The sequence below is a fragment of the Pseudonaja textilis genome, chromosome 2 (genome assembly GCF_049901715.1).
Source record: "Pseudonaja textilis isolate UNSWEBS1 chromosome 2, rPseTex1.2, whole genome shotgun sequence".
Lineage (NCBI taxonomy): Eukaryota > Metazoa > Chordata > Lepidosauria > Squamata > Elapidae > Pseudonaja > Pseudonaja textilis.
The window spans coordinates 224,844,412-224,985,221 of record NC_141991.1 but is presented as its reverse complement, the minus strand read 5'-3'; the positions used below and the strand labels follow the sequence as shown (position 1 = coordinate 224,985,221).

The 140,810-nt window shown below is 38.1% G+C and overlaps 4 protein-coding genes across 11 annotated transcripts; 2 read left to right on the top strand and 2 right to left on the bottom strand.

The window, feature by feature from the left end:
* Positions 1 to 19,812: 19,812 nt before the first annotated feature.
* On the top strand, positions 19,813 to 61,974 carry FAM169A (family with sequence similarity 169 member A). 7 transcript variants are annotated; one of them, XM_087927176.1, is made up of 13 exons: positions 19,813 to 19,995; positions 42,645 to 42,781; positions 46,048 to 46,147; positions 46,960 to 47,045; positions 47,741 to 47,912; positions 49,885 to 50,064; positions 50,632 to 50,760; positions 51,380 to 51,492; positions 52,324 to 52,378; positions 54,803 to 54,935; positions 56,894 to 57,059; positions 58,130 to 58,345; positions 58,983 to 61,974. In XM_087927176.1, exons 1-13 carry the CDS (start codon positions 19,896 to 19,898, stop codon positions 59,466 to 59,468), a joined length of 2,073 nt encoding a protein of 690 aa, XP_087783302.1. In that variant the 5' UTR covers positions 19,813 to 19,895; the 3' UTR covers positions 59,469 to 61,974. The 7 variants fall into 7 exon arrangements, with proteins under 7 accessions (XP_087783302.1, XP_087783304.1, XP_087783306.1 ...); XM_087927178.1 differs by lacking the exon at positions 19,813 to 19,995 and adding an exon at positions 20,006 to 20,088 and having other exon boundaries at positions 51,377 to 51,492; XM_087927180.1 differs by lacking the exon at positions 19,813 to 19,995 and adding an exon at positions 20,447 to 20,518 and having other exon boundaries at positions 51,377 to 51,492.
* A 1,549-nt stretch (positions 61,975 to 63,523) lies between these two features.
* Positions 63,524 to 69,543, bottom strand: NSA2 (NSA2 ribosome biogenesis factor). Its single transcript, XM_026718042.2, has 6 exons — positions 69,469 to 69,543; positions 68,089 to 68,276; positions 67,575 to 67,725; positions 66,297 to 66,476; positions 64,762 to 64,954; positions 63,524 to 63,759 (listed from the first exon to the last, which is right to left on the bottom strand). The coding sequence occupies exons 1-6, from the start codon at positions 69,469 to 69,471 to the stop codon at positions 63,692 to 63,694; spliced, it is 783 nt and encodes a 260-aa protein (XP_026573827.1). The 5' UTR covers positions 69,472 to 69,543; the 3' UTR covers positions 63,524 to 63,691.
* Positions 69,544 to 69,573: 30 nt separating this feature from the next.
* GFM2 (GTP dependent ribosome recycling factor mitochondrial 2) lies at positions 69,574 to 90,520 on the top strand. 2 transcript variants are annotated; one of them, XM_026718003.2, is made up of 20 exons: positions 69,574 to 70,075; positions 70,618 to 70,705; positions 71,286 to 71,331; positions 72,754 to 72,851; positions 73,708 to 73,833; positions 74,699 to 74,787; positions 76,841 to 76,929; positions 77,377 to 77,437; positions 78,474 to 78,659; positions 80,474 to 80,554; positions 82,270 to 82,418; positions 82,847 to 82,987; positions 83,097 to 83,196; positions 83,807 to 83,996; positions 85,037 to 85,113; positions 86,149 to 86,287; positions 86,404 to 86,589; positions 86,930 to 87,045; positions 87,461 to 87,643; positions 90,151 to 90,520. In XM_026718003.2, the coding sequence occupies exons 1-20, from the start codon at positions 70,031 to 70,033 to the stop codon at positions 90,277 to 90,279; spliced, it is 2,319 nt and encodes a 772-aa protein (XP_026573788.2). In that variant the 5' UTR covers positions 69,574 to 70,030; the 3' UTR covers positions 90,280 to 90,520. The 2 variants fall into 2 exon arrangements, with proteins under 2 accessions (XP_026573788.2, XP_026573796.2); XM_026718011.2 differs by lacking the exon at positions 69,574 to 70,075 and having other exon boundaries at positions 70,640 to 70,722.
* HEXB (hexosaminidase subunit beta) lies at positions 90,066 to 115,439 on the bottom strand. The gene is made up of 14 exons (XM_026713964.2): positions 115,045 to 115,439; positions 112,498 to 112,649; positions 108,304 to 108,369; positions 106,653 to 106,699; positions 104,615 to 104,725; positions 100,338 to 100,439; positions 98,680 to 98,809; positions 97,472 to 97,643; positions 96,599 to 96,685; positions 95,440 to 95,512; positions 94,481 to 94,655; positions 93,050 to 93,140; positions 91,607 to 91,711; positions 90,066 to 90,713 (listed from the first exon to the last, which is right to left on the bottom strand). Exons 1-14 carry the CDS (start codon positions 115,323 to 115,325, stop codon positions 90,656 to 90,658), a joined length of 1,650 nt encoding a protein of 549 aa, XP_026569749.2. The 5' UTR covers positions 115,326 to 115,439; the 3' UTR covers positions 90,066 to 90,655.
* Between the last annotated feature and the right edge of the window lie 25,371 nt (positions 115,440 to 140,810).

Genomic DNA, 140,810 nt, shown 5'->3' with positions numbered 1-140,810 from the left:
ATCTATTTCTTATAAGTCTAAAAAAATGTGCTAGGGCCTTCTTGGGTTTCTTTCATATCAAAGGAGAGGCAAGAACATACACACATTTCCCAGTACTTATAAAGCTCTCCTGTATATGTATGTAATAACCTAAAGCAGGCATACCCAACCCATAGCCCATGGGCTGCATGAGGCCTTGGTTGGCTAGTAATGTGATCCCACAAGATTGTAAACTTTTATTATGCAATTTATATACATTAACTGTATTATACATTTTCTATACAGCTGAAGACTTCACTCAATAAGGCCCAGGCAAGCCAAAAGGGTGGATACCCAGGACCTAAAACTTAGATATCATCCAGATCCCTAAGAGTGCTATTCCTATTACCTGGTTGCACCTCAAATGAAGCACTTTGCTTTGAAACTGGGATGATTCTGCAGTTGGAGCTGGAGCTTCCAGCTTTATTTTGGTCTCAAGTTCCATTTTTCTAGAGACTCCATGGCTGCTGTGGTCCTTCTTGGTAAACGTTCTTCTTCCTGGAAATCATGAAAGTGATCTGTGACAGCAGGTGTTTAACAAACATCTCTAGAGTACCGTAGGGTTGATTTAGCCATGGATACTGACCACATATGAATAGGAAACCTGTCGCATCAGTGAATATTCCATACTGCAGAGCATTTTCTGTAGCTCACTTAGCTGTTTGCAATTTTGGAGATGTATAAATAATACTTCTTTTGCAGAATGAACTGGCCCCAGAGATCTAGACTCTAAAGGAACCTGAAATTCCAGCAAGTGTGCCTCTTGAATGTTTGTTATATAACATTTTATGTTTTCTTCTTACAGTTCCACTTGTTAATAGTTGTCCCAGTAATTCTGAGAACTTAATTTCCTTCCTATTGTTTAACAGGAACCTTAATATATCGCAAGAGCTGTACAATTTCTTTGGGAACATTGTTTTACACAGGAAATAGCTCCCTAAACTTTTAGGCCCCAATTAGCACTATTTCCAATTCTTTCCTTTTTCCTTTCCAAATGTGTTATCTGCTGTCTTATGTTTTGGGTCTTTATATTTTACTGATCACTCATCCTTGTAATACTTATACATACATACATACATACGAATATTTGCACAGACTTGCTCAGCAGTTTGGTATTAAGTGTGTAAGCATTTAGTTTTTTATTCATATTTAGATTCTTCAGTATCATCTGTGTGTATGGCATTATAGTTTGTTATTTTACACATTTTTATTGATTTTAGAAAATGTACTTTTTAGCTTGCACTTTGTATATCTTATTAAAAACTGCACATAATATTTGTAAATTATTATAATCAAATTAACTAACTGACTAACTAACTAAGCAAATAACTAAGCAAATAACTAAGTATTATCATGAGGATATGTCTTCCCGAAATGGTTAGCCGATTGTTTTAAATTGGATGGTTAATAAGTTGAAGAAATAAATGAAATATAGATTTATATGCCAGCTTCACATGAGGATTGCCCAATGTCTAGCTTTAATGACTATACATTACCAATGGATTATTATGTTTATTCTCTGATCTTTGTTGTTAAAGAAATATGACAGAAATACTATTTATTCTTCACAATCCTATCAGTTATTGCCTTCTTCCAAAGAGTTGATTAATAGCTCCCTCTGGTGGCCAAATTCATTTAAAACACAGAGTGAATTTTGTACTTTTCCCATTTTATCATGGACTGGAAATAAATCTGGCCGTGACATGAAACAATCAAACTCTTGTTATTATATGGTCAACTTTTGTATAAGTTGAATTTGTGGCAGACCCATGGGGGTGGCGGTGAGTTATACAGAAGGATTGGGCTGATGATTTTCTCAGCCCTGGTCTATTAGGTTATTAGCTATTAGAATAGAATAGAATAGAATAGAATAGAATAGAATAGAATAGAATAGAATAGAACAGAACAGAATAGGAAATAGAAATATAATAGAATAGGAAATAGAAATAGAAATGAAATGAAATGAAATGGAATGGAATAGAAATAGAAATAGAAATAGAAATAGAAATAGAAATAGAAATAGAAATAGACTTCCGGTTTGTCGGCTTCGGTGACAGCAGGGATTCGCTTTTCTCCGTGATCCCTGCTGTGCTAGCCGCCTTGGTGCCTCCGATCCTGACGGATTTGGAGGCTAAGGCTGCCCTGTTGGGGCAGCTGAAGAAAGGGGGGATCCGGACAGGGGTTGAGGGGTATTGCAAACCCCCTCCCCAGCCGGCAATAACCCCCTTCTCTCAAGACGGTGGAGCGGTGGTCTTTATGGCCGCCATAAAGAAGCCGGCAACTGGATAAAGAATGTGCAGGAGGAAGAAGAAGGAGTTTTAAAACGAAAGTTTTTTTCTTGGTCGAACTGGGACCTTAAGGACATATTTAACACCTGGGAAAGTATTGGCTTTTTTCTGGACACTACAATGTTCCTGATTGATGTTTTCAGCAGCGAAGAAAAGTGATGAAAAGGGGAAGTTACTCTCCCTCCCTTATGGAATTAACAAATGGACAAGGGAAACCAGCCTTTTAATAGAAGGTAAAACCTAAACTCCTTTGTTATAAGTGGGAAGGGAGAGGCTTGGGGAAAAAAAAATTACTCTAAGACTTTGCTGGAGGAGGTGCCTTGAAGATAAAGAGAATAGAAATTAATTCTAAAAAAGATTTAAAGCACAGACTGGATGTTTTTTCTTTCCCTAATTTGACTTCACCCCTAGAAGAGAAATTGTAAAAAGAAGAAGTTTGTACTCTGCCTGGACTGTTTGATGATTGCAGGATTTTGGGACTTTTTGGAACTGTTTTAAGTTTGGAAATAACTGATTGGCTTAATAATAATAAGAGGATATAGAAAAAGAAGAAGAAACAGTTCAAAATGGCTTTATCTCTTGATGAACTAAAAAAACAATATTTAAAAATAAGGAAAGAAGGCAAAGATGTTATGGGAGAAGCCCTTTGTTTCCTAGATATGGCGCTTGTCATGTGTCAGCAAATCAAACAACAGCTGGAAGAAGCCGAGGAAGAAGAAGCCATTTTTAATGAACTAAATGGTGTGACTAAGAAAGAAAGGAGAAAGAGAGGAGCGAAAAGGAAGGACTTAAGAAATAAAAAAATATTTATGAAAGAGAAAAAGAAGATGCAAAAACAACAGAATGCTAGAAAGCAAAAGGAAAGAGGAATGCAACAGAAAGGGGAAACCAAGAAGGCAGAGGTTTGGAGAGGAGGGGGTAAAAAGTTTAGGCGGGCTAAGAAGGAAAGGGAAAAGGGGGAAAAAGTTACAAAGGTATAAAACAAGATGGAGAAAAGAAAATTTTTTTTAGGGATAATGGGTAATGTATGGGTTTTTTTTTTTAAAAAAAGGGGGGATTCTGCAAAGTACACATGAGTATTGTAATAGTGGTATTTGTATTATAAGTAGATAATCAGAACTTTTTAAGATCTAATAAAAGACTAAAATATTAAGGTATAACTTTAAAATGTTTAATAATGAATGATATTAAGTTTTAATAAAATACTAAAGGGAATGTTTAAAATATTAGTTTAAATATAGAGTTTAATGGATTAATGTGTTGACTGTTATGGATTTATTATTGTAGTATTGGTTTCTGAAATAGTAGAATGTACTAAGCAGAATCTGATTGGGATTTAGGTGTTATTTTAAATTTTAATTTAGGGGAATGATAGAAAGGCATCATACTCTGATTAGTGATTCCAGGGGAAACTATTCTTTTTTATATTGGAAATGAGACAGATGTAAATGGAGAAATGGACAAAAGATATAAAAATATTTTTCTTTAAAGCAAGATTAAATATATAAAACAGAATTAAGACGAGGCAAAAGTGGAGAGGAGTTATATAATAGATATAGAATGGTAAACAAGATAGGTAATGGTATATAGAAGAGCATGAATTCAATTGAAGTCCATACAAAAAGAGGTAATCTGGGGCCAAGTTACTTTCTAAAAGAAAGTTTTATGTTTTTATGTTTATGTCTTATGTGTGTGTGTTCAATTAAGAATTAAATAATAAAATCTCGGAGGAAGACTAGATGAGAATAATTATAAACAAGCCAGAGGAAAATATAAATGTGATGATTGAATAGCAGATAAATTAAAAAGGAAATATGATTGAATAATGATTAAAGAGAAACAATGTGGAATTTGGTAAAGGGAATTTACGTGTTTATATGGAAATGGGATAAATTATAAGTATGTGATATAAAGCAATGTGTTACCTGCCTTGTAAAGATTTACAATGGAAAGAGGTTTTATGTTTTTAATGTTTAATGATGTTTTGTTTTGTTTGTTTGTTTGTAAAATCAATAAAACTTGTTTAAAAAAAAAACAGAAATAGAAATAGATTAGAATACTTTATTAGCCAAGTGTGATTAGACACACACGGAATTTGTTTCCAGTACAGAAGCTTTGGGTGTACATGCAAAATAAGAAGTACTGTATTTTGGGGGGTATAAGACGCACTCCCCTGCCCCAAAGTGGGTGGAAATGTCTGTCTTATACAGCAAATGAAGCCCCACCCACCCACCAGCCCTCACCCCTCGGCCTCTGCCGCCCAGCAATTTGTGCCCTGTTTTCAGCCTCCACGCCCCCCGTTTTCAGTTTCTGCCCACCCCATGGGGTGCACGGAGGCCAAAAATGGAGCACACGGAGGCTGTGATAGATGATGGTGATCCCTGCAGACTGGAACAGCTGATCTTCATTATTCTGGGAGGCAGATCCAATCGACAATCAGCTGCTCATGCTAAATCTGAAGCTGACCAGGCTCAGAGGTGGTATTCAGCAGGTTCTGACCAGTTCTGGAGAACTGGTAGCAGAAATTTTGAGTAGTTTGGAAAACCAGGAAATACCACCTCTGACTGGAGGTTTTACAGTATCTTTCCCCTGCCCACCAAGCCATGCCCACAGAACCAGTAATAAAAAAATGTGAATCCCACCACTGACCAGGCTGTTTGCTGCAAGGAGGCAAATTTCCTCCCTTGTTTTCTCCCCCAAAGCTAGGTGCATCCAGGGGTGGGATTCTACCAGTTCTGACCGGTTCTATAGAACCCCTTGTTAACTTTCTAAGCAGTTCAGAGAACCGGTAAGCAATCTCCTTTTGTTTTTTTCCACCCTTATTACATTCTTGCCACTACGCCTAGACTTCCTATCTCTGGAGCTTCTGGGACTTGACTTTCTTAAAGGGGAAGGGTTGTTTTAAGATTTTTTACACTGCTGTTGGGAGGAAATACTTCCCTGGACAATCAGCACTTTGAAGAAATAATTGAATAATGAAGCAGAGCTGTCAGAAAGAAGCTTTTGACAGGGAACCAAGATGGGTGACATTCAGCAAGAGTTCTTGGCTAGCTAGAAAGACTGACATTCAAACGTGAGTTTACATAACCCTTTCAGAGTTTTGGTCTAAAACTGGTGGGTGAAGGTTAATTTGGTGAAGGTTAATTCTGTGCTTGGTGACATTTAATCCTGTGTTTGTTGATAGGATAATTTTCCCTATTCAGCTTCAACAAGCAACAACTACTGTTGTAATTATTTGTATTGTGTTTGGATTTTTTCCTGCTTCATGGTTTCTTTTTCTATCTGGGGAGGGGCTCTTCCATCACTGCTTTAGTGGTATCTAGCACTGTCATTTTGGGGTGTACTTCCAAGAGGCAGGATGCAAGCTTGGCACTGATCTTTTTTAACTGCCTTTCTGGGCGGGCATGTGATCTTACCTTAAATCTGGATGATTTCCTTATGATATCTTGTAAGGTGAGTGAGACCAGCTGGTATCTTTAAGTGGTGCAAATGGATCTAAGGATTGCTTTCCTGAGTGTGCTCTTTCTGGAGAACTTAAATGATCTCTCTGCTAAAGGATTTCACTTTATGAGCAAGAGTTGGCTACTGATAGTTATCACTGCATTTTAACTATTTTAATATCTCAAGGTGCTCTGGCACCCTGCCTAATTTGTAACTTTGGCTTGCAGGTATTTTTAATCTAATGATTGGTATTTAGGGCAGCTTTTTGCAAGCAAAGAAGCTTTTTGTATTTTTGTACAGGTAATCCTTGACTTACAACAGTTCATTTAATGACCATTCAAAGTTACAATGGCAGTGAAAAAAATGACTTATGACCATTTTTCACATTTACGACCATTGCAGCATCCCCACTGTCATGAGAGGCCAGGCAAGGAGAAGCACCCCTTGACATGAGTGATGTCGAGTTGGTCATGCCCACCCAGTCACATGACCACCAAGCCACACTCACCAACTAAACCACACCCACAGAACCGGTTGTTAAAAAAATTGAATCCCACCCCTGGGTGCATCTTATAGTTAGGAGCATCTTATAGTTTGAAAAATACGGGTAATAACAATCTTAATAACAAAGGATAAAAATAATAATAACGATACCAATAGAAAAGGTAGTGGAACGGGACTTCCGGTTTGAGCTTCTTCGGCGACAGACTGAAACCTTGTCTCTCCGAGGCTTCGATCCGTGCTCGCCGCTGGAGCGCCCCGAGCCGGCTGGTTTCGGGGCTAAGCCACCCCGTAGAGGTGGTGAAGAGGGGGGAGACTGCCTGCAGGGTTGAGGAGAGCTGCATCTCTCCTCCCCAGCTGGCCATTACTCCCTTTCCCAAAGGCGGTTGTAGCAGTGGTCAGAAATGGCCACCACAAAGAAGAACTCGACCGGAAAAGAATGTGCAGGAGGAAGATAAGAAGAGAAAGTTTTGGTTGACCGGGTCAAACAGCAAGAGCAACAAATAAGGTACCCTGGAATTTAAACTTAACAACATTGTTCCCAAAGAAGATTTTGAAGCTGCGAAGGAGAGAGAGAAGGGAAAAGATTAGGTTTTTTTTCTTCCCTTCCTTATACTGACAGCTAAGAGACTTAAGCAAGAAACTGAAAAAAAAAAATCCACTTTGACATTAATAGGCATCTAAGCTGAAAATAAAAGTCAAAGGGATAACTAAAGATTTCTGGACATTTAAAAGTTTTTAAAAGCTGGAAAGGAGAAAAAAAAGAATAGAAGGGCAGGATCTGGAAAAATGGAGGAGACTGCCTAGAATTAAGGAATGGAACTGTAATTAAAAGGAACTTACAGTGAAATTTTAACAAGATTCCTCAAAGATACATTTTAATGGAAACTTGGTAACAAAATAATAGAACCCCCGGAAGAGAAAGTGGAAAAAAGAAGCAAGTAGAAACAGCCTTGGATTTTTTGGATTACTTGGTGATTTTTGTTTTTTTGCATCTAGATGACTAAAATTAACTGGGTGGTTGTTTAAAAGTTTTTAAAATGGTATCACTCTTAGAAGAACTGAAAACGGAACTTTAAAAATGGAAAGAAGATGCACAAGAAGGGAGAGGTTCTTTTGGCTTCATATTTCAATTCTTAGGAATGGAGGTCTGGAACTATGAGAAACAACAAGAAATGCTTGCAGAACAAGAAGATTGGGACAAAGAAGAAGCCATCTTTAATGATCAAATAATTTTAAGTGGGGGGGAAAAAAAGAAAAGGGGGAAAGAGAGTGAAAGGTTTAAGATTTAAAAAAATAACCAAAAAGAAGAAGAACAATTTGAAAGATAAGCATAATATTAGAAAGCAACAGAAGAGGGGATTACAGATGAGAGAGTTAGAAGTAGAGAGACGAGGGGTAAAAGGGGAGGGGAAGAAGAGGGGGAAGAAGGCAAGGAAAAGAAGTTGTAAAAGACAGAAACAAGAAATGGAGAAACAGGGAAAAGATATAAGGATTGTAACCATAAGTTTGTTTAGAGATAATGGGTGAAAATTTAATTGTAAAAGGGATTCTGCAAAGGTACATAAGATAGCTTTGTTATATTACAAATAGAAATAACTTTAGAAAATATGATGATGGATAAAATATTTATTGTAATGCAGTGGGATGTTTGTTAATAAATAAATGAATTAAAATGGTTGAGAGAATTAAAAGGGAACATTTTAAATTATTAGAAATGATTTATAAAAATATAAGTGAGAAATGTGGGGAAAAAAAGAATTAACTATGGAAAGTTTATAAGTGTCCCCAAGGAAGTATGATATTCAATTGAAAAAAAATGTTAAAGATGTTAAGATTTTAATGCATATTAATGATATAATTGAATTGGAATGGAATGTGTTTTATTGACATATATATATAATTTTTTCTTTTTAAGAATATAGTGTCTATTTTAAGAATGTACCAAGCAGAATTTGATTGGAAGTTATATATTATATTGAATGCTATAATCTTAAAGCTATACAATGAAGCTTAAATAAGAGCTTGAATGGATAAAATTAAAGGGTATGTGATGGACTGGCAATTGAAAAAATGATGGGAGACGCAGGGAAGACGTCTGAGCAACTGCCAGCCCCGAGAGCCCTCGAGTAGCAGTATTTATTAAGAAAATGCAAATACAAAATCAAAACAATGACTTCAACATTAGCTCAGCAACATTATCTAGCTAGGCCTCAGCGAAGGTGATAAAGTTCCCGTGAGAAAGCAGGGCACCAAAGGTCTCATGGGAATGGCTCGGATAGGTACTGTGAACTCCCACACAAATTCCTGGTCTCTGAGCTTTAGCAGATCATAACAGGATCAAACTCTCATCATAAAGACACTACTGCCCTCATGAGGAGCGTTTGTGATACCCCCAGATCTTACAAAGCTGTACAAGAACTTGCAGAATATGATGGATATATTACCACATTCCCTCCTTTTTATTTATTCAAAGATAGGGGGTGTTTCAGTGGCAAAATACACAGTTCCTCGCAAACTTGGTTTCGTACACTTAAGGCTGAGGCACACATTTGAAATAGATTAGGAATACATTGAATACAGCAACATAACATAATAAGTGTAATAACAATTATTACAACTAATTGAAACAATAAATGTAACCATGAGCTGTCAGGAAGCCAATCCCATAGCAAAGCCCAAAATGACTTATTGAAGCCATCTTTTCCTGCTTCGTGTTCAGCTATGCGGTCTTCCATATCATGAACAGTTCTTGTAATGTTAGGCTCATAATTATGTATAAAAAACACAACAATGTAAATGAATTAAAGCACAAACTCCTAACATTATATCTAAAGCATAAAGTAACTTGGCGAATTTCAGACACTTCTTCATTTAACATCTTAATATTCTCAACAGTATCATAAAACATAGCAACAGTAAAATTATTTAAAATATGAATATCTCTATAGTTCATAGCTATTCCAAAAGGTGGGTACATGCATACAAAGCTAACAATTAGTTACATTTAAACTCTTTGCTGCAATCCGAACGTCCTTGATGTAGGAATTTTCCTTCCATAAATTATCACCAAGGTCTCTAGTTTCTGAGATAATGGCAGCTCTCCGCCTCCGCATTAGAGTCCGTGGAGGCATAAGACGAATGGAAAAAGAAGTTGTGTAAAGTAACTTAGGCAACTCCAATTGACACCAATATTGTCCATAGTCTGAAACAGAAACATTAAACAGAATCAGAGTTGTAGCACAGGCTGAAGATATAATATCCTTATCAGGTCCCGAGTAAAGAATGTCTTGACCCTTATGCCAGGACCAATGTGCTGGAAAAATCAAAAGATGCCGCTGTTTGCAGATTAATTTAGTCCAATTCCCCAAAGGAACCTGCTGCATACAAGTTGATAATCTCAGATAAGCAGTCATCTTTTCCCAGCTTTCACAGCGCCACGCCTGGACTGCCGGCATCAAGAGAATCAGGAACCACGGAAACGCCATCCTGAGAATCAGGAACCTCAGGAACGGAATCAGGAACCACAGGAACGCCATCCTGAGAATCAGGAACATCCCTCACTGGCACCTGCGAAGGCACTTGTGAATGATCAGGCCGGATACATCGACCAGGAACCCAACGAATTTGACCAAGATGTTCTACTGCTGCATAACCACGTCCCCACGTAATCAGCTCAGCGGGAACCCATGCTGGATCCGGAAGAAATCGCACCAACACTCGAGGCCTCACTGCATCTGTAGAAGGAAGAAAAATGCCTGCTGGCGCGCCGCAGGGGGTTACCAGACAAATTTAAAAATTTAAAGTATACAAAGCAAGATTTAAATGATCTTGAATTGCCGGAAGCCCCAGGAGCTTCCCTCCTTTTTTATTTAATTTAGCTAACATGTTCTTGAGCGTGCCATTATAACGCTCCACAATAGCTTGTCCTGTGGAATTGTATGGAATTCCAAATTTATGTTCCACGGACCACTGTTTGCAAAACTGATCAAAGACTGTGCTCCGATAAGCCGCACCATTGTCTGTTTTTAAAGTTTGAGGCGTACCAGCAACTGAAAATGTCTTAATGCAATGATTGATGACATGTTTAACCGCTTCACCTCTTTGAGGAGTAGCCATTAGAAATCCTGAATAAGTATCCACAGTCACATGTATATACTTCCAAGGTGCAAATGATGGATACTGAGTAACATCCATTTGCCAAATCATTGAAGGTTTCAACCCCTGGGGTTGACTCCCATAGGAATAGCTGTGCCTTGCTTTGAACATGTTGGACATTGTTGAATTATGGCAGCAGCTTCTGCAGCAGTAAGCTTGAATTGATGTGCCAACGCTTTAGCATTTTGATGAAAATAACTATGGCTGTCCCATGGCTGGACAGTGAGAACTGAAGTTACAGCACTGTCAGCTTTGGCATTGCCTTGTGATAAAATTCCAGGTAAATTACTATGACTACGGATATGAGCAATAAAACACACATTCATACGCTGCTCCAAACATTCTTGCAACAACAAAAGCAAACGTAGAATATTAGGTGATATTCCAGGAGACAAATAAGAACCTGCTACAAAGGGTAACAAATTATATACATACAAAGAATCCACTATTAGATTAAAATCCTGATTTTGAAAATTTTGAAAAGCCAAAACTACAGCAGCAAGTTCTGCCTGTTGGGCAGACTTCTGCTCTGATGTCACTTTTGTATGCCAAATTCCAAATTTATCTTTCCAAACACAAGCACCAAAAACTTTCCCTCCATCAGTAAAGACTGTAGGAGCATCTGATATACTGATTTACTGATTTAGGTCACACCCTGTCCCATTGATCTCTCATTTTGCTGACTTTGACCCCCCCCAGGAGCCCGACATTGCGCTTTAAAATGTCCAGGCTTCCCGCAATTGAAAAAAGTTTCTTTTTTAGCATTTCCTGCCCGGAGAGCCAGAACTAAAGTCTCCATGTTAAAAGTCTGACTCCCCACCTTTTGGCAATCTCGTTAGCCTGATCTACTGCTAACTTCAAAAGCAATTCATTCCGGGCAAATTGATTGTCAATTTGCCTTTCAATAGCCACTTTCAATCTGCTAATGAAATTTTCATAGGGTTCATTGTTTCCTTGTTTGATGTTAGTAAAGGTCTTCTCACCACCTTCGCCGTCAGGGAGGGCCCGTACGGCTTGTAAATTTAACTGTGGGAGAAGAACGAACCCCTCCTCAGGCATTCTATCTCTCTGTTGATTTAAAGCAACATCCACACCAATTTCTACTGGATTAAGTTGAATCTCCACTCCAAAATCTACCAAATCATCTCCTGATAATTCCCCTCTATTTGTTGCTTCTTGAATAGCTGCAGTAACTGCATCTACTTGAACTCTTAAAGGCAAACTCTTCTCTTCTGACAAAGTATTTTCAGTGCCTGACAGCCCTCTGGATTTATCTGGAGGTGCTGTCGGTGGCAATATACGTACCGCATTGTAAGGCGGCAAACCTTCTTCGGGGGTGATAGGAGCGGTTGTTCATGCGTAGCTAATGCATCCATAACCACCCTCCAGGTTAACAAAATTGAAGAAGGGGCACGAGGCTCCTCGTGCAAAAATTTCCCTATCTTTCTCCAGCGCTCTACTTTAATACTACCTCCCTCTGGATAACACGGAATATGTTTCCAAACATACTGTAATAAGTCCTCAATTTCTTTCTTTCCTACTTCATGTCCTCTACTATGAACTCCAAACTTAAAACTATTCCCAGCGATCTCTCTCATTTCCCTAAGGTGCTTTGTCTGAGCTTTCGAGAGACCTTCCCCCATACTCACGAAAAGAATCTGTCTCCATGTCCAGCGAAGAAGATGAGGGCCCAGTCGACGTCCTGACGATGAGTAGTAGGATGCGGGAAACGTATAGCTTTCAAGCTATCACGCCAAAACGTATAGCCTTCCAAACTATCACGTCGGGGTCACCACTTGTGATGGACTGGCAATTGAAAAAATGATGGGAGACGCAGGGAAGACGTCTGAGCAACTGCCAGCCCCGAGAGCCCTCGAGTAGCAGTATTTATTAAGAAAATGCAAATACAAAATCAAAACAATGACTTCAACATTAGCTCAGCAACATTATCTAGCTAGGCCTCAGCGAAGGTGATAAAGTTCCCGTGAGAAAGCAGGGCACCAAAGGTCTCATGGGAATGGCTCGGATAGGTACTGTGAACTCCCACACAAATTCCTGGTCTCTGAGCTTTAGCAGATCATAACAGGATCAAACTCTCATCATAAAGACACTACTGCCCTCATGAGGAGCGTTTGTGATACCCCCAGATCTTACAAAGCTGTACAAGAACTTGCAGAATATGATGGATATATTACCACAGGGTATAAAGGTGTCATACTCTAATTGGTAACTACAGGGAAAAATTTGTTTAATAAGAAAAGGTAATGTGAAATTGTAACAGGACAGACAAAAGTATAAATATAATGATTTGAATTGAGATAATCAAAACAAAGTTGAGAAAATTAGAAGAAGGGAAAAACTATGTAGAAAATATAAAATGGTAATAAGATATGGAATAGAATATAAAAATGAGCATGAAATTGAGTTTTGTGTCTGTATGAAGAAGTGATAACCTGGGACCAGCTATTTTAAAAAAAGATGTTTTATTTGTATTTTGTTTTTGTGAAAACCTAAATAAAATTTTCAAAAAAAGAAAAAAGAAAAGGTAGTGGAACAAATGAGGATAGAAATGATATAGCCACACTACATGGGTAATAGATGTAAGACAGAACTGTGGAAATTAGGTGTTCAGCAGACTGAAGGCACAAGGAAAAACTGTCTCTGTGTCTAGCTGTTTTTGGCAAGCAATGCTCTGTGGTGTCATGCAAGGGGAGGAGTTGAAACATTTATGTCCAGGATGTGAGGGGTCTGTAGTTATTTTCTCAGCCTTCTTTCTGACCCTTGCTGTATACAGGTTCTCAATGGAAGGCAGGCTGGTTGCACCAAGATCTGTGGTGGTGCAGTGGTTAGAATGTAGCATTTGGGCTAATTCTGCTAATTCTGTTTGATTCTCATTGGCTCAAGGTTGACTTCCATCCTTCCAAGGTCGGTAAAATCAGGACCCAGGTTGTTGGGGGCAATAGGCTGACTCTGTAAACTGCTTAGAGAAGGGCTGTAAAGCATTGTGAAGCAGTATGTAAATCTAAGTGCTATGACTAAGTGCTATTAGGTTTTTCTGTAGACCTAACTATCCATTGAAGTCTGTACGATGCAAGAGCAAAGAGAGTGGACCATAGGCAAAAACAGTGAAGGGCTGCAAGTCTATTTGGGAAGAATAGCCCACCCCTCCTCACAAAGAACACTTAAGCAGAAGTTGTGAGGGGTTAGTCTTTACCAGAAATAATTGTTGGCTTTGGCTTACACTCCCCTGGCTTTGACTGGTGCCTTGACTTGCTCTTTGCCTTGCCGTGGGGAGTTTTGGGTGTTGAAGTCTTAAAGTTGCTAAGGTTGGAGACCCCTGCTCTAGAGGCCTGCTTTCCTTGTCCACCTGGGTCATATTCAGTGGTGGTATTCAGCAGGTTCTGACTAGTTCTGAAGAACCGGTAACGGAAATTTTGAGTAGTTCGGAGAACCAGCAAATACCACCTCTGACTGGAGATTTTACAGTATCTTTCCCCTCCCACAACCACCAAGCCACACCCACAGAACCGGTAGTAAAAAAAAAATTGAATCCCACCACTGGTCATAACAGAGACACACAACTTAGAGCTATAATAAAGCATTTCCTTAATTCAGAGGTGGGGAAAGGTGGTGATAATGCTTCAGCACAATTTATATTGGATAAACTGACTGACCTCCAGAGAAAAAAGTATGCAAACCCTACACAAATTGTTAACTGATTATGCCATTGAGTTGGTGTCAACGCTTAATGACCATGTAGATAAACCTTTTCCAGGATGATCTGACTCCAATCTGGCACTTTAGGTCTTCTAATGGTGCACCCATCAGTACTGTAATTAAAATCCACCCACTTTGATGCCAGAGGTCTCTTCTCTTTTCTTTTACCTTTCCCAGCATTATAACACTTCTAAAGGGGATTAGGTTTTAACATAACAGTCCTGGACATGATAATTTGAACCTGGTAATTGTGCCTCAAATGAGAACTCTGAATTGATTTATTTTCCTGGCCATCCATGGTATTTTCAGGAGCTTTCTCCAATACCAAGACATCAATAATCTCTCTGTCCCATTTCTTCAAAATCCAACTGTTGTGTCTATGGAGTGTCACAAATCCCCCCACCATTGACTGCACAATTCAGATCACTATAGATATAAACATGTTATTTTCCATTGCTATCAGATGCTAGTCGGTGATTGTCTGCTTATTCTTTTACTTATGATATTGATCCTAAAACAGAAATTCTTTACCACTTCAGTATCTCTAATGTCAATTCTTGTGGTTCTTGCTAGTTTGATCTTCATATTTAACCTTAGTTCCATTTCTTATTATACTATTTGGCTTTAATCAATACAACTTGTAGATCCTTTGAATTTTCAGCTATCAGATAAAAGCTTTTAGCATAGCTCGTTTCTGGTGTTTTTTCCTGTCATTTTAAAACCATGCCATTCCTAAGAGGTCCATCCCTGTCCTATTGTCCCATTTATTTGTACCTATTTCCTGTATTCATACTCATGTTTATTCTTATACCTATTAAGTGATTGACAAATCAATTAAAAAAAAAAAGTTCACCTTCTTCCTTTGCAACTTCCTTCAATATACAGTACATTCAAGGGAGAACATGTAACCCTGTACCTGTCAACTCATAAAACATTTTCTATGGTTCCAGGACAATTGACACATCTTAACAAAGAGATGACCTAGCGTGGAAAGGGACAAAACTCTACGTCCCAGAATCCCTATGCAACTTTCTCTTGCCAAACAATTGTTCTATTCAGACAATAGTCTCCTGTCTTTTTGTATAGATTTTTCATGAGAACATTGAGAGATTCTAGAGTTCTGTTTTCCTAAGTACAGTTGAGATAAGGCACAATCAAAAGCCGGTTTAAAATCAATGAATAAAGTAATATAATTAAATAAATATTGTATTATGAATATAATAACATAAATAAGGATTTAGGAAACAAGTTATAGATTTACTTGTAGCAAATGACTTTAATTGACACTAAATAGAAATGTACACTGCTATGAAAATGTTGCAAAATGTGAGAACTTTTTTAAAAAATATTCTTTTTTTGAAACTTTGAATAAACATTATTAAAAAATTAAAATCAATGAAGAACATACTGACTTTTTTTGGCATTCTCAGTTATCCAGTATGCATCAGTAATTGTTTTTTTCTTTTTTCTTTTGCCTTTTCTAAAGTAAAGTTGGACATCAAGCATTTCCTTTTCCATGTATGGCTGTAATCCATCTTAAATGATCTATACATTGTTTTGCTACAATGTGAAAATAAAGGGTATATAAATGCTCTCCTTTCTTTTGATATGTAGACAGACCTCTTCCAATGTGTTGGCCATTGTGTTGTTCCCCAGCTTTGTTGGCAGAGTTTGATTAGAATATTTACTGATTCTTCCATGAGTTGCTTTAGCCTTCAGACATACTAATAACCAGAGTACTTATTTAAGTTCGCCTTCTTCTATTAAATGTTCTCATAAACAGAGAACATCTTCTGGGTATCTTGAACAATGAGATCTCTACTACACAGAATTTTAGTACACTTCTTCCATTCTGGTTGAGTGTTTTTGAATTTGTTACTATCTGTTCATTGGCAATTTTAGGATAAGAATTCAAGGTTAGATCCTTCTTCTGAGTTTTCAAAAACTGTATTTTTCCATCTTCACAGATATTGTAATATTGTTTTTTTTCTAACTATTCTCAGGTTCTTCCTGACATCTTTGCATCTTTCTTGGGTTTGGCTTCTCTTGCAATTTCTACCATTTGTTCTGATTTCCAGTTTGCTTTTTTCTGGTTTTTGATCTTTTAACAGTCTCTTTTCACATTCATCCTTAAAATGTGTTTGATTTCATGCAACAATTTCACTGTTCCCTATCAGCAAGGTTCAAAATAAGCCCTGATGTTCTCCTTGAAAATGGTGGATATATACTTCAGATCATATTATGGTAACTGTTTAGGTTTTTTTCTCCTGTTTTAGCTTGACTTTGAACTTGTACATAAAAAGTTTGTAATTTGCTTCACAATTGGCCCCTGGAAAGATCTTTGTTGTTATAATTGAGTTCTTCCACTTCCTTGTATCAATAATATAGTCAATTTGATTTATTGTACTCTATCTGGTGATCACCTTGTGTATACTTGTCCTTTTAGTTAGCAATAGATTAGCAATAAAGAAAGCACTGTTTCAGATCTCGTGTGTGGCCTTCCAAAGCTCCGTTTTCACTGGCAAGAGGGTTGTAGGAGGCTATCCCAGCCAAAAAATGGAGCTCACAAGAGCTACACACAGCCCCCTGGGCTTCTTTTTTGCTAGCAGAGGGTTGCAGGAGGTCGTCCCAGCCGAAAATGGAGCTCAGGAGCCCGTTTTCACTGGCAGAGCACTCGGGCTATCACAGGCACCCCCAAAATGAGTGACATCATGCTGGCCACGCCCATCCCACCCCGCGGAGGTCAAACACAATCCTGATGAAGCCCTCAATGAAATTGAGATCAGCACCCGTGGGCTAGATTGTATCCAAATTTGTATTATTTATTTATGTATCATATTTAAGAATTTCTCTCATAAGGGACCTGTCTTTGCTATATTCTGCTTTATGAAAGCATTCCATTCCTTGTTTTTCATGTCTTGAGTAGTAAATGATATGATTCTGATTAAAGCAGCATCAGTTGTGATATCTTTGTTCTGCATAGTAGTATTAGGGGAAGGATATCAGGTGTGGCACCTCCTAGGAAACTGGTACTGGCAGCAGGAACTATCAAGTTGCGATTCCAAAGCAGGTGGTGGGCCAAGACCACTTGTGAAGCCTCATATGACCACTTGTGAAGATTCATACGGTTTGGGGAAAATTTTGAAACTTCCAGGTTTCCATTTTATTGGCTTAGCTGTTCTGCTACAATGATTTACGTGGTTTATTGCACCAGGTTTTTTTTAAGGAGTTGATCAGTAGTTGGATTTGAAACAGACTGAGAACTTCATTTTTTCCCTTTGTAATGGTATGTGGGAAAGACCTTGAGACTCGACAAAGAGACACTGCCAAGAAAACAGTCTGATAAGAGACAGCGTAACTTGCAGCCAGATAGTGAGCAAAGCAAGAGGCTCAGTACCATGCTAGTTTCTTGGGCTGTAAGGAGATGAGGGAGAGGGAATCTTCTTTCATACAGAAGATTAATGTTGGCCTCATGAGGTAAACTAGGTAGGAATCACAACTATATGAACTAATAATACTGTATTATACAGAAGATTTATATTGACCTTACGGGTATATCAGACAGGAATCAGATAAACTAATTTTGTTATTGTAAAACTACATTGACAGAAACTTGCAAGTATGAAAATATAATGTTCTCCCCACCCACTCTCCAACTCCTTTACAGCCTGAGAAACTAGGGTTTCTTCTGAGTCTCTTGCCTTGCTCATTGTGTAGCCAAAAATTATGTTGCCTCTTATCTGACTGTTCCATGGCAACATCTCTCCCCATATACTATTACATCCTATGAATAATGCAGTTCTATGTTTATGGCATTTTCACAAAATGGCTGTCATGATTGTTGTGGCCAATCACAAAGCATTCTCTTATTAGGAGTCAATCGGATGAGATTACTCAATGTTACTCCCTCTAACATACTAGGCCATTCTGTGGAAACTCAGGCTTTAGTTGTGATATTAGATTATTGTGAGCTACTGTATTAATTTGATGTATTGTATTTTATAATGGCTTAAACTACTATTATTACCTCACCTTATTTGTTTTTTAACTTGGATAGGTGGGCATACTTCCAATTACGCACTACTGCAATTACTCACTATTTTATTTTCTAAGGGTGCTTCTGGGAATTTTGGGAATATACATTATGAGAAAGACTGGAACTTTTCTCAGAAGCAGATAAATCCACAAGCGTGCTAATAAAGCTGGCAAGCGAAAATTGTTTTAATTTATATAAGAAAAGATGCCTATAAAATAGAAAATAGGTATCTATACCTGCATATTGTAAGCAACCTTACTGATTATAACTGAGGCTGAGACCACTGATCACAGTAGTATGATCATACTGTTATGTATAGAGAAAATGAATATACAAAATGTTTGGAGAACCAGGAAGCTACTGTAGCTCCTCTGTTTCTACTAAACTTCCATAATAAAATGGCACAGAATAGTAGATATGTTGTTATAAACACTATTGGTTCATATCAATAAAATTACTTTTAGCACCTTATGACCAAAAATTACATAAAATTCTCTTCATAGAATTTATATTTTGTCAAACTTAGTTTAAAAAATCTGCATTCAAATAAGCAAACAAAAACCCTATCCTTAAACATAAGACTTTCACTGTTGCAATACAAGAAATTCCTATTGCTAGTTAATAGATCTACAACTGAAAAATTCTCGAAAATACAAGCACCTATTTCTTTGAATCAAAATGGAAAATTCTTCTGCCCCAAACGTTGTGGCAAAAAAATAATGTAATAGCAAAGGACCTTTAAAATCTTTTTTTAAGGGCCATAAATAAATCATTACCTATAAAAATGTTCTAAATATGAACATGGAATATATAAAATGGTTATATTCTTAAAATCACAATACAAACATAAATTTGCATATTCCCAAGTTTTTCTCGATTTGCTTTTTCATCTTGATATTCTTTATATGTTTACACATACACAAAAAAGATTAAGTCTACATTTCAGGAGTCTTGACAAACTGACTTTTATCTGAATAAAAAAAAATATGAAGAATACATCTGAGCAATTCTATGTATATGAATGTTATGGTTAAACACCTAGGCAAAGCACCTGCTGTTTGTTTTTCCTTTGCAGGAGTATGAACATTTTTCAGAAGTTACACTGCTGCTTTTTCAACTGATTGAGAGAAAAAAGATCCATTCTCAGTGGGCCAAATCTTCTCTTTTTGGTCAAACATGTTAATCTTCATTCTAATCATAGCTGTCATATTTTTTATTACGCTGCTTTATTAATCGCATTGCTATTTTCTCTACCAGAACGAAATCAAACGCAATGCTACCCTTCCAAAATGTCCGTGGCCTTTTCTACCTCCATCACTTGGCTTTCCTTGTTGCCTGAACTATCCTGTCACCAATCAGTCACCCAGTATTGTTCTCTGGAACAGTTACAGCCATTGCTGAAAGAACACTGCAAGCAGCACATCAGGGTGGATAAAAGAAAAATAAAGCAAGCCTTCCCGACTGAAATACAAACAAATATATTTGACGCCGAAAGGTCGATCGCGTCATCTTTTCCCTTTAAATTTGCATTTACAATCAATCGTCTGGCCGTTATTGTCTTTGCAAACCTCCCAAAAATCTGTTCTCGACTGGGGCCATCAGATCGGGTGATCTGCGCCCATAATATTCTTTTGTTGTGGCGGCGGCTGGCTCCCGGCCGGCTGAGAGATGCGGCGAAGAGGGAAGCAGCAGGCGAAGCCGAAGTGAGCACCTCTGAAGGCTCCAGATATTGCAGAATGAGTGCGTCAGACCCGGAGAACGGAGAGGGAAAGCAGAAGGGGAGGGAGGGATCAGGCGCCTGCCTGACAGAAGCCGCGAGGGTAGCAGGAGGAGGAGGTGAGCCTAGGTGGACCTTAAACCGGGGCAGCCCCTCTCCAGTCAAGAGCTCCACTTTTCTTTGCAGATCGAGCAGAAAGCGGCTTGGTCAAAGTGAGTGGTTGGTTGCACTAAAGGGCCGTTAGAGAAGCCAGCTCGCTTTGGGCTGATGATAACCTGCGGATGCCGAGGCATACCCAGTCTCCTCCCCCTCCTCCCCCCCCCCCCTCTTCTGGGGAGCCAGGCCGACTCCGAGGCTGGCGGGGCGTAGCATCTCCCAGGCGCGCGGGGAGGCGGAACAGCCCCTTGGTAGAAAAATCCCCGACTCGGCACTGTGGAGTAACGCAAGAGTTACTTCGGTCCCCTCACTTGCAGGGAGGCCGCTGCGCCAGTCCTCAAGACAAGCCAGGTGGTGGGCGGGGGCACCGGGCGCTGAGGCGAACTCTTCGCTCGCTCGTGCTTCTCCCTCCTCCCTCCCCTCCCCTTTTTTTACGCGCGCTTACGCCCGCCTCTCCAAGGCTCTGGGCCAGTCTGCTGCTGGCAGGTAGGCTGCGAGCGCCGGAGGTGCGCGCCTGTTACATTAGGAGTGCTGGTCTCCCGTCTCGCCCCCCTTCCAGTAGGACTCCGCCCGGCGCGCCTCCGACCTTCCCAGGAAAGGGGCCAAAGTGCGCGCTTGGGGCTTTCACGCCCCTTCCCCGCCTGGGTGTTTTTTCTTTGCACGCCCACCTCTCCTGTGCGAGGAAGGCTGAGGGCAGCGGTAGGACGCGGGGCGCGCTTGGGGAGGTCTTGGCGTCGCCTTCAGCTGTGGAGAATGAATTAAAGCGGCTTCCCCGGGAGCGGCGGTGGCGCGCGTCTCCGGTTACGGTGCGTCTTTCTGATTGAATGAAAGGTAACGGCTCTCCCACGTAATTTGGGGGAGGCGAGGCGAGGCGTTGTCGGGGGCGAAATTGCGACACCCCCGCCCCCGCCCTCCCCAGGTCGCCTTTGGATCAACCCTCCCCCTCTGTTCCCTCTGTAGCGCGATCCTATCGGGTAGGCCAATGAATGTAGTTAAAGGGCGGGCGGCGCTTGTGGTCCGATAGGACGCCTTTTAAGGCTCCGGGCGGGGAGTGGGGGAAATATGTGCACTACTCCGTTTGCAGAACAGGATGTGCAATGCTTACGTTGGAGGGACGGTAGAAGGGTTTGCCGGTGGTCGGTGGGTCTTTCATAGAGACCTTTTGCAGGCTGGTGATGCCTTCCGCCCCTGTAATTGACAATGCCATCTTGGCTGGGAATTCTGGGAGTTGAAACCCAATACATGGGGAAGGGGATTCCAGTTTGAGAAGGCTTCTTTTATAAGAAAATGGTTGTTTAATTCTTACCACGTTAATTACGTTTATTGTACTAATTTAAGGAGGGTTTGATCCACATGGCTGTATTGTTGTCCAAATCTAAGCACGTTACATAATAGACTATATGGATGTACCTATTAGATTCTTGAACAGATTTATGCAAATTCATATCAGGAATGAGGGACAAGCTTTTTTTTGCATAATGGCTGTTAAGTAGCACCCCCCCAATTTGTTAGGCCTAATAATAAGGACTGTAACTTTTACTATCTTTGGGGGAATTTATATTTGGCTCATGAGACATTAACATACTCAATCTGATTTACACAGGGGCCTTGATGGTTTTGTGAATTATTGCAATAGAAAGAGGCCCTGTACTTTACCAAAATTAATACTTTTACTTTTGTTACTTATACAGTGGCAGCTACTAACACTATCTTTCAAGAATGTGAGTAATGTTAGACTATCTCCGTAAAATTACTGTTCAGAAAGTCCTATTTGGGGACGGTTCTCTTCTAAAAATCTATAACTGATATAGAAGGAGGTGAGAGCATTTATTGAAGAGTAAGGAACACTTTTTAAAATTTCTTTTACTTTAAAAAATAAAAATATCCAAAGGTTCTACTAAAACTTTTGTGCAGTGTCAAGAGCTATTAAAAATCCACATTTTCACCCAACGGAGTGAAAGCTCTTCAGCTTATTGAGCTCTTTTCAGTTTTCTTAAATCCTTTCTGTTGAAAATATAGAACATTGCTTTTTTGGAACTTTTATGTTGATGGAAGTACCAGTGTTACTGCTTGGCATCATTGCTTAAAAAACAAATATTGATTTGTTTTGAAATACTTGAATTTTGCAAATAATGTTGAGCTGCATTCCACGTTTACTTATTTAGTTGCAGTGGGCAACTGGAGAAGTGTATTACAATTATATAAATATTGTGCAAGGCAGGGAGGTGTCTTTTTTTCCCCCTGTGAGAAAATTAGAAGTTCTGGATAAAATCTGGAAAAAAAAATTCCTATCGAGTACTTTCTCCTTTAGAATAGTTGAAATGCTTTTAACGCACATTCAAAATATATCATGTAAAATTTCTCGTACATAAAAATTGAGAGAATTGAAGGATATAACCATTTTAAGAACAGTCAGAAAGATTGAGAGGGGAATCTAAATACTTTTTAAAAAATTGTTGAAAATTTGGGAAAATAGATTTTAATTTTATCTAGATTATGTTTGTTTCATGGAGAATCTTTATTGAAATATTTTTTGTAAATTATCTACCAAGATCACTACAATTCCTCTGACATTTTCATGAGCGAATAAAAAAGGAACCAGTGTCCTGTTTGTGAGCGATCTTGATCACATTTGTAATCAAGTGTATAGTGGTTCTGTTGTTGTCTTCTAGAAATATGGCAGGCTCAAATTACTGAAAGTGCTCTGGAATAAGCAGTAGTGCATTATTCCAGTGGACATTAGATAGAAACAAGGAACTTTTGATCTTGATTACCTAGTCCTAGACAGAACAAGTCTAGAGCTTTGGATGTTGGAAGGAACTTCTCTTGATGTTGTAAGTTTATTTTGAGAGCCACAGATAGAGCTAAATAGAGCTGAAATACATCATTGTTGCAAGCAAGAGTTCTGAAATCCTTATAATAAGTTCTAAGAATTTGCATAGATATGAAAAGAGACTATTTTCTGATATTCAATGGGAAACCACTGAACACCTTTACCATTTAATTGTACATAATACATTGAATTTCTCCAAATTATGCTAAAAACAAAGGATCGTCTGGATTTAAAAAAAAAAATCTATAAATTTTATATCTTTATTTAGATCTAGCAGGACCTTGAATCCTGGTTTTCATGCTTTTCATACCTGGACCAGATTCTTACCTTTTTGATCATGACTTTACAGTACTGTCATTGGTACCATTCATATTTAAAGCTGTGAGTCAAAAATACAGTCTTTGGTCAGATATCGTTCAGATGAACTACAATTTAAAGAATTTTCAGTCATTGTGAGCACTGATTTAAAAAAAAAAAATTCTGGAAAACCTTATGCCTTGAGCTGAGATTGGCTCCCACCCTCCTGATGTGTCAAAAGAGCCTTAAGACCTGGCTCTGCCAGATGGCTGGAGAGTCAGTGGGGGAGAGCTTCATACTAAAGGTTGACTAATTAAAATTCAACCCCCCTCACCCCATCTTCTTTGCCATCTTGTGTCTTTGAGTTTATCTGTTAATGTTTTTATTTGCTGTGTTTTGGTAATATATGATTTCAGTGTTTTGATGTTGTTAGCTGCCTAGAGTTGCTGGATACAAGATGGATGGCAAATGATTTTTGAGGGAGGGAGAGGGAGGAGGGAGATCTCTGAAGGACTGATATATAGGAGGAAGAGTTAACTTGTTCATTGTTGTCCAGAAGACAGAACAAGAAATAGTGGGATTAAATTACAAGATATCAGATATCAGAAACAATTTCCTAACGGTAAGAACCTGTTGAACAATGGAACAGTCTGCCTTGGAAGATGGTAGACATGTAGGATGGCTCTCTAATAGTGGATTCCTATACCTATGCACAAGGTGTCATGAAATCTATCTAAGCTATTTAGTTGTCAAGTTATTTAATTTTAAGATCCTGTAGTCTAGAGAGATTTTTCAGAGGTGCAGATGAGGAGATGATAGTTTTTCTTCTATATATTTCTGTAGAGGGTACGAAGAATGACCTTGATGGAGATATGCAAGATCTGTTGCCAGTGCAATGGGAGATAACTTATTTTAAACCCAAAATAAACAGATAATATTCAGGAGTGACTTGGGCAGCCATTTTTCTAATTTACTGAACAATAAGCAATAAGTACAGCACAACAGACTTGCAAAATTCTTTTTATCGACAATCTCAATGAAAATAGTTTTCATTAAGTAGTTCATCCACCCAGTAGGCTGACAAATTCTTAACTTTACACTCAAACCCAGACAATGGGTTTTGAGGTAGAAATGCATATGGCATTTATAAATGAGTATAAAAATCGAATGAGATACATGCTAGAAATATGAACAAAAGAATAGTAGTTAATGTTCAGGCAAGTGATATGTCTGTGTTTGGGGAAAAAACCAAGTTTACTCTACAGTTTTGGTATCTGCTTTGAAGTCTTCCAGTATTCCTTTTTTGTTTGTTTTATTAAAATGTTCAACAAAAATAATGCATTTATAAATTCATTGAAAGAAAACAATTGTCAAGTTTTCCTGGTGTCATTTGAATAGAATGGGACTACTTGCTGGTAGTTGTAATTGCTGATGCAGTGAAAAACCCAAATGATCCAGTTTGGGATATGAGAGATTGGCAATAAGGACAGTACCATTTTTTTAAGATAACTGGTATTAGCAATAGGTAGCAGTTGCAATAACTAATATTTTTGAACAATTTTTTTCAGAGATTATCTAGCAACATTAGGTTTAGCTGTTCCTGGAATTTCTTGAAGAACTCTTCTTTTATTTAGTAGTTTCTTGTAGCAAATGGTTTTCAAAGGGATTTATATAACTACACACTTTACAAAAAAATTTTTTAAAAAACATATGGGTAAATTTAGCACCAGATATAGTTAAGCATTATAAGCAAGAATCACTAAATGATTTAAAGCTTTGAAGGTCACTTTAATTAGGAACAAGTCATAGCAAAACTTCCATGTGGATGATTGGACGGGAAGGGTTCAAATTCCATTCCCTCTTTTTTTTTGCTTTGTGGGAGGGCAACTTGTACCGTAAATACCTATGATAATAACTATCAGTAGTTACAGTGGGTATTAAGTAGAACTATCATTTACCTGGGAGAGTTTTGGGACATTGCATGAATAAGGTAGAGAGTTTAGGTTGGAACAGAAGGAAATGATTGATCTGTAGAGAAGCCTTAATGTTGTTCTCCATATTTTTTCCTATGGATTTTAATTGGGAGTTTGACCTTGGTTCTTTAAAAAAAATAAATTTAGCCTGATTGAAATCTCTTTCTACTTGGTATTTGGTTGTGAAGTAACCAATTTATTTTGTTAATTAATATGGCTTGATTGTACTGTTATAGTTAAAAAAAATCTTTTTACTGAATTCTTTATTTTCAAGTGCTAAAGAAAACATAATTATTCAGTTGCTTTTGACTCTTCATAACCTGACGGACATTTTTCTGGCTGGCTTATCAAACAGTAACTGCTGTTTGAGTTCCTGTAAGCTCAAATCTTTTCCACTGACTCTTGCTAGTTTGCATTATGTGCCCACAGTATTTTACTTTTATTTACAGAATTACTGCATTTGGGTGAGCAGCCTGGTTTTACTTCAGTTAGTATTTAATTATTTGTTCTTTAGGAGGGCTACAGTACACAAAAAAGATTTTTCTAGCACTACTGTTCAAAGACATTGATTTTTCTCCATTCATCATTTCTGATCATCCAGCTGTCATAATCATATACTACAGCTGAAAAAACCATGGAAGTGACAATATATTTTGTTTATTTATTTGTCCAATTTATATAGCTGTGCATTTCACCAAACAAGCGGCTTAGATAAGCCAGCCAGTATCAAAAACAACTAAATAATTATGATTTCTTTAGCACTTGAAAATAAAGAATTAAGTAAAAAGATTTTTTTTCAACTACAACAGTACAATCAAGCTATATTAAATAACGATATAAATTAGTTACTTCACAACCAAATACCAAGTAGAAAGAGATTTTAATCAGGCTAAATTTATTTTTTAAAGCATTAACAAAGCTAAAGTTAAAGCAATCAATAGATATCTAAAACCATTAGCATTACTGATTATATAAAAACATTAAAAACTAGAGAAACTAAAAAAAACCTGTACTCTATAGATTTATAAATCTCTCTATATAAAAACGAAATACCACTCGTGCATCATCACAAAACCTCCACAACCGTAAAGCCTACAAACTTGAATTTTGGCATGTATGTTCCTCTTGGCTCCTAGGTGTGAAGAAAGGAATTTTCAAAATGACCATCAGAGCATTAGTATTTCATATATTATTATTAACATGCTCTGATGCTAAGAAGTTCTACTCCCCTTCCCCACCTGAAAAAAAATCTGTTCCAAATGCAAAACACAAGCAGAGGAGAGGAGTTTCAGTTTTAGTTTCACAGCAGCAACCAGCTTTAGTACAGAACAGTCAAGCTAAGCCATGCCCAGGCTCCTTGCTATCTCCTTCTTGCTCTCACAGCAAATAACTATTTCAGTTTCAGTTTCCAAACAGCCCTCAACTCTCTCACACACTGATAGGACGCTAGCCAGATGAATACTGATAGATGCTGGTAGGCAGAGACACAATCCCCCCCCCCCTTATTTACCTCCCCCAAAATTAAGCCTGGCTGCATAGTTTTGTACCGAAGCATGGGTATAGAGCTAGTCTAATAGATAACTTTGTTACTAGTATAATGTATGTTTCTAATCTAATCTCTTCTGGATTAAAAGAAACACCAGGATATTTAATATCCTAGTGTTTTTTGAGCAATTGTTATTCTAATTTCCATTTCCAGCTGTACTTATTATATATTTTGCATAGAAGTTAAATAATGGGACATTCTTGGTGGTACTCTTTTCCTAATGTTTAACCATTTAACCATATCACACAAATTCTTCAATGGTCTAATGCAGGGGTGGGCAAACATAGCCCGCGGGCCACATACGGCCCATTGGTCATTTTAATATGGCCCGCCTCTGAAAAAAAAAAATTCCCTCTGAAAAAAAATCGGGCTGGCCAAAAGAGACCCTGTGCCACATGCCAAAAAATCGCACACACAACACGGAGCTGGGCAGCCGCTTCCCTGGTGGCGGGGCCGAGGTCGCCACCCGCCCACTGCTTTCCCTCGCCAGGGCCGGGCGGTGGCGTGTTGCCCTGCGCTGCATGGCCCCCGCCAGGCAGCGTGCTTCTCGGCTGGTCTCCTCCTCCTCAGCCATACAGAACAAACAGGCAGAGAAGGAGGAGACCAGCCGGCTGGTTGGGGGAAGCTTTCTACACTGAAAGAGGCAGCTACTAATCTCCAGCTTTGCTCCGCTTCTCCAATGGTCTGGCACCACCCTGTTCGATGCGCCGGCTGCTCGGACTTGCTGGACCTGACACATAGAACAGAGCATGCTGCAGGCATCTTGCGACAAGCCCCAGGACATGTGGTCACCTGCTGGTTGGCCGGGCCAGGCCAGGCTGGAAGAGACACGTTCTCCAGGAGAAGGAAGAAAGCGTGCCGGGCAGGTGGGCGGATGTTCCGGGACCACTTAAAGGTCAACTTTAAGAGTGCCCCCATGGAAGAAACCGAGCAAACGTAGTGGTGGCAGGGGTGGACGGGGCATGTGTGTCCCTCCACAAGGAGTATGAAGGGAGGCAGACACCGCACCTCTCAGGAAAAAAGTAGGTGCCAAAGCCCTGGCTGTCACCTGGGAGGGGACCGTGGAGGGACCCATCACATGCCCTTGTTGCCCCCGCCGCCTCTACTTTTGTTCTCGTTCTTGGCTTCTTCCATGGGGGCGCTCTTAAAGTCAATCTTTAAGAGCTGGAAGATGTTTTGTTAGATCGCCACCAACTCATCGTTGGGAGAGGTGTAGCCCCTGAATACACGAGAAGTTTTGGGCAAAGTTCTCTGACTTTTAAAACGCATCTGTGCGGTGTTTGCCTCCCTTCATGCTCCTTGTGCATGCCGGGAGCACCTAACTGGATCAAAAGAGAGCAAAGTTGACTGCTATGAAATGAGCACCTTGGCTTCCCCTCTTGCTCCTCACAGTTGCCCTGAGCTGGTGCGGTTCTTTACTTGGAAAGCCAGACACCCGCAGCAGCAACAGGCAGTTCCACCCGGGCTCTGCTCAGGTGTCCGGCTGGGGCTGTCAGGAGTTGCTACCGCCAGCGCAGCTCCACGCAGCTCCAGTCCCGCGTTGCCTTGGGAAGGGAAAGGCAAAACCAGGAGCCACTGAGCCTGAGCCTCCGGTGCCGCTGCTGCCGTTGCAAAGCGCCGCCGCAGCTCTTCCTTTTTGTCTCCGAGGGGAGGGGAAGGAGGAGAAGAGGGGGGGGAAGGGGGGGCGATTCCGAAAAAATCTTGTGCTGACCCGGCCCGTCTGTCAAATTTTAAAAGTCAATGAGGCCCCCGAGCCAAAAAGTTTGCCCACCCCTGGTCTAATGAGATGACCTCATGTACTCACATTTTTAACAGGTATCTGTGAAACCACCGTATACATCTCACTGTTCTTATTCCATGTGTTGTTGAAGAATTGCAAAATCTTAAGTGCTGTCTTGCTAACATTTGAAATAAGTACAATTGCTTAGTAGTTTGAGTATTCCCTAGCATTGGCATTGTGTATTACTATGTTTTCTATACCTGTTTACCAGCCACAAACTGCACTGTATGTTTGTAAACCTTAATTGTAAAAACCTTTCTCAGTACTATGAATGTGCTAGGATTGTATAATTTCCCAGTAAGCACAAATGGTCAAGAAAGTAAAATTTTAAAATGCTATTTTGGCAATAATTTAAAAATATGTTAAAACTACTAACACAGTGAGAAAAAACTGCTTGGCAGCTACTTTTTGCATTCAGATTGAAAGCTCTGAATTGTGTCTCTTGCTAATCTATAAAAGTATAAGCTTCTTCTGGAAGATTATCCAAAATATGGCAGGTATGTTAATCTGAGCTGCTTGGTTGATGCTTACAGCCTATTTTTATACCAGGCGACCAAGATTTTACTCCTTTTGTAGCATTTGGCTGGCTACATTGAGGACCAGAAAATATTTTAAATCATTTCTGTTCTGCTCAACATCTACAGAAAATTGTTGGGGGAAAAACCTTGTCTACCAATTAGAGAATGTATAGCAACCTTGTACCTTCTAAATATGTTAGATTACAGTTCTTAGACTAAAAAGTGGTTGATCATGCTAACTGGGAATTTTGAAATGTAGGGAGGACATTCAATTGTATAACAATAGGTTATACCATTGTTAGACTACATAGTCTGTTATTTTTAATTTAAAAAGCTGTTTTACGAAAAGATATGCTCCCTGAGCAATCTGCAGTGTAGTTCTACAGATACTGTTGAGTCCACATTCCCATTAGGCCTACTCAGCTAAGCTAGTGATAAGATTTGATGAAATTTTTCCTCAGATTTATGATTCTTTTTTTAAGTATTCTAAATTGTTCCTAGGAACTTCTGATATTTATATTCAGTCTTTCGTGCTGAAGCCAAGTTAAATTCCTATATTAATTCTGGAGCTAGGGAATCATATAAGAATTTCCCTGTCATGCTAAATACTTTTGTTATCATAACTATCCCATGCTTGGTGCACCCGGTTATAGGCAGATGATTATGGAATAAATATTGGTGCGAGTGTGGTTTTCTTCCTGGTAGTTTCTTTTTTCTTTTTTGTAAATTTTATTTTGAGTTTTCACAAAAAAAATACAAATAAAACATATTTTCTGAAAGTAGCATAATCCCGGGTTACATTTCTTCATACAGATACAAATTCAATTTCATGCTCATTTTTATGTTCTATTCCATATCTCATTACTGTTTTACATTTTCTGCCTAGCTTCTCTCCTCTTTTAATTTTCTCAATTTTATTTTAATTATCTCTTCTCAATTCAAATCATTGTATTTATATTTTTTGTCTGTCCTGTTTCAATTATCTATTATCTTTTCTCATTAAACAAAGTTTCTCCTGTAGTTACTGATTGGAGTATGACGCCTTTATATCTTTTAAGTTTATCCATTTAACTCTTATTTAGGCTTCAATATATACCCTAAAGTTATAACATTCAATGTAATACATAACTTCCATTCAGATTCTGCTTGGTACATTCTTAAAATACACACTATATTCTTAAAAAAAGAAAAAATTATAAATATATTTAATTAAAACAACACATTCCATTCCAATTCAATTCTATCATTAATATTCATTAAAATCTTAACTTCTTTAACATTACTTTTCAATTAAATATCATACTTCTATGGGAACAATTATAAGCTTTCCATAATTAATCCCCCCCCTCACTTATATTTTATAAAACATTAACTAATTAAAATGTTCCCGTCCCTTCCTGATTCAATTTTCTCATTTATTTTATTTCACTTATTTTATTAACAAACATTTCACTAAATTACACTAACTATTTTATCCCTCATTTTAATCATACGTTGTTTCCAATTTTCTAAAGTTATTTCTATTACTAATATAACAATACAATCTTATGTACCTTTACAGAATCCCTTTTTCAGTTAAATTTTCACCCATTATTTCTAAATAGGTCCTGTTTCTCTATATCTTGTTCCAGTCCTTTGTAACTTCTTTTCCTTTTCTTCTTCCCTCTTCTAGACTCTCCCCTTTTTACCCCCTTGTCTCTCTACCTCTATTTCTCTCTTCTGTATTCCCCATTTCTGTTGCTTTCCAGTATTATACTTATTTTTTGAATTATTTTTCTTTTCTTTGGTTGTTTTTTTAAGTCTTAAATTCTCCATTCTCTTTCCCCCCTTTCTATTTTCTTCCCCACATAGAATTACTTGTTCATTAAAGATGGCTTCTTCTTTGTCCGAATCTTCTTGTTTTGAAGACGTTTCTTGTTGTTTCTCATAGTTCCAAATCTCCATTTCTAAGAATTGAAAAACGAAGCCAAAAGAACCCTTCCCTTCTTGTGCATCTTCTTTGTACTTTTTAAGTTCCATTTTCAGTTCATCCAGAAGTAGTGCCATTGTATAAATTTTTAAACAACCACCTGATTAATTTTAGTCATTCAAATGCAATAAACAAGAATCCAAAGATCACCAAGTAATCCAAATACACGCAAGCTGTTTCTTTTTGCTCTTTTTTTTCACTTTCTCTTCCTGGGGTTCTACTGTTTAGTTATGAAGTTTCAGTAAAAATGTATCTTTTAGAAGTCTTGTTGAACTTTTACTGTAGATTCTTTTTAATTTCAGGCAGTCTCCTCCCTTTCCAGATCCTTCCCTTTTATTCTTTTTCTCTCCCTTCCTGCTTATGAAAAAAATTTTTAGTGTCCAGAAATCTTTATTATCCCTTTGACATTTTGTTTTATTTTCAGCTTAATTGCCTGTTGATGTCAAAGCAGATTTTTCCGATTTCTTATTTAAGTCTCTTAGTTGTCAGTATAGGGAAAGGGAGAGAAGAAAAAACAAACCCAAACCTTGCCCTTTTCACTTTCCTTCGCTGCTTCTGACTCTTTTTTGGGAGCGATGTTATTTTTTTGTAAGTTTAAATTCCAGGGTACCTTAGTTGTTGCTTTTGCAATTTAACCCAGTCAGCCAAAACTTTCACTTCTTATCTTCCTCCTGCACATTCTTTTCCGGTTGAGTTCTTCTTTGAGGTGGCCATTTCTGACCACCACTGCAACCGCCTTTGGGAAAGGGAGTAATGGCCAGCTGAGGAGGAGAGATGCGGCTCTCCTCAACCCTGCTGGCAGTCTTCCCCCTCTTCACCACCTCTACAGGGTGGCTTAGCCCCGAAACCAGCCGGCTCAGGACGCTCCAGCGGCGAGCCCAGACCAAAACTGCGCACGATCACGGATTTCTGTCTGTCGCCGAAGGAACTCAAACCGGAAGACCTTCCTGGTAGTTTCTTGATTAGGGCATTGCTTTTTGCTTGGTTATTTGTCTGATGTTAATCCCTGTTTATCTTTGTCGGTTGCTGGAGAAGATGTTTTCTGATCTTTTTGTTTCCTTTGTAGATTTTTTAATTGTCTCTTATGAATGGCTTTTAAATGTATTTTATCTCTGTGTGCCTCTAGATGGTGATTTTTCTGAATGCTAAGCTTCCAGGAATTCCCTAGGAATTTTGGATTTAGCTTGGTCTAGGATGCTCACACTCAACCAGTTAAAATTATGGTTGGGTCTGTCCATCTTTTATGAGATCAAGGAATTTTTTTGTGTGTCATCTGACTGCTAGTTGGTATTCGTGGATGCACTCTGTTAATCTTCTGCATTTCTGTCCTACACTGTGGCTATAACAGCCTTTACATTTCATATTGTAGATTACTTTGTTTTCTTGGGGCTATTTGGTCTTTTGGTTTATGTAAGATACTTTGGAGGAATTGAGTTGGTTTGTGTGCTACAGTGATGTTATGTGATTGTAACAGACTGTTTTTGTTGTTTCTGTGATGTTTTGATATATGGCCGTGTTGCCCTTTTCATAGCTTGTCTTGAGCAATGAGGCATTTTTTGATAAAATTTGTGTTGCTATCCATTTTGTTAGAATATGTTGTATTAGATAGTCTGTTTCCTGCATAATAACACTACCATATATGAAAAACATCTTGGAAGCAACCAAAAGGCTACTACAAGCATATGGCATCACTGTAGCACATGTACATAACTAGAAAAAATAGTTTTTATGATCAACTGTACTGACATCTAAACTAATAAAAGAATTTAAGCTAATGATGCTCATTTATCCTATAAGACATTTCGGTTCTGTATTGGAACAGACAACAGTAGCTTATTCACTGACCATTGGACATGCTTTTTGTAGCATGGGCAATTTGGATAGTTGGTAGAGAGGATGACAATTCAGTTGCTGTCACAGAGGGAAGCAGCCCTGTCTTCTGAATCTTAGTACAAAGGAACTTTTATATAACCCTCTGTTTTGTAATCTCTCCCTTCCCTCCACCCTGTTATGATTAACTGAGAATGCAGCCTTGCTTCAGTGACAAGTATAATGTGTTTACTAATTTTAAAAGATTAAAAAAAAAACCCACTTCTATCTTCCTACTTGCATTTTTGTTTACTGTTTTGTATAGGTAGCCACAATAACAGTGGCAGGATGTTTAACGCTACATTGCATTATTCAGTGAACCAGAATATTAACTGAGTAATCAGATGGTTATCTTATAAACAGTGCATAGCCCAGAGTGTGATATGATGAGGATTTGACTTGACATTTTATTGGGTAATGTGTGGAAGCTTAAAAGGAAAAGAAGAAAGATACTTTTCCCTTCTCCTTTGGAAGAGGAACCAAAGAAGAAATCTTGTTGCTGGTGTCTTCCCCTGCAAAGCTTTAAATACACAAGGAATTTACCACACACACACACAGCTGCTCCTGTCTGGAATGTTGCACTGTTTCTAACAGAAAGTGAAAGAACGGTTGATTAGGTCTATCTAGGCCGATATGGATTAAATGCTAGATATGTATGGATTCAGGGGAAGCACCCAGATTCTGACCACCACTCTAAAAGAGTTCTTCCAGTTGAGGTGGCCTGATAGACTTGCATCAATCTATTATATCATGCTTTAACGATTTACAGGAAATAGCATCCTAACCATTTATTGAATTACCTTGAGGATTTGTCCCCAGAAACCTAGGATGAACATACCAAACTTATTACCATAAAGAAGATTCAGGGGTCTGAACCAAACTTTGGTTTATTAACCCTAATTAGTTTAAAAATACTGTCTATAAAAGGTAACTTATATTCTTGAATATTAAGACATCCATTGAAACTTCTTTGGTTTAGGCGGGTATACATTTTAACACCTTATCTAGCCTCAAGTCTCTTCAGGCTTTATTAATGTCCAGCCAAAGACATCTATCAGCCTCTTACTGATTGTCTTACTTCCTCTGTCAACTTCTAAACAGGCTAGGCAAAATCTTCCAATTTATATTTACTATATCAGATGCCTTGTGCTTTAGAAAAGAGCATGCAGTAACCCAGGAAAATTTAATTTCCTCTTTATTTAAGCAAGTAATAATTCAAGATGAAATGCTTATTAGTTCAATAAAATTGACTATAATTTTTCCCAAATGTTACACATTTAAACTGAACATCCTATTCAACTAAAGATTCAAGTGAATATAGCAGAGGTGCAGACAATCACAAGAAGTGGCTCATCAGTGGAAACTAATGATGGGGACCTGCTGAACTTAGCCCCAAATTCTAGGCTGCCATACTCAAAAGACTCCAGATTGCCAACATACTGTTTTCTGATTGGCTCCTTTACAAAAGTCAGTCCTTGTCTGGTCACATGGAAAGTCCTAGAATATTTTACCATTTCCAAAATGTGTTTCTTAATTGCTATTTATCTTGATATGTTTTTGACTGCTTTTTCAAAGTGGTTCTAATAATCTCCATCCTCTTCTATAGCTTGTAGCCAGCCCTGTTTGCCAAAACCTGTGCTTCTGTAGAAGGTACTGAACTAACATAATTGCTTTATATCATGCGACAAAAGCCCTTTTTCAGAATGACTTCTCATAAGCATATACTGCCATTCTTTAGACCAGACTGATGATTTTCTGCAAAGTGGGATCCATTATTGATGCTTTCCCCCCCTCCCTCTCTGTGTTCCATTAGCTTGGCTCAAATTACTGTCAGCAGTTCTTTGCTGCTTTCATTTTTTTCCTTTATTTTCTTCCCCCTTTCCTTTCTTTTTATTCTGCCCAGCAGGATCATCCCTGCCTGAGCCACCAAATGAATTTTCCTGAAATGTGTCAGATTGCATCTCCAATGACTGTGGATAAACCAGAAGACTGGTTTTGAGTGGCATGCTAACACACTCTTCTTCCTTCCCATCAGTTTTTCTTTCCTTCAGTTCAATTGTTTCCAATTCTTGGAAACTATCTGATTAAGTCCTTGAAGTTTTCTTGTCAAGGTTTTTAGAAGTGGTTTGCCATTGCCTCCTTCATAGGGCTCAGAGAATGCGAGTAGCTCAAGTCACCCAGTTGGCTTTCTGCCTAAGATGGGACTAGAACTCACAATCTCCTGGTATTTAGCCTGATGCTTTAATCACTGAACCAAACTGGTTTTCTTCTTTCTATCATACCCAACCAATATGTCTGTGAATGCTTCTGCCTTACTCCAGTGGCCAGACAAAGAAGTAGCAGCCTCCAATTTCTTCATTTGGCTTCTCTTGAGTAATTATCTTCTGTTACTTCCTCCTCTCCTCCTCCTCCTCCTGTTCCCCAGGAAAGACCATGTTAAACTAAATTGGATTCTGACTTCCTCAGATCAAGCCTGCATGGTCACCACCCACTCCATGATGAGTTTAAAGTCCAAGGTTTTTTTAAAAAAAGCTTTACCTAACGAAAAAAAAATGAAGGAGAAAAGACTGAGAACACCATATTGAGGATATTGGGGGGTGGGGGAAGCTGATACAGCAAAATGTGCAGTTGATGTGTAAATGAGGATGCTTCTTGTTTCCCCTGGTCTCATTACCCTCTCTCTTCCAGATTTTAATCACATAGTCTGAATTGCAAAAGGGGTAGAGCCCCAAATGAGGGAGACACACCCAGTCGCCATCCTCTGTTGCCCCCAACTTGCAATATCTTCCTTTTAAGAAAAGTCTGATTAAGGAGGAATGTTCACTGTCCTTGGATGAAGAGGAAGACTTACAGATTGAGCAGGCTCTTTGCTTTGGAGATGCTCGTTCCTTAGGAAAGCCTTTGAGATCCTAGGTCTGTGATGGTGAACCTATGGCATGGGTGCCACAGGTGGCAGGCAGAGGCCTCTCTGTGGGCACATGAGCCATCGCCCTAACTCAGCTCCACCACACATGCGTGCTCACCTCCCGCCGGCCAGTGGATTTTCAGGTCTCTGCTGTGCATGTGTGGGGGGCAGGGCACCTTCAGGAGATGTGTGCGCATGTGCGGGGGTTGGGAAAAGCGTGGGGAAGGTTGCATGTGCATGCATGGGGGGGAGTGCAGAGGGGAGTACTGCAAGGAGGCCGACTAGGCCCAAAATGGGGCGCGGGGGATCACGCACGCATGCGCAGGGTGAGTGGGGGGGGGTCGCACATGCATGCGCAGGGAGAGAAGTGGAAGCGGGTCACACACACATTGCATTATGGGTGCAGGCATACACACACTTTTGGCACACAGCAACATAAAGGTTAGCCATCTCTCTCTCTCCCCCACCCCTCCCCGGCCCCAAGAATGGAGCTGGAGATGGTATCCTGCAATCCCAAATAAAGAATGATCAATTGGTAGGAAAACAGGGTGGGGAATTTTCCTGCAGACCTTTTTGGGGATTTTCCCAGGGTCTCTGGTCCGCGGGATTTAAAATTATGAGTTTGGTGGTCCCTGAGGTCCAAAAGGTTGGTGACCCCTGACTTAAAGGACTTGTGAGCAGTAAAGGTGTTCCCCATAGCCAGCAATCTTGCTTGAAGTCTTTCATAATTTTTGGAAGTTCTGATAACAGTTCTGGGACAGTGAGGACTATCATCTCTCTGAAACCCAAACTCTTATTAATTTGCTTCTCTGGATTATGTCAATCCACCCAAACTCTTATTTCCTTCTCTGGATGATGGAATTAGTCCACCCGCCCTTCCCTTCCTCTCCGAAATGAAGGGCACCATTGCTGGAACATTTAACTGAATCGCTCCCTCCAGAGTAAAGAGAGCCTAGGCCAGATCACTTCCTTCCTGGCACATAATCTGGAGAATGCTCAACTGTCAGCCAGAGGCCTTGGTGGCTGGTGTGGACACCAGGATGCAGTCATTCTTCAAGAAATGAATATAGATCCTAAATCCGAATCTGGCAAACTCTAAGGAAAGTGCCTAGATGAGATCTAGGTTTAATGAAAACCTCTCTCTAACAGCCACAACAAAACATTAAGGCAAAGGCAGCAGAACACCAGGCTGTCCTCCTCGTTTCCAGCTGCGTACAAAGTAGAATATGTGACCCGGGAGCATCGACTGGACTGGGGAGAGGCAAAGACCTCAAATATCTCAGACTCATCTGAAGGTCAGTCCAGAAAGGCTTGTCACAGCTAATCATTTCCAGGGAGTCTAGGAAGTGTCATACTGCCTTAACTGGTTCCTTAACTGGAACATCAACCCCGGTGTGTTTGAGCAGATTACATTGACATTTGGAGGACCAGAAAGTTCCCTACTAGCCACAAGGCTATGTGATTAATCTCGTGCATGAGAACTCTTTTGAGAAACGGCCCAATGGATCTAGACCTCTTACACGTCATTCCAGCGATCCCTGAAGTAGAGCCAGAATCTGACTCTAGTAGCATTCAGTTGGTCCAGGGGATTCTGTCCTTGAAAATTCCTGGTATCATCAGACCTGCAGGGCTAGAGGGAAGTTAAACCATCCCTATTCCATCCAAACAGTGATAAATACAGGTAACCCTCAACTTACGACCACTATTGAGCTCAGATTTTCCGTTGCTAAGTAAGAAATTTGTTAAGTGAGTCTTGCCCCATTTTAGGACTTTTCTGGCCACATTTGTTACATGAATCACTGCAGTTGTTAAAAACTAGTAACACGGTTGTTAAGTGAATCTGGCCTCCCTGTTGACTTTGCTTGTCAGAAGGTGGCCAAAGGTGATCACATGACCTTGGGACACTGCACATAAATGTGAGTCAGTTGTCAAGCATCCAAATGTAAATCACATGCCCATGGGGATGCTGCGATGGTCATAAGTGTGAAAAATTGTCAGAAGTCACTCTTTTCTGTGCTGTTGCAACTTCAAACGGTCCCTAAGGGACCTGTTGTAAGTCGAGGACTACCTGCATACATTTGGAGATTGAGTGGGGCTATCTTTTCAGCCAAGGGTGCTGTAGCCAAACCATACAGACCATGAGCCACCGTGGTGCAGTGGTTAGAATGCAGTACTGCAGGCTACTTCTGCCTGCCGGCTGCCTGCAGTTTGGCAGTTCAAATCTTAGCAGGCTCAAGGTTGACTCAGCCTTCCATCCTTCTGAGGTGGGTAAAATGAGGACCCAGATTATTGGGGGCAATCAACAATCTGTCAACCGCTTAGAGAGGGCTATAAAGCACTGTATATAAGTCTATAAAGTGGTATATAAGTCTAAATCCTATTGCTATTATAGCTTCCTCAAGACTTCAATTCAGATAATAAGAATTCACCTGGACCAAAAGGGAGAAACTGTCAACAATGTGAGTTTCTGCAGATGGGCCAAGGAAAAGAAATTTCACCTCAGCTTCTACTACTATAGAAAAGCCTCAGCAAGGGACTCCAATCAAAACCCTCAATTTATTAAGTCTCAGCCCTCTCCTAGACTTCAGTAGTGGGAATCAAGGCAATTATCTTCTGTCAGGATCTTCCTGAGCAGTGATCTCCTTATTCGATGACTCACTATCTACTGGTATCTGTTATGGGAACTTCAGCTAGTACTTCAAACTCTAACTTAAGACTTGTTTGAAATTTTAGACAGGTTAATCTTAGAGCAGGGATGTCAAATTCGATACCATTTGAGGGCCGCATCCCCATTGTGTTTGACCTCAGGAGGTGGGGGTGGCCAGGGTGGGTATGGTCAGCTCAACATGACTCCTGACGGCGCCTGTGGGGGCGCCAAGCTCCATTTTTGGGTGCCACAGCCTCCTGTAACCCTGTGCCACTGGCAGAGGGTTGCAGGAGGCTGTGGCAGGTGAAAACAGAGCTTGGGAACCCATTTTCGCTGGCAGAAGCACTGCAAGCCATCCTTCACTGTTTCCAGAGCAGCCCTGCAGGTCAGATCTAAGTACCCCACAGGCTGGATCCAGTCCCGGGCCTTGAGTTTGACATCCCCCTCTTAGAGCATCTGACCTACAAAGTACTGTTTCTGGTAGCCAGAACCCTGTCAAGTGGATGTCAGAAATCATGGGCGCTCTCAGCAAAGAAAGTGTTCAGCATCATCCAGCTGGACACCGTCATTCTGTGTTAGACCCAACCTTCATAACTAAAGGGAAGTTGTTTTTCACCAGGAATCTACCCTTCTGCCCTCTGATATCCCTACTTAGGCTTGAAGTCTTACCAATCATAATCTCCAAATGGATCCGGGTTTGCATCAAACTAACATATGAGACTCCAGATAAGTCCACCCCACCAAAAACTCTTAATTTTAGACTAGGACAACCACATTAGGTATCCCCCACTTAAATACCTCTGGTAGACAGCAACTACGTTAGTCCTCCATATTCTCCTTTATAAAGCATATAAATTTAATTTTCATAACTTGGCTGCAGGTTCCATTTAGCCAGGGAGAATATTACAGAAAATAGTTCCCAGTGGGGATTAGAGGCCTTATGATTGTAAGATTCCACCCTTTGGAATAGCTTTGGTATGTCCCACTATAGAATTTCCTGGCTCCACTGTATGAAAACAGCACATTTTTCTAGCTTTGCCTCCAGGGCTATTAAGAGGGAGATACCGATGCTCTCTTTAGACAAAGAACCATCGCAATAGTCCAATGGATAATTTTGTTTTTTGAAATCGTATTTTTGCCTTTTTTTGAGGGGGTGGTCCATGAAAGAAACAGCAAAGAGGAAGGTCTTTAAACTGAGCTCCTGGAAGATAGATGAGTAACTTCTATTTTATTTCTTCTTCCTGAACATTTCAGTAATTGAAAATGATTATAAGTCATTCTCATTCATATTCTCTCTCTGTCTCTATCTCACACACACACCCTCCCTCCTTCCCCCCTCTCATATTCTGAGTTCTGTTTTTTGTTTTATTAAAATAAGAATGACTAGAAACTTTTTGTAGTGACAGATGATTGCTCTTTTTTGAGGCAGTCAAACATCACCATAGAAACTTCAGCTGTGATGTTCTCCTTTTTGTTAAAATGCTAATTTTTATTTCTTGTGTTTTAATCACAAAACATGTATAAACATGTTTTATCTTTAAATTGGTTTCTGTTCCTTAATTTGTTAACTATTTTAGGGAACTTTAATTAATAGAGAATACCTTTAAAATATATGATGGCTAGATGAAAAGATACTTGTGAATTGTACTTTAGCTGTAAGCTGTTTGGGAGTAGACCCACATATTTGTGTGTGTGCATGTGTGTCTTTGTCTATGTGTGTGAAAGTTCATCCTGTTTACTCTTTAATCCTAGCTTAGTAACTTTTTTAGAAATGACGTGCGTATCCTCTGGAACATTGTTGGCACTTTTTTTTTTAATTATGGCAAAAAGTCCCATTGCATTTTCTGTCTCTAGATTAACTGGTTCATAGTTTGAAATGCTGTCCTGGTATCTGTGAACCCAGCCGTTTGTATTTCTACTGAAGTGCTTTAGGTGTTAGTTCAAGGCTCAGGCAGTTAATCCAACAGGTGTGCCTTTTCCCTTATGGTGGACTTTTTCAAACTCTGATTTTGGAGGTGCATTTCTTAACATTGCATTTCTTAACAGCAATAGCACTTAGACCTATACACTGCTTCATAGTGCTTTAAAGCCCCCTCTAAGCAGTTTACAAACTCAGCATATTGCCCTCAATAATCTTGGTCTTCTTTTTACTGACCTCAGAAGGATGGAAGGCTGAGTCAACTTTGAGCTGGTCAGGATAAAAGGAATTGAACTCCTGGCGATGTGCACAGAGCTAGCCTGCAGCAATACTGCATTCTAAGCACAGCGCCACCACGGCTCTTAATTTTTTAGGCTTCACCCTTTATGCAGGCATTTTTATCTTTTGTGCGTTTGATGATAACTGCTATTGTGTTGTTGCACATTCTATTTGTTTTTTGTTATTTTTGTTTTGTTTCTAAGAAAACAGAGTACATAAAATACTGTAATGTATTTCAAATAAGCAATGATGGAGAGCAAGAGAATATGGATGTTGCTTCTTCACCTGAAACAATAATTACTTTGCTAGGAAATTTGAGCCTTAATCCATTTTTTGTTAAATTATCAAATTTCAGGAAATTATTTTAAGAAAATATCTAGATGGAAAATTGCAAAATAGGGCGATGTTACTTTGATTTTTCATGGATACCATCCCCAATCTCCATAGGTATAGATTGTTATAACCAAATTTATGTACAGAATAATAAAATATGGTGCAGTAATTAAAATGTTGTACTGCGACTGGAAAGACCCTGAAAAATATCTCCAGTTAATTGTGGAACTCATTGGAAGGCTTTTTGCAAACCATTGTCAGCTGCATTGTTGGTGGTGGTGAGGTTAAAGTGAAAGACAATTTCATATAAGTTGCTATGAGCTCCTTAGAGGAAAGGCAGGATCTAAGAAAGCTGCAGAAAAGATGGAGTGGATTAACTGAGAGCATGTAGATCTGGCTGCAATATCTTAAAGCAGGGCAGAGCTTTTTTTTAATGCCCTCTGTCAGAGCTTGAAAATTAAATAAACACAGTAACTAATTTTGCAATATAATTCTTGGGCATTAAGGGAAACATTTGATTTTTTTTTCCAAGTCATGAAATGGAAGTAGGGAGAATATAGATTTAAATAAAGATTATTATCAATTGCATAATAATGAAAGAACTGACTTTCCCCCAAACTTAAATTATGTTACTAATTTGTTTAAAGGCAACAAATGCATTTTTATATAGAGGATATTTTATTTCTCTTGTATTAATGAAGCTTAGTATAATTTTTTTCAGCTCAACTTTTGCATTTTTCATTGGCTTCAGTTGGTAATTTTGATCTTATTGTCCTCGTTATAGATACATGTTGGTTGAAAATTTGGTTGGATAATGTGAGTTAAATGCTTTCTCTGCCTGATATAGAAATACATTCTGATAATAAGATTTGAAGATATATTTAATTCCTTGTGCAAGGAGAATTAAAGAGTTAAGAATTTATTTCAAGTGTTTTCCCATTTCATAAATGCAGGTTAAATGAAAATGAAGTTAATATGGTAATGATGGAATATGTGGTTCAGAGTAGTAGGATCAAGCATGGAGTTACTGATGTAGTTAATGATTTAGTCTTTATCAAGATACAATTCTACCATAACTAGTCCTCGGCTTATGCCCATTCATTCAGTGACTGCTCAAAAAAGCAGTCGTGCTGAATGAGCAGACTTATAGTCCTTGGAGTTCCGGGCTATCATAGCATTCCCGTGGTTGTATGATTGCAATTTCTGACATTCCTTGCTGGCTTTCCACAATCAAAGTCAATGGGGAAGCTGGCAGGAAGTTGGATGTTGGTCATGTGAGGTCCTCGCTTAATGATAGTAGCCAGCACGGCTGACATTCCTGTCCCTAAGTGGTATGATAATGTGATGTGTTTTATGATCATGTTACTTAGCAATGGCTATTCCAGTTCCAATTGCTTTTGTAAACTGAGGACTACATGTATATTCACATGGGAATTCTGAGCTGCTCCATGTATACTTTAGATAACATGTTCTAAGTGGGTACAAAAAGTGAGTGGGATAGTATGCAGTTTTTTTTTAATTTCTAAGTAGTTTTCTCCAATTTCACACCTTGAGGATGTATTAGAAGTAAGTTGCAAAACCTAGCCTGTAATTGCTAAATGTGTTGCAGCTCCTAGACATCTGGAGACTATCAGTTTGGAGAGGGCTATCCTGATATACATTTAAATTTTAAAAATTCAATTTGGATTCCCAAGATGTAATGATTACAGCAATAATCCTGTATGTGTTTGTGAACTCTCCCAAAGGGATGGCCTTCCCTGTGGATCTCCTGGATAAGTACAGTCATGAAGATCTTGAGAGTTCTGGAGAGGATTATCTATCTGAACTTAGATGCGGAGATCCAGAAAATCCAGAATATCTCTCTCTTGTTGATAATATCAGGGTAAGGTTGGAATAATTGTTATTTCATTTTAATGTTTACAGATATTCTTTATTTCTGTAATTTAAGATGGTTTTCAAAATTCCCTTCCAGATTCCTGAAACTGTAGAAATGAGCACTAATTGCAGGCTCGCTAGTCACCATCTAGACTAGGAAGAAAAAACTCAACAAATAATCTCCAGTAAAAGAAAGTATAGCATTGAATTGTGAAATCCTTGGTGCACTCTGAGCTAGGTTGTTTGCTTGCAGACTTTTCATTACCTTACCGGATAACATAAGCAGTGCTATCGAATATGTGGTTTGCCCCGTTTATACACAGTAGCTTGCCCTGCTGGTATTGGTGAGGAGGTCTTAAACCATTTTTACATGCCATTCAAAATAAAACTAAGAAGGAAGTAAAAAGACTAGAACACATCCTCTCCAGCAGCCAATATCTTGATGAGCAGGGATCAATCAATCAATCAATCAATACATACATACATACATACTCTAATTAAGAAACTGAGTCGTTTCCTAAACCAGGGGTCCTCTGGTTTAATACATTTTTTTAAAAAAGATAATATATTTAATATAAAATATTTTTATGTTAAATATAAATTTAATATTTAAAAATTAATTTATATATATGTGTGTGTATATGTATGTATGTATATGTGTGTGTGTGTGTGTGTATATATATACATATATATATATATATGGATCTTTGGTTGTCTCATGAAACTTCATCGAAACGTTGCCTAGATACTTCGAATCTTACGCGGGAGAAAACCCGAACAACCAAAGATCCACATACAAATACCCGCGAGAACCTCAGAAAAAAATATATATATATATATATATATATATATATATATATATATATTTATAACAGAATTGTAAATGCTTAATTATAACTGTGGGGCAGAGCAAAGGGAAAGAAAGGATTTCTCTCATCCTTACTGCTGGGATTCAAAAGAAACCACATGGTGCCTGGAGGCTGGGAAGTAACCGGTTCTCCCTCAAATGGAAGAAAAGCAGAGCCCCCACAAATCTGGTCCCCTGTCATTTCATATCTCCCCCTCTCACATTACCAGGGTCTATGGCCAGCCACGCAGATGAAGCAATAATCACAGAATCCAAAGAAATAACAGTGGTTTATTCCATCACAGCTGTAGCGGTAGGAAGAAGCAGTGAGCATATGTAAATATGTTCATCGATCCCAGCGTTCTATTTATCCCACCTGGTAATCGCATCCCCACTTCCGGCAGCCCCGCCCCACAGGTAGCCAGCATCCCGCTCCTAATTGGTGACAGCTAACTCTGCTGTCCCACATCACAATGTGCCATCACCAGGCTGTGCTACAATAAGTGGACCTCTGACTCCCTCCACCAAGTTAACACGCTTGCCTGCCCTCTGTATTGGCTCAGCGATCTTCAGTCAGCTCGGATCCATCGTGATGATGCAGTCAGCTGGGTGTTGCATCATGGGTAGCTGATGCCATGCTGACATATATTGTTACCGCCCGCTGCTGCTATGGGGCAAGAAGGGGATCTGAAAATTTGTAATAAGCTGAAATTATAGCTGGCCTGGAGAGTTTGTGGCAGGATTCACTTGCGGCTAGCCTTCACCAGCTGGTACACGTGATGATGTCGAGCTGCGGCTTGAGCTGAACACAACGTGGGAAGGAAAGGAGGTGAAACAAAGCTCACTTTCACCGAGATCTACAAAACGCCAATCTACCACATTATAGAAAATTTTTGAAACCATCAAACACTCCCACTCATTCTCACGCCTCCTGGCTCTTCGAGCGACCGTGGAGTCAGTTCCCTGAAATGCACGCGCCAAACAGCTCCCACACATGGCAGCAGCAGCAACAGAATTAATGGTGAGAACTGACAGTGGGCACCGGGGGAGGGGACTGTTGTTGCCACCGCTGCCATGTGTGAGAGTTGGTTGGCACGTGCATTTCAGGGACCCGACTTTGTGGTCGCTTGAAGACCTGGGAGGCCCAAGAACTGCATGGCTCAGATTAATTGCTTTGGGGGGCCATTTCTTCTGTGGCCCACCACAATTTTTCCGTGGCCCACCAGTTGACAACCGCTGTCCTAACCTACTTGTGGTGAAAATATCCCTACAACACTACCATAGAAGGGCAAGCAACTGAATATAAATAAGGAGCAATCTACACACCTTCTAGCACTGATGAAGTAACCTAGTTGGGTAATGAAATGTCTGCAAACAAATAATCAATCTCGGATAGCATCAAGAATTCCGCAGTCTTCTGTTATTGCTGTTTCAGCAGTTTAACACTGGACTTTTATTTTTAGATTGCAGCTTCGATAATTGATTCAGCAAAACAAAAGGCCAATGCTTAGTATTTTGTGTGTTCTTTTCCCATTTAACCTTGGCCTTTAAATGCTGGAAGGTTGGGGCAAATGAAATTATTATTGTTTCTATTATTTGTCTGAATATGATTTGTTTTATTTATTTAAATCAGTTTATTTAATATTTAATAATATGCATGCCAGCCCACTACAACTTGAGGAAGCTTACAATAAATATCAAATATTTACATAAACAAAACCAGTTAAAACTACTAAACACTGTTAATAAATTATTGCTAGCGTTCAGCATATTTTAATGGACTGATTTCACCATTTTGTGAAAAGTCATCAGAATGGGAATGCATCTGATCTCTGCAGGGAAGCTTTTCCCCACAAAGGGGCTACTGCTCAGCATGTCATTCTTGGATCCCAGCTGCCCTCCAGTCCTTTCAGGATGGGTAACCAGAGCATTCTTTCCCTGTTAGATTGTATAGGGTGGGCATATCGTTGCTCCTGAAGGGAACAATGCTCTAAGTCAGGGGCGTCAAATTGGTGGGCCGTTGGACGGATGCATCATGTGCAGGCCATGCCCACCCCGGCTTCGCAAAGGCAAAAACCCTTGTGATGTGTCACATGACGTCATGTAACACGATAGAGTTTGATACCCATGCTCTAAGTAAAAGTGGATCATACATACGATGACCAGTTCAGCATAGAAGCCTACTGGCAGCCAACATAGGTAATATTCTTCTAAATTGATTAATGCCACTCCAAAAGCAAGCTACTGTACTATGCTACCACTTTCTTCAAGGACAACTCCACATATAAAGAATTGCATTAGTGTGATAACCAGGGCATGAGTCCCTGTCTTCGGTGTCTCTTGGTTCAAGAATGTATTGTGTCAGCAATTTACAGATCCAAATGAATAGAAGTAACAATGATGAACTTTTTCTCTCTTTCTCTTAGGTTCCAATTTGTTTGTCAACTGTAGGCTTCATCCCCCTTTATGGCGGAGAAGAAAGACACAAAGTCCTTGCTTTATTTGCACCGGAGGATTCACTTGCAGGTTTCTCTTACCTTTTGAATTGAAACATTGTAGTATTCTGATCTGAGTTATTCCTTTTTCGTTTCCCATATTTTATGTTGTTTTTGATATGAAAGATTTAGAAATACTGTAGAAATCATGATAAAATGGGGATGCAATTGAAACGGGGGAAAAAGCCAGTTTGGTGTGAATAGCTTCTCCCTTCCAGTTTTATAATGTTTGAAAGACTTGATTCAATCATTTTCTCAACCTTTGATTGAACAGGTGAAATTAAGCCTGGAACTGAAGATTCAGAGTTCTGAAGGTTCTCGTACATGAAAAAAGTAAATTGTGTGAATCCAAGGTTACTTGTTCTTACAAGAACAGACTGTCATTTTTTGCCATTTTGTTGCTATTATAGTATTGTACTTTTTCCTGGTGTACATTCCTTTCCTTAATTTTAGTTAGAGAGCAATAGTTGATGAGGGCTTCCTTTGATTCAAGTACAGTGGTTACTTATTCAAATAAGTAGTTTCTTTAAGTTGATAATTTAGAAGTTGAGGTGGAACACAATGTTTCAGCTTCCATTCTGTTCAGAAGAAGTCTCTTGCATGTAGAACCCACAGATCTTTTGAAAATGAACATATGATGGGATAACCTAGCTGGAAGTGACTGCTTCTAAAGTGGAACTGATCTCAGCTTTTTAAGAAACACATTTACCAAACATGCATTTAGTATTATAATTAAGAACAAAACTAATAATTATATATCTCTACAACCAATGATATTTACTAGGCATAATTAAAATTGAAACACTGAACACATTCTTACTTTAAATTCTTTTCCTTTTTGAGCTGTTGCCTTGTTTCTGGCTGATCAATGGTGGACTATCGATGATATTTTGAGAACATCATCTCCTTCTAGAGAAGGTCTTCTACGGGTAAGTTGTACCTCTAGTAAAGTGTTTGATAATGCAATCTAAAGCTTAATATAAATAAAAGAAATTTCTGGCTTATTCAAGTGTGCAGTCTGATTTACTTGGAATAGAATTGCCTGTCTATACAGTTACGTTGTGTCAAGCATTTTGAATTGTAGTGATGAGTAGTTTATAATATGGGCAATGCTTTGAATAAGGATTTATGACTGCAGTTGTTATTCCTAGCATCTCTCATAATTGGTCAGGCTGGCTAGGGCTGCTGGAATTTGCAGTTCAGCTGTGGGTTTCTTATTGTTTTACTGTATAATCCAAGATAACTTCGCTCAAATTATTTTATTTCAATGAATTCCAAGCACTGAAGTATTAGCAGTCTTATCCCAACATTATAGGATTTATAAGGTTTTCTTTCTAGTTACTGTTTCCTCACTTTTGAGCCACTTTAAATCAAGTTCATAATATAGGATTGCCCTACTGGGATTTTATCCATTCCTCATTTTGATTTTATTAATAGACATGTATATCTACTTTCTCCTAAACTGTTTCAGGTGCTTTAGAAATGTAAGCAAATTAACTAATAGTTAAAACCATAATCAAAAATAAAACCCCATTCTGCTTTCATTCTTTTGGAAGTATAAATATGGATTTTAGTTATATGAGACTTCTGGCTATGTTTTCTAATTCATGTGTGTTTTTTGTAGGCAAAATCAATTGGGGAGAGAGTGGTTCTTTATGTGCTGAACAGAATAATTTATCGTAAACAAGAAATTGAGAAAAATGAGGTCCCATTCCTTTGCCATGGTAGCCACGATTATGCAAAAATTCTGTGGAAGAAAGGAATGGCTATTGGTTTTTATTCTATTAAACTGCCAGGTAAGACTATTCTTTCAAATGGAAAAAGTAATTTAATGTGAGGAAAAACAACAAGCCCATCTTTTAACTTCACTTGCAAAGAACTAGTCTATGTTCACAATTTCCTTGCATTTTTATTTTGGAAATGGCAAGGAACACTTTTACCTATCCAGTAGAATACAGAAAAGTAAATTTGTCTTTATAGAAATCACATACTGTAGTTCTAGGAACCTAAGGAATGGCTTTATAACAAAATAAATTGATAGAAAGAGGTGATCCTTAAAGTTTTTTAGTTCAGAAAAAAATATTTACACATATCTTGATGAGTTTCATTTTATTGGCTCCAACCCAAGCTTTTACTGCAGCTGTGCATTGATAACAGCATTTGTTATAGGTTTTGGGCTCCCATTCATGATTCTACATCTTCAGAGTAGTCAAGCTTCTCAGCATTGTATCTGTGATTAATCATGTTGGTTCAGACTGAGATATACTGGTAGCATTATGCACATTATGAGAATATAAGTTTATATTTATAAATTTATTTCCATTCTCAGTGCCAAATATAGATACTCAAAGTTGGAAATCAATGAAAACAGGAAATTAGAAAAGTAAATTAAATTCTTACAGATTAAGCCAGCGTTACCCCCTCAGTTCTCAAATCTACTTAACCCAGATTTAAATGCAGTTGCTACTTCTTGACATCTTAAAAATTAAATCTGATTTAAAGTTATAGGCTCATTTGCCTGTCTTTGCAGATTGCTAAGAGATAGGACAGATCACCAGTGTCTTTGTTCCGTTATTGCTATTCTCACATGGACTTTAAACTAATCTATTTTAATTGAGGGCCTCAATGCAGACTTCCTTTTCTTCTTTCTTATTGTAAGCAGAAAACAATCCTCCCTTGTTCAGTTTAAAATTGCAATAGTTTTAAAAAGGCCATGTAATGAATGTCTAAAGAACCTTGGTGGATTAGTAATGATTGCTTGTTCTCTCTCTCTCTCTCTCTCTCCCCTCCCTCCCTCTCTCTTAATTTCCAAGGAAATAAGTTGCCAAGTGCAACAAATTATATGGCCTTGACAGCTCTTAGAAACTTGATATTTGGCCAGATGGTCCTCCCTTCTGCCATGACTTGCCAAACCTTGGGGGAGGGTAAAAAGCAGAGGGCAAGGGATTCTTTTGTTTTTGTTGCTGATATTTGGACCTCCTTGAATAATTTCGTGCAGAGTTTTTAGACTGGTTAGAGGGCAGATTGCTTATTTTTGGAATTGTACATTCCTATTAGTAGAGAACAGTTTTGCCTAACCTGCTCCATTGTTACTTGCAGGCGTGAGGAGGATCAAATTCCATACTACTTGCTTTCATACTACCTGCTCCTAGTTTTCCAACCTTGATTGCATCTAGGATTGTCACCTGTATTCAGGTCATCACTTTGATAATGCCTAGTCTGGAGTAGCTGTGGTAGCAATAAGAAGATAAACCCACCCTGATTCTTGACAAAGTTTAGGGAAGACTAAGATTTTGTTCCTGGGTATAAAAGGAGATTTAAAAAAAAAAACCCAGACTGTATGATTTCATAACGTATAACTGGACCTATTAGCTTATTCTAATTTGAAAAATGTGAAGAGCCAGCTAAAAACTAATAGGCTCATTGTGCCTACAAACTGTTAATTTGGATTTTGCTTGAGTTACATGCACAATAATCAGGACAGGTCCAGTGGAAAAGACAAAAGATATAAAAGAACGTGATGGACTTTAGAGCAGGGTGATTGATTGCATGGCCAACATTATGGAGCCAACTATTGTTATTAAAGTTCAAAAACGTATTTTCATAAGTCTTTTAGAGTTTAAAGCTTTTATAGATTTTATGTGTTTTATTATTGTTGCCCAAAGTCCTTGGTATGTATATTTGAAAACTTAGGGAAATAAGATGCCTCTGGTATGTAAAGATTACTCCTTCTGAAGTACTAATTAGAATTGACTGTTGTGTTTGCAGGGAGCATTTGCAGTGCCTTTCTTACTCAGAGCTACCAGCTTCCTGTTCTGGACACAATGTTTGTGAGGAAGAAGCATCAGAGCAAAGATTTTGGGCTTCTGATGCTGGAAGATTTTGTGGATTCTTTCACAGAAGATGCCCTTGGTTTGCGTTTCCCTCTGACATCTTTCATGCGTACTGGTAAGACCTGCAAGATACTTCAAAATGTTCACTGTTTGCAATTTAGGAATAGACTAGAGTTTGATATTCTGAATGGATATTGCATTTCAGTTATCAGAACATTTTTTTTGCATTCTTGCTACTATCGCTTATTTTAACTTCAAGTCCATCCTTATATACACAAGAAACAAATATCTGAGAAATGTAGGTAAGGCCTGTAATCTTTTAAGAACGTTTTAAAAGGATTCCCTGAGTTTTAACATCCTAGATATTGAATTGCTTAGATTCAGCACTGCTTTCATTGGTATATTATACAAGGCAAACATTTAGCAGTCCAAGAGCTATCTGTGGCTTTTAAAGCAGTTCTACACAACTAAGATAGGTGTACTGTATGTTCCTGTTCTCTACAAATTGAAGAGTGCTCTTGTGCTTCTGTTTGTGATGCAGTTAGGTTTTTAATGCTCCCTTTAAAGCAAATGCTAAAATAAAAGTGTTGCCATATTTTGGGGGAGAGAGTGGGAAGCTTGTAAAATAAAATAAAAACAAATCTGGATGGTTTACTGAATGAGTTATATTTCTCTTGCTCAGCTTGCCAGAAGTACTTCGAAAGGTATCCAGGGGATCGTGACCTTCTGTGGGAAGTTGAAGGCATAGGCCACTGGCACCAGAGAACACCTATAGCTACTGTTTTGCAGAGAGAAAGTTTAAAACTCAAAGGTAGGAGGTATTGACATATAATGCAATTGGACAAAAATAGAGACTGAGATTTTTTTACTGGCTTGTGGGTGTTTTCTTGAGGTTCTAGAAAAAAATGTTTTTTAAGAACATCAAAACAAAAACAAAAAAACCCTACCGTGCTAACCAAGTTGTGGAACTGAAGGAATATTGTGTGTGGTAAGGGAACCAGAGCAGATTTGTCGATGGAAGATTATTGTGCTGCCGTAAAAAGTCCCAGCTTCTAGGTCTAGGATAACCTGCTGTGGTTAACTCACCATAGGACTACTTGCCACGGGAACCTTTGATGAGGTGTCCTGCAGTGAGTTATCCTGTAGAGAGTTGTCCCGTGGCAAGAGGGCCGCAGCGAGGTGTCCTATTCTGGCCCACCAGATGGGCTCAGAGTTCTGTGCCTGTAAGGACTATTGTACACCTTTGTATAGTTGACCAAATGGGGGTTTCTGTAATGGTTGTAGCGGAAAAGAAAATCGAGCCTGCTCTTTTAGTTAGCTTAAATATGTTCACAGAAAAAGGCAGAAAAGAATTTTATTATTAACAGATACTAGGGGATAATATTTTGAAATGGTTGCATTTTTAATTTTTTTTCCCTATGAACAAGAAGCCCTTCAAATAGAAGCTAACACTTCCCAGAATGAGGAACGTTTTCTGCACTCTTCCACGGATAACAGCCCATCGCGTGAACAGGCAGTTGACCCCAGTGAAACACACTTAAGTGTAGGTATAAAATAGCTTCCTTTGAATTATTTAGTACCTGCTCTGTGTTTTATAAGATTTTATTAAATTTGCCTTTTCAAAATCCTCAAGGTTTTTACTGAAGTGGAAAAATGGGAAACTTCCTACAATATCCAGTTTAACTTGCATTGCTTTGTCCGCTCCCTAGAGTTTATAATATTCTTGAGTAAATAAAGTATACATTTGGAATTAGACTTGAAGCAGTCATGTTTAAGGCTGCTTCTCTTTACAGGCTGCAAAGAAGGCCTCAGATTGTGTAGCACTGTGGTAAGCAGGCATAAAAAGGCAGAAGACAACTGCAGGTATATCCCGACTTTACTTCAGTTTCAACAGTGTATGACATTTCTCCAAATTACACTGTTGGAAATCATCAGCAAATTGCAATTTTATAGATGTGGTTTTTCAATTTGCAGCAGTAAAAATGGGATCAAAGACTTTAATCCTCCCCAACATTCAAGTCTATAAAAACCATAGTGGAAAAGGAATTGAACCTCATTTAGCTATAGTGACAATTCCTAATAGATTATCTCAGCTTGTACAGATGAGGGTTCTGGTGGCATATAGTTTTAACTTTTTGTATTTCTCCTTCAGTTCTCTCATATATGTTAAATTTCCTGGTCTTTTTTCCCTTTTTCTTTTCCCTTTAAATGCTGTATTTATTTTAACTTTTCATATTGATGCTTTGTTTAATAAACTAAAACTCAGTATGGATATGTAACTGAATGAATGGAAGAAATGTATTAGCAATGGTTTGCTTTAAAGAATTTTGGTTTTATATTATGGATTTATAAACTTAAGTCTTTCTGTTTTTAGGTTGATGTCCATAAAAATAAAGATGGCTTTGATGTATATGAAGGTACTTCTGAAGGTAAAAAATGCATTATGCATATTTTTGGGAAAAGATTTTTCTTCTGTTATTCACTTTATTCATGAATGCATATGATCAGAGGAGGTACTTCAAAAGGAAACTTATTAATAGAGGAGCCCTCAATTATGTGTATGTGTTTTATAAAATATTCATTTATCGTCTCCCTCAGTTTGGGATTGTACACACACAAACACACACACATACATACACACACACAAAACACACGCACATACACTTTATTTTGATACTACAACTGCAGAAAGCTTCAGTATATGGATGGAAAAATTCAAACCAAAGAGTAAGGTTCATATCATGTCTGTAAGGCTGGAGACAGCTGGACTGCCTGGTTGAGCATGAGATGAAAGGAAGCCTCATTGACTCTGCACTCCAGAGTTCTCTGACACTTCCTTCCTGGTATAGTACGGTTGATAGATAGGTTATTGGACTGCCCTTCTATCTCCTTGGGAGATTCTATTATCTGGCTTCTTCCCTTTCTTCCAGCCCTGTATAAGTAGTGATAGGACTATTACAGCCTGCATCTTGTCTTCTGGAGGACATTGATGATGATGATAATGAAAACAAGTCTGCAAGTCCGCCTTTTGACCCTTACACGTTTGAAGTGTGTGGCCAGAAAAAAACACTACTCCCCCTCCTTTGGATGGGTTGGAACAAAAACAACGTAATTTAAAAATCAACAGTGTTAAAAATAAGAAAAAAGAAAATGTAAAATTATATATTTTGGTAGTCACATGCATACCAGTAGATGAAGTAAGGACCATACAGTTGATAAAATCACAAATCGCTTCTTAAAAATCAGTCTTCTATAAAATGCTGTTAGCAGGTAGCACAGATTTGCAGTTCAAAGATGGAACAAAAATATAAGAACTTATTTATTTTACATAAATGCAGTGGACTTAAGAAACAAATGTTAGTAGAAATGATAAAGCCAGTCAAATTCACAGGAAATGAAACATAAAATATAATGAAAAAATAATAACCTAATCAACAAAATAGAAACTGCCCCCCCAATCTTTTGAATAGAATAGAATTCTTTATTGGCCAAGTGTGATTGGACACACAAGGAATTTGTCTTGTTGCGTATGCTCTCAGTGTACATAAAAGAAAAGATACATTCATCAAGAGTCAAGAATCATAAGGTACAACACTTAATAATAGGTATAGGGTACAATAAGCAATCAACTCATACTAGGAAACAGTCAATAAAAATTGTTAGGATACAAACAACAAGATTACAGTCGTACAGTCGTAAGTGGCAGGAGATGGGTGAAAGGAAGGATGGGAGGATTAATAGTAATGCAGACTTAGTAAATAGGTGGACAGTGTGGAGGGAATTATTTGTTTAGCAGAGTGATGGCATTTGGGAAAAAACTGTCCTTGTGTCTAGTTCTGGTGTGCAGTGCTCTATAGTGTTGTTTTGAGGGTAGGAGTTGTTGAAACAGTTTATGTCCAGGATGTGAGGGGTCTGTAAATATTTTCACAACCCTCTTTTTGGCTCATGTATATGACCAAAGTCAAACCCAACTCCTTTCTTTGCTTAATCCCATTAGATCCAAGTTGACCTCCTTATCCCGGATAACCTCAATCACTGCAATCCCATCTAGACCTATACTAGAAGTCTTCCCACCAGCTCCAGCCCAGCCCAAGGGCAGTCCTTACAGAGAATTGCAAGCTAGAGAAATCCCAACATTCCATCCTTTATCAGCTGATGACCTAAACATTCCTTTAACAAAGGACTTTCCCAGTTTTGCCCTCTCCAAGAGCCACTTTGCCTAATAATAGAAATAGTCCTGGTAACAGGAAAAAGGTCCTGCTTAACTTCTCCAAACTGGCCAGCAAATCATATCCCTAAAATTTCCTCCCTCACATTCCTCAATTTCCATTTAAAAAATTCATTTTTCATTATACTTTCTTCTAAAGTAGGCACCCAGTTGTTGCAATAAACATATTTTTTTCTCAGTGTTTTTTGCTTCTTCAGCAAAAATTAAAGGGAAAAACTAGTGTAAAATTTGTACTTGTGCAAAGGTCCTCCCAGCTACAGCTGCCACTTGTTTTTTAGCAAAGTTGTGCATGGGCAAGGACCCCAAAGTTGTGCATGGGGAAGTGCAGTCTTATTCAGGACCAAGGAATGTGACATCCCTGACACTTAGGGCCAAACAGGCACATCAGTTTTGAATCAAAATTTGTTCCACTCCATCCAGATCCAAACAGCCTCCAGACATCGGATTGAAATACTTCAAAATTGGCAAATCAGATGTTTAAGTGTTTACAGAGTGCGGTAAAAATACCTTCAAGACATTAGTAACACATTGTTAAAGCAATTATATATTTTGAATTTGTCATATATCTTGGTATTATTCATATATAAAGTTTGAAGTGGTTTTGAAGTGGTTTTTCCTTCTCCAGAACTTACTGCTTTACCAATTCCTACTCGATCACGAAGCAATCATCTGAAACGTCCAAAATTGGGAAAAAGAATGCAAGAACCTGGGATTTCTGAAACTGAAGATGTAAATACTTCTCAAACATCGGGAAACAGGTACAGTATGTGATTCAATAAAATTACAAATGAAAAATATCTGAATATGCCTTGCACATATTTATAGAGAAAGACTGTATGTCATTGCACACTGTATAATATATATTTATTATTGTTAAACTGTGAAATTCAGCAAATGAATGTAAAGCTGCATAAAACTTAGCATCAGTAGCAGGGCGATACCTTTTGTCAAGTTCAATCAAAGTAGTAAAAAGCAGTCTTGCAAGTTTTAAAGTTCTTCAGAACTCTTCACCAGGAAAGATGTTACAAAAAGTTCCTATTGGGAAGAAAAACAAAAAGAGTTTAAATATTAGACTAGATATTTCACTTGTGATGACTGTAAGTCATAATCCATCCCAAGTTGAGAATAAGAAGACACTATCTGGAAAAGATAATAAAAAAACATCTGCCAACATCTAGAAACAAGTAAAGTAATAACTAGCAGTCAGCATGGGTTTGTTAAGAACAGATCATGCCAAACCAATCTTATTTCATTCTTCAACACAGTGACTAAATTAGTAAAATACTGTGGACATAATATATTTAGATTTCAGCAAGGCATTCGACAAAGTAGACCACAACCTACTTCTTAGTAAGCTAGAAAAGAGTGGAATAGATAGCACCACCACTAGATAGACTCGCAACTGGCTGGCAAACCGTACTCAACGAGTAGTCCTTAATGGGTCTAAGTCTACATGGAGGGAAGTAAGCAGTGGGGTGCCACAAGGTTCCGCCTTAGGCCCAGTACTCTTCAATATCTTCATTAACGACTTAGATGAGGGAATAGAAGGGGAACTTACCAAATTTGCAGATGATACTAAGCTGGCAGGAATAGCTAACACCCAAGAAGATAGGCTCAAGATCAGATGGATCTTGACAGACTAGAACACTGGGCTATATCTAACAAAATGAAATTCAATGTAGAGAAAAGTAAAGCCCTACACTTACGCAAGAAAAAACAAAAGTACACATAGACTGGGTGAAACCAGGCTCAATAGCAGTAACTGTGAGAGGGATCTTAGTGTCTTAGAGTCTTAGTGGACAACCAGCTAAATATGAGCCAGCAGTGTGCAGCAGCAGCCAAAAAAGTGAATGCAGTCCTAAATTGTATTAACAGAGGGATACAATCAAGAGCAAGGGAAGTACTAATGCCACTCTGTAAAGTCTTAGTAAGACGACACCTAGAGTACTGCATCCAGTTTTGTACACCACATTATAAAAAAGATGTTGAGATTCTAGAAAAAGTACAGAGAAGAGCAACCAGGATGATTAGGGGACTGGAGGCTAAAACATACAACGAATGGTTACAGAAACTGGACTTGGCTAGTCTAGTAAAGAGAAGGACCAGGGGAGACATGATAGCGGTCTTCCAATATTTGAGGGGCTGCCACAGAGAGGAAGGGGTCAAGCTATTTTCTAAAGCGCCTGTAGGCCAGACAAAGAATAATGGATGGAAACTGAACAAGGAGAGATTTAACCTGGAAATAAGGAGAAACTTTCTGACAGTGAGAACAATCAACCAATGGAACAGCTTGCCCTCGGAAGTTGTGGGAGCGCCATCACTTGAGACTTTCAAGAAGAGATTGGACTGCCATTTGTCAGAAATGATGTAGGGTCTCCCGCTTGGGCGGGGGGTTGGATTAGATGACCTACAAGGTCCCTGCCAACTCTTGATTATCTGTATTATTATCTGTATCTGTATTAGGTAGGTATTGTCAGTGTTGTTTTACAAATAGCATTCTTGGATTTCCTGGTCTCCAAATAATTTGTTCCCAATATTTTTCCTGAATAATGCTTGAATAACCCAGCAGATCTGAAGGTGCCAACAATTGTTCTTTGCCAGTAAATAATGTATCTAACTTAATACAGTATTAAAAATCAAGTTGTGCGCATTTCAGTATAATTCAGTTGCTATTGGCTGTTTTACATTTATTTTTGTTGTTTCTCCTGTTGCATAGATTGGATCCTATTGCTCATGTATCCGAACATTCAGAAGAATTGATAGACGAGATGGAAGAAAAAGTAATGGACAGTGAGCAGGAAAAGTTAGTGGAGAATTCAAAACAATCAGCCCAAGAAACACTCCAGCAGTGTATTCCATCAGAGAAGCAAGATGATAGAGAGGTACATCTTTAAAAGTACAGATTATTTATTACTAATATTTTTAATCCTGCCTCTATGACAGTTGTCTTCCATAAAACCACACACCATTTTTAAAAAGTGACATTCCTTGCCATAAAGTTTAGCAACTAGGAGTATAAAGATACAGGATGGAGAGGAGGCGGGGGAAGAGGGGACTAACTTACAAAGAAAATTGGAAGAAAGATACAAATAATAATACTCAAATTTGCCAAGTGTGATCTTTCTTTGTTGACATCCTTTTTGAATAGTGGTTAACGTTCAAGTAACTACACAGATACACCAATCAGCAGGAGAGTCCCACTTAAAAATGTTTGAGTCAGTTGGGTACACCGGAAAGAGTCTGCCTGGATTGCTATCCAACCGGAAGATATACTCCATCAGAAGTTCTGTTTATTCCCCCCATTCCAAATTTAGAAAAGGAATCAAGCCATTTTTCTTTAGCCACGGTTTTTCACTTGAAGTTAATTATTTTCACTAATTATGTTTTGTTTTTTGTTTTTTAATTTTTTCAGTGCCTTAGGAGCAAAAATGTAAGAACCCAGTTAAAATGAGTGATAACTAGGATCAAGTCAACAAACTGTTGGAGAAACTGATAATTCTTCCTGGCATAGAAATAGGTCATATACTGTACTGTTTCTCTAGTTTATGGTTATCTCTCATTCACCTGGATGATGTTCCTAACTGTCACAGGATACAGTCTTTCTCTGGGTCGTGGCAGAAGCCAGATTGATTAATAAACCTACTTCTATCCATTATTAGAAATAAAGTAGTATGATAGCTTTTATTTAACATTGGCATTGGCTGCCTGTACAGAAAGTAATAGTTGAGAAGACTTTACAAAAATCTTTAGATTCAAAAAGGGCTTAGGTACAGAGCTGCATCCCTGAAATTGTTTTCACCTCTTTCATTTTGGATATAGTGGAAATAAGAGAGTACATTAAGACAGTAATTATTCAGTACTACAGTGTGAATGTCCAGTTGTGTCTGAATTCTTCTGGTTGATTCTGTATGGATGCATCACTTCAATGTGCTCATGTGATTTTTTTTTTTAGGAAACAGATATGGAGCCAATTAATGGAGAAATAATGGAAAATGCTATCAAGGTATCAATAGTGACTGAAGGATCAACAACAAATGAAGTTCTGGATGGAGAGTCAAAGTTACAATCAGACAGTTCAGAAGAAACAACTTTAACTTTACTTGTCCCACTAATCCTTGATTCTTCAGGAAAATCCACTGAAGACAGTGATGACAATATTTCAGATAAGGTGAGGGAATGTTAAAACAATGTTTTCATACTATTTTACACTTGGCCCCTAATTTAATAGCTTTTAAAACCAGGCAGTGGATTTTCTTTTTCTTCCAATACTTTGAATTTTACGTTCTTATTTAAATTGCAGTGTGATCTTCCAATTATCTTTATCACTGTTTTCCTTGTCTCTCTTCACTTTTCTTGTTCATCTGCTTTTCTTCTTATGTACTCATTTTAACCATTGCAGTATGTTGAATGGAAGTTCATTTGGGAAATGTTCTGCTTTAACAAATGAAACAGTGTTTGCATTTCAGTTTTCCCAACATTAAACTATTCCATTTGAAAATGACTGCTTCTGTCCATCTCTGCCTCTTCATCCATGCTGGTTTTTATATAGAGACTTCAGACTTGCATCATCTTTACTATTGACCTGATTTTTCTCTGGTCGAGCCTTAAAGTGAACATTTTAGGTAACATATTTTAGCTTTAAGCTAATATGCCTAATAATAGAAATCTATGGCAGAAGCATTGTGAGAATGAAGTGAAGAAGTATTCTTTGGATTAAAAGCAACATCTATGATATTTCATTTCTTACGAGTTTTGTAGTGCTCTCTATATATTTGACTTACAGTGGTGTTTTCTTTCTTCCTTAGGTTGAGAATTTGGCAGACTCTGAGTTGCCTGCAGAAGAGGAGCAGGTTACACAAAGGAAAAGAGGAAATGCCGATCCTATTTCAGGAACAGAAAAAGAATATTCTAATAATGGTCTTTCAAACTCAGTAGCAGGGGATGCTCCAGAAGATGCCATTTCTGAAAATGTGTCTCCCAACACATCCTCTTCCTTGGAAGAGCAAAGTGAAGAGGGCGGATCTGATTCACCAGAAGCCCCCATTACTCTGGGTCAGGGGGCTCTGATGATGGTTGAATTGGAGGACATCTCTTACCAACAACATTCTGAGGTACAAAAGAACCAAATGGATGAACAGTCTGAAGAGTCAGCTGAGCCAGTGTCTGAGAGAGCTGCTGACAGCAGTTCAGAAGAAGCAGAAATTGAGGTGCCCGTAGTAGACAGGCGGACCTTACGAAGAAAGGCTAAAGGATACAAAGGCCCACCTAAGAAAAAAGGAAAACTAATCTGAACAGAATTGTAGTCAACCTGAGTGGGAATGATTGCCATTTTCATTGTGTTTCTTTCTTCACAGAAAAAGCTGCAAAATTACAAACCACTTTAGGACACACAAGTATTTAAATACTGGAATCATTCCCAGGTTTTTATAGTTACTTTATGTTACTTATTTTGTTGTTTAACCACTACATAAAAGGAATCGAACTGATATGGAAGTAAATGTCTACTTTTGCTAAACAATAATCATAAAGACACCAGAAGTTAAAGTGGGGACAGTAAATTATTTTAGAGATGTTGAAGGTCCAAACAGATGCCACCTTAACAATTGTATTGTTAAGTTGCCTCAAGTGGTTATTTGTAATCCCTTGTGTACAATAACACATAATCTGTGAAGTGTCAGGCATTTTCTTCATCCCATAGTAGTTAATTGCACACCTTGATGTTTTTTCATGCTTAGTAGGGATAAGTATATATAATTATAGTTCCCCCCCCCCCAATCCTTTTACTGTTATTTTGTAGTAAATTTACAAGCCTATTTTAAACAGAAATATAAAATACTTGATATTATTTGTGCTTAGTTTAAAATACCCTTCAAATTTTCTATGGATACTATATACCCATGTTAAAAAAAACCCCAAGATTATATGATCCTAGCTAAACCTGAAACTTCAATCTGTGTTGAAGTATTCTGATTTTTTTGTGAGTGAATAAAGCTCCTAATATATACATAGTAAAGTGAACTCCTTCAGAGTAATTATAGATCAGACCTTCATAAGAACGTACGGTTATCATTTTCTAAGTATTACCAGTTGGACAGATTCAGTCTTCGGTTTGAAGCATATTCAGTCTTCGGTTTGAGTATATGCTAGTATAAATATTCATTTGCAAAAACGTGAAAGTGTTCATTTTATTATTTTCAGAATTGGTCTGTTCTGGTTGTACAAGCTCTCAGGCTTGTCAGTAATAACTCAGTTGATTGCTTTTTAAAAAAATAACTCCTTGGCATAGAGATGTAGGTGTTTTGTTTTTAAGAGTGTCATGAAGTTTTGGCTTTGAGGTTTATGGAGTTGCCAAGTTGTTTGGCTTTTCAGCACGATACACATTTTTCTACCAGTATACATTTTGTATATTGTGTATTAGAATTTGTTCAGAAATCTTGGTTCTGATATAAAGAACCAAGTACTCTATGAAGTACATAAAGCAGCTTTTATCTTGTACTCCTCCCTTTTTTTGGTAAAATAAGACATTTTGACCATTTTAAGATTAGGTCAGGTTTTTTGCTACTTAGTGCTAAAGTTTTCGAGATGGACAAGGTTAGATAAATTTTTGAAAGGAACCATAGGTATGAATGTTAGATGTATTGACCTAGATAAACATGGCAAGGGGCTTGATAATTCTCATTCTGTAAAACAAAACAATATTTTGTGAAGTGGTTAAGTGTGTATTTCTATTATGGCTTCTGGATTGGTGGTGATTTACTATACTAAATGTCTTTTAAATCAGTGTTTTTCCCAAATCATAAATTTGACTTGTACATTTAAATAAAAAATTTATTCTCCATCTGTAAATTAAATTGGTCTATATAACATTTAATTGCAAAGTTACTTCTTACATGAGAGCTGAGCTTAACTATTCTAGGATATTCAGTTATAAAATATTAAGGATATGTAATTTTGACATTTGTGGTCACCCTAGATAACTTTTTCATTGTTTTGTCTATAAACCAGAAGGATATTTTCCCTTGTATGCACAAGAAAAACATTCTGCAGAAAGCAACCTAATAATTGAAATTATTCAAAAAAATCTCTTGGAGCACATATTGTTCATAAAAATGAACGATGTCTGTAGCAAGGGCTCAAAAAATTAAATACAATACTGATTTGTTACGATAGCAAATATTTATATGTATCATGTAACTAAAACTTGTTTTTTTCCCCTCACTGGAATTAGGTAACCTTGCTTCAGCAATGTGCTATTGGTACCTATCAATTATCGTCTCGTAACTTTTTACATTGCAGCAGTTATTGAAGTAAAACACTTAAATTATGCTGAGAAATTAGTTAAAAACACATTTGTAAAGCCAAGTTAAAATGTGCAGTTTTGTGCAGCTTCACAAAGGAACGTTTTCAAAAGGATTATTATATTGTTTAGCTTAAATAAGTGAAAATGATTATTGGATCTGCAAAGAACAAAATAGACCAGCTTTTGATAAAAGTTAATAGCAGGAGTGAAAAAAATACGATACAAAACAAAATTAAAAAGCAGTATTCATGTTTTTAGTTTATAAATATTTAAAGAAAGCATGTGAACTCAACTTTGTTTTTAACAATATAGTTTTCTAGGATCTCATTTATTCAGGTTCTTACTGCTTCCAGTGTCAAGGTGTATTTTACATTTCATGCACCTTATCATTTTCAAGTATGATTTCATGAACTGTTTTACTGTACCTATTGCATGAAGTATGTAGAATCTCTTCTACATAAATTTAATAAAATGTTTACCTTTTAGTTCAATAGAAATGTTGTGGTTTATTTTTGTTTATTCACATCACTTAGTCATGAAATTGTAACGCAGTGTAAACTAGCAGTAGAACATTAATTTTTCATCATCATTACAGCCTACGCTTTTAAAGAAATTATCTGAAGAGTTGTATTGTTGCAGAATCCAATCTGGGTTGGTCACTGGAACCAGAGGATTTGTCTTCTGAGCTTTTCTTGAAATGGGTTCCAGCATGAGCCCGAAAGCTTGGAAGATAAAACCTCCAGTCCTGGTGACCGACCCACATTGGATCCTGCAACATTAACCTGGAACACATGTATTTGCCTTCATTCATGAGTTGTGTATTGTTGATAAAATGTTTTAATACAATTCTGTCTTAAATTAATATGTTGTTTCTCCCTTAATTGGTTAAACTTACATTTGTAATTTTCTTATAGTACTTATTAGCTTGAAAAATTCCTTTTTTCCTAGTCAGAATGGGTGAGCATTTATCCAGACGCCCATGGCCCAATACAACTTGATGGAACCTAATTAGACATAGTAGGCCAATAGAACAAGAGATCAGTGATGTTTACCTTGTAGCTGGGAAAACCAATCCCTTAAGTTCAATAGAAACTTTGCTCCAAGTCTTGAATGACTGAGATATTATATGCAGCAAAAGTCTTCCCGTAGTCACTGGGAATAATAGATTTGAAAGCCCTGTTTCTATAAACTATCAGAAATATGTGGAAAGCAGAAAAGCAGCAGAAAAGTGAATCCTAGTCTCTTGATCACAAAATGAAATTAATACAATGTAATATATTGTTATCCATACTGGACATGAAAAAGAATGTTAAGATTTGTTGCAGAAGCATTACTGGTAGACATGAAGTTCAATAATTGTACTACTAATCTATATTATTAATATTCCAGGCTTTTGATCTTACCTAACCTATCCAATCTTGAGTAGGTCAACCCTCCTTGTATTCTGAAGATTTGGGGAACTCTGCAATGGTAATAGGATTGACATTAATCCCAGATTACAGAGGAAAGTGTAAGATTTTAACCACACTTCCTCTCAGTGGGAATTCTGATTCTGCATTGATAGCAGCAAACATAGTAACTTCAGCATTTCATTAACGCTATATGCAAAGAAAAAAACATTTTAATTAAAACTCTTAGAAAGTGAAAGTATGCACTAGGCTAATACAGAAAATATTTTAACATGTAAAATGAGGTTCAGTCACCCACACATTCCCAGGTTAAGAATATTTTGTATGTATCGATAATTTTCTAATAAAACCAATGACCTGCAATATACTATGAATATGCTTTCTCACTACAAAGATGCTCCTTGATATTTGCTAAGTTGGAATATTCTTATATTTCAACTTGTGTTCCATGTATGTGAAATTTGGTGCAAAAAGTTAGTTTCAGCTATTACTTGTCCATACGTACCCTACTTTCTTAATACTGGAAAAACTGACAGTAAAGAATGTTACTGTATGCAAGAAACAAGGAATACAGATACTCTGTTTTCTAATATAAGTTCGGGTTTTTGTAAGTCTATTTACGATGCTAATCAAGAAATTTGATCAAGAAATAATATTTTATTTTTGGTAATATTTGGAGAAAAGCCAGTTCTGCAATAGTCCTTTGTCTTCAGAAATGGCTGTTTTGAAACAAATTCTTTTATCTGAAGTCTGCAGAGACACGTATGTGTGTAAAAAGCTTCCATATCCATAGTGGCAAATGTCACTATACAAGTAGAACTGCATTAATGCACCCATCATTTTCTGGATTATTGGTTACTTGTGCATATTTTCCTGAAAAGAAAACAAGTTTTATTGAAACAATATTTATAATGGCAGATTCTTAACGACTCAGTCTACTACCGCAGTACTTTTTTAAAAAAAGCATCCCTCCATAGCTGGCATTTAAATACATCATGACAAAACAACTACTTAACGAGTCAGAGGAATAGAGAATAATGGGCCTTTATTTTTCCCAACTGAAAAGTTACTTCTGTGGGACTGGACAAACCAACATTAACATTTGTTACAATAAAGTTGCATAAGGTAACTTTTGAATGAACTGCATAATTTCCTCTGATGATGATTAGATGGAGACTATTAATTTTGCTAATGAAATGGAGAAAAATCAACAGAACATCAAGAGAGAGTGCTGGTATATGAGACATACTAAATATATATGGATGTTGACTAGGAATCAAATATATTACTGGAGCAGGAAGGAAGCATTAAATATAACAAATTAATGAGATTTTTTAAACCATAAGATACACTTGAACTGCTGCTGGACAAATTTAGACAAACGTCATCTGAATATCAAGATCCAAGCAAATTGTGATTTTTTAAAAATCTTGCTAAGCAAGAAACACTTATTTACTTATTAGATTTGTGTGCCACCCATCTCATTTAGAGGTGACTAGATATCCTGCAGTTTTCATCCTGAAAACCTGCAATTTCATACAATTTTGACATAATATCTAATTGCTTAAATGCTTCTTTCATCAGCATTATTATTCATTAGCATTAATAGGAGCCTTTGTGGTACAATGGTTAGAATGCAGTACAGAGGCTAACTCTGCCCATAGCGCCGATTTCCAATTCAGATCAACTCAAGGTTTACTCAGCCTTTCATCCTTCTGAGGTCAGTAAAACAAAGACCCAGACGTTGGGGACAATATGCAAATTATGTTTACATTATAGATCGCCCAGAGAAAGCCATAAAGCACTATGGGGTGGTATATAAGCCTTATTGCTATTGCTATTCATTCTTATTAATAAAAGTATTTGGTTACTTACCCCAGATAACTTTTCCCCCTTGGGTGACGAGACCAAGCTCACTCACATTTACCTCGATTACTGTACCTCTTGTGATTACTCCCAAAGAAGTATAGAGGGGGGAAGACGGATTCTTTTTTACACCAAGAATAGGTAGGCAAAATGTAGCTTTAAGTTCTGGATGTGTTACATGGGCTTTCTTAAATCGCAAACCCTGTTATTCAACAAAATAAATACAATTCTTCATAAGTAACCATAGAAAAAAAGAGAATTAAAACTAACACATGCATTTATTTTTTAATCCCAATCCCACATAAATGGGCTTAGTTTTAAACCCCAAAAAGTTAACAGCTGTTTATTTAGTTTCGTTTACTTTATTGTCATTGCACCTCATACAACGAAATCAACCACCATCTTCAGTGCATATCATGACCATGACCATGAAAATAAACACAAACACGCATCCTTCACCCTTCACACATTGAACCGGAAACCCCAACACTACACCAACACTGCACTATACAGCAGAATTCAAAAGAGCTACTACTATCCAGCCTATTTGCCCTTGTTTTTATTATTCTGTACCGTCTGCCAGATGGTAATAGTTCAAAAAAAGGGTTCCCAAGATGAGATGGATCTTTGAGAATGTTTTGAACTTTCTTAAGGCAGTGGGAGCTATAAAGCTCTTCCAAAGTGGGGAGAGGGCAACCAATGATCCTCTGGGCAATGACATTAACCCTTTGAAATGCTTTCCTATCTGCCACTGTGCAATTGGCAAACCGTACAGAGGTGCAGTATGTTAAAATGCTCTCTATGGCGCAGCAGTAGAAAGTCACCAGCAGTTTTTCATTCAGTTGTTTCCTGAGAAGTCTCAGGTAGTATAATCTCTGCTGGGCCCTTTTGACCAGGGCTGCAATGTGGGCATTGATATGAGCTTTCATGACTGATTCCCACAGGTTGGTGGACTACAATTGTGATCAGTTCCAGGTAGTTTTTCCCTTTTTTTCCACGATCGCTAAATGTACCATTATGTTTTTCTCATTTATTTTACTTATTTATTTATTAAATATATTGGCTGCCCATTTTATCATAGGGTAATTCTGGCTGACTTACAATATTAAAAAGATAAAACTATAGAAAATTTCTAGACAATATAAATTAAATACTATAAAAATACAAATATTCAGCTCTAACTAAAAGATGAGGATGGAGAGATTAGGATAAGCAGGGTGGGAGGTGGGATCTATTTTTCATCTATCAACCATCTCAATGTAAAACCCCTCCATTGAAACTCTAAACCAATTGGCAGAGCCAGGTCTTTAAGCTCTTGTGGAAGATGAGGAAGGTTGGAGCTGACTACAATCTGGGTGGCAAGATGCTCCAAAGAGCAGGTGCAATGGCAGAGAAGGCTGCCATCCTGGACCCCGCCAGCCAGAACACCCTGGCTGATGGGACCCGCATCATGCTTCTTTTGCTGCTATGGGCAGAGCATCTTTACTGAAGATTGAACATGAAAAAGCAAATTAACTATTAACCTACTACAAAAAAGTATTTACCATTGGTCGAATGAAGCGCTCGTATTTTGGAGGTTTTCTGGTAAAGCCGTCTCCTACAAAACACACTTTGGTAACCATTCTTTTCCAAGCCTTCTTCTTTCGTTTTCCTGTGCGAATCACTTTGAGCACTTCCGTTTCTCCCTGGGCCCGGACTTTGGGCACAGGAACCTCCCATTTCCCCTAAAAATAATTTGTAATGTTAGGGAGCAAAAGATCGGAAAGGACATATGGACACACATAGCTTCAATAATTTTGTAACATACTAGTTTGTCTGACACAATAATGATTGTATCTGTATCATAAGCCATTGAGGAAGTGTAGACAGCGTCCCAAACATTGAGGTTTTTGCTAATGGTTTGTTTGATTATAAACTGTATGTCCCTTTCAGGTTTATTTAACAGTCCTACTTTAAAGAACAGCTCATTGGGAATTGAATCACAGATTGTCCTATTTCCTTCTGGGCTGTAAAATATACACCGTAAGCAGAAATACTAAGGTTAGAGTCAGGGTAATCCAGCTAAGAACCATATATTGAACAGACTGGGGTATCATGAAAATGTATTTATCTGATTTATTGCATTTACCACATATTTTATTATTGTATTTTCTTTTATCTATTTTATTCTGGAATTAGAACTTCTATTTTATTTTCTTTGAAAGGATTATCAATTAATAATCTACTACTACTCAAGTTGGATTTTATCTGTGTGGGAAATCTGTAAAGTGTGGTTTGATTGCATAGACAACTGTTATTTCTTCTTCCTATCAAAAGAATGTTAGTAGACTGGAAAATTGTGTCCAAATAGGTTTTGCAACAGGCAGAGGAATCTTCCAATACTCAGAATGACATAAAATTCCTATCATTTATACTGGAGAGTGGAGCAATAGGAATTTATATTAAATATTGTACTGCACTTTTGAAAAAGCCAGAAATGGTTATTCTTCCCACGAAGGGGAACAATACAGAAAATACATAAGTATTTCCTCCCAGCAAAAGCTAATTCCTTGTTTTCTAGCCATTTCCTGTATACCAATTTAATTTTGCTTAATACAAGTAATCAGGTGTTTTAAAAAGATATATTCATATTTCAAAGTTGGAGATTTAAAAGTGCAGTACAAAGCAAAACATTTCCTCAGATTTTTGGACAAATCCAGTAACTCCCCATCATATGTGCAAACTAGAATGGATACTAGAACCATTATTTTGCAAATCAGTATTTTAAAGCAACAGCAAATTTTCTGGCGAATTATATTAATTTAAGCATATGCATGACTTACAGCTTTTTCTTTTCGTTTTTGTTTGATCATGTTGGAAAGAACTTTTGCTCGAGACTGGCTCTCCCTATCCAGCAAATATGCCGGTACAGCGCCTTCTGGGGTTTTGTCTTCATTCTTCTGTTTGGTATTTCTCTTTTCGTGCATTTTAATACTAGAGAGATAGATACAACAAGGTGCTTTTCATATTTTTTTCAAAATTAATCTAGCATTAAATCAGCAACACTGCCAAATGAAAATAGCTTTAGTAATAGAGATCTTAAATTGCTTCCAAAGCTTTTTCAAAAGATACAATATAATATGGAATCATACTACTAATAGGCAAAATATGCAACATTACTGTGAATTGTAACATGAAGCACATTTCCTAATAAGTACCTTAAAAAAACTATTAATGTCATTGTATCTAATGTCTGAGTAATGGATATACACAAAAATAATCAGCATACATTCTAATAAGTCTAGATCACAGCAATACAATATTATATCAAAGTCTTTAACATAAAAGTTGTCTCACGTCTTTTTTATCTGTATTTTCTCTGCATGGCGCTGTTTATGATACAGTTTAGCTTTTAATCCTATCATTTTCTTGGCTTTCTTTGAACGCTCATGAGCCTCACGCCCTTCTTTCTTCCTTTTCTTCTCATGGTAATCCAAGCGGTAGCCATATCGCTTCCGATGTAACTCTATATATTCGTTTTGTGGCTGTGAATTAGATAAAAGTTTAGAAATTAAACTGTTAAAATTATACCGATCACACATATCGCCATTCATATTTAGTCTCTAAGTAACAAATTTAAATCTATTTTAAAAAACCACGTTAAAATACCCTCAGCTATGCATCCATTTTATTTCCACAGTTTTCATTCTGGCTATTTTAAACAAACAGGAGCAAAAATATTTCAAAGTGAAATTCCAGTACGAAACATTTGACTATCACTGGATAAGTGAAAAATAGTTTATGCTATTGCAAGCGTTAATTAGTTTACGAATAGCAGTTGCCTGTATTCGGCTGAAGATTCTTAACCAATTTGTGTACGGTATCATTTTGCATTTCGTACCTCATATATATATTCCATTTTGTAATGCATTATGCAATTAAAAACACGAATTTTAATTCATGAAAGCATACAATTCTGCAAATATGAAATGCAGCCCAGGAGAGATACACACATACAAAAAAGAAAGATTATTTCTAGTCAAAAATGTAGGAGTCTGCGATCTACTGAACAGCTCCCGTTATCCTTCATCGTACCCCGTTTCTGGCAGCCGGCGTTGCTGGAAAGGATAGTTCATCAACAGCTAAAGAGTCCCTGACTGCCTAATTCTGCTTTAATTTTTTCTGCTTTTGAATTAGCCAGAGAGTAAGCAGGCAACTTGTGCTGTAAAATGACCTCAGTTGTTGTTAACAGGAAAGTACAATGCAATGCAGAATGACGTTTGTTGATGTAATAGTGAACTACAATGCAATGCAGAATGCAAGACTACCCAGACGTCGGAGATCAATAGAGATCAGCTGCAGCAGAGGCCACCAAACTTGGCAACTTTAAGACTTGTGGACTTCAACTCCCAGAATTCTTCAGCCAGCTGTGCTGGCTGGAGAATTCTGGAAGTTGAAGTTCACAAGTCTTAAAGTTGCCAAATTTGGGGCCCCCTGAGCTGCAGCCTCCTCAGCGGTGCGTAGGATGAGACTGAAGTCCGAAGCTACCACCAGCCCGGATTAAGCCACCACCAGCCCGGATTATAAACGACGAATAACAAGCGGGGACTCCCGAGGACCGGCTTCTCCTCTTTCTCTTGGTCCTCCCCAAGGCAGCTCCCTGGCTCCCTCCAAAGCCTCCCCTCCCCACCCCATCCCGTTCAAAAAGCCCACGGTCAGTCGATCACCTCCCCTCACCATTGTAGATCGGCGCCCGAAGCCCAAGCAGACGCCGGCAGAGAACCACCCTGCTTTCGATCCCGAAAGAAAAAGGAAGAGCAGCAGTCAAACAGGTCCGGGTTGATATCCAGTTCCACTTTCGCCCCGTTCCGCCGACAAAAAAAAGGAGCTCCGATGTTGTTTGGCTATTCCGCTTCTCTCCCGCCGCTCCGGACCGTCTGAAACGGAAAGATGAACGGCTGAGGGAAAACGAAACTAAACTGTCGCGGGCTTTTTTCTTTTTCTTTTTGGATACTTCCCGGAACGCATGGAGGGCGGGGGGGCGGGGGGAAGAAAAGACGCAGGCCCACCGCGAAGGAAGTGATGCCTTCCACGTGGGGAGTAAAGCGGAAGCTTCTCAGGCGGACTGGAGAACCCTTGGTTGTCAAAGGGCATCTGGTTACGACCAATAGCCGTGTCGTTGTCGTGTAGTTTGTTTGGTGCATCGATTTCCATAGCACAAAGTGCTTTCTAGCGACACTATAAACCTTTTTTTTTTTTTTGGTAGCAGCGATTTACATGGTTAGGCTGGTCGGTGAATATGCTACGCAGTACAAGAAAAATGATCGTGCCCCCGCTGCAAGGGGTACGTTTATACGGCATGGTTTTTCAATATGCGTATGAAATTGAAAACAATATTAATTCGGTTCATGGTACGTGTGTGTGTGTGTGTGTGTAGCAATGTAATTGTCAGCTCTGAGATTAGCTGACACAAGAAAATATGTGCACAATGAAGGGGGGTGAGGGAGTTGAACAGTTCAAGGTTATTATGTTGCATTAAAAAATTCCAGCTGCAGTTAATTGGTTCTCCTGATTTATCAAGTGTAGTATGTGGGAGGAGATAGGGTGAAATTTGTGAGACTCGCTGGGAATTGAGTTTCAGTTTTGGAAATTTCCATAGACGTACCAGAGTTGTTCCTAATAAATCAAATGGAGATTATGCTTCTCTCAGAGTGATTGATTACTATGGATAATTTCTGGGTGCCTAACAGTAATCACAAAAGAGCCCCCATATAATCTAGATAGAATAAATTAGTATTCTCTTTAGTGACATGTGATATGCCGTTAATGCTTTAACAAAAAGATTTCAAAGTAATGACTGTTTTGATGCGTATTTTGTCTTCAAAGTGTACACGTTGCAGAAAAGCAAGAATTATCACTATAAAATGCTTCAAAGACTTTCTGAATCTTCAAAGAAATTACATTCATCCAGCAGGTAATTTCTTGACAAAGGTAATTCTAAATCTATATTGCTTATAACACTGCTATAAAGATAAAGAAATAGTACCAGTTCGAATATTGCTTTCATTTCACTCAGACATATTGTATGGTTAGTGCTTTCTTTTAACAGTGAAATTCTGCAGTCAGAAGAAGATAAAAAGTTCCTAATTTTTCAAGTAATTTCCTGGTATTCTGTGAAATATTTTTAAAAATATTTAACATGATCCTGTAAAAATATTATTTTATCCAGAATACATACTGCACAATATCTACACATCTACACATGCACTGTTGATAGGTAATAAATCCTCTGTGAGCCTATTATATATGTAGTCAATTTGCTAAATAGCTAAGTGGATTATCAAGTCTAATTGCTGATATTTTTTGTGATAAAATGAATTTAGACATTCTTTCTTACATTCCAGATTAATTACCATTTTTAGAGTAGACAGTGTTGTTGTTTTTAATGAAAAAAAAAGTACTCTGGTTGGAGCCTGCATGTACTGTAAACATGATGCTTTGTATTTATTAAGAAAACTACAAATGTAAATGTCAATAACTTTTCTATTTCACAGGTGAAGTAAAATCTTTACGTTCTGTTTTAACTCCACCAATATCTAAGTAAGTAATAATTTTTTTAATATAATATGTAAAATCTAGCAAGTACTTGGTTATATGACTGGAAAACTCATTTGGCAACAAATGATTAAGTTACATTCGATTTTTCTTTGTTTTTGTTTTTATGACAATCTTTAAAGGAAATTTTAAAAAATGATAAACTGATTCTTTGGACTTTCCTTTATCTACTTTATGGAGTATAAGGGGCAATATGTACTACTTCCCCCCAAATTAGTCCTCATTAATCATTATCAAATCAGGGATAGCTGATCATTTCTGCTATCCTCCCCTTCTGAAGGTGAATATCATCATGCAAGATGATTTATAGTAAAGCCAACAATTTCCTGAAAGAAAAAATTGGTAGTTTGTCTTCCACCAGATGCCTGTTGATATCATTTAATTAACAATTAATTAAGGTTCCTCACCATTTTCTGTTTCTTTGCAAGCTCTTCTATGGGTTTGTAGAAAGTATCATTCACACTTTTTAAATCAGACAAGTCATAGTCACCACTAACAAAAATACTGTTTTAATTCTTCCATTTTTAACTCAAAACATTCTCTATGTTCATTTATCAGAGTTTATATAGGTAAAGTCTTTCATTTTGGTTTTAATGTTGACATTAAATGGACAGTTTAACTTAGAAGTTCTTGGATAGGGAGTTAAGATGCTTATCAAGAAATAAACCTTGCACACCAGTTTTAACTTGCTGATTTTTTTTAAATATAAATGTTTGCATTTTAAAAGAAGGGAGAGAGAGGATACTTTCATCAAAACATTTCATGTATTTCAAATTATTTCCATCATTCACTTATACATGTGTTTATTTTTTTGTTAATTAGATTTCTGTGCTGCCTAAATTATTACTACAGCAACACTGGGCAGCCTACAATATAATAAAAGGTAAAAAATAGCTAGAAAACAATTAGAAAAATTAGATTAAATAGAAAAGGTAAATACAAGATGATGGGTGGTCTGGGAGTAGAGATCTGACATAGTAGGGCTCTTTTGAGGTTCCAGGCCTCTGTTGGGGCCCTCAAACCAAGCAGCAAAGACAGTTTTTTAGGCTGTTCCAGAAGGCTAGGGGTGTAGTAGAGGATCTTGTGTCCAGAGGGAGAATATCCCAGAGGGTGAGGACCACAACAGAAAAGACTCAGCCAAAATCCTTACATAGTTCATGACATAATATTTCAACATGCTATGCTATAACTAAAATGGGTTTAATTGTTATTTTATTTTCTACTTATTTTATTTCCCTTTAAGAATTATGAATAGTGAGATGCGCTTAGATTGTGATGAAAAGTTTCTTTGTATATTTCTCTGTATATATAGTTTCTTTGTATATGTATGTAAAATTGTAATAATGTTATATTTAAAAATGATAACTTGATGCTAAATGAAAAAAAAAACATTGTCTTTTTCTTCAGGATCCGCAACATAGGTATAATGGCCCACATAGATGCAGGAAAAACAACAACTACAGAGAGAATGCTCTATTATTCTGGTTACACAAGAACCCTTGGAGGTTAGTGGTGTGAGAGATAAGAAAAAAATAAGTGCAATAATTACTTTTTGTATCAGTTAAAATCTATTTTATTTTCTTCATCTATTTTATTTAAACTTTCTGTTTAAACATTTTCAACAAAATCCTACGTCTCAGATAAACTAGATATAATTGCGCTTAATTTATTGCCATCTTTTCTATCCCTTTCAAGAATTCAGCTGGCCAGCTCCCCCTTCCTATACCTTAGAGGTGAACTTTTTTTTATAGAGGGGAAGTAGCTATCAACAGTAAGACAAAGTGCTATTTCTGTGAACTTACAAAGTCTTTCATAGGCTTTGAAATCTATGAGACAGAGAAAGCTGGAATGCAAGACTAGTTTTTTTGGAGATCTGACCTGAGCAAATAGCATTATGAGTTAGCATGATCTGTGAACTCATTTTTGTTTGTTTTTTGAAAATGAAAATGAAAATTTTACTTGGCTTTCTGTCATCTTTCCCTGTTTTCTTCCCCTCTGGGTTGTGCTTTTTAGCTTGTAATTCTCATGTTTTTAAAATATGAGATACTGATTAATATTACTGCTGTAATGACTTTTTCAATCTTCCCCGCCCTCCCCCCCCAGCCCCATAGCAATTAAAAAGGACCTTTCAATATTTATTTATTTATAGTTGTAGTTATAGTCACCCTAAATTTCTTGCACTAGTCCAAGAAACAGGTAGTGGTGGGGCTGATGTCATTGTTTTGTAAATAAAAACCATATTATAGGTTTCCTGTCCAACTAAGTAATCAATTGATCACCAGGTATTATATTCTATAACACTTACTATATTACCAAGCGCTCAAGTTATTTGATTAAAAACATGCTCTTTCTTTTAAACAGATGTTGATGATGGTGATACAGTAACGGATTTCATGGCACAGGAAAGGGAACGTGGCATTACCATTCAATCTGCTGCTGTCACATTTGATTGGAAAGGCCATCGAATCAACCTGATAGATACACCAGGTACCATGTCGTCTTAATGTTAAGAGCATGACAAGTTTAAGAAACAACGGCAAAATGATTTCATTTTCTTCAATTATTTCATTGGGGTTTTTACAATGCAAGTAAAATTTATACAGCTACAAAAAAGATACATTAAAAAAACAAAAGGGGCTTAAAAGGAAGAAAAGAAAAAGATAGGAAAAAAACCTCTACCTCTTTCATTGCCAGCAAGTATAATCCACATTAAGAATTTATCACTATTTCTTACAATAAAACCATTTCTTTGTTCCATATTTTCACCAGTTTCTATAAACCTATCTTTAAAACCTCAGTACTCTTTATTAAACAGCAAAAGTGCAGTAGGACATCAGAAATAACAGCATAAGCATTGCATGTTATATATCTAGTCCAGTTCCATGTTTTCCCAAACAATAAGTGATTCCCTCTCTTTAAATAATCAAAATTCAATTCCACCACAAAAGTTTTTGCTTTCTATGAAAAAGCAATTACATGGAGCACATAAGGGTGATTTGACAATTTCTCTTTGACTTCAGAGAGATTCCTGCAATTGGGCACTTTGTCAACCACAATGTGCTCCTCACTCCTCTCTTTTTAGAGGAATGTCAGTTTGGCATTAGGCTCACAGCAAATATCATGCCAAAGTGATTCCAGATGGTAACGAACAGCATAGATGATTCTTCAGGAGGAGAGCAGTCAGCTCAGCACATCATTATTATTTTTTTGGCCTTGCCACCTCCCAAGGGCTATGTGCATCCTTAAATAATGTGCTTTTTAAAATATATATTTTTATTAAATAGTTTTACAATAGTAAAAGATAATATTACAAAACAAAACACCTTACCTTCCTGTGTGGACTAAACTTTAGGTCATGTGGACTTTACTGTGGAGGTGGAACGTTCCTTGCGAGTGTTGGATGGGGCAGTGGCTGTTTTTGATGCTTCAGCTGGTGTGGAGGTAAAAATTATTCCTTGGTGGCTTTGCTTCATGTCTTGGGTATGTTTAAGGACGAGAATTTAAGACTTATTCCCACTAGCAAATAGCTTCCTTTGCTTGCATCTCTGCAAGATATATATGTTGGAGAGAAAAATGTTGTAGCCAAAATTTGGCTTACCTAAAACAACCAAATCTCGTTGAAGATATAACATAAAATTATTAAATTGTAAACAATAAACAATGTATACTGAGCTTCTAGCAAAGCATTGCCCCGTAGTTTGGCAGTCCTGAGCAAAAGTAGATCCATAGCTTATTTACCTTTGGTCTATTACATTTAAGACAAGACAAAAGAAAAGGTAAACATAATGTAAACTACAGCATAATGAATTGTTTTTGATAAACGCATCTGGACAGCCTTATTATTTATCCATTCCCAGGTTAGCATGGCAGCTATATTATCTCTTGAGGTATGATCAGTGAATATAAACAATTTGGTTTACTGGACCTTTGGTTCCTACCTGATTCCTCCCACTGTCATCCTAAGTATACGCACAAATATGAGTAGTAACACATCCTAATGGCTGGATACATGGTGTGTGTACAGCCTGTGTCCAAAAATTCACATTAAAAAACAAAGAAAATATAGTTCAAGGGTTGGAAGAAGTGCAGCATGTAATTGGCAGAAATGGTGAAATTGACAGCTTTTATTAAAGAAAAGACTTGACCAATTTTCTGCTTGGAAGCCACTTTTGGACTTTTTGAGAGAAACTGAATGGTAAAATCTTGATTTTGGGATTTTATGATTAGAATTATATGTGATTATAGTAATAATATAGACTATTGCTAAGTTTAAACTAAGAGTTACATGTATTTTTATATCTACTGATGAAAGTAAGGCTATTCTGTTTTTCTTTACTTTTCCTTTGCTCTTACTTATTGTAGCTGTATCTTGCTTTCTATTAGACTTTTTTTTCTTTTCAATTCCTTCTTTTTGCTTGTTTACTTTATATTCATGTTTTGAAATTTAATAAAAATATGTTAAAAAACAAGGAAGAAGCACAGTGTGGCCACACCTCTGGAATTTCAAATATCCTAAGTATTCCCTTTCCATGGAGAGATTCAGCTTTCATGGGGACCAATGAAAGTTACTTTTAATTTTTTCTCTCCAGTTCAAAACAGGTGTTCAGGCTGGATTTTTCTTTTTCTGTGGCGGAGATGATACACATGTACACATGCACAAAGACCATGTAGCTATAGAGAGTTAGGTGAAACAACTTACATATCATCCACTTCCTTCAACAAATACTGACAAAACTTTCCCTTGTACTGAACAGTATCTTTTAGGAACTGTTATGAGGCTTAACTAGCATGCCTAAGCACTTCCAATTTCTGCAGACAACTGTGCTGTAAGCCTCACAGAATGGGTAATTTATACTCAGATCTAAGAGGGCATTATCTATGTGACAGCAGAAGAAACGCTTTCCTGGATTTAATCACAGCCTTTTAAGCCCAGTAATAACTATAATTTTAAGACTCCTCTTGGAATTTGCCAGCAGGACATAATCTATCTTTGTGTGTTTCCACAGTATTTGGAAACTATACATCTCTGAATGTTGTATTTAGATAAGCAGTGCTATTGATAAAGCATGGCTTTTTTAAAAAAGTGACAAATTCCTAAGCTTTAGTTTAGTACTACCAATGACCTAATTTGTTACAATTTATCTTTGCTGACTTAACTTCTAATATGATGGAAAATATTCCTTCTTTCTATCTCATTTATGCTTAAGTTTTGTATTGTATTGCCTGTTCCCTTAAAAAATATTTTGCAGCCTTTTCTCAAAGTTGGGATTGTTTAACTTTGCAGTTATTCATTTTTAATTCTTTGCATCTACTTGTCTACTGCAGTCTATTTCCCACCTTCCTTATGTTTTCTAGGTTGTCTGTTAAATTCATCTTATTGCAAATTTCATGGGTAACAGGTTTTTTTTTCATTTGTATCTCATGGAAATAAATATTTACATGTTTGTAATGGACAGAAAATTGCCACTGAACAGAAATGTACATTTTCGATTAGGCACAATCTCTGACAGTCTGGAGGCAAGCAGACAAACACCATATACCCAGAATTTGCTTTTTAAACAAGATGGACAAACTTGGAGCAAGGTACAAAATACCTATTATTTTTCAGGGCAGAGAAACAAAGAAGGACTACAACAATGTGGAGTGATAGGCTATTACTGAGTTTTATAACTTAATAACTAATTAGTCTTATAACCAATAATTAAAGAGCCTTGGTGGTGCAGTGGTTAGAATGCAGTATTGCAGGGTAACTCTGCCCACAGCTATATTGTTACAATATATTTCACTTCTGAACCGAACTGAAGCTTCCTGGATGAGAAGCGAAACATTTTCAAAGGGAAAAACACAGCATTCCTATTGTCTTTTGGAAAAAGCACATTTGGGGAAAATCTTGTGCAAGCATTTTGGCCAAATAACAGTTTCTTATTTTTGTAGCTGTTGTATTACTTTGGAAGTTTATAGAGAAGAGAATAATTTAATGGTTAAAGAAATGTAACTGTTCTCTCTAAAACAGTAATATTTTGTCTTTAGTTTCATCCATTCAGTTGAGAGTATCAAGCAAAAGTTGAAAGTGAAGCCTTTACTTCTACAGGTAATTTTGGAAAGTGATTAATATTTATTAATTATATATAGGTAGACCTAGTTTAGCAACTGCCTTGTTTAATTACTATTTGCAGTTACACAATGATGGAAAAGTAACTTTGTGACTGATCCTAATGTTTATGACCTTTGGTGGTCCAAAGGAAAGCTGAATAAAATCATAAGTACAGTCATGGTTACATTTAGCGACCACTTCATATAAGTGAGTTGCCAATCCCAGTTGTAATACTAAATGAGGTCTACCTATTACTGCTTTATAGTTTGCATACTGCTGGATTATAAAGTTGGTGGGATGATACCCAATTGTACATCTCAACACTATGCTAACTGAGTGATGCCATCAATATACTGTCCAAATGTCTGGAGATTCTCTGGGTCTTTATGGGCTTCTGCCAAGATTGAATGTCTGTGCATTTTGGGGTCCTTTAAATGTGGGAATTCCACCTGACATTTGGATGAGGTTTACTTTCCCATTTAGAGTTGGTATGCAGTTTGGGGGTTGCCTTGGATTGACAGCTCCTGCTCAAGGAATTGTGTCTGCCCCCCTGGATTGACAGTTACTTCAGACAATCAAGCTCTGTTTACCTCAGAGTTCTGTTTACATGGGGCTGCCCTTAAAACCTATCTGGAAGCTACCGTTGGTCCAGAATGTAGTGGCATGACTGTGTGGACATGCCTATTTGGGGGACCACTTGCCTTCCATGGTTTCTGCGTGCCTGTTAGGATCACGCAATTGATGTGTTTTGGGTCCTTTCAGTTAAACAATGCCATCTATAGACTCAGGAAGCATTCCTTCTCGGATGCTGTGCCTGCCTTTGAGAATGGTGTTTCTGCAGAGAACCATATACCTCTTTAAAAATGTAATTGATGGAGAAATGTGGAGGCCTAATTATGTTTTTTTTAATAGGACATTAAAGCAGACATTGTCTGTTGATTTCAGATACTTAATAAATAATATTTAGTGTTACTTTGGTGCTACTGTGCCTTACCTTATTGTCACTGGTAGTTTTTAATACGTTTTTTTGTAGTTGCCAATTGGAGAAGCAAAGTCTTTTAGAGGAATCATTGATGTGGTGACCAAGGACCAAGTTATCTGGAATGCTGTCACTGGATTGGATGATGGAAAGACCTTTAAGCAGAAATCCTTGGAAGAAGCTGGCGATCTTAACTTATTAAAAAATGCCAATGATGCAAGACATACCTTAATAGAACAAGTAAAGTTCTAAAGTAAATACATAAAACATGTGAGAATTTAATTTAAAAGTACTGGATACCCTTCAGATGTGTGGACTTTAGCTCCGAGAATTCTCAGCAAAAGCCTTGTTGATTAGAGAATTTGGGAAATTGGTGCACACATTTGGAGAATAAATAAATCAGGAAAAGCTGACCAGGAAATAATGAAATACAAGCCAGAGAGGATGGGCTAAGTTTAATTGAGCTTGCTGTACAATGTCAGATGTACAGCTGTTTGAGAAAATAAATATGGGTAGTTGGTGATAAGCAGTACATTGAGAACTACATACATTTGCTGCAATCAAATAATGAAAAGGGATGTGTTCTCATTTGTGATTAGAGAGTTCTGGGATGTGTATTGTTAAATTCTTAATTCTATGATGGTGGCAAGCTCTTGCAATGCCTTTAGTGCAAATTAACATTGAATTAGCACAAGTTGTTCTGAATGGCATAAAAGGACTTTTCATCCTTGTTCAGCCAGATGAATGCTACACTTAACGATTGAAGAGGTTTCAATCTCAATTCCTCTAGTCCTGGTCCATTATTAATTCTTGTATCATATTGACTCTCCAGCATTATTTTAATCTAAATTGATTGTTGTGAGTTGCCCAACATCACAGTTATTTATAATATACAATAATATACATGTTTCATTTATTATTCAGTGTAAACATTAGCTCTGGTTAATATATGTGCTGCTTCGGTAGTCCTTGACATGACTGTAATGTGCCTGTCCATTATGGTTGCGAGTTGTGAGGGTGGTTAAATGAGGCAGCCGTATGATTGCCATCCCTGCTCTGCCAGATGTGGTCATGAAGGGAGCATGGAGGGCCTCAGGGGTCGCAGAGGCCCTGAGAGGCCTAGTGCAGATTTGGGCCTTCTGCTCTGGGCATCCCAAGCCTTCTCCATCTCCAGAGGCTTCCCACCCCTTAGGGTCCTTGCAGGCCTTGGACTCTTTCTTACCCTACTGGGTCCTCACAGGCCTTGGGCCTGATTTCCCACCGCACTGAGTCTCTGGAGGCCTTGGGGCTGTTTCCTACCCCATTGGACCAGTGGTGGGATTCCATTTTTCTTACTACTGGTTCTGTGGGCGTGGCTTGGTGGGCCTGGCAGGGGAAGGATACTGTAAAATTTCCAGTCAGAGGTGGTATTTGCTGGTTCTCCTAACCACTCAAAATTTCCACTACCGATTCTCTAGAACTGGTCAGAACCTGCTGAATACCACCTCTGCATTGGATCCTACATCCTCCTCTTTGCCTCCTCATCACCACTCGCCTTCTGCAGATCTTCTGGAAATTCTGGAGACTGCTCCAACCCCTGACATCTCCAGGCCGCATGGCTTTGTCCTGGAAATAGGTATCATTTTAAGAGCGGCTGCAGTGATCCAATTTTTTTCCTTCACATTGTTTTTAGCCCGCATCAGACTAAGACAGTGATGCCATTCAGTGATGTCTCCAATAAAAAATGCCCCCTGGCCCCTTGTGAAACTAATCCTGAGATATGTTATTATTTTGGTCATTTTATTTATTTTAATTGAATCAATTTTGGCTGCTGTGTGTCTTTGAGGCATAATAGATTCCCATTTAGGTGCATTGGTGCTGACCTCTAGTGTAAGTGATGTGTAATTGCATAAGCTTAAATAAGATATTTTTAGGCTAGCAATTATGGGAATTCATATTTTCATATTGTTAGATTAATTACATGACCTTTATTTTTTAATTTCATTGAGAAGCAAGCAGACCTAACATAAATAATATGAAATGTTAAACATTTGGAAATGCATTATCTTTTAAAGGTTGCAGACCTGGATGATGAGTTTGCTGAATTGGTCCTTGGAGAATTCAGTGAAAGTTTTGATTCATTACCAGCTGATGAGGTCTGTGCCTTGACTCATTCATCATGTAAACTGGATTTTATACATGAAAATATACTTGTGTTGAAAAAAGCAGCCACTGGCCTCTTTTCCAGTAGAATTGATCATAGATTAAAATAAAATACTTCCTTTGAATAATATTGCTCAAGTTTGAGGTAACCATAATGATTAGTGAGAAATAATAAGGAATTAAATCCGACTGGATTGCAGAATATGCTATGGCAAAAGGAAATCTAAATTACATTTTCTTTGTCAATTAAATGCTTAAGCCATCTTTCTGGATCAAATCACCTGAAGTGGCTGTTAAACTATTTTAAACTAGCTGGTATATGAAATGTAGCAAATATTTTAGAATTATTACAAAAGATAGAACATACTACCCACTCTTCTTTCAAATTGGCCAATTGTTATCAGTATTTCAGTCTTGTTAAAAAATTAAATTCAAACAACACAAAATGGTTCACGGAAAGCTTGGATTTGCAATGTCAAACAGCCCATGTCATTTGAACAGAAGGAGAAATTCGCAAGCAGTTTGGGAGCTGGTTAGCCTTGCTAGAGTAATGATACAAAGTTTGTGGACAACTAGTCAGTTATTTTAAGGCATGTGAGCATCCTTAAAGGAGCAAGTTACAGGTATAATAGTGTAAAGCACAGGTATCAAACTCTCCACATCGTGTTGCCATCACATAATGTATTGGAACGTTTTCTCCACAGACCATCCAGGCATAGGCTGCATGTGATGCATTCGGCCTGCGGGCCGCTAGTTTGACATCCCTGGTGTAAAGGGTGTGTGACATTAAGTTTAAAGCACTTCTAGCTGAATTCATAAAAAAGGGTCTTTTCTTGAATTTGATTCATTGTGTGGTGGCCTTCATTGTAAAATGTATTTGCTGTTATCCTCCTGGGAAATTTTTCACATTTCATGAAGCGCTCAATGGTTTGCTTCTTCATGCACACGGGTAAGATTTGGAAGGAGAGATGCAGTGACTCCATATGTCTGAATGTGGAAGAGGTTGATTGTGGGTTTAGTGTCACTTTCCACAAAAAAGTTAGTTCAGAATAACTCTGAATAAAGAAGCCAATTTATAATTTTGTTGCTGACCTGTTTAAAGATGATCAGTCACTTTTAAATCATAGTTTCTACTTCTTACATAAGAAACAAACCACCGGAAAAGAGAGGACTAATTTTGCTGCTAGTTTTGTTCCTGTTGTCTCAATGGCTAGCAAACTGAGCCATCCATTTCCTAGCAGCTGTTACTACTATCAAGCTGATAGCTTGAGAAGAAATAAATCTAGGACAGAGGTGTCAAACTTGCGGCATCACATCATGTGACATATTGCAAATTTCCCCCCTTCACTGAAACCGGGTGGGTGGGCGTGGCAAGCGCATGATGCATCTGGCCCACGGGCCACGGGTTTGACACTCCTGGTCTAGGACAAGTGTTCAGTGATTCTAATAAATTAAAAAAATTATATCAAGTTGTTTTGAGTGCCCATGAACATAATATAGATTGAAATAACAAACAATAATCCAAGCAAAAACCAATTAATGTAACTAAGAGGTGGAATAGGCAGATGTCCACTTGCAATTGCACCTACTTTGATTTGTTGTTAACTTTTCGAGTCAATCAGTGTAGCCAGCCACGTGTTTTTCATATTGTATTGAATTGTAAGTATGCATTTGTTTAAAATAATTATGTCTTCTTGATTTTCTGTAGCTACAGGCTGCAATACGAAGAGTAACCCTGGCTCATAAAGCAGTGCCCGTCTTTTGCGGAAGTGCATTGAAAAATAAGGGTGTTCAGCCCTTGTTAGATGCGATCACCAAGTATTTGCCTGCACCAGATGAACGCAGCTATGATTTCTTGTGAGTAAGGAGTGAAGATGTCATTTCATTTGATGAAAAGTAAGCAAAAATTGTATGGCAAAGAAAATTTAATATCTTACAGGGTGGGCAAGTAAACTGAATTTTAGAGAATCAGGAATATGGAAGGAATGCTACAAACACAATGTACTGCAGAGACACACACAGCCGAGGAGTCCACGAAGCCTGATCTATTCAAAGATAAATCATGTCTTTAGGGTTTTTCTCTCCACTTAGTATTTCAGCCTGATTAAGGAAATACAAATAATATGTCTACAAATGCAGCAGAAACCCCGCCGTTATTAGTAATTATGGTGCTTTCAGTGAATGTATCTGCTGCTAAATGCTAAGTATTTTTTATGTCATAATTCCTAAGTTGAATAGGTGGGCTGGCTGGTTTATTGATTGATTGATTTGATTGATTTCTCCAGGCCGTGGTATAAAGATGATCTATGTGCTCTGGCATTTAAAGTTCTTCATGACAAACAGCGTGGACCCTTGGTTTTTCTGCGCATTTACTCTGGCACAATGAAGCCTCAATCGGCAGTTTATAATATTAACAAAAATTGCACGTGAGTTTTTTTTTAAAAAAATGGGTTGGTGGTGAGAAAAGGCGAATGAGCTTAAATAAAAGGGCATCTCTTGAGGGGACTGAAGCCTAACCCGAGTCAATTGTTGCAGAGAGAGAATGAGCCGCTTGCTCCTGCCTTTTGCTGATCAGCAAATAGAAATCTCTTCACTAACCGCTGGCAACATTGCCCTGACTGTGGGGTTGAAACAGGTAAAAAAAAACCTTCTGTGGTCTTTCAAACTTTGTATTTTGTAAAAAAAAGGGGGAAAAAAAGCCTACATCAGGATTCGTTTATGGAATCAAAATCATTTTGCTGATTTAAATATATGGAGAGTCTCAGTCATCCAGGCCATGGTTGCCTCAAAGGTGTTTTTTCAAGAGGCAACTGGACTTTCTGACCAATTTGCTGGTATAAATTTTCTCATGAGTAAGTTTGCAAAGTGATCTAGTCAAGATTTCCTGAATGTGGTGCCCTTCAAATGTATGGAGACTGCAGCTCCCAAAATCTTTGGCATATATATTCTTTGAGACTATGGAAAATGTCTAATCATACATGGAATAGCATTCGATTTATTTTTATAGAGAGGAATAATATTTGGAAATCTTCACAAAAATTTTCTTCTATTTTTAAAAAGTGCTTTTATTGTCCAAAACATAATTATAGCTGCTGGTAGTAAACAAAACAAAGGATCAGATGTGCTTGTCCTTTAATTGGGGGAAAAACAATGTTGGCTAGCCAATTAACGTTCAATGCTTTTTAATGATGGAAACCAATTGTATGCTGGCCATTCATCATATATTGTTATTTGGCTTGCATTAGAGTGCCACTGGTGACACCATTGTTACTTCAAAAGCTGCTGCAGTGGCTGCAGCTCGTCGAGCTGGAAGAAATGTGGAATCAGCACGAGGTCAAGCTAAAGAAGTACAGAACCTCCTGTTAGCTGGCATTGAGGTTCCAGAACCGGTCTTCTTTTGTACAATAGAGCCACCTTCCATGGCCAAACAACCAGGTGCAATTCAGTTTCTGAAATAGGAGAGTTGTGCTTGTAATCTATGCATGGCGATAAAGCAATGGAATTATTTTTTGTTTATTAATAGGCACAAAAATATATTACGGATGACTATTATTCTCTAGACCAGGGGTGTCAAACTCACGGCCCGTGGACCGAATGCGTCACAAGCTGGCCCTGCCCCCACCCAGTTTAGTGAAGGGGGAAAAGTCCCGGTATGTCACGTGATGACGCTGTGACGATGCAAGTTTTACACCCTTTCTCTAGACCATGTCTCCAGTTGTGAGATGATTTGAGAGGGCATGCAGTCCTGTTATGGTTCTCTAGCTTAGCAGATAATTCAGATTTTAGGATAAATATCAAAAGGTAACTACTCGCATTGCATACCTGAGGGGATCGAAATCAGCAACTGTCTCTGCTGGTCAAAAAACTTTTCGGATCTAGGAGATTTTGAAGATCAGAAGCGTGAGATTATTTTGTACTGATTTTGTATCGATGAAGAAGAAAAGGGGGCAAGGAGGAAGAAAAATCCTAGACACAGTTTTGTAAGTGATGATTGACAGAACAGGTTTATGGTTTTTAAAAAGAAAAGAGAGGGAAACAATGGAAGAGATATGTAACCTTTTCTCCCTGGCCTGCTTTTCAATCTCTTAAATTTTGAAACATTATGTTCTCTTCCATGTAGGTTTTAGTCTGTAGTTTGTCAATCAGAATATTTTAAAAGAATAGAATTAAGATGATTAGTTATTGCTTTGGCTAGGAAACCCCAGTCTAGCATGCTGCTACATTAATTTTGGAAGAGTTGAATAACTTATGGGTAATATCACATCTTTTCTTCAGAGCTGTGTTTTCTTAACTGCAATTATTCTCCCCGAGGGCACAAGAGTCAGTTTCACTACAATAGAACTGCATGCCAGGATTAGAATAGAACTGCATCACCAGTGACCCTTGCTGAGGCCTTGGGAAACTGTAGTACAGAAGAAGGGAAGAGGACCAGGGTTATGTTCTGTGTACCTATTCTAATCAATTATTTGCTCCAGATCTAGATCATGCATTGATTTGTCTGCAGCGTGAGGATCCAAGTCTGAAAGTTAAGATCGATGCCAATACGGGGCAGGTAAGGTTTACAATGCTTAAACTTATTGCTGTACTCTAAGACAGTGAAGGATGAGCCCTATGTAGGCCCCCTCTCCTTTTTTATGATACTCCTACCTCTCAGATGACACTGCTGAAATCAACAGAATTACTTTTGGGAAGGTTTTCTGAAATACAAAGCATCTTTTTATTGTAAACTGCCCAGAATCACTTAAGTGAGATGGGCAATGTGGAAATATGAATGATCAAGTGAACCAATGAGATCACTTTGTCCTGTTTTTCTGTTAACTATTTTATACCCCACCCGCCACATCCCAAAATAGGACCTAGAGCTCCTAGTGCCATTGCCATGTATCATTTGCATTTCCTGCAGCCTTTGGAAGGAGCAAAAGTTTCATCTCTAGCTGCAGAGTTTGCCCGCCCATTCTAACATTTATAATTCATTGTTCGTGTTTATACTAGCATCCATATTGGCATATGCAACTGAATTGGAAGAAGGAGGTTCCCAGCTGGCCCTCTCTTTTCAGCTGCAATTATTCCCAGCAAATCTGCTATGAAGCAAGGATCTTTGAAAAATGGGTAGAGACCATTTAGCTGCGGGATGTCAAACTCAGTTTCATTGAGGACAGTATTAGGGTTGTTTGACCTCAGGGGGCTGGGGTGGGTGTGGTCAACTTGACGTTATTCGTGTTGGTGGCGCCTGAGGTGGCCCGCCAGTGAAAACAGGCTCCTGATCTCCATTTTTGGCTGTGACAGCCTTCTGCAACCCTCTGCCACCAAAAATGGAGCTCAGAAGGGCTGCGGGCAGTCCTCCCAAGCTCTGTTTTCACTAGAAGAGGCACTGTGGTCTAGTTTCCAGGGCAGCCCCATGGGCCAGATCTAAGCACCCCGCGGGCCGGATCCGGGCCTTAAGTTTGATACCCCTGCTTTACCTCAAAATGCACTTTGCTGCCTGTATTGCACTCTTCTCTGGTCTGCCTGGCTTTAAAATCACTTTGAAAAATGAACAGTATGCACCATGCTTTGATGATACTACTTTTATGAATATTTTTGCTAGACAATTCTTTGTGGCATGGGAGAACTACACATTGACATCATTCATGACCGAATCAAACGCGAATACAAACTGGAGACTTACCTTGGACCTCTTCAAGTTGCTTATCGAGAAACAATCCAAAACTCGGTTGAAGCTACAGGTACATTAAATGTCATAGACCTGCAAATGAAGGACTTAAAACTGGTGGCTAGTAAATACTGTGCTAATTTCATGACTTGAACTTTGTGCTTGATATGTTACTTGATTTTGTTACAGATACACTGGACAGGATAATAGGAGAAAAGCGACATCAAGTGACGGTTGAGTTGGGAGTTAAGCCATGGGAGGGAGAGATGCCAGCAACAGCACCAGTCATTGAATATGTTGAAAGTATCAATGACTTACTTCACCCTGATCTTCGTGAAGCTATAGAAAATGGAATATCAACCTCATACCTTCAAGGTAAAGCGTTATTTCAGTAAATGTTTTGAATTGTTTGAAGAAATAGAGACTTCGTTGTTAAGTGTGCCTACAAAAGAGCAAGGCTGTCAGGCAGAAATTAGCATCTGCCCTCCTTTCTCTTTTTTAACTGAAGATGCAAATGAATGAAACTGCTAGAAAGAATAGTTGCAGCTTTTCTCTGTTTTTATTCATAGTGACTCGGCTGGAGATGTTTAATCTGCAGTCTGCAAAATATCTTTGAAAAGAAACAGGACGATGCCATTTGAACAGATTGAATTGTCATCTGCATGGTTGATTTCAATGTAAATGTTTAATGTGTTACTGATACTTCATCTTGTAGGACCACTTATGGGCTATCCAGTTCAAGATGTGGCAATCACTGTCCGGGCAGTAGCTACAAATGCTGATACATCACTAACTATGGTTTCTGCATGTGCTTCTCGTTGCCTGCAAAAGGTACGAATCAAATAATCTTATCCAGGCCAAGTAGTACATTTTTTGACCTTCTGTAGTTCTCTTTGAATTGGCATCATAACAAAGTTGTTTACGATATTTATTTTCATACATTCAGAAATGGTGAGACTGGGATCATGATGAAGATACATATTTTTTGTTTTAAGTTGCTGTTTTAAATTAAAGTATTTTGTAAGCTGCATTGGGAATACTTATGTTTTGGAAAATGGCATTTCATTAATCATGTTTTTACTTCTGCTGTTGTTCATAATTAGTTTATATGAAATTTTCTGATTTTTGAATTCATACGGAATAAGTATAGACTTCATTTCAGCCTGATTTCCCTGATGCAAATTAATACTGTATTAAGCAGATTGATATTTGGATTGAAGATTTGTCTTGTAATTTTGTTTCTTAGGCTTTAAAGAATGCTGATAAACAAATCCTGGAGCCTGTCATGAAGTTGGAAGTGACCGTGCCTGGAAACTATGTTGGTGTAGTACTTGCTGATCTTGCACAGAGGAGAGGCAGCATAAATGACGTTCAAGGTCGCCTAGATAACCAGGTTGTCATTGCAGCTGTCCCCCTTGCAGAAATGATGGTATGTGCTGTAATTGTCAGGAAACTAAAGTTGCATGTTCTGGATACTGTGAATATTGTGGAGTACTTTAAAACAAACCGGAAAAATCGAGTACAACTTACGGCCACAATTAAGCCCAAACTTTATGTTGTTAAGCAAGACATTTGTTAAGTGAGTTTTGCCCCATTTTATGACTTTTCTTGCCACATTTGTTAAGTGAATCACTGCAGTTGTTCAATTAGTAACAGGGTTGTTAAGTGAATCTGGTTTCCACATTGACTTTGCTTGTCAGAAGGTCACAAGACGATCACATGACTCCAGGACACTGCAACCGTCATAAAGTTGAGTCAGTTATCAAGCATCTGAATGTAAATTGTGATCATGGGGGTGCTACAACGATCATAAGTGTGAAAAACGCTCATAAGTCACTTTTTTTCAGTGATGTAACTTTGAACTGTCACTCCATGAATTGTTGTAAGTGGAGGACTACCTGTATAGATGGCAACGTGTGTTGGTGCCTGGAGGCTGTGGTGGTTTGGATGGGGGACAAGACGCTTCAGCTCAACCATGGCAAGACTGAGTGGTTTTGGGTTAGGGGCTACCTTTAGTTCTGGATGGGCTGGTGCTGCCCCAGACTGACCTGATGTGCCATCTGGGGGTCTTTCTAGTCTCATGACTGTTGTTCGATGAGCGGGTGGTGATCATGGGTCTTAGCACAATTTTGGGTTGTGTGCCAGTTGCATCCATTCCTAGACCCGAAGGCCCTACGCTCAATTACTCATACCCTGACCACCTCCTGCATGAATTACTGTAAGACGTTGTGTCTGGGACTGCTCTTGAAGACCATCCAGAAACTTCAGCTGGTGCAAAATGTGATGGTGTAGGGAGTTATTTGCTATTAGATTTGCTATTAGATTATGATATATTACACCTCTGCTCCGTGAGTTGCATTGGTTACCAGTTTGCTTCTGGGTTCAGTTTAAAGTGCTGGTAATGACTCATAAAGCCCTACATAGCCTGGAGTCAGATTATTTGAGGGACTGCCTTTCCCAATCCCATTTACCTGTCCCACATGTTTTTAGTGTTTTACACAATTTTTGCTGTTGGTTTTGGTTATTTTGCTGGATTCTTTTACTTTTTTTAAACTCTGTATGCTGCTCAGAGACACATGAAATAAGTGGGCTATATAGATAGCATTTTGCATTCAAAGAATACATGCTGTTGTGCAATTCCATCTGTGAGCATGGAGGGGACTCTGCAGACCCAGTCCAGAAGTGCAGAGTCTAGCACAATTGGAAGTTTATTGTTACAATATCTGTCAGTATTGAGCTGTGATGCCATTCACTGTTTTTGGCAGTGCCTCTGTCTTCAAAGCTGGTGTAGGCTTTATAGCACAGGGCTTGCCAGCAGATTCTGGCAGCAAGCACAGCTTCGAGTTTCCTTGGCTGGATGTCACAGTGGCAGAGACACAATGGTATTCCCTTCACAGTATCTTTGTAGTGCTTGTGTAGATGACCTCAAGGTCTCTTTCCTGTTTCCATTTCACTCTGGCGCAACTGGTGAAGCATGGGGTGGTCATGCATTCTGATATATAAAATTACCAAGTAAATAAGCATATTTTTACTTTGACATAGTAATTGCTAGGTCTCAAAGTCAGAACAAAACATTCTCTTTTGCTCCAGAATTGGCTGTTTTGAGCATCATCCTTTCAGTCATAAGAAATCATGACAAGTCAGGGCATTTCAGCAAAGCCAGCTTTTTCTTAAACTCCTTTATAGAAATGAAACTTCATCTTATTCCATGTATTTGTTATCGGAACATTTTGAGGAAGCAGTGGAAGCTTCTCTGGCATAAAGTTTAATCTTAAAAAGAGCAGTTCTACTTTATAGTGATTCTTGAGTGGAAAGATAAATGTCAGCAAGGGGTATTTTTTAAATGGAAGAACTTTACCTAGAACAGTTTGTCTCAGATTAAGTTCATCTAGGCAGGCATCCTTCTTGGGCTGTATAGCTCACATGATAGAGCAGGGGCGTCAAACTGGTGGCCGGAGGTATTACCCCGCAGGTCATACCCACCCAGCTCCTTGAAGAAGAAAAATGTTGCGATACATCATGTGATGGCTATGTGATGGCACGGATTTGACACCCGTGTGCTAGAGCATTATACTGTCTGGCCCATCTTGTATGCTATCGTATCAGATAGTTCACTCAGCGCTGTTTTTTCTCTACTGAGCTAACAATATTGAGTATGATAAAAAAATCTGCAAGAAAATATAGTTAAATTACACTTCCTTAGTATATAGAGGAGCCTCATTTCATATCAATTTCACTTGCAGATACATTTGATGAAAATTTTTGCACAGTTAAATAAATTTAAACTTGAAACTGCAGACGAAATACACTGTATTGTATTGAATTGCAGCTTTTCTAGCAATAAAAAAGAATTTCAATTAAATGTAAAATTTATTTTTCTGTCTTTGAAATAGCTTCATCTTATAATCTCTTGTGATACATATTTCCTCCCCCCAGGGCTACTCAACAGTTTTACGTTCTTTGACATCTGGGACTGCTACATTTACACTGGAATTGGCAAACTACCATCCAATGAGCCTTTATGAGCAAAATGCTTTGCTTAATAAGAAGACCGGTTTGGCATGATGTCATGGAGGACTATGGACTTGTTTCAATCCTTTGTTAGGAAGCAGTTTATATTGAAATTACAGTGATCAAAAGTAAATCTTGCTGCTGCAGCCTGTTTATATGTCAATAGAAATATAAGATATAAATTATAATTCATCTTCAGAAAAATTGACGTTTTGTGAGTGTTGTAAGTTATTCCACTGAAGAGCTACAACTGCCTTTTCCCAAACTGTTATATTGTTATATACAAAATACGCACTAGTATATTTCTGGTCCGAGTGGTTATGTTTTGTAAAGTTCTGCTGTTGTGCATATCTCTTTTCCTATATAGTTCACACTGATATATATGTCTCACATTAAAATGAAGAATAGGCACTTTTGCTACGATCCCTGATCAGAGGAAGTCATGGTTGCAATGTCCAACAAACAAAGGCTGTGCTGCAATTCCACGCCTATGGAGGAGAGGAAAAGGAATTAATCTGTGGCCAATAAATACTGAAAAAGGAGAGTTTATGTTGTACAATTTAAAGACTAAGAAAGCAATTAGAGATGATTCCAAGACTAAAATCTATTTTTTAACATTAACAAAAATCCTTATCATTTACATAACTTCAATTTCATGGCTGGGTCTAATACTGTTTTTGTTTTTTAAAAAAAGGCAAATAGCTGAGGAAGGGCAATCAGGTTTTTAAATAATTTTTTCCAGCATTAAGAAAAAATGCAAGATCAGAAAAATATAATTCAGTTTGTATCCTGTCTTTCTGCATCCCTCAATTAATACAAAATATAGCTGTAAAATACAAAAAAGTTAGAAGCTTGGTGAAAGATAGCTCACTCATGCCATTTTGGGTATATAGTGGGAGAATATTAATCTTACATGTGTCAGTTTTAAAGTTGTGAGGTTTATGTGCACCAAATTATACCCTTGTACTTCCACAAATGCAAAAAATGCAAATATGCATTTGAAGCTCCACAGATTGTTTTCTCAGGAAAATGTAAATATCAAGTTACACCTATCCATTTGAACATGGCATTTAAAAGATATTTAAGCCAAAGGCATATGTGTGGGGCCATAGCAAACCTTGAATTTGGCTGAATTAAATTTAACACAATGTAACATAATTAAATGTATTTCATGTTCATTTATACATTTACATATCCTTGCAAATATTGTGTAGCCTTCAAGCTACCTACATTAAGCTAAATCTTATCTTTTTGCTCCGTGAAGAAGAGAGACTGCTACTCATTTAGTAACAGAAGAGATACAAGAAATTTATAAGGAACTTTGCTAGCACTTTACTTCTTTATTAAACTATAATATAATATTAGAATATCTGTATCTTACCTAAGCATGCGACAACGATGTTGAGTAAGTCTTTTAGAAGCATCTGAAATATCGGTTACATTTTCACTGCTCCAAAGTCTCTCACCAACAGCACTTGCCCGTGGCCTGGAATTACAAGGCCAATGCAATTTTATTTAAATCTTTTTAAAAAATCAAATGGTTAGTATTTATTTAAAAATAATAGGACGTTACCTGCAGCATTTAAAAGCTTTTACCCACTTGCTTTCAAAATGGAATATGTATGTTTTGCTTAGCCAATTCTGAATTACAAGATTTCAGATACAGCATTACAAAAAAATGTCACTCTGTCTTAGGGGTTCAATGAAAGTTGAATGAAACTTCAATATCACTTTCAAAATATAGTCAGACTAACACGGATATTTCTGTGTGCAAATGGAAATGTGCCTTAAACATGCCTAAGTTCTTTTATACAAGTCAGATTTAAATTAGGAAAGTGTGCATTGGTAGAATAAAAGTTTTAGATTCTGTATATATTTTGTTATGAGTGAGCAAACAGAGAGAACCTTACAATTAAATCAAATAGGAGTTAAATGTTCCCCAGTGATAGAATAGTACCATGAAGCTGACTGAACATTCTGGATGATGCTGGAAAATTCAGCATGTAATCCATAAACTGGCTCTAACTATGCTTTTTTGTATAAAAGAAGTCAGGGAGATTTGCCTCTATTCTGTATTGTCTCCCATCTGTAATGGCAATTTCTTATATTGAACTCATTAGTGCTTCCTGTAAGGGTGAATACAGGTAATCCTCATGATCAAAATTTATGTTACTAAGCAAGACAGCGGTTACAACATTTTTTGTCTGCAGTGTGAGGATCCAAGTCTGGAAATTAAGATACATTCCAAAACAGGGAAAGTAAGGTTTATGTCCTTTTTTGCCACAGCTAAGAGAATCACTGCAAGTTGTTAAAAGAGTCACACAGTCATTAAGTGAGTTGGCTTTCCCTATTGACTTTTCCTGTTAGAAGCTTGCAAATGTGATCACGTGTGCAATGATGTTGAGAAAGTCTTTTATGAGCATCGGAAACTTTGGTTACATTTTCACTGCTCCAAACTTCAACAGCACTCGCCCATGGCCTAGAATTACAAAGGCACGCTGTGACTATCATAAATACGGTATATGCTGGTTGCCAAGCAGCCAAAATTTGAACACGTCTGTGGGGATGCTACTAGAGTAGTAAGTGTGAGGACAGCTTTAAGCTACTTTTGTAACTGAATGATTGAAAAACAAATGATTGTAAGTAGAGAACCCACCTATTTATAAGGAAGAGGAGAAAAAACAAATGGAAAATAGAGATCTGCAATCCTCTGATGCAAGGAAAGTAAATACACACATTTGAATCTCCATTATTAAAGCAGAAAGAAAAAGATTGGATGTTTAAATTTATGAAAGAAGAAACAAGCTAGGTAAGTGAGGTATACCAGAGTCTTGGTGTAAGATTAGTTGCATCCACATATTCTCCCCAAAGACAAGCTTCTCCACCAAGCACCAGCTCCTTCTGTGATTCGCTTCCTGTGTTTAAAGGGATAAAAAAAAGCATTTGTTCGCTTCCTATTTGTCATTGAAAAGAGTGTTTAAAATTCAACCTTAACGTAAGTTAAACCAGTGTTGATAATAACTTTAAATGAAGTATATGCTTACACAAACCATGGAATGGAATGCGTTCATATACAGGTAGACCTCCACTTATAACATTTCATTTAGTGACTGTTCAAAGTTGCCTCACTGAAAAAGTGACCTATGACCATTTTTCACACGACCATTGCAGAACCTCCATGTTGGCATAATCAAAATTCAGATGCTTGGCAACCGACTCACATTTATGATGGTTGCAGTCTCTGGGATCATGTGATCCCCTTTTGCGATCTTCTGACAAGCAAAGTCAGTGTCATGCCCTTGGAGTCTAATTCTGAGGGGGAGATTGAACAGCTGGCAGGGAGTGGGAGTGTGGCTCCGGTGGCTGTGGAGGAAACGGGGGAAAGGCACAGTCCGGCTGGGCATTCAGAGGAAGACCCAGGGCCACCCCCTCTTCATCCTAGGGCATGCAGGGAGGAACGGAGAAGGGAGCAATGTGGCTTACGGGAGAGAAAAAGGCCTGATCCCTTTCATTAGTTGCAGCTGGGAGAACAGGATATAAGAAGGGCGTTTGCACCTTGCTGGAAGCAAAGCGTGCATTATCTGTCGCAGCTTATCTGGGTTTTGGCGCCTTCCCAAATGTGTGTGCTTTGTCATCTTTTGGAAGTCTGCAATTTATTATCCTGGCCTGTCATGTTAATTACTTCAGTGTGGTTTGTGTTGTTTTTATTTCTACTTTATCTGTACTTTGAGTTCAGACTGCATTTCCTCCCTTTGTAGACTGTTTTTGGAAGAGTTTGATCTCTGGTCAAGGATAACTGGACATTGGGAGCCAAGTTGGACGTATTAAAGGGATTTTACCTATTTTTTTGACTTCGTTATTTTTGTGTCATGCCCTGGTTCATCACAGTCAATGGGGAAGCTAGATTCATTTAACAATATGTTATTAACAACTGCAATGATTCACTTAATTGGGGCAAGAAAGGTCGTAAAATGGGCAAAATTCACTTAACTCAGCACTAAAAATTTGGGCTCAGTTATGGTTGTAAGTCAAGAACTATCGGTACTCTTATTTTTTTTTAGACTACAAAAAAATATAACTTTAACACAATCTACGAAAAAGGAAACTTTCCTGTAATCTAGCATAAAAAAATACATGAATCTGAACACAACTAGTTTATTTAAATGGGAATATGGCCCTCACACACTGGAATCCAAAGGTATTAAAAAATGCCCAACTCCCACAGAAAAAAGGCAAATGCAAGCTATTGACAAACCAGTAAAGTCCAGAGGTTCAACACTGTAGTAGCTCTTCCAATCCTCGCCATAACTGATGAGGTCTAGGTACCAAGGTGCAGCAAGGATTGCCTGATACCCTTGTTTTGTTACTCTTGCTAGTTCAAATTGATACAAATATTTCTTCCACACTTCAACTATTGTGTCTGGCTGGAGCTGAAAAGACAAAAGTATAGGGTTTTTTTTGGGGGGGGGGGGGGGGGGACAGCATGCATATGATTCATTCCAGCATGGTATGGTGTTTGAGCAGTTCTACAAATTCAGGACAACGTATTGTATTTATAGCCCATCTTTTCCTCAGAACCCATAATAATTACCCCTTAATTTTATTTTACAGTATTTTTATCTATGAGAAGTACATCGGACTGAGAGAATGACTATCTCATAGTTGCCCAATGAGTTTGCAGAAGGAATCTTACCAATCCGAATCTGTCAGTCTAGCTACTATGCTGTGATGGTTTGTCTTTCTGAACTTTTCTAAATACATGCAGAAAAATATCACATCAAAACTGCCAAAGATAGGGTTATCTTTATGTCTCATATCATACCAATCCTACTGGCTCTATATCATTTTCTAATATTCAAAAATTCCTGTCACATGGAAAGGATGTTGAGAGACAGATTATTTTCCAGGGATGTGTTTGCAGCCTTCACCATCATGAGATGCCTGATGCACAATAACATACAGAATGATTATTCAATAATTCAGGAATTGTAGTCGTAATTAATTTGGAGGGTACCGATTGAAAAAGCCTGGACCTTGGACAGAAGCAGCAACTGCCCTGGTCTTACTCATTTTTACACTTGTTAAACCTTTCTTGATTTTGTAAACGAATAAAAGGGATATTCACTTCTACATGCATTTTCTGATGTATTTCTGCAGCGGAGAATTAGTCTCAAAATTATGATGGAACATTTCACATAATTTCTCAGACTTTACCTTTGCTCCATCATCGAATACTTCCTGCCAGATTATGGATTTCTTGTTAAGAGAAGTCACTATGTCCAATATTCTAGGTGCAAAACAAAACACTCATGTATTTGACACACATTCAATTGTATGTTTCCCTTTCAAACATACAATTTCAGCAAAAAACAGAATATCAGGCAGCTTACCATAACTGGATACAACAGAAGAGTACATATTGCCTGCAAAAGTGCTTTTGAACTTTCCAAATATTTATGGACACTTATCTCAAGGTAATAACCAATCTTGATGGGATTTAGATTATTTAGATAAAGGAAATGAAGTAATTCTGGTATATTTGCAAATAGGCACTATTCCTTTGTGGTTGTTTGAATGTTGCTATATCCTGAGTATGACAAAGAGACCTTTTTCTGGTTTAGGTTTTATTGAGAGGTTTTCCTGATAAAATATTATTAACTGCTAAAAAGCACTGTTTTTTGCTGCAAATTTTGAATGCAATTGACATACATTAAGATTTTGTGTTTAAGAAACAGTTGGTCTACCTATTGAATTTTCTAATCAGAAGAAGCAACTGTTGAGATTGCAAAATACAGCATCTTCAGAATAAATTATGAACTAGAATCTGCAACTACACTGGGTTAATGAATAAGGCAGATTTTACTTCAAAACTTCTGAAAGTATCCAGTTATTTAATTAATTCAAATGTACTAGATATAGAACTGAGCCAAATGTTCTACACTATCTTCTTTGTCATCTGCAGACTCAAACCCCATCTTCTCCATCTCTTCCAGGATAGAAAATGGACAAGAAGCAAGGAGAATAAAAAATAAATAAATAAAGTTCCAGGCCACAGCCAATAATGTGGATCCCAGACCATACTGCTAAAATTAGGTAGGTAAACTACTGGCTTTTAGTAGCTTGTTTTTTTTTTTTGTTAAGTTACAAAGGTACTCTTTCAAGCTCTCAAAAAGTCACTTATATGCACTCCAGTGACATTGTTATGACATTCATTCCAATCCCTGCAATGCTCAGCTGCAAGAAACCAGTCTACCACTGCCCTTTAGGAAGTTTTGCTAGCAGCAGTATAAATACAATTTAGGGGATTAAAAGCAATCAATAAAAGAAGCTGCAAATACATGATGTAATCTTTCTGAAAAAGAAACAGACTCACTTTTCAACATAATAGGATTCCAGTTTAGAATACCAGTACCCAAATCCTTCCTTTTTCATGAATTCAGTTATATCAGGATTGGAATTCCTAAGGAAAAAAGAAAAACGAAAGCAACAAATTACATTTCTTATAATATAGTATGCTACTAAAGTAGCAATAGAATAGAATGGATTTTGTGCTCTAATGTTCTTTTTAATCATACAGGAATGGGGATCTAAACAAAATAATGCTGCTGTGAAGAAGGCCTTCTCTGACTTGTGATATAAGTCAGCTTGGGCCACTGTCTAGTAAGAATAAAGCATCTGCAAGTCCCATTAATTTTTTGGCATGGCAATCTTAAGATCAGGATATTCAATGCATAAGCAATTGTCGTATACAATACAATAACCATGCAATTGTTTTTTATTTCTCCCTCCAAAAGATTTCAGTTTGTTTTTCAATTGAATTGTACAGCTTCTATGTTGTAATAAAGGTGGAAAATATTCTGAAATGATTTATCTTAGTCTGATTTTTTTACATCTCAAGAACCTGGCATTTTAACTGGGGTATATAGACTTTCTATATCCACTTAAATATTTTGGTAATGTAAAATTGTACATTTTGGATTCTATTAGGAAGAAATACTTTGAAATATTCTGCATTAGGGAAGCATTTCCATCTCATTAAAGCTACTGCCTATTTCTAGGGTCATATGGCTGCGGTGGAAGTCTTCCTTCAGTGGCTGTGTAAACCTGGATATTGACAGGGCTACATTAATGAGATTCAGTTAAATGATGCGCTTATACTACTATATTTTCTACAATATCTCTTCTTAATCAAGTCTGGAGAATTGTATAATGGTCATATCTTTTTAGTTGCGGTGTTACACCATACCAACAACTGAAGTCCACTTCATCTCCTCCTAAATGGATATAGTCATCAGGAAATACATTGCCAGCTTCTTCAAATAATTTCATCATAAAATCATAAGTTGCATTCAAAATGGGGTTTATAGGTCCATAAGAGCCACTTGGATGTTTTCCACTGTAGCAGGGTGTGAGGATATCTTTTTCCCAGTATATAAAATAAAGACAAAAATAAAAGAAAAGATGTATGCTATTTGTTATACATGAACTTGCATTTCTTACGTTCATTTTAAAAGTGTTTCCAAGAACTCAAATGCTTTTTTCTTTGTAATGGCCCAGGACATAATCCTTTCAAGTGGGATATGATGGTTCATAATCAGATTTGGAAAATAATGACTCATAAAACCTTTTCTATTCACATATGATTTAGCTATTTATTCAGTACTTTTGTCTTGAATTCAATTTGTTTCCATTTTCTGAATCACTTAATGATAATCACTGACATTGGCAGAAACATGTATTATAGAAATATCTTATTAAACCTCTAGAATTAATAATCTTTTGTTGACTGGATGGTTATAATACTTTCTGGAGGATAAGGGAAAGGCAAAGTAAATCAGGTTAACAGATTTAAATACAGGGACTTATACCAATAAGACTGGATGTTAAAGGTTCTTATTGGGTAAGGGAGAATGATTAGGAATATTTATTTTTAAAACCATGTTAATCTTATTTAATGGCACATGCTACAGTTTATATGTGTTCCTGCTTCAAAATGACAGGGAAGCATTACATGCTAACAATTTCGAGAAATGACTCTCTGTGTTGAACTGGGTTGCCTGCCAGGACCACAGGGCAATTATCCTGACCTTGCTTAATACTGCAGTGCCAAATCCAGTCTAAACATTCTGGATGGCTATCCAAACACAATGTGTAAATTTTAAATTTGTATGCTGCCCAAATCTCAAGTACAAAAAAATCAATAAAACATAGAAGATAAATAAAAGTAGTTGAAACCCCACCTCCTCTCTTTATCAGAAGACATTTAAAATCTGAACATATCTGAATTATATGTAGTCAGCGAGACCAGAATTATGTAACAACTTAAATTTAAATAACATTTAATAATAAATGTATATTTGTATTTCGCTACCAATCTTCTCTCTCTCTTTTTTGATTCCTATTGTAAGCATATAGTTATTCTTAGTTCGCTGTTCAGAATGATATACATTTTACCTTTTCTCCAAGACTGAGTATGTCCTGGGGTGTCAAATTCTGGAATAACTCTAATCCCTCGCAACCGAGCATATTCTATGAGATTATGGACATCTGTGGGAGTATAAACATGGTTGGGAGTATAAGCACCCTGTGGAAATAAACAAGAGATAACATTTTTTTCCAATACTCTAGGAAAATGTCAACAAGTGAGGAGTGGTTAAATCTAGGAGAAATATAATATTACAACAGTTTTTGAATGAAATTAAGCACAAACCGTGTTTGTACCTTTTACTGACGATCAGTACTTTGAGTAATACTAAGAAGAATAGACCATCCAAGATAATTCTCTTTGAAATCCTAGGAAAAATTAATCTTGCTTCCCTATGTATTATTTTTCTAAATGACCATGCAACTTTTGAGGCGTTGGCAAATGACGGATCATCCATCAGTTTTTCATGATGGATGAAAAATGGAACATGGTTGTGGTATCTCTGAAGATCTAGCCCATGAAACTTGAAGTTGGTAATTGAAAAAAGCAGGAAAGAAGATGGCTGTATGTACTCTTTATAGAGTTATTTTTATGCTTGATAAGACACCTTTGTGTCAATGGGAATAAATCTCCTGCTCTACCATTGAGACAACCCATGTCAAATAAAAAAACTTACAACCAAAGGCCAGCACCAAAACAGCACAAACATACATACAAAAAGAAAGACAAACAATAAATATAGGAGTAATTGAGTCTTCAGGAAGCATCATATGCCAATTCACAGAACTCAGTGACATTATATAAGCCACCCAGACATCCTTATTACGGTAGCTAAGACGAACACTGAACACTATATAGAAATCTTTTGATCACTTTGGCATTATTACTAAAAAAAGGAGAAATTAAATGTTGGCTTAAGGCCAAATAAAATTTACAGTGCAAAATCACATTATAACAAGGAACCAGGTGGTAGGTTATAGGAGTTTTGTGATACCTGTCCAATAGCAGGGCCCTAATATAACTGAAGTATGTGAGTAATAGGTCTCTGAATTTTATTTTTTAAATACTGTATTTTTTGCACTATAAGATGCTCTGGAACTTAGCTTTTGGGGAGGAAAACAAGAAAAAAAATCTGCCTCTGCCTCCTAGCAACCATCTGGTATTCATCTGGCTAGTGTATTTGCAGCAAACAGCACACAGCCTGTTTAGCTTCAGCACATTATTGCAGCCCCAGCACATGGCTCCTCAAGGCTCCGCTCCATTGTGTCCACTACTGGTCAACTGAACTGAGCTGAGCTGAGCTGCCGCTGCCGCCAAGGAATACTGGAGATTTTGTTGCTTAGCAGCTGATTGGTGGTTGGATCGTCTGGAATACTGCTGATCAGCTGTTCTAGGTAGCGGGGATCGCTGCCACCGCTGCCTATTGCTATCAATTGCCGCCACTGCTATTATTTGCCTTTGCTGCCACTGTTCACCGTCTATTGCTGCCACCAATCAGGTGCTTGGCAGCAAAGGCTCCAGCGTTCCCTGGAGGCAGCAAACGGTGGCAGTGGTGACAGTGATTTCCCTTCCCCCACTGCAATATTCACTCTATAAGCTGCACAAACATTTCCAGCCACTATTTTTGGGAGAAAAGTGTGTCTTTTGTGCAAAAAATACACACATGATTCCGTATGTTCTTACTTACCTGGGCATTCAATTCTGGAAAAGTGGTACTTTCATAAGGAAAGGAAGGGTCATCCACAATGTGCCAATGCAGGACGTTGAACTTGTTAAAGGCCATGGCATCCTGTGATAGGAAAGACAAGATGGCAGGGGTGGGATTCTACCAGTTCGCACCTATTCACTAGAACCATTTGTTAACATTCTAAGCAGTTCGGAGAACCGGTTGTTAGAAGAAATTACTGGCCTAATCCTGTAAGGAAAGGCAGGAAGGAAACATTCTGGTGTTGCTTACAGAAACTGCCTCTCCGTTAACCCTTATTACGTTCTTGATAGGACTAGACTTCCTGTCTCTGGATCTACTCTGGAGTCTTTTTCCCTCCTTTGCTGGTACTTTGCTTTTGTGGAGTGACCATTTAAAGTTACAATGGCACCCAAAAAATTAATAATAACCATTTTTCACACTTACGACTGTTGCAGCATCCCCACAGTCATGAGAGGCCAAGCGAGGAGAAGCGTGCCTCGATGTAAGTGATGTTGAGTTGGCCATGCACAGCCAGTCACATGACCACCAAGCCATGCCCACCAACTAAGCCATGTCCACAGAACTGGTTGTTAAAAAATTTGAATCCCACCCTTGCAAGAAGGTATTTTAGTGACACATTCTACATCCCAAAATTAATTTATATATGTGGGAATTTAAAATCTTATTTCTTCCATGCTCTCTATGAGAACAATCTCATCATTATTTCTATAACTACTAAATTATTTATAGGCCTGAGAGAATAGGCCTATAGGCAGTGGTGGGATTCAAATTGTTCAAATTGTTTTTACTACCGGTTCTGTGGGCTTGGTGGGCATGGCAGGAAAAGGATACTGTAAAATCTCCAGTCAGAGGTGGTATTTGCTGGTTCTCTGAACTACTCAAAATTTCTGCTACTGGTTCTCCAGAACTGGTCAGAATCTGCTGAATACCACCTCTGGAGGAAAGCTTTACATACAAATACTATAAATGTTTATGAGATATTTAATTTTATGTAACTGATTTCAAGAAGCAGTCACAGAACCCAAATATTATGACCTAAATAAGATAGCTACCAAAGAAGGTATTTCCACATGTTGCCAAAATGCATAAGTATATATTGACTATGTAAACGTCTTCACAGTGTAAAATTTAGGCCTTAGGCGTGTTCCTCAAAACTACATGAGTTCTTGTCTGTATGTTGTAGGTCCCACTGATTAGGGGTTGCCATCTGGTAGAACCACCAAAAAAGGTCTTCTCAGTGGTGACTCCTTCTTAATGAAAATCATTCCCCTGAGGTACAGTAACTTAGTCCCAGAGGTGGCATTCAACAGGTTCTGACCAGTTCTGGAGAACCAGTAGCGGAAATTTTGAGTAGTTCGTAGAACTGGCAATTACCACCCCTGACTGGAGATTTTACAGTATCCTTTCCCTGCCATGCCCACTAAGCCACTCTCACAGAACACGTAGTAAAAAAAAACTGAATCCCACCACTGCTTAGCCCGCAACCTGCTGCTTTACTGTAAGGCCTAAATATGGTTTTGTCAACAGGCCTGGGGACCAGGAATGGAAACTGACCCAATGAAATGGTTAATGGGAAGAGGTTATTTAGGCCGGCAAGTTCTCCCTGCTCAGTAAAGAAATCTAGATTAACAGATTCTTGACAGGTAGCTGTCTAGATTACACTTAAATGTATAGCAAGAGGAGCTCACCACTTCCCTCAGTAATTAGGCCTACCAATTCTTGTCTTTATGAAGTTCTTCCTAATTCTAAAGAACCTGCCTTCTGTAACTAAACACATTCTGCATCTTATACTCTGAAGGAAAGATCTTCTGCTATTTCCCCATCCCTTTCCCCTTTTCTCATAGGCAGTTTCTTGTATTTTATTATTCTGTCAAATCTATTCTTACACTGAATATACCAGTATGGAGCCAACTGTTTCATGCCATGGCCTCATTTCATTGGCCTTTTTCCTTTGCCAAAACCCAATAGCTATTCACGCTTCAGTTTTCTAGGTCATCCTTTCACTGAATGAAAACCTGTCTATGAATCTTGGATTTTGCCTTCAGATCATTATGTGCAAAATGGTTTTACTGGTACATCTTGTTCATGTTTACCCAGAATTTTTAGGCTTTATTATTATAGCATTCTAAAAGGGTGACATTAGCATTTTTAACTTGGAAGTTGAAGCCTCTTCTCTAACTTTAAGAAAGCACGTTTTTCTCTTCTCAGCCAAGTCCATTTCATTTGGTCTGTGAGAACTTGCTTTTTCAGCAACTATACAATAGAAAGTGCATTCTGGAAGACCTGGGATACACATGCAAGTATTAAGAATCAAACTCGACTGGGAAAGGAAATTTATGTAACCCATAAATTTTAGGCTTGAGCAATAGAAAACATTGATTCTACATAACATTTTATAAGTGGCAAATTTATGGATTGCATAGTCCCTGTCCCAGTCATTAGATTCCTGAGTTTTGCCTGAATTTCAAATTTTTAAATGGATGCCATTTAAATTAAGGTCAGTAGGGAAGCCCCTCTTAAATATAATTTGTTATCCAAGTCTGTTATTATACATATAGAAAAGTGTGTTCTCTGTATAACCGAGCTATGGAACCTGTTCCCTTTGAAGCTGTATTCAGTTTCCAATCTTTCTGCTTTCTTTAATTAATCAATATGTTTTAATCTGATTTAAATTAGGGGTAGTTCTTGACTTACAATCCCAATTGGGACCAGAATTTCCATCGCTAAGTAATACAGTTATAAAGGGAGATGTCACATGACCACACAGCGATCAAAATCCCACCTTTTCTGGTTGCCATCATAACTCTAGAGGTGGGATTTGTTAAGCAGAGGGAATCCCAGGTAAGGAGCTCAGGGGTGGGGAAGAGCCTGGGAGCCTTCTACAGGCCACATACAAATTGGGAGGGTGCTGCGGTGTGGTAAGAAAAACAGAGAGGCCAGAAAAGAATATGCTGTGGCTCGGGGGATTCTTGGTGCGCCACGGCTCTAGAGTTACAACAAGTCCCTGAGTTACAGAAAAATTCAAAGCTGCAGTCATCCTGGGAAGTCTCAGCTGCCCTAGCCTGGCCAACACACCACAGCCTGGGAAGCCTCAGCCACCACTGCCCATCCCAGCAGCACAGTGCAGCATGCCTCAGTCTCTGTGCGCCCTGTATGCCTCGCTGATCTTTGCTGGTTTTCTCCTGCTGTTGGTGAGGCACTCGCAGCCTGGCCCTATTGTAAGAGAGGAAGTTGTTGGCCATGGTTGGACTTTTTCCTGAGGCAACTTTTTTGCTTCATTATCTTGATTGTTTGGAAAAGTTGTGAGGCTTTTCTGAAGCATTGTGAGAAAAGGGCACCTGCCATTCTCTAAATAGTGCATATGTTCCCACAACACCTGAGGAAGACCTCAGAAGCAGTGGTGGGATTCAAATTTTTTTACTACTGGTTCTGTGGACGTGGCATGGTGGGCATGGTGGGTGTGGTTTGGTGGGCGTGGCAGGGGAAGGCTACTGCAAAAACTCCATTCCCTCTCCATTCCTGGGGGAAGGTTATGCAAAATCCCCATTCCCTCCCCACCCCACTAACCTGCTTTCCAGCTCTGTTCTCCTGTGCAGGGCAATAAAAGAAGAGCCAGCTGATTAGCTGTGACTTGGGAGGCAAAGAATAGATGGAGACGGGGCCAGTCACAGGTGGCATTTGCCGGTTCTCTGAACTACTCAGAATTTCCACTACCAGTTCTCCAGAACTGGTCAGAACCTGCTGAATACCACCACTACTCAGAAGCTTTCTAAGAAGACCTTTGAAGCATTGCAAGAATGGGGCAGACTATTTGGAATGATGTGCCCAATTTGAAGAATTGAGGATGAGTAAACAAACCATAGGTTCACGTGGGCTGCCAAGTGCCTAAATTTTGATCACATGATCATAGGGGTGCTATAACAGCTGTAACTTCATTTAGTGCCCTGGTAACTTTGAATAGTCACGAAACAAATGGTCATAAATGGAAGACTACAAGTACTTAAGTTTTTCTAAAATTATAACATGCATTGAATGCCCTCTGGGAAGGTGGGCAAGATATAAATTGAATAAAGAATAACAACGGTAAATACTGGAAATTTTAAGTAAAAACTCACCCACCACATGCGGAGATTAATACAACTAGCTTACTCATCTATAGTGATTTGTTTTAAATGCCTACTAGAATCTTCTCAACTTGGATGGCAACTGCAGCTTTATATACCAAGATGACTCAACACATAATCTGGATCACTTACCAAATTAGTTAGAATAACTTTCAGTGGCAGGAAATGTCGTGATGTATCAAGCAAGATTCCTCGATATGCAAATCTTGGAAAGTCACTTATGACAGACTCGTTAACAAAATACTGTTGAAACAAACAAAAGAGCCACATGCATGTAAAAAATGTGGCAGATAATCAAATTTGACTTTTTGTGGTAAGATACATTTATTCAGGTATTAAACTTGACTTCCCAGCATACAAAAATTTATCAAATATCTTGCAATGCATTTAGCCATAGATTTGAAAAATTATGTATTTATGCAAATGAAATTACTACTATTCCTACTGCTTCAAAGGTTATATTTTATTACCTGAAAACTAAACATTAATGTATATGTTATATTCAAATATAAATACTGCTTAGTGTAAACTTCAATAAAATATTGACATACAGTTCCAAAGAGTATAAACAAATAAATAATTTGTAATTGTGCCTACTGCCTTTTTTTGATGCTATCCCTTCAAGCTATTATCCAGAATTTTTCTGGACATCAACTCCCATCATAACTGAATGATATGGTCACTGCCTATGTAATGGTGAGAGTTGTCTGAACAATCAGTGAAATAAAGGACTCCCAGTTTAACCCTGCTAAAATATAAGTAATAATAGACCAATAAGGAGAATATTGGAAGTTCGAGATTGAAATGATCTATTATAGATGATAGATAAGTTACTAAATAGAGGTCACAGAATTTGAGCAGAAAAATTACAGTGCATTCAGAAAGTATTCAGATCCTCTTCACTTTTGTCAATTTTGTTATGCTGCAGTCTAATACTATAGTTGTTAACATTCTTCTTTTTCCTTATTAATCTACACTCAATACCCCATAATGACAAAGTGAAACAAAATTTTAGACCTGAAAATGGCTGTCTTTAAAGAAGTATGATATTTAATTGAAAAGAAGTGTTAAAGATGTTAAGATTTTAATGATTATTAATGATAGAACTGAATTGGAATGGAATGAGGGTTTATAATTACATATATTTATAAACTTTTTAAAAGAATATAGTGTGTATAAGAATGTACCAAGCAGAATTCGATTGGAAGTTATGTACTATGTATTATATTGAAGGTCATAACCTTAAGGTATATATTGAAGTTTAAATAAGAGTTGAATGGATGTAATTAAAAGATATAAAGGTGTCATACTCCAATTGTAACTACAGGAGAAAATTGGTTTAATGAGAACAGATAATATGAAATTGAAACAGAACAGACAAAAGTATAAATATAATGATTTGAACTGAGATGAGATAATCAAAATAAAATTGAGAAAATTAAAAGAGGGGAAAAACTATATAGAAAATGAAGAATAGTATAAGATATGGAATAGAACACAAAAAGGAGCATGAAATTGAGTTTTGTGTCTGTATAAAGAAGTTCAACCCGGGACCATGCTATTTTCAAAAAAGATGTTTTACTTGTATTTTGTATGTGTGAAAACCCAAATAAAACTTTATTTTTAAAAAATGGCTGTCCACTAAAGGTTGCCATCTGGATTGAGCTGGAGAGGATTTACAAGGAAGAATGGCAGAAAATTCCTAATCCAGGTGTGCAAAGCTTGTCACAGCAAAGACTCAAGGCTATAATTGTCACCAAAGATGCTTCAACAAAGTACTGAATGAAGGGTCTGAATATTTATGACTGTGATATTTCAGTTTTTTTTTTCTTTTTAATAAATTTACAGACATTTCTAAAATTCTGTTTTCACCTTGTCATTATGGGGTACTGAATGTAGATTAATGAGAAAAAAATGAATTTCAACAACTGTAGAATCAGGCTGCAGCATAACAAAATTGACAAAATGAAGGGGGTCTGAATATTTTCTGAATGCACTGTATAAGAAGCCAGTGCAGATTCTGCCGTATTGGTTTATTGTATTAAAAATATTGTTTTCAATAAATAAACATAACATTACCTCTCAAAATAACCTCAAATCACAGAATAGCAACATCTGGGAGTGTTAAACCCAAACCCGAAGAAAATAATGTATCATCTGAGATACTCACACTTCCACAATCATCTTCATATAATAACTGGCTGAAAGTTTCCAAACCTGGAAAGAGAGAGAGAGAGAGAGAGAGAGAGAGATGGAACTTTATTCCTGAACCGCCAAGTAATATTGTTTTGAAGCCAGATAGTCCAAAGATGTTTAACTAAACAGTTGGTCTTGTTCCTAAATTACTAAACTTTCTTTTAAAGAGAGAAAATGGATAGATGTTTGGGAACTCTACAATGTAGAGTTCAAATGGGATTTATTTGTAGCACAGCCCACATCTTATTTGCAGGGAATATGAGCTTTTCTTTTGAAAAGGTTGAGAAATGAGAGATGAAGATCACTTATATTCTCTGCCTCATCATTTCCTCTAAATATTTTCAGGAACAGCAAAGCCAACCCAATAGTAAGCACTAGATGGGCTATTAATCCTTACGTGTTGTACCTTGTGATTCTTGACTCTTGATGAATATATCGTTTCTTTTATGTACACTGAGAGCATATGAACCAAGACAAACTCCTTGTGTGTCTAACTACACTTGGCCAATAAAGAATTCTATTCTATTCTATTCTATTCTATTCTATTCTATTCTATTCTATTCTATTCTATTCTATTCTATTCTATTCTATTCTATTCTATTCTGGATGGGCTATTAATGTTTTGCAACCTAATTTAAATTTGCATGTTTCTAATTGATTATAGTATAGATAGATTACAACTGTCTACATCAGTTTTTAACATGACCCGTATTAAAAAAAATAGCTTACTGTTTGGGAGAAAAATCAATAGAATAAAAGTTTTAAAATAATATAAGAGTTGGGATTATATCAGAAACTGGAATTTGGGTCACCTAATAAAGCTAATTTACAATAGATTTAGGAAAAATAAGAGGGTTTTTTTTTAATGCAATGCATAATTTGCAAATGTAAGGATCTGCCCCAGCTGGTCTCTCGGGAAAGCAAAACTCTTGAATCGCTGACTTGAATCAAAAGAACTTTTACTGAAAGAATATGGTTGCAGTAAAGTCAGGTGGAATCTGAAAGAGTCCATGCAAAACACAAAGCAATTATTTCATGTCCCTAAACACAATCCCCCTGACTGGTTCACCAGCAGCCAGTGTGATGCTGCAAGGTTGTTTTGAGAACACTGAGATGCTAGGCAGATAACAGTTCACTCTCCGGGTATGATAGCCTTGGAACCAGGCTGCAACTGACTGGGAGGGCATCTGCTCTGTCTCTGAAAGCAGTCCCTCTCCCTAACTCCCAAGCAGTTACAGCAAAAACAAAACTATGTGAAAAATGCCAGCAAGCTGTTCCCCACCCCCCTTTCCAACAGAATGGCAGGACACGATAGTAGACCTGACAGCAATATCCATTGTTACAGACTGTGTTGACACTGTCAACCGAACCGATAGTTTTCAAAACAGAGTAGACATTTGAAAGGGCATAGGTTTATATCAGTATTAACCGTGATTGCTAAATAGAATATCTATGCAGAAAGATGATTTTTCCAAGTGATGTTGGACCATCCTAAAGTTCATTATGATAATTAATCATTAGGATACCTCATTAAATATTATTACGATAATAATAATAATTATCACAATGATAACAGCATGCTGGGTGAATAGAAAATTTTCATCCTCTGTTATTTTGAGACTCACCTCTTAATATTCCCCAGACTTTGTTTGCTTTTAGCACAGATGTGGGCTTTGATACTTGAAGATGATCTTAAAAGGGAAAAAAATATTTAACATGGAATTATTATTCAGTAAAGCAAACCATGAAACAACCATTTAGAAAATTATCACTCAGTTGCACACTGACTGCACATATGTGCAAATCAAACATGGAAGCAGATGTTCTACAGGTTTAGTGAAAGGAAACCAAGCAAATCACTCTCCCACTACAACCAGCCTCTAAGGAATAAACATTTCTTGATATCAGGTCTTATATTACTTGCGATTTCCCAAACTGAAGGAAGTTGCTCAGGGGACAGGTTTGTGAACCTGATACACACTTCATCTGTTTTGCAGTGGATAGGGGAAATCAGCAAACATTTCTAAGAAGCTCACAATATTGCATATGATTACAACAGTTTTTTCCATGTATGGGATCAATAGGTGTTATAGTACTCTAATGCCTTTCGTATGTACTAAGGTTTCTAGCTAAAGTGCAAAGACAAAGCACAAACAGAAAAGTGTGCAGTATTTCACTATTTATGTCCATTTGCACATACACTGCTCAGGAAAGGAAATGAAATTTTCTCCAGTTTAGAAAATGTTCAAGACATTTACAGACACCCACATCCCTGAATAAATTAGGGGGGGGGGGAAGTAATGTTAACAGGATCAGAATTCCTTCTACTGAAATTCAGAATCCTTATGAATTCAGAAATACGTCGTCCTCACTTCACAGAGAAACTTTAGTTAGTTAACTTTATTGTCATTGCACCTCGTACAACGAAATCAAACACCATCTTCAATGCATATCATGACCATGACCATGAAAATAAACACAAACACACATCCTTCACTCTCCACACATTGAACCAAAACCCCCCAACACCGCACCAATACTGCACTATACAGCTGAATTCAAAAGAGTTACTGCCCTGGGTAGAAGCTGTTTTTCAGCCTATTTGTCCTTGTTTTTATTCTTCTGTACTGTCTGCCAGATGGTAATAGTTCAAAAAAAGGGTTCCCATGATGAGATGGATCTTTGAAATGTTTTGAATTTTCTTAAGGCAGCAGGAGCTTATAAAGCTCTTCCAAAAGAGGGGAGAGGGCAACCAATGATCTTCTGGACAATGACGTTAACCCTCTGGAGTGCTTTCCTATCTGCCACTGTGCAATTGGCAAACCATACAGAGGTGCAGTAAGTTAAAATACTCTCTCTGGTGCAGTGGTAGAAGGTCACCAGCAGTTTTTCATTCAGTTGTTGTTTTCTGAGAAGTCTCAGGTAGTATAATCTCTGCTGGGCCCTTTTGATGAGAGCTGCAATGTGAGCACCCCAGGTCAGGTCCTCTTTTAGGGTAACACCCAGAAACTTAAAACTGGCCACTTGCTCCACTAGGTCTCCATTGATAAGCAAGGGCTAGATGTCTGGTCTGATCCTTCTATAAGCTCCTTAGTCTTATTAGTGTTGAGGACCAAGTTATTGTCTCCACACCACGAAAGCAACCGGTCCACCTCATCTCGGTAGGCACCTCATCCCACCACTGTTGTATTATCTGCAAATTTAGTAATACTATTACTAGCGTGAATGGGAATGCAGTCATGCACATAAAGAATATAGAGTAAAAGACTCAACACGCAACCCTGTGGTGTACCAGTGTTAAGAAAAAGGGCTGAAGAGGTATGGTTACCTAATCTGACCCTCTGAGTGGTCAGATAAGAAATCCATAATCCAAAGGCAGATTGAATAAGAAAGTCCAAGGTCCAGAAGTTTAGACACTAGTCTATATGGAAGAATTGTGTCAAACGCAGAACTAAAATCCACAAAAAGCATCCTCACATAGCCCTCCCACTGTTCTAGATGAGTCAGAGCAGTGTGAAGAGTGATGGCTATAGCGTCCTCTGTAGATCTATTTTTTCTGTATGCAAACTGGTGTTTATCAAATGTATGCGGAAGATCAGAAATGGTGTGTCGGCAGACCAATTTCTCAAAGCATTTCATGATGATAGGAGTGAGTGCCACTGGTCTGTAATCGTTGAGGTTATTGATAGGGAACTTCTTTGGCAGCGGAACAATGGTGGAAGCCTTCAAACAAGATGGAATAGTGGACTGGGATAAAGACCGATTGAAGATCCTGGTAAAGACTCCAGCCAACTGATCAGCACAGTCTTTAAGCACTTGGCCAGAGATACTGTCAGGACCGGCAGCCTTTCTAGGGTCCACAGCCCTCAGAATGCTCCTCACCTCCTGTTCCTCCACAATGAGGTGGGGGCTACAATTGGCTGGTGGTTGTATTTTATCTGTCTCTGATGTCTCCACTTCAAAGTGAGCAAAGAAATGATTCAGTTCCTCTGCCAATGAAGCATCTCCCTCAGCAGCGATGACATTGGTCGGTTGATGGTTTGTAATTTGTTGAATCCCTCACCACACCTGCCTCATCTTATTGCTATAAAAATTATCCTCAATCTTCCTCTTATAATCAGTCTTGGCCTTCTGAATACCTTTCTTCAGATTAGCTCTGGCCACACTGTATCTTGCCCCATCGCTGGACCTAAAGGCCTTGGTCCTGTCGTGCAAGAGGCGCTGGACTTTCTTGGTCATCCAGGGTTTAGTATTTTATTAAAAGTAAAGCCTTTAATGAGGAATTTTTTTTCCTAAATCAGAGCATTGATTCCTGAGCACGTGGAATACTAATGAATTGTATGGGGAAGGAGATGAAAAAAGATTCAGAATGAGGAACTGAACCGGGTATCTTTGAGAAGGACCCATCTGATAGAACACTGGATTGTGCTGCAGTCCCATTTGCGTCCATCAAATATTTCAATTATCAAAATATATGCATCTAATTTGCAGTGAATTATTTGATGAAATACCATTCATCTACATTCATTTTTATAACTAGATAACCCATGAGTAATGGGTTGTGAAAATAACCTTGGGAGCCTTCAGGCCACAGGTCAGACAAAAGATATATCAAGTTAGAAGGAATGGGAGTGTGGGAAATGTCTCAGAAGGGATCCTCCCTAGTTCTCTGGAAAGTAAAGGCAGGAAAAGGCAGAAGTGCTTTCAGATATGCAAAATTCTGATACTGTAACTTAGTGAAGTTCATGATCTTGGTTTCTTATCTGAACTACCTCAAAGGGCTAACATTATATAACCAGGGGTGGGATTCTACCAGTTCGCACCTATTCGCTAGGACTGGTTGTTAACATTCTAAGCAGTTCTGGTTGTTAGAAAAAATTACTGGCCTAATCCTGTAAGGAAGGCAGGAAGAAAACATTCTGGTGTTGCTTACAGAAACTGCCTCTCTGTTAACCCTTCTTGGCAGGACTAGACTTCCTGTCTCTGAAACTTCTCTGGAGTTTTTCCCCCCTCCTTTGCTGGTACTTTGCTTGTGTGAAGTGACCATTCAAAGTTACAATGGCACTGAAAAAAGTGTCATAACCGTTTTTCACACTTACAACTGTTGCAGCATCCCTACTGTCATGAGAGGCCAGGCGAGGAGATGCGTGTCTCAATGTGAATGATATTGAGTTGGCTGTGCCCAGCTAATAACATGACCACCAAGCCATGCCCACCAACTAAGCCATGCCCACAGAACCAGTTGTTAAAAAATTTGAATCCCACCCCTGTATATAACTGTATCATTGTGGTGGTCTCTCATGAAAAGAAGACACTTCGCAAAGTTGTCTTGGGATGAGAGCGCAGAGAGAACTCAGAAACCCTCTTTTATTAGAAGCAATCTTGTTAACGTAGCAATTTTGTTAATGTCCTATCACAAACGCATTACATCACACAACATGCACTGATCATTCGCATAAAGCATACAAAGCTGCAGAGTTTAAGTTTGCTACAGTTCTGGTTAAGAAATGGCAACAATTTGTCTTTGCTCCTTGCTTCGTGTTCCAACCAACTACCAGAAGGCTCCGTTGTCCTAGCACGTACACAAAGAACAAAGAATCATAGTTCCCACATATCATAAAGACAAGTATGATGAGTCTTATTAAAGAAATGTTGACCTGTAATATTGCAATATTTTATTCAATTACTCACCAGATAAAATTATTAGATAAGAAGGTGGTTATTACAGATGACTAAAATAGCATCCAATAACATACCCAAAAGATGTAAGAAAATAAGGAAGACAGAACATAGGCAGACTTATATTGTCAGATACTCACAGGCTTCATCTGATGTAATGCTAGGAAATTTATCGCATTCGGAATCCTTTGAAGTGATAATCACTTGAAGCAAGGACAATTCTGTTTCACATAAGGATTTTTTCTCATCTCGATTCTGCCATTTGGAATATCCAACTATATATTCATAATACCTGGAAGTAAATTCAGTGGCACAGAAAAATATATTCAAAATTTGCTTTCTAGCAAGATTGTCAGAAACTAAAGAAAACCCAAATCTAATAATAATAACAATAAAAGACAAGCTATTGTTTATTTTTTCATAATAGAGAAAGTACATAGTGTTAATATTTTGTGTTCTTTTAACAACTTTTTGAATTATTTCTGGTCAGAAATAATTTCCTTGAATCTTGATTCCCACAGCAATATGTGATTCAACAATGGTTGATTCTAACCATAATGGCTGAGTTCAAACATTGAACTAAACTGAAAGTCAATAAGAAAAGAAATAGCTCAGCATAGCTGTACAAAGCCCAATTACTGAAACAGAACTTTTAAGTAGATCTGAATATACCAATTCTTTGTTAAACTTTGGGTTTTGAAATTCAGAAAAATTTGTATTTTTAAGATCCTCTCTCAACACCCACTCACAATTTCCAGCCAACATGGAACTAGTTGCAGCAAAAGCCTTATGTGAATTCTGTAATCTGGTTACTTTATGACATTAATATCTCATTTGTGTGATTATTTCTTTATTAAATTTACATGCTTCTTGCAGTGATTCTGAGTAATTATTGTGTTTATGGTGTTACTTGTTTTCAGCTGCAGATACTTTATGTTGGCCAATGGTATTTTCTGAAGGTACCACCTTGGGAAAGTTTGTTCTAAGTTGAAAGAAAGTTGTCTCTGAGATCACTTCAATGTAATTATCCTACCTATAATGGAAGGGAGCATTAACCATGTATTTCCTTCTGTCTGTTGCTTCACTGAAGTATGCTGACAATCTTCACCATCACCATTTAAATTTATTGGTAAAAATGCATATTTTTATACATTTGGATGCTAAATGTTATGTAATAGTCAGTGCATTCTTTTATTGGCAACAGACCTACAACCATCCCAAGTTAGTAAGTACCAGACAGACAAGAATCACATGTTTTCAAAAATAATGAGAACACAGCCTTCCAGTGTGAGTCTTGGCTGAGTAAATAATGAACAATGATGACAACCACTGTGCAGAATAAAAGACCAGTTAGTAAACAAGCCCTTCAAATTTCTCCGGAGAGGCTGAGATTGGGTTGGGAGGTTTTCAGTGAGTGCTGATAGGCAGATCATTGTAGGAAGACTCTAAAACACTTTTCTCCTATGGGTTTGAGAGCTAAGAGTCAAGGGAGAAGACATGGTGGAGCCTTTCATAAGGACACAAAGACAGTCAAACTTATTTTCTAATCACCTTCAAAATGGTGAACTTAATTTGATAAGTGAGGTGTTTTATCTTCTTTGGATTTAAGAAATTTTAAATAGAGTCTCAAAAATTTTAAATAATATACAATTGGCAAAAAGCAAGAAAAAAGGGTTTTGATTTATGAAAGTTTGAAACGGATCAGAAAGCCAGAAATATTGGTTATTTTTGCTTTAAAACTTGAAAAACAAATATATAACTAAATAATATGCTAGAATGGAATTCAACTCAAATAGGAAGCAAGGTTGATTAAAGTTGAAAGTGGATACTGGAAGGAACCAAAGCACCAGGCGGAAAAGAGTTCAAACGAATGAAAATAATTTAAAAAACAACACCTCCCCCCCTCTACCTAGACTTTCAGAATTTCAAGACATGGAAGACAATACAGTTGAGATTATCAAAATGGGAACACACAAGCCAATTCAGAAAAAGATCTGGATTTTGATGCTCTGTAGACAGAAGCTTTTCGGCAACTAATGCAATCAGAAGGCGAGCTTAACAGTCATTCAGTCCATGCCTCTCCAGGGTGTGTAATAGTTGATTTGAACTGAACTGAACTGAACTCGGATCTGAACTGCTGTTTTCCTGGTCGTCTCTGATTTTTTATGTTCTCCGATTTCTGATGTTTATCTCTGACATTTTGTTGCAAGGTTAGGGTAACATCAGTGCATCACTCTGATATTACCCAGCCTGGCAATGAAACATTTGCAGGAAACCAATCAAGCTCATCCATAATTTAACTCCATAAGTATTTTTGGACTTTGGCTCCTAGCAACCTCAGCCAGACTAGATATGAGGTGAGAGTTGCTGGGAATCGTCGATCGATAACACCTCGTGACAAAACAGCCTCTCTTCCCCGTCCAACTACAGATCACATAAAACAGTGCAGGATGTAAATACAGCACCCCCATGTGATGGCTAAGCAGCTTCTGCTTAAATGTACCCAGAAGACGAAAACTCCCCACGCTCAAGATAGTCTCTTTCGCTAAGGCTTCATTAGGAGAAAAACTTATCTTGAGGTTCTGCAAGCATCATCCCGGAGTTCCTTCTATGCCGAAGTTGCCATGCTGATCACCCCCCCACCTCCGCTCTATTCCGCTGCAACTCATCCCAAAGAAGGCGCTCACCTGCGGAAAGCGTCCTGCAACAAGGAGCAATCCGGACCCGCGGAGGATCCCGGGCCGTGGACGATCTGGAACTGATCGGGTACTAGCCGGAACCTCTCTGGGGAGACGCGAAGCGACTGAGGCAGCGGCCAAAGCGAGCCGAAAGGGGACGAATCCGGAGGCGTCCCGGGGCTCAAGAACAGCAGCTCCTGAGGCCCAGCGGCCCACCTTGGATACCGAGATGAGGCCGCCAGGAGCCCCGAAACGGCCAGGAACAACCCGAGCAGTTCCGTACTCCCCATCACTCGCCTGCTAACTCGGTTGCCGAGACCGACGACCGCACCCTCCGCGTCGCGGTCCCTGACCTCTCAAGAGGAAGGTCCTCCCCGGCAGCTCCCAGTCCCGCCTTCTTCATCCCTCCCGGGATGAGGGCAAAGCTGGCGCCGCCCGCCCGCGAATTTTTATTTATTTTTTTATTTTTATTTTATTTTATTTTGTTTTATTTTATTTTGTCAAGTGATTATAAGATAACTAAGTATAAACATAATTATGAATACATGAAATGGATACATATCAGAAAAATAAAAAAGGAAACAATAGGACAGGGACTGTAGGCACATTGGTGCGCTTATGCACACCCCCTACAGACCTCTTAGGAAAGGGGTGAGGTCAATAGTAGACAGTCTAAGGTTAAACTTTTTGGGGTTTGGGGAAGAAATCAGAGTCAGGTAGAGTATTCCAGACATTGACCACTCTGTTGCTGAAGTCGTAATTCCTGCAATCAAGTTTGGTGCAGTTTACCTTGAATTTGTATCTATTGTGTGCTCTTGTGTTGTTATGGTTGAAGCTGAAGTATTCACTGACAGGTAGGACATTGCAATGTATGATTTTATATACTATACTTAGATCGGACAGAAGGCAGCATAGTTCTAGACTTTCTAGGTCTAGAATTTCAAGACTGGTGGCATAAAGTATTCTGCTACTAGTAGAGGAGTGGAGAACTCTTCTTGTGAAATATTTCTAGACTTTCTCAACTCTATTAATATCAGATACGTAATGTGGGTTCCAGACTGATGAGCTGTATTCAAGTATGTCACTTATATTAATAATTAAATTATATTAAATATATAATTAATTATATTAAATGCCACTTCAGGGAAAACCTCCGAGCTGCTGCACATTTGGACGGAAGAACCCAACTGAATCTGGCAATAGTAGAAGCAGAGAGTCTGTCTGCTTTGTCCCTTCCGAGGTGTACCCTGCGTTGTCCTGCTTTCCCGCTCAGACCAATAGCCGTGACAGAACACTGCTTGCCCTCTCCATTGGCCATTGCTCTGCGTTCTGCCCCCCTCCCATTGCTGTTTCTCTTGTTTTTTTGTGACCTTTGGAGAGCGGGACCATCAAATGCAATACAAGGAAAATAGCTGAAACAAATAAATAGGGTAGAAACATTTCTGACTGCAATTGTTGATGGTTACAGTCTACATCAGAGGTCACCCAACTGTTCAGCTCAGGAGTCCCCAAACTTGGCAACTTTAAGACTTGTGGACTTCAACTCCCAAGTTTGGAGACCTCTGCTCCATCTCATCAACCACTTTATGAAGCTTCTTCATACTGTTCATCCAGGCACAAACGTTTCTTAAATAAAAAATAATTTAAGAAATACCCTTTTAACCAATAGCACTATAAACAACAACAATAATGGATAGTCTCATTACCCTTTGGGGTCGATATTGACCAGTTTGGGCACCCTGGTATAGATTTTATAGAGGCCCAGACAAACTCTTACTCTATCTGTAAATTCCCTGCTACTTTTTAGCACAAATAAACAAAACAACTGTTGATATTTCTAGTAGTCTCTGCAGAGAGCATATTAAGAAAGCAGAATTCCCACACTCAATTGCAATGTTAATCAAAATGCTGCATTCTAATAAAATGTTATTTTTCCCTTATCAGGATATAGCATCTTGGTTGATGTCCATTTTAATTCTGCTTCTTAAAATAAAGGCAAAAGGTCTGTTGAACTGGCATGGACTAAGAAGTCCATTTTATAAATGTCTTTTCATTCCATCATATTAATCATATTGTTTCTTTTTACATTGATTTTACAGTACTGTACTAAGTAATATAAAATGTACATACAATAGATTGCTGTATAAATAATATTACCGATTATTGTAATTAGAGAGGATTGCCTGTATTCCATCACAACCTTAGTTGCCCAAATATTTGGTTAACTGTGATTTGTGTTTATTGGTAATTATTTCCTGTTGAGCAATGTACGTCATACAGTCTAGCTGCACCTATCTGGAAAACCTTGATAGAAATAAACAAACGTACAAGATTCAGGAGGTCTGAAAGACTGCAGGATTAGCCAAATCTGTGCACATGTAATACTATCCCTTCTGACAAGGTTGTCCAGATGGGTGTGGGTGGAACATCTTTACAGTGAGTGATCATCTCCAGAGTGAAATTGGTGGTTGCCTGCTTAATCCCATGATAGATGTTCCCCAGAATTTACCTGGAACTGCTATGGGAGACCCTACAGAGATGCAGGATAAAATTGCAGTATCATCAATATGCTAATAACACCTAGGTCTTTTCAGTAATTCCAGGTGTGGCAATAAGATTGAAGAATCAACAGCTGACTAGGTGGTAATCTCTAGCCAGTTTGATACAGTTTGTAAGATGGGGCTGTTGGACATTACTGCTAAACCAAAATTCCTATTTTTCTTTATGTGCTGTGCCATATTAACTTACCTAGGCAAAGTAGGAGAAAAAACCCAGAGCATATCTTCAAGATCGAATCCCATGTACACAAATTAGACAGCTTTGACAAGATTGTGTTCTGGGTTTTTTTTGAACAGCCAGCTTGTCTATCCAGAGTGGGGGGAAAATGTGAATACAATTAACCCTAACTGCACTGAAAAGATTGGGACTTAAGTATTAATTTCAATGTACACATGTTGTGTATTGACAATAAACATTTGATTTGATAACGAATGTAATTTCTATTGAGTCCTTTTTAGCAATCATATGCATCATTGTGATTTATGGATGTTTATTTCAATAAGAGCCTAAGCACAAAATTATTTTACATTGACCCATTTCTAAGCAATAATAGGATTTGGGATTACAGGTGATGCCTTTTAAGAAATAAGACTTTTAAAATTGCTTAATTATTTCTGCACAAAATCCCTGGAAGGCAAAATCATGAAACTGTGTATCGCTTACTTTGGCCATGTTATGCGGGGGAATTCATTGGAGAAAGCAATTATGTTTGGAAGAGTTAGTGGTTAAAGGAAACCAGTCCGCCAAAGAACATGATGGCGGGACACCATCAAAGCTGACACCAGCCACAGCATAGAAAAATTCAAAAGAAGTAGTACAAGATTAGAAGATGTAGAGAGACTGGCCATAGAATCGCCAAGAGTCAGACTTGACTGAATGGATAATATCGTCATCATTATCATGCATTCATGCTTTCATCATCCAGGAGTATCAAATTTCTGTCTTCAGTTCTCTGAGTCATGCATCCTGGACCAATCCTATTATCAAAAAGTGCCATCTAAAGGCAATCTTTATACTAAAGAGGATTTTCCTGACCGGCTTGCATTCCAACACCACTGCAAATCTCAAAAAAGGTTTCAATGTAATTTTGATTAAACTCTATTGTTTATAGTGGATGCCTTAATTTATCCTATCAAAGTGATTTCTATTTGAAATGTTAGTATTCTGTCACAACATTCTTATTGGGGTTGTGATCTGCTATGTTTTTAAAATTTCTATTGAATATAGATATTTAAAAAGATATGTTGGTATGTCCTAATCATTAAATTACTTTCAGATTTGTAATTTTGAAAAGGTAACATGATCATTTATTGTTTGCACTGGGTTGTTGCCTTGATAACTGCAGGATTGGGCTCATTAAAGGCCAACAATATGAAGTCTGATCCAAAGTTACAGTTAATAGGTGGTTTATCTGCTCAGAGATATAAGTTTCAGGATGTTCTGCATGTAGTTGAAGTTCTCCCAAAGAATTAAAGTCATAGTTCTGGAATATTTCTAGATCCATTTTTGACATTATAGGCAGTAGAAACTTTGTAGCATGAAACACCTTTCACTAGGCTGTTTGTGCCATTTATAGTCCTCCTCTCACAGTGAGAAACTATGCCTTCGTAATTTCTGGTTTAAGATTACTGCAATGGGATTATGATGACTATGGGCATGGAAACAACACAGCCAGAACAAAGGCTTAACTTCCCTTTATTGTTCCAACTTTCCCCCAAAAGCCCCACCAGGAGCAAAGCTCTAAACATGCACCTCCAATAGTTCCTCGCTGTTACTGGTCCAGCAGAGCAGCTCATTTCTGAGAGCAACTATAGTTCAAGGAAGTTGGTTCCAAGGAGTCCTGTTCAGAGGAAGAGTTCACTGGGACTGCAGCACCACCTGGAGTATAACTGTGTCACTGCAACCTCGTACATAGCCAGGCCTAGCTAGCACAGCATACAAGGCAAGCAGAGCAAGGCACAGCAAAGTATAATAGCACCTGAGGCTGGAAAAAACAATGCTTGTTCCTGACAAACACCCTTCTCAACAGCATCTCTTTAAATCTCATTCCCCAAGTGAATTTTGTGAAGAGGGGCAGGGAGCTTTTCTCCCAAGCTGTCAGGTTGCTCTGCGCTGATCCCACTCCTCCATTCTCCATGCTCTGGGGTGGGGGGAGAGGCAACTGCTCCTCTGCTCCACTGTCTTTCCTGTCCTCCCCCCTTGCCTGGTACTCCTGTGCCCCCTCTCCCCCACTGGCGACCCTTCCCAGGCTGGAGAGACCTAAGGCTGCCTCGAGACTTAGACTCCGAGGGGGCCATGACAATGATGTGAATAAGGTTGCCTTGGGCAATATGAACATGTCACACCCATTCCTTGTGACCTTCACTGGTTCCCAGTTTGTTTCTGGTCACAATTCAAAGTGTTGGTTTTAACTTATAAAACCCTTAATGGTTTGGACCACAGCTCCTGAAGGAAAGCCTCTTCTCATATATTCCTAGCTTCAACTTAAGGTCAACTTCAGGGGCCATCCCATGTTTAGGCATGGATGATGGCTACTGAGGAGCAGGCATTTTCAATGGTTGCGTTTCTGAGTTTGGAATGACCTTCCCAATGAGATATACCTGGCATCATGTTTTTCTTAGCTTTTCATTACTGGGAAAGTATATTTGTTTTCTTAGGCCTTTTTAAAAAGCTGCTATACTTTAACCTTCGTTTGCTGCTGTTTTGGGTTACTGTTTTGTTATTTTATTTCTCATATTTTATATGATAGTTCAATGTATGTGATAACTGATGGAAATTATTGTTTTACTGCTAATTTTTATTTGAATTTTTGTGATGTTTTTAAATAAGCGGCTGTATACAAATATTTAAATTAATATAATTATGCAATTTTCTATAAAAATAAAATATATATTTAGCTACTTAGTTTTAATGCTGAATATCGAATTGCAATAAATCTTGATTTTAAATCTAAAACTTGACAGGCACACATACACAGACACGCAGAGATATAAACACACAAAATTTGTTGATAGCAATATAATTCATTTTGAAAGATGAACAAATGATTAAAAATCATCTTCAGATAGAAAGGATATAAATAGATCAGGGATGTCAAACTCACGTTGTCACAGAAGTGTCACATGACGTATTGGGACTTTTCTCCGGTTTGCTAAACTGGTCAAAGGTGTGGCCAGCGCATAACACATATGGCTCGTGGGTCGCGAGTTTGACAGCCCTGAGATAGATAAATAGATAGATAGATAGATAGATAGATAGATAGATAGATAGATAGAGTGCATGAATGTTGCACTGAACTGAGATGTATAGGAAAAGATTATATAAACATGGTTCAGTTATAAGCCCAAGTAATTATCCTAAAACTTACTATCCTTAAATGTAGGATGTTACAGATACAAGACTTAAATTTGTATGGCAAAGAATCTGGAATTATTATCTGCAATTAATAGTCTAAATGTATAAACAATTAATACAATGTTAGTAAATTAAATGAGTGCCCTCATTATACAATAGTTAACAATTCCTTGTAGCATAAATTTGCCCTTCATTTTTTCAAATTTTAATCAATTGCTCAGCCACAGCCAATAAAGTATTTGGAAAACTAGATTAAATGGAAAAATAGTACTCTGTTAGGGGTGTCTGGCATCCATTCAAATGCTCTTTAATGCACATTTTTATGGGCCAGATAGGATATTTTCTGTTATGCACAAAAGAGGCATGTTCATTCATACATTTTATTGCAGCTAAAATGTAAGATATATTTTAATAACTCAGAATGGAAATTGTATTGCTGTACTTAGAAGATGTCAATATGCCAGAGATAAATCTTCGAACAACAAATCTTTCTGCTAGGAGATAATGGATAAAATTTACATTTAGGGTGAGTTGACAAAGTTGAGAGAATATTTTCAGGGGCTATTGCGGTAAAGCTAATCTCCCATACTTGGATTATTAATGGCCAGGTCCAATGTTTATATTTATTGCTGTATAAAATAATTACTTTCCCATGTTGATTTTTTTCCAGTTTTTCCCATTTTACCTTCAAGATAAAATCTTTTTTGCACAAACCTGCAAAATCTCTACTTTAAAGATCTTTGTAGGATTTTCTGCATTGAACATTTAAAGAACGAAACTGAATATCTTAATTTGTGGCTGCTGTCATCCTCTCTTGCAAGGTATTTTACAGATATTTTACACGATATCTTACGATCAAGATATTTGCTTTTTATTTTAGTCATAGTTCACTATCCAGCTAAAAGCCTGGTCAGCCTCCTACCTGGTAATACAATGCTCTCCCTTAGCCTGATATAAAGTATATCAGTTCAACACATTTGGATACCACCAGTTTGGGAGAAAGCTTATCTCATCCGGCAAATGATAAGAATTTTTGTAATTTGTCATCAAAAATAAACCAAAGCTAGATGGGCAGGGTTTTTTTTCCGTATTTTTCGTATTCAGGGGAAACAGAAATTCTCCAAAAGTTTAGTAAATCCACCTTTTTCCTTAGCATGTTACTGAAAAACCCCAGGATCTGGTCTGGGTTGGTCACTGGGACCAGAGGTTTAGTCTTCCGAGCTTTTGGACTGGTGCTGGAGTCCATCCTCAGGTAAATTTTCTCTCACCAGAATGTGTGCTTTGGATTATTCTGAGGAAGACCAGTGGATTGGTCTGAATCTCAGTGGTGGGATTCAAATTTTTTTACTACCGGTTCTGTGGGCCTGGCTTGGTGGGTGTGTCAGGGGAAGATTACTACAAAATCCCATTCCCTCCCCACTGCACTAATCTGCTTTCCAGCCCCGTTCTCCTCTGCATGGCAACAAAAGAAGACCTAGCTTGGGGGGCGTGGCAGAGGAAGGATACTGTCAAATCTCCAGTCAGAGGTGGTATTTGCTAGTTCTCTGAACTATTTAAAATTTCCGCTACTGGTTCTCCAGAACTGGTCAGAATCTGCTGAATACTACCTCTGGATTAGACCCAGATTGGATCCTGCAAAATTATTCTGGAACATGTAGATTTGCTTTCATCTGTGAAAAACCACAGTCAGAAGAATTTATTCACTGTGTCATTCTTTCTTGCCCTGGGACCACACTTTCACTGTGTTGTTGGCTTGGTCTGGGGCGTGGTTCTGTGACGGGCTATCATCAACACATTTTGTTTATTAAAATTTACTATGAATAGTTTTTACTTCACCTACTTTCACTCCAAAATTCTTGGCAATATATAATAAAAATAGTGTAAAATATTCCATATTTTGTCCATAAAGTTATCAGTGAAAACAAAACAGAAAAATGATCACTCAGGCATTCACATTAGTTAGGTATATAAAAAAAGGTTTTATAAAGAAGTTTTCACTGCCTTCTAAATACCAGGATTGAAAGTGCTATCATCTTAATGGAAAGACAGACCTTGCACAGGGACTTAATAGTTTGTTATACATTTCTTTTCCAGAATCTACGCAGTAATAGTCATTGTCTAAAGACTATGGAATGTTAAGTAATCTAATGAACATTTGGAATAAATATGGGAGGGGGAAAAGTCCAGTGAAGTCTAATGAATGTCTATTATAGGGATAAAGAAAATACTAATACGTTTGTTCATTGCAGAAGATATTAATCTGTTCAGTTTAAAGGATTCTATTATTAATGTGACAAAATTAAGATCTCTTATATTTTGGATATCCAGTGCAGTTCAACATCCAACTGGTTGTAATATTCTTCAATAAGCAGAAAAACAATAGAATTGGGGTAATATTGAGGAATATGCCTACATTTCAAAATAGCCAATAATATTGAACTGGGCATTGTTTTTTATTTGTTAGTGATATATTATTCAGAACCTGAACAAGATTGAATGATCAAGTGGATGTCCCAAATATGCTTTTTTCAAGAGGCAACCGGACTTTCTTGTTTTTCTTTGAAGATGTTCTGTTTCTCATCCAAGGAGGTTCTTCATCTTTGAAGAAGCTTCTTGGATGAAAAGAGAAACATGTTCAAAACAAAAACAAAAAGGCCAGTTGCCTCTTGAAACCATGGCTTGGATAAAGAGATCAAGTGGATGCAAAATTTGAATGCAATTGTTGTAATGGGTGTGTAGGAATGACCTTGGGAGGCAGGACAACAAGCAACCTAAAGAACAGTCAGATGAAAAAGGCAGCTTAATCTGCAACAGGAATGTGAGTGTGGCAAGAGGCTTAGAGGAGATTATTCCCAGTTTTTGGCCTGTAAAGGGGACAAGAGGAGAGACATACTTTGAGACTTTCAAGAGTCTGTTAACATAACCTTGTAATAAAGTAGAATTTGCTCACCTGGTCATGTTTCCTGTCTGATCTGTCTTGTAAGGTGGACATCAATATTACAAGTCTCATGCTATCTTCCAGAGAGGGGAATTTTAGGGATGGCTTCTCATCCTCACTCAGGGAACTGTACTATCCACTGAGCACATCAGAGCAGCATTGCTGTAACACCAGCAACAGACAGATGCACAAATAAACTGTTTGCAGAATGTCATGATACAACTAATGCAACAGCTGGGCAGAATTTGCCCATAACATCATAACAACTTGTGGTTTAGCCAATGCTACTGTGTTCCATGGGAGCTTGCCAGAGAAGTTTGGACAGGACCAGAATCAACTGTGAACATTTACAGCTCAATGTGATATGTTTAGGCTGACAGATTGGTGGAGATTCCCACTGATCATACCAAAGTGACTTTTGTGCTGGGTTTGCTGAAGAAAGCTGCAAACTAATTGGACAACACTGTACCATTGACGGGAAGGATCTGCAACTGGACAACTATCAGAATTTCATGTGTAAGCCCTGAGAATAATTTGGAGATCCTATCTGAAGAATTATGAGATCAAGAGGTCAAAAAACTCTCCAAAAGCAAAGTCAGAGGAGAGCACATCATATATCTTTTTGGAGATGTAGAATTGCTTAACCTGATTGTTCAAAAAACATCTGAGAGATGAACTGGTGGGGCAAATTACCCCCCAAATCCTGGAAGAGCTGAACCAACACTGTTCATGCAGGAATTTATTTCATCAGTACCTGTGAGACATGCGGATGGATTTGTAGTATTGGTATGTTACCCGAAACTATTATTATACTTTGCACCAATTCCTGAATCTTTGTTCAACTATTAAATACTTTGACTAAGGACAAGAACAATTTTATATTATCACCCATATTTGTGCTTTTTAATTCATTTCATGAACAGTAGGGGGCACCCTTGTATTGTCAAAAATCTAAAATGTCATTACCTTTTCAGTAACATTGCTGCAAAACAAAAAAATTAACACAGCCCTGTTCTGTTTTGCTTAGGTTAGTTAGATCCAGCTCTGTTGAATGAAATTCCCCCTGAGATCTGAACAGCTCTAGTCCTGCTGGTGTTTAGAAGGGCTTTAAAGACCTGGCTCTTTGCCCAGACCTTTGGAGAGAATAAATGATACCCCCTCCTCCTTTCCCCCCTTTCTTTTCCATAGATGTCCTTCTGACTTGTGCATCTGTTTGTGGGTGTCCGCTTTTTTCTATTGTTCTTTATCTTTAAACGTTTTAACAGTTATAAGTTGCCCAAGGTCATTGGAAATCAGGCAGCATATAAATTTAATATATTATTATGGTATTCTTAGTCATAATTTAAAGATTTCTGACTTTCCACACAGGATAAAGAGTATTGATGCCTTTGAACTTTAGCGTTGGAGAAAAGGTGGCTGAAAATACCATGGACACCAAGAAAACAAATCAATGGATCCGTGAGCAAATCGACCCCTAATTCTCATCCGAGGGACTAATTACAGTATTCTACCTCAGACACATCATGCGAAGACCATCTCTCTGGAAAAGGCTCCAATTCTGGGAAGGAGGAAAAAAAAAGAAGAGGACGGCCATTAGCCGGGTGAATAGACTCAGTTGCAGTGGTGATGAAAGAACAGGTTAGGGTTGCCAGATTGTCACAGAGAAAATTCACCTAGTTGATGCCACATAGTCGATTAATCTGTCTGTCCTTAGCGAACGTTCATTCATACACTGGAAATTAGTTTTACCCTTTCTTTCTGATAATAATTATATTTTGAATTTTGAAAGCAGCTGAGGTGCAAGGCACAAAACTGTCTTAGTAATTTCTCATGTTTGGCAAAGGTGGGTCAATCAGGCAGAAGAGGCTCTCTCAAGCAGCAGTCAATACAGATAGTCCTTGTCTTACGACCACAACTGAGCCCAAAATTTCTATTGCTAAGTAGACAGTTGTTAAGTGAATTTTGCTCGATTTTATGACCTATCCTGCCACAATTGTTAAGTTAGTAACAGAGTTGTTAAATGAATCCACCTCCCCTACTGATTTTGCTTGTCAGAAAGTTGCAAAAGGTGATCCTATGATCCTGGGATATTGCAAACTTCATAATTATGAACCAGTTGCCAAGCATCCAAATTTTGATTACATGACCATGGGGATATTATAATAGTTGTAACTCACTTTTTTCAGTGGCGTTGTAACTTCAAGCGGCCACTAAATAAACTGGGGGAATATAACTCTTTGGCCCCATAGACTTCTCCATGTCACCTAAATGAAGACTTAATTTTAACTCTGAACTTAGTTCATTTTGGGTACAAATGGGGTGAAGGTTCAAGAGGTACTGGTATTTAAAGACATTTAAAATTTTAATTATACCTTGTGGCTTCAGTTATCTCATTCTGTTAGGTTTCTCCAACTATACTTCTATGTTAGCATACTAAGTCACTTACTGCTACTTATTCCTCCCTCCCTCAATCGTGTCATCAAGCTACACTACCTACCTGACCTCCCAGTTTATCCACAAACTCCATATACATCATAAAATAGGACATCTTAGACCAGTGTTTGCCACCCTTGACAATCTATAGGTGTATGGACTTCAACTCCTAGAATTTTATAACCAGCATGGCCATTGATGACAATTTTTGGGAGTTGAAGTTCATGCGTCTGAAAGCTGACAAGGTTGAGAAGCACTCTTTAGGTAATAAAAATGTCCTGTGTTAGTTTTCAGACTTGGATATTGGAAGATTATTTATACTTCATAATGCCTCCTGTAAAATGAACAATAAAACAATTTGTATGTCTCTTCTTTCTATTCAGCCTGTGAGGAAGGAATGGAAGGGAGGGAGGGGGAAGGAGGGAGGAAGAGAGAGAGGGAGAAAGGGAATCACAAAGATTTTAGTGCACGTTCATAATAATGCAAGAGTGGGACATATATAATTTTATATATTGTGTATCATAAAGAAGAAACAAATATTGGGGCGCTTTTGACGCTCTCTGAGCTTGTTTGTCTGTTTCATTACCCAATTATTTATTTATTGAATTTATATTTCCGCCTATTCACCCATGGTGACACAAAGTGGTTTACAGAATATAAAATCACATTTAAAACAACAAAAACTACAAAAAAGAATCAAATAAATTATAGTACAATATAACAAAATCACCTTCCAACTCCCACTCCCTGCCCCAAGCAAGAACAACATCATCAGGTAACATAATCAGTGCCAAAATATTATTGAAATTGTTAAAGAATTGTAAATGTGTTTTACTTCATTTTCAAGATAATATTCTTATGGAGAAGCATTAAGCATCACTTTTAACAAATTTTTTATTGTACAAAAGTTTTCCTAATACGTTTCTTTTATTCTCATAATAACACGGTGATACATACAATTTATACAACCTAGTTTTACTCGAGGTATTTTGTCCTAAAATATACTTCTTTAAAACTCACTAGCAAATTAAGTATGGATTTTAATCTGTATTCTGTAGGCCTGGTAGCAGCACTTTACTCAGCTAATGTACTACTTGAATCCCTGTTCTATTAAACTGTGCAAAAGATAAAGTGAGAGCCACCAGTGCTTGAAACTAGTGTACAAGTTTTGAATGACATATTTTTGTTTGTGCTACCATGTTACTCAGATAAAAGAGTAAAAGAGTAAGGCTCAAACCTCACAATCTGTTGTTAGAAGGTTTAGATAGTGAATGTCTGATTTGAATCTCAAACACTCCTGCCAGTCAGAAAGAATAGTTGCAATATTTACAGGCATACTTGAAAGTTTAAAAGCATGTCAGAGCCATTCAAACAATATTTTGCTGTGGGTTTACCCATTCAGAAAATGGATCTTACAGTTCCCTACTTCTACTGCAGATGGCTGATCTTAGGTGTCAATCAGGTATCAATCAAAATACAGAAAGCTTTTCTATCTTTTATATTGGGAAAAACATGGCAAGATTGCAATAGAAAGAAGCCGCTTGTAAAATTTAGTATTTGAGGCAGAACAATTACCCAATGAATGCTTTATGAGAAAACATCCCTTGTATATCAGTGAAATAGAAATCATACCCAGAATATATTTTTCCAAAAAGATATATAGTCTGCCTGCTAAAGGTGCAAGAATACAGTCTGTGTAGCATTGTTGCTTTTTTAAAAAATAAAAAATAAAATATATATAATTGTGCGGCTATTGTTGAGAATGGAACAAAGGTGTATAAAACTTTTAGTGCTGTCATTCCAAATTACCATTACAGCTATTTTGTTCTCACTGGATATAATATTTATGCACTTTACTGATTAAAAAAAAAAAGAGCTCTAAACTCCAATTCTGAACACGCTGAACTAAGGAAACAAATATTAGTATTTCCTCCTTGGCTTAAGAACCACTTTTTAATTCATGATTTCCTTCCTTCCTTCCTTCCTTCCTTCCTTCCTTCCTTCCTTCCCCGATCAATGTTTGATATATATATCCTATATGTTTTATATATCTATCTTTATTTGGCCTTAAGGAAAAGGTCAGGCTGTGGTTTTCTATACATGCAAATCCACCATTTCAATAAATGGCTTATGGCTGATTCTAGGCAACAAAACCAATCATTTTATGTAATAGGAGACAATAATAGGACTGCTATCTAAACACAGATTTTCACACGGTCTTATGTAACCATTGCTTTCTGTCTGTATTTAAGTATCTCCTCTTCAGTGATCAAATACCTTCCCCATTACAAAAAGCAGCCTTTATGGTTTTCACTTCCCAAACAGCTTTGAATTGAGCCCTTTAATTAAAGCAGTATGCACACATTTGCTCTCTATAGATCTTTTCTTTCAGGTGGGGACAAGTCTGGACATGCTCTGAAGGTCCGTATATTATCAAAAGTACACAAATGTAAAACAGCAACATTTTACTGTTTTAGCAGCCATTGGATTTGTAATTTAATTAAAATCAATCATCTGGTTTCCAAAACCAAACTTTCAGTTCTATGAAGGTCACACAGTTTTACAGATTCAGTTCAATAGATGTGTTTTTTTGATTATATTACAAAGTCCTTCAAAGGCCCCAGTAGCTAAATGTGTGAAGCAATTAAGAGACTTAAATTTGCTACCTCTGTACAAAACCTAGAACACAGCTATGATAGTTATAACCGTAAAACTATTTAGCTACAACCAATAATACATCTTCTTATGAATCAGCAGCTTCAAGTTGTTACTAATGTATGAAAATGATCACTCAGAAATGGATTAACTTTGCATCTTATTTCTGGGTAATGATAAATATGCCAGCTATTTAACACATGGTAATAATCCATTTTTGTGGGTGTACTATTTTTCATTGACAGTAACATTTATATATGTACTATAAACACATTACTGAAGTTTTTATATGTAGCAATATGGCTTTTGCTCTTAAATGCATACTTTCCTAAGGTTGCTTAGATTCCTAAAGACAATATATATAAAAGACAGTCATATTAAAGCTGAATAAAAAGCATTGTGCTTTTATTTTATAAGTCCTTATCCCCAAGGATACCTGTTATTTAGACATGCCTTGCACTTGGGGATCAGCATCTGCAAATATTCACCTTTTTAAGGACCTGGCACACTTCTGCTTCTTTTTCCTTGCTCAGAGTCCCTGGTCCATTTGTAATATTGTCATGGAATGCATTATAGTCAATAGTTCATCCTTGGCTTCTGGCAAGAATCCTTATAGAAATGTCATGACTGTTGCGATATGACACATCAGTAGGAAGTCACGTACACAGACAACCCAATACACATACAATACATATATAGGGTGACACTATAGGAACAGCTACATGTAAAACCTGAGTCACTTAGGATTAACCATATATGGCAATGTTTCCTGTTCCTGTACAAAATCCTGAGTCAGCTATAGCATAAGGATTAACCATATATGGCAGTGTTTCCTGTTCCTGTCTAACCTCATGTAACCTAAACCCACCCCCCTGCTTGCTGCACAATAAAAGAGAGGGGCAAAGTTTGCTCTGGGCTTCTTTTCCTCTCACCAAAAGAAACCTTTGTGTCTGTCATCTTTGCCATCAAGAGGAGCCCACCCAGACAGTCTGTCTGGGTGCAGGTCGTCAGCTGATTCATCCCGGCACTGGGACCCGCAACTCATCAACTGGTGACCCCGACGTGATTTCACAACGTGCTCCTTTTCTAGGGAGACGCGCCTGACTCCCGTACTACCCACTGGGCAACAGCAAGCGCATTCGTAAGTATGGGCTCCCCACTTTCCAAAGTTCTGTCCAAGCATGTGGATGAACTTCATTTTTTAGTCAGGAAGGCCAATGCTCTGCAAAGAACTAATGGCATGACAGTCTTTCCTCTTTCAAGGAAAGCTATAATCTCTTTTCTGCTCTATCTTCAAAAACATTGCCCAGCTTATTCCGAGGATGGCACTCTTAAACGCTCCACATGGGAGAAAATTGGGAAATGGATCCATCAACCTCCTCGGGCAGCGCCACATATTCTCTGTACCTGGAGAGCGCTCATGGCTGCGATTGATATTTTTTATCCTTCTTCTGATTCAACTTTGAATCAACAAGATTCCCTCCCTCCTTCTTCAAATCCCCCCTGCTCTTTCAGCAGCTCCTTTGTCTAATTCCCCCTGCTCTTTCAGCAGAAACTTTACCCATCTCCTCTTTGTCTTCAAACACCCCCCGCTCCCCCTCCCTCCTCCCCTTCAACAAAAGCCTTACATTCCTCACATTCCTCTCCCCCTCTTCCCCCCTCCCCTCCCTACAGCCTTTCAGCCTCAAAATCTTCCTTTACAAAACCTGACTCCTTCCCCTCTAATACCCCTCCCCTTGCTTCGTAACACCTTTCAGGAAGCTTTAGCTAATGGGAAGATTAATGCAGAAGATCTTTCTTGCTTCCCCATGATCCTCCAAGCCCCAGTGGCAGGAGGCAATCCAGTTGCTCAGTATGCCCCCATGGAATGGAATCTTATGAAAGATCTTAAATCTGCCACCACCAACTATGGTCTAAAGTCACCCTATGTGCGTGCCATGCTGGAGAATATCTCTAACAACCATAATATTCTCTTTTCTGAATGGCAAACAATGGCTTCAATGCTTTTGACGTCCTCCCAGCTTGCAGCGTGGCACAACGATTATCGCTGGCCGCTCCATGGCTGCAACAGCAGGGCTTCCCCAGGGTGTCACCTTGGATCACCTTTTGTGCCAAGGAGCTGTGATCACCCCACAAGATGAGATTCAAATGGCTACTGAGGGCTATCCTATCATGCGTAATGCTGCTCTTAATGCCTTCGTAGGGTTCCTGACCCATCTCAACCCTCTTTTGTCTTTTCATAAAATTCTTCAGGGTCCTTCTGAACCTTATACCTCTTTCATTGACCGCTCTATCAGATGCACTTAACCGGCAGATAGAAAACCCCATGCGCAAGCTGAGCTTCTCTCAAAGCTTGCAGTGACTAATGCTAATGATGATTGCCAACAAATCCTGAAACCTCTTCAGTCCATTCCACATCAGACCCTTGCTGACTATATTAAAGCATGTCAGAACGTGGGAACTGAGGCGCATAAAGCCACTGCCCTTGCCTCAGCCATTACCTCCTGCGTTTGCCATGACCACCCTCGTGCAGGGAATTGTTTCAACTGTGGCAAACCTGGTCATTTTAAGTCTCAGTGCCGTTCGCCAGGAGGTGGCAGTGCACCCAAGGGAAGGGGACCTCCTCCTTCCTCTGTCAAGCCAAAAACAGTTTGCCCTCGCTGTCGTAAAGGTTTCCATTGGGCTAGCCAATGTCGCCTAATCCACATCCCTCTCCAAATGCCCCCTCGAAACTAATTTCGGGGCCAGCAACTAGCCCTGCCTCCAAGGTTGCATCTACTTCGTCCCAATCAGCTTTCCCTGTTCTGCTTGCAACTGCTATCATCTATGAGGATCCTGGATCTGTCTTTACCCTCCCTCTCACAGTTACACTTCCCGCCCACTCTCACCTCACACGCCCATCTTGCTCATCCCAAACTCCTCTTTGATCATGGAAGGGGTGATCGCCGCCCCTTTCTTTATGACTCATCCGCCTCTTAACTGCCTCTCTCTTACAGCAGTAGGTGATAGACCTTTCTCATTGCCTGCTAACACTATCGTAGCCACTCTTATTATTCTCCCTCCTCCATCCCCACCTCCTCTTCCCCCTCCCTCATGGCTATTGACTGCTCTATAGAAGCTTCAAAACCTCTGCTAACAGTGTCTCTTAATGGTCGCCCTTTTACAGGACTGGTGGACACTGGAGCAGATGCCTCGTAATTTCAACCACTGAATGGCCCCCAGAATGGCCCCTTGAACAATCACCTTCTGTCCAAGGTGTTGGTGGAGTTCAAAGCGCCAGGTCAGCTCTAATTGGCTTACGGCCATTACCCCAATGCTTCTGCTTCTGCTCTCATCAAACCTTATATCCTTCCCCTTGCTTACAATCTGTGGGTCGGGATCTTTTAGAACAGCTTGGAGCTACCTTTCACATTCCTTGATTCTCATCATGTCTGTTTCTCTCCTCTTACCCTTAAATCATCCATTCCTGTATGGGTAGATCAGTGGCCACTTCCCCAAGAGAAGCTGCTTGCTCTGACTGCTCTTGTCTCTGAACAATTAAGTGCTGGTCATATTGAACCTTCTACCAGCCCCTACAATACCCCAGTTTTTGTTATAAAAAGAAATCTGGGAAATTTCGCTACTTCAAGATTTAAGGGCCGTGAACTTTATCATTCAACCAATGGTGCCCTGCAATGTGGACTTCCCAATCCAAACCTTATCCCACAGCATTTTGACCTTCTAGTTATTGACCTTAAGGATTGCTTCTTTTCCATCCCTCTTCAACCCCAAGATAGGCTTCTATTTGCTTTCACTGTCCCAGAACTGAATAACTCCAGACCCACCAAAAGGTATCAGTGGAAAGTCCTTCCTCAAGGGATGCTAAACTCTCCCACTATGTGTCAGCACTATGTTGACATGGCTCTCCAACCATATCGCAACCTATATCCCTCCTTTCTTGTATACCATTACATGGATGACATCTTGGTCGCAGCTGAAGGCCCTAAAGGCACAGTTGCAAAAACCCTTCCCATCCTCACTAAACTCTTGACCACAGCAGGCCTCCACATAGCCCCTGAAAAATACAATCTCACTATCCTTTCAATATCTTGGTCACAAACTCCTGTCTTCTGCTGCCACTCCTGCCTTACCTTCTCTGACTCTCCCTTCCTCTCCAACCCTTGTACAACTTCAACAATATCTTGGCACGCTCAATTGGGCACGGCCTTATCTTTCTGTCACTACTGCAACCCTTTCCCTCTATTCCATGCCCTTACGGGCTTGAAACATCCTTCAGATGTGGTCCATCTTACAAGACAGCACTTGGAGGCACTAGCCCAAGTCAACAATACCTTAAAGCAAGTGTGGGTGGATCGCATCATCCCCAACTGTTTGCTATCTTTGGCTATCTTGCCCACACCTGCTCTCCTCACAGCTATTCTCTTCCAAACAGCCCCCAAAACAAAGAAGCTGTGCATCATTGAATGGCTTCACCTTCCCCATACTCCTAGGGCAACTATTACCTCCCGGGCCCTTCAGCTCGCCTTGCTCTGTACTAAGGGGCGTCACCGAGCTAAGGCCCTACTCGGCCATGATCTCCAGGCAATACATGTTCCCTTCAAACTGTCTCAATGGGACCCCTTTTTCAGACATCTGATGTCTTACAGGACGCTCTGGAAAATTGGATTGGTCCCATCTCTTGCCATCTCCTTCTGACCCCGCTTGCAGCTAATAAAAATGGTACCTATTACCTTTTCCTCTCCAGTAGTTGCTTTTCCACTAACTCAAGCCATCACAATCTTCACTGATGGCTCTAAAACTCATGGTGCCTGTGTCTGGTATGATCAAGGCAACTGGCACAAGCAATTGACAAAGCCCCAATCTTCAGCACAACAAGCTGAATTGGCTGCCTTTAACTTGGCTTTGAAAACATTTCCTGAACAACCAATTAACATCATAACGGATAGTCTATATGTCTCCCAATTGGTCTTACATATTTTTGAGGCATATCTGTCTCCTTCTCTACAACCATCATTAATGACACTGTTACTTCAACTGCAAACACTCATTCAATCCAGAGCGCACCCCTATTCGCGGCACACATACGCAGTCACCAGCAGCTTCCGGGTTTCCTTTCAGAAGGAAACCAGGTAGCTGATGCTGCTTGTAAATTACTTCCTATCACTGTTAAGTCACCCCAACCTTCCTCTAACTGCAGGGAAAAGTCATAGTTATTTTCATCAAAACAAAAAGGCTCTGGTAAAACAATTTGGCATTTCTCTGGAAGAAGCAAAGGCAATCATCCAACAATGTCCCACTTGCAGTTTGCAAGCAAAAACTTTTCCTCAAGGGATTAATCCCAGGGGCATAGAGGCTTGTGAGACATGGCAAATGGATGTCACTCAATTCTCACCTTTTGCCCCTTGGAAATACCTTCACGTGTCTATTGACACCTATTCAGGGTTCATCATAGCCACCCTCAAAGGGGAGAAATGTCAAAGCATGTTATTAATCATTGTATTCGGACCTTCGTAGTACTGGGACTGCCAAAAATCTAAAAACAGATAATGCACCAGCCTATATCAGCTCTCAATTCTCTGAGTTCTGCTATCACTGGTCCATTATCCACAAGTTTGGGATTGCCTACAATAGCCAGGGGCAAGCTATTGTTGAAAGGGCTCATCAAACCTTAAAATTGGCATTGCAACGATACATGGGGTCAAAAGGCCTTAAAGGCCCCCTAGCCTCCCAGTATTACAAAATGTGTTAAATGTTTGTCTGTATACGCTTAACTTCCTCAATCTCACTGGCACCCCTCCCCTGTCTGCTGCATCTCGACACTTTACTAAACCACCTGTTCCCACTTCGAGACCACTAGTCTATTATAGACAGTTACCTGATCCTGCGTGGAAAGGACCTGCCGAATTGATCACCTGGGGTCCCAGGCTACGCAGCGGTCCAGCTTCCTGACAGAACTCTCTGGGTTCCTGCAAGGTGTGTCCGCCATATCACCGCCCACAACCAGCGAAGCCATCATCCGAAAAGATGACAGCACTCCTCTTTCTTCCTGCTTGGCTGTTCGCTTCGCTGGACTGATGGGACATCCACCAGCCTTAACGCCCACAAACCACACAACATCACATGGGTCATCAAGGACGCTTATGGACAAATACTCAACTCTACAACTAATTACACCATGATTTCTTCCTATTTCCCCAAATTACATTTTGACTTTGCTGAAATGATTATGTATTATTGACAAAAAAAATCATTTTGTATTCAGGTACAATTGTTTCCCAAAATTGATGTATATAATTCAGAAGATTTTGTTTCTTTACTAGAAACTAGACAATATAACCTTAGGGCAAAAAGAGAAGTAGTAACTGCTTTGATGCTAACTGTACTGCTGGGATTGGGGGCTTCTGGGACAGCCACAGGTATAGCTGGCCTTGTTACTTCTGATCAGCATCTTCGCCAGTTAAGTGCCACCATAGATGAAGATCTTAGAAGGGTCGAAAAATCCATTCTTGCCTTGCAAACTTCTCTTACCTCTTTATCTGAGGTGGTCTTACAAAACCGCAGAGGCTAGACCTCTTGTTTTTGAAACAAGGGGGACTATGTGCTGCTCTTAAAGAAGAGTGTTGTTTCTATGCTGATAGCTCAGGAGTTGTCCTAGATTCCATGAAAGAACTAGACACCAGATTAAAATTAAGAGAAAGGGAAATCGAACTTCACAACATACTTGGTATCAAGGACTATTTAACCTTTCCCCATGGTTAACAACATTGTTATCTGCTATAGCTGGTCCACTTATCCTTCTCTTGTTGGCATGTACCATTGGACCATGTGTGATAGGTAAATTCTTAGAAATCCTTAAAAGAAAATTTGGCCAAATTGATTTGGATTTATACTCAAAACAAAAACAAATTAATGCGCTAATAGAGAAAAAGGCCCTCTTGCAATTCTCCTCAGATTCGATGACTCTGATAACGAGTTCACCAAAGATGCTGCCAAAGGGGAACCACGAATTCTCATGAACCTATGACAGGATGAGTCGGAGGACCTAGACTGGACATAACAGTGAGGATAGTGAGTAAATAGCCCTAAAAACAAGATAAAAACAGAGGAGATGTTGCGATATGACACATCAGTAGGAAGTCACGACACAGACAACCCAATACACATACAATACATATATAGGGTGACACTATAGGAACAGCTACATGTAAAACCTGAGTCACTTAGGATTAACCATATGGCAATGTTTCCTGTTCCTGTACAAAATCCTGAGTCAGCTATAGCATAAGGATTAACCATATATGGCAGTGTTTCCTGTTCCTGTCTAACCTCATGTAACCTAAACCCACCCCCTGCTTGCTGCACAATAAAAGAGAGGGGCAAAGTTTGCTCTGGGCTTTTTTCCTCTCACCAAAAGAAACCTTTGTGTCTGTCATCTTTGCCATCAAGAGAGCCCACCCAGACAGTCTGTCTGGTGCAGGTCGTCAGCTGATTCATCCCGGCACTGGGACCACGCAACTCATCACATGACAAACACAATACATTTTTTTTTAAAAAAGGGAATGAATAAAGCTAGCTCCATTTTATATAATTTTCAATTATTTGAAAATTTACTGACTGTTTAAATTCGAATTTTCTTTCCAAACACTTTCTCTGGAAAGTTCACATGTAATACAAGCTAGTTAGATGGTTCAACAAGTCTTGCCATAGGTTTTGATGAACTGCAAATTTCTGAATTATTCCAAGGTTCTAGTACTATCAGCCAAGGTGTGCCAAACTATATTGGACTGGAAGTTCTTATATCGTCGTCCTTAGGTTCAATCATTCAGATTACTATGGTATCTCTTACATCAGCTGTCTCTACCATCTGGTCATTTCAAATGGCTAATAACTTTTTCAGAGATCCTGTCATCTTAACACATAGTATGTTATCTCATGTCTTTCATACCTTAGCAGCATCAATACATTCTTTTTGTTGAGATAGCAGCTTACTGTATATGCTGTTGTTCTTAATCCTGCTTTTGAATAGTAACCAAGATCTTACGTGGAGATACATGGCTTTTAAGAATACAAGCTTCCATTAATATTGGAAACTATAATTTATACTACAGATCTTATTTTTTTTCTGTTTGATAATAGATTTGCAGTATCACTTGATCTTTTAGGCTTTCAGTCAAATTGGATTAGTGATTTAGCATGATGACATTATCAAATTCACTATTTGATTCTTGAATTGGTAGGACAATGTTACAAAACAGCTTGAAAAAAAGAAAGGAAAAGAAAAAGGAAGAGAAAAAGCAAGTGGAAGTACTTTCCACTGAATTTAACAAGACAATTGTCAGCCTGTAGAATTATACTTCTGAATCATTTGCCTTACACTGCAGTTCCTGTAACTTGTCATTATTGGATTTATCTAGAACCAGATTGTGATAACATTGCCTGATTATTGTTTTTTAATTTTTGGAAATCTTTAACAGCTATATAAACTAATTTTAATGAGAGAAGAGTACCATTTAAGCATGCAAAAGGATCTTCAGACACATTATAAAAATAAATTCATATTTACAAGAGACTGTACCTTGGTACGACTGGGTCTGTGATCAAACCTTGCTCCCTCTCTAAAGTTATGATATATGTTCAGATGTCCATTTGCCAGGGGTACTTTACATATTTAGGGTAAAAAAATACTCAGTTGTGCAGCCAAAACAAACAAACAAAAACAAATGTCTGAAGATTTCAACTTAGCTTCAGAGAATAAGCAATTAGTGTGTGTTTTCAACCAATGGCTCTATGCCTGCAATGATTTCTATGTAAGGCCTTCTTTACCACTAAGCCTATCCAATCCAGGTAGGACAACCTGGGATTGTGGTGTGGTGATTGCCTTGACCTGGTATTTGCTGCCAAATTTTATTTATTTATTTTAATATGCTGTACATTCCTAAAGACTCTGAAACCTGAACATATGCACCTGCACAACATGCACCTTACATTACAAAACAAATAAACAACTAAACAATGATAGGTTCAACAATTAAACTCTTGGCCTAGGAGCAAAGCTGTTTTCAAGGATGTACAGAACCCTTGGCTGCACAAATCTCTTTGAAGATGTTGTTCTACTGCATTGTTTCTTTTCCTCCCTTCAACCAAGATTATAGGAGCAAGGCTAAAAACACTTTTCTTTTTCTGCTAATTGAGAAATGTAATAGCATGTTAAGTCCAATATCTGGTTGTGAATTTAGTGAGGCTTAGGTCTTCTGAAGCATGTTACCAGATTATTATGTCTAGAAGGCACAGATTGACACCAAAGAAAATGTCTTTTTGGTGTAGCATATTGAATTTACTGAGAAACATAAAATAGCAAAGAAAACATGGGCAATTGTTAAGATTTGAGAAAAGGATTAGGCACAGGAACAAAGCAATAATAGGAAGGCACAACCATGATGGCCATTATATCACAGAAAATATAGCTCTAAAAAAACCTGTCTGTCTCCAGTATGTACAAAATAAAATCAACTGCTAACCACTTTCTCACAAGAAGTCTTTGGGGGTTTGATTCCTTGCTTATTGCGAATTTGACACCACAATTTACAGGTGGAGGACTTATGTTTCCTTTCATTTCTTATCCATATCTAGGTAATGCTTGTAGTGAAACGAATGAACAAAAAATACAATAAACCTTCCAGAAATTCTCCTACTCTATAAGTTTTACCTACTAGAGGCAGAGTCGATTAGACTTCAAATCAGTTATAAGTTTATCTAGAAGAAGCTTTAGAATGTTTGCATACCTGGAAGTATCCATTACATAGACTTTCAATGTTCGCACTATAAATAAAATGAATCTAAAGTAAATTCAATCACAACCAGGGCATGGAAACAGTTCATGGCATTCCTGGAGGTGGGGACCAAGGAGTCAAAAAGATGTAAGAATGTTATAGTATTGCAACATACAATAGAACCTCTGGTCATGAACGCTTCTGACCACAACCAATTTGGGTTCCAACCCAAAAATTCACAAAATTTTTGAATCTGGTCATGAATACATACACGGGTGGTGATCAAGCATGACCCCCAACCCAGAAATTCCGAGAGACAAATCATTAGAAGATGAAGAAATCACCAAAGTTGTAGAACAAATTATGGTCGTGACCAGAGGTTCTACTGTAAGTCTCATACTCTCTATGCATCTCTCCCAATCTTGCATACAAACCTTAAAGGGACAAAGATTGCAGTTTATGTAAATTTTATATTAAAGTTATTTAATTTTTCCTCTTAACATTGTTAAAATATTTGAATTTAACAAAAAGCTGAGAATGTATCTACTCAGTGGTACTGAAAACAGGAGCTATGTCATGCTGTATTACTTTGGTGTGTTTTGTTACAAAGATGAGAACTAATTAGTTTGCTTCTCCTAAGAATTGCAATGTCTGTGCCATTCTATATGTCTATGTGCCATTCTATATGAAAATGAGAAACGTCTAGCTTTAAAGAAAATTTTTGAAAGATAAAGATACATAATATACTCAGAACTTCCCTAAACATTTTCAATAGCTGCAGTATTACCAGTGGATATATTGGAAAGCAAAAGGAAATGAAAATAAACAACCAATAATATTCAGCTTCATTTGAGTAACGCTGATAAATGCAGTGACACAAACAATATGTAGTACCATGGAGTGATCTTACAGAAATAAATTTGATTTTAATACATTACATTTTAAAATGAAATATAAAAGTATTCTTAAGTAATTTGAAAAAAGTTATATTAAGAACACATATGGGTTTTATTTATGTTTGTTTTCTTCAGTACATTTTGATGTACAAGGACAAATCTTGCTTTTAAAAATGGCTTTTTAGTGCAATTCTTTATTACGCTTCTCTAAATTAAAGAGGCAATGTATGTTCCTGCTCAATAGAAGTACCAACTGTTTATGTGTAGTTTTGAAGCCCGCAGTCTTAATTCTTATGACTCTTTTTCTTTAATAAAACTATACAGACCTTCAAACAAAGAAAATTCTAAATAGGGGGTTGTTTTTTTGGCACTCCTTCAAATGTCCTATGCAAAAGAACACTGATGATTATTCTTTTACAAATCCAACCATTTAAAAAAATGGGAATATTTATGGTGCTAAACTGAAGACATCTGTACTAAGCAGCACTATCTAAATTAGGGACTGGATTTTCATCACTCTCTCTGGAAAGCCACAAACATGGTCTAATTTAAGTTGAATAACAAAGGAACATCCAGAGATTTTGATAATATTCTGGTTCCTACTATTATAGTATACCCAGCAGCCAGATCCATAACTGAGATTGATTTGAGATTATTTATTACCATGGCAACTGAAGTAAATTTGAGTACATCAATGGAGGCATGTATTAATATTAATTTCCATATTCATGATTTTTTAAAAGTGTGCAGGCTCTGTAACAGTTTAATGTCTCTCTTTCCTTCTCCATCTTTTGTCATTTGTTTTAATATCTGGGTCAGTTAACTTATTTATTCTATTTTACTAATTATAATAATTCTTTCACCTACCCCCCAAATATACTGAGTCTCTGGATCTCCTAGTTGATCCTTGCTGTGGTGTTTTGTTGTATTTTAAATTGTAACTGGAAAAAAGAGAGAAATTAGAGGTCATAGATATTATTTTCTCCTCTAGTTTTATGATCTTGTAAGGTTTTTTTTTTCTCTGTAAGGAAAGAAAAGTCTTGCCAACAAGCCAAGTGAAATTATGAACTTCCTCTTGGGAGAAATTTAGACAGTCTCATTTTGCTTCCTTAGGGCTATTTTTAAACTCTAGGTGAATCACCACCTCCCAGCAGACATGAGAGAGCATCT

Bases quoted from the DNA above. Each gene is read 5' to 3' on its own strand.
- NSA2 (XM_026718042.2), bottom strand. The intron at 66,477-67,574 runs GTAAGTCATGCA...AATTATTTTTAG, and splicing joins AAAAACGAAAAGAAAAAGCT to GGGAAATGGGAGGTTCCTGT. The intron at 63,760-64,761 runs GTAAGTAACCAA...TTTTCTTTTCAG, and splicing joins AGGGGGAAAAGTTATCTGGG to GAAAATATGCACAAGTAACC.
- GFM2 (XM_026718003.2), top strand. From the start codon at position 70,031: ATGCTACGCAGTACAAGAAAAATGATCGTGCCCCCGCTGCAAGGG. The intron at 77,438-78,473 runs GTAATTTTGGAA...GTTTTTTTGTAG, and splicing joins TGAAGCCTTTACTTCTACAG to TTGCCAATTGGAGAAGCAAA. The intron at 87,046-87,460 runs GTACGAATCAAA...TTTGTTTCTTAG, and splicing joins CTTCTCGTTGCCTGCAAAAG to GCTTTAAAGAATGCTGATAA.
- HEXB (XM_026713964.2), bottom strand. From the start codon at position 115,325: ATGGGGAGTACGGAACTGCTCGGGTTGTTCCTGGCCGTTTCGGGGCTC. The intron at 112,650-115,044 runs GTGAGCGCCTTC...ATTTACTTCCAG, and splicing joins TTGCAGGACGCTTTCCGCAG to GTATTATGAATATATAGTTG. The intron at 93,141-94,480 runs GTTTGTCAATAG...CTTTAAACACAG, and splicing joins TGAACCTCTGGACTTTACTG to GAAGCGAATCACAGAAGGAG.
- FAM169A (XM_087927176.1), top strand. From the start codon at position 19,896: ATGAGTGCGTCAGACCCGGAGAACGGAGAGGGAAAGCAGAAGGGGAGG. The intron at 42,782-46,047 runs GTAAGGTTGGAA...TCTTTCTCTTAG, and splicing joins CTCTTGTTGATAATATCAGG to GTTCCAATTTGTTTGTCAAC. The intron at 54,936-56,893 runs GTACAGTATGTG...CCTGTTGCATAG, and splicing joins TCTCAAACATCGGGAAACAG to ATTGGATCCTATTGCTCATG.